The sequence below is a fragment of the Lepisma saccharinum genome, unplaced genomic scaffold (genome assembly GCF_977018435.1).
Source record: "Lepisma saccharinum unplaced genomic scaffold, izLepSacc3.1 HAP1_SCAFFOLD_126, whole genome shotgun sequence".
In the NCBI taxonomy this organism is placed as follows: domain Eukaryota; kingdom Metazoa; phylum Arthropoda; class Insecta; order Zygentoma; family Lepismatidae; genus Lepisma; species Lepisma saccharinum.
In genome coordinates, this window is record NW_028142942.1 from 883143 (window position 1) to 1027321 (window position 144179).

General features: G+C 39.1%; 1 protein-coding gene across 2 annotated transcripts; it reads right to left on the reverse strand.

Moving 5' to 3' along the window:
- Positions 1–30399: 30399 nt before the first annotated feature.
- LOC145982329 (uncharacterized) lies at positions 30400–116627 on the reverse strand. Of its 2 annotated transcripts, XM_083115889.1 has the most exons (5): positions 116605–116627; positions 94610–94745; positions 87427–87682; positions 81296–81817; positions 30400–32278 (listed from the first exon to the last, which is right to left on the reverse strand). In XM_083115889.1, the coding sequence occupies exons 3-5, from the start codon at positions 87555–87557 to the stop codon at positions 30811–30813; spliced, it is 2121 nt and encodes a 706-aa protein (XP_082972015.1). In that variant the 5' UTR covers positions 87558–87682; positions 94610–94745; positions 116605–116627; the 3' UTR covers positions 30400–30810. The 2 variants fall into 2 exon arrangements, with proteins under 2 accessions (XP_082972015.1, XP_082972016.1); XM_083115890.1 differs by lacking the exon at positions 94610–94745 and having other exon boundaries at positions 116498–116625.
- Positions 116628–144179: the final 27552 nt, after the last annotated feature.

The following is a 144179-nucleotide window of genomic DNA, read 5'->3' on the forward strand; positions in this document are numbered from 1 at the left end:
TGTGCTTAAATATTTTTGAGCAAGAAGACCCAATTCAATAGGATCCTGAGTAGCTTCAATTCTTCGAGGAGCAACAGGACTAGGTGTATGAATACTAGAAAGTGGGGTGATTGGATAATCTAATATGTTCCTAGCAGCTACAGGTACAAGCTCTGTGATCAAATTTTAATTTTGCTTCTGTAACAGTTTTGATATTTTTACCTAATTCACTAATAGCATCAATAATAGGCTGTTCTGTTTGCTTGTGTTTTTCATAGATTCCTCGGTTCTCTGATTTCCATCCCTTAAATCTTTTTACAAGATAATGTCTTAATTTAAGATCATCAATGATTGGCCTTTTCATGGTTATTTATATATGTTTCAATGTCTAGAAAATTGTTGATTTTATTTCTGTATTTGCCACTATTGGGTTTTCTTGTCATATCAATTGTGACAAACCCATAACTGTCTTGATTCCAGCACCTACTGCAAAACTTGGAAAAATCATTGTAGCTCAAGTCCCCACCTACACATTCATCATGTATGTGTTTGAGGTTGGTATGATCTTGATGAAACACACATATAAAATTGCTGTTGTCTCAGATCAGCTGCTTCGGTATTTTAGAAAAAGTCTGTGCCAGGTAGAAATAATCAATATTTTTGTGTCGGCCCTGTGTAAAGAAATTTCTAACCTTGTTTTGATTATCCAGTATAATGTCATCAACACAACAACAGAGTTATCAAGACATTCATGAAGTGGCTTAACATCTGGTTCAAAAGTGGCTATATCCAGTCCATCATATAGCTTCATCAGCTGCTGATATTTTAATTGTTCCAAGCTCTTAGAGAAGACATACAAGTGCCTGTTTTTCCAGTCTAACTAGTTGGGTGCCAATAAAAAATTATCAATCATTAGTGTAGTTTTACCACAAGCTGATGGCCCAACAATAAGACATCTAATATTATCAGGCAGCAGCATTCCATTTATCTTATTCTGCTGTTCAGGCTCTGGCAGCCTTTTTATAACATCCCAGGTGTTCATAGTGTCACTTTGTCTGCATCGATCCAGCTGTGTTCTGGGAGTCCTAGCCATTTGACAAATAACTTGTTGCCTTTTCTGCGGATGATTTTTTCTATGAGATATGTGTCAGGCTGTTTAGTTTTGTTGAGTTCTTCTTCATAGAACTGGCCTTTGAGAATTTCTCTGTAACTCGAGTAATGTTGTATTGACTGGCTTTTAATAAATTGTTGGAACACAGAATTATAGAATTCTTTGCCATTATCTGTTTGCAAATAGCGCGGTGATCTTCCACTCTGATTGATGATTGTCCTGAAGGCTTCTGTAACACATTTTTCAGTCTTGGATTTGAGTGGCACAGCCCAGGCAAATTTTGAAAATGTGTCTATAACAGTGAGTAGATACTTGTAGCCCTTGTTGATCTTGTCTAAGTTTTTCAACTGTCCACTTGCCATTTCAACCAAGTCACACTGCCATAAATCATCTATGCCCTTTGTAACCACTGGCAGTCTCTCATAATTATGTCTGGCTTGTCTGTATAATTCATCAATAATAATTTGTCTAGACATAGTATGTATACAAGAATATTGCAACTATAGGGTGTTCAGCAGTTGATACTACAGGATTTTCTAAATACAGTTTGTCTCCAATTTGTATATTAAATTCCAGAGAACCATCATCTTCAGCATAAGATGTTTCTAATGTATTGGGGTCTGTAAAATCTTCTAACTCTACACTGGTGAATTTTGCTTTGTTGTTAGCATTTGTTATTGATAAGGTAGGGTAGTGGTGTGTCTGTGGTTGTAGCCAATATTTGATCTTGATTGGTCTAAGTGTGTCCCCAACAAAAAACTGGTAATAAAATTGTGCAGGGGACAGCATATATATTTTGCCAACTGGTGTAAATGGTGAATCATATTCTTTGTTGGGGATACTGTACAATTCAAGAATTACTGTATGTTTAGGATTCTCAATTATGCCAGTTATTTCTTTTTCTGCTGTAAGCAATCTACTTGTTACAGATTCAAGGTGCTCATTGATAGTCCTAACAACATCATCATGGCCTGGCTTGATCTTTATGTCCACAACAAGTTTCTTGTATTGTTGCACAATCTCTTGAAGCTGGGTGGCAAAAACAGACAGAGCATTTGCTTGATTGGATTCCATGGTCCCTAGCTGTTGCTTGATATTAGCTACAATTTGCTGTAAATTTTCAACAACTGCCAATTTTGAATTTTGAGCAGTAAGATCATGGACTTGTCTTCTGATATCCTCAAACAGAGCATGCAGTTCATTAATATGTTGATTAGTTGGTAGAGTGGCCACTGTCTGAGTAAGTTGTTTGATCTCTGTTTGGATATTCTTGATATCTTCTGATTTCAATATGCGATTCACTGCCCTCTTAATATTTTTAAGTTCCTGTGATGTAGGCAGATTTGATACAGTATTCTGCAATGATTCAAGTGCCAATTTCACATTACTTAATTCAGAAGCATCAGCCACACTTTGCATAGCATCTTGGAGCAGGGCTATATCTGCCTGAGTGGGTGTTGATTGTTGTAAAATTTCAAGCTTTGTTTGGATATCATCGATCAAGTGATGAAAATGAGATAGCTCAGATTCAGTGTTGAGGTTTTCAAGCTTTGTGATGTGTTGCTGGACACTGACAAGGGTGTCTACAATACCACGCAAGCGGGATTCTTCTACATTTGTCAGATCACTTTGCACAGCTGCTATTGTACACTCAAGATGGCTTATGGTACTCTGAATTCTTCCAAAATCTTCATATGTTTCAAGTTGCAGCTTGATGTTGGCAACACTACGAGTTATAGCACTCAGAGCATCAGAAGATGGCAGGTTGTTCATAAAATTTTCAAGTGTCTCAATTTTTTCTTTAACCTCGGCTATGGCATTGTTCAGAGGGTCCAGATTAGGTATCTGTAGTGATTGAATGTTCCTTTAGAGTGGAAATCACTAGATCAAAATCTTCTTGTGATTTTATGCTTTTGACAATTGTTTGGAGCTGTGTCTGGACATTATTTATCTGCTCTTCTAATTGTTGTTTCAATTGCTCAGAGTTGGTAGCCTGGGTCTTAAATTTGGCTTGAAGAGCTGCTACAGCCTCCTCTAAACTTTGAAAATTATCCAATGTGGCCAGGTCAGTATATTTCTGAAGCAGCAATTTGAGTTCAGAATCAATTTTAAGAAGAGGGTCCATGCATTGTGATTGCAAATTTGTAATTTCTAGTTGAAGCCTGGCATTGAGTGTGGTTTGAAAAGCTTGTAAATCACTTCTTAATTTCTTGACTGACATCAAGCATCAGAATCTCATCACTGTGATCTTCATGCCTTGTATGGCCAAATATATCATTAGGCATTTTGTTTTAGTGGTTATTTATTATTGAATATCTAATTCTTAATTCTATAAAAAAAGGTATAAGCTTATCATAGGATCCCGGGACCTCAATATATAAGAAGTCACCAGCAGAAACAGTATATACAGTGCCAGAAACCATGTTTGAGTGCTTTATCCTGTAAATATTTCTCCCTATTGAAATCTTGACATTACCCTCGGGGGTTGTAATAAATTGTAATTGACCACCTACAGGTAATTGGTAATGATTTAAATTATTGTTAAATATGTACAATGTTTTACCTGTTTTATCATCAACATCTGTAAGTATGCTGTTCAGATGAATAATTAACAAACCACTTAGTTTAGATATCACAGATTGTATATCAGGAGAGGGTGCTGGTGTTGGCAGGTCCATAATAGCCTGTTTTTTGAACCCAAATAAGTTCATAGGCATGTTTATTTATTTCAAATCATGCTTTGTAATTGGGCATTGTTTCCCACTTATCAAGTCACAATGACCCCATGGTAGAGTATGTATCCCACATGACAAAATGCATCTCTTATCATCATGTGGGTCCAGAGCCACTTTTCTTACAATATTTGTAGTCAACAAGTGATCCACACTCTGAATTCTGCATTCTGATGTTCTGATTGTGCTACATGATTTGAGACAATCTTCATAATCTTCAAATTGGAGCTCTTTGTCAACAGTTACTCTGCAATGCCCTTGGCCTTTTTGACAACAGCACCACTACATGTTTCAAAACTGTACATCTTGGTCCTTAACCCAGCAAATGCCACAATAACATCACCAAGTGTCTCATCTTTTAACTTGCCAGGCACCTTTTTGTTGTGGGGTTGAATATTTCTATGTTCACTGGTATCAAAATATTCAAGCAATGCAGGCTGTGACATATCTTTATAAACATCTTCTGTTTGAATATCAAGAATAAAGCTATCTGTGTCCATGTCCATCAGTTTTACACAATCACCATAAAAAGGTTTCAGCACATCATAATACAATTTTAACATGTGTAATTTGGCCAATTCCAATATCACAGCCCCTACATAAATAGGCTTATCAAACTTAATCTTTGTTTTTTCATGTTGAAAAGTGCCATATTTTCATTATAAATTCTTCTGTAGTTGAAATTAGGCTTTGCAATCAATTTTTTGCTCCGGCTGGGGTAAGTAATTAATTTAACATCAATATGTTTTCTGACATTTTCTATGGTTTTGCCATACACTGAATTTACCATCAATTTAAACAAGGTCTTATCAAATTGGCTCATTGCAGATGTTCGAAGCTCTGTGTTTGTATCAATATATGGCTTCAACCATCTTGAGTGCCTGAACCTTAAGACTTTGCCAACTTTGGTCACTTGAACACCATGATGCATCAGGAACTAGAGGTTTTTGTAACATATGACATAATCCTGTTTTGGCTCCAGAGTCATCATCAATTTCATCTGCTTAGAGCCAGGTGAACACTCAACCTCAGGAATTGGGGGCAGATCAGAAAATGTGTTGTGTAAATTATCTGGAATTGTCAGATCAACTTCTAAGAACAGGCCATAGTTACTGTCATCAAAATCCTGAAGATCTTCAATATTGAAATCTTCAACCCATTCAAGCCCTGCATATGGCAGTTTATCCATCATAGCATAACCATAGAGGCTATTGGCATCCACATAAAGTATATAATTTGATGGCAGCGCTGGATCATAATCAAGAATATATTTGTTGTTAGCTCTGGCGTATCTCTGAGAACATTGCACCATGCCCCCTCTTATACATTGTTCCATAAACAGGTACATATTTTGATCTTGGATCAGATGCAATTGCATTTTAGTGTTTAAAAACATTGCAGACCATGCTAGGCCCGGTGCACTGTAAAAATACATTGGATCCAGCTTATAATTTTTCATGGAAGATTTTCTAAATGCCTGAAGTATATCAGCCAAGAGAGTGACATCAAGTTTCAAGTATGCCTTGTGATAATCACCAAATGTCTGGCATTTTAAATTGTTCCAAATCAACTGGGCATGGTGATAATCTTCATCAGTGATTCCAGATGCTCTGAGTTTGCTGTAGAACTTTTGTTGTGGTGGCAGAGAACACTCATCAAATTTAGAAAAATCTGTAATATAATCATATGGATATACACCCTTCCGCCTAATTAATTTCAGCTCCTGATTTGGAAACAAAGCACATGTGATTTTGAATTGATCATCAGATAATTGAGTGGCCAGTGTAGCCAGGCTAGCAGACAGAATTCTGTATGAATCAAGAAATCTTAAGTGAATAGGAACACCATTAACTTTAATTATTTTGCTAATGGCAATATATTTTTCATTATTTTCAGCTAAAATATTTAAATTCTGCTTGTCAAACCCCTCATACCTGATCAAATGATGAAAATCATAATTGGATGCACCATGGCAAAATATGGGGACAAATTTTGGTCTCTGGATCTTAATATTACAGCTATTACACAGGGCCATTAAGAATTTACCATCTGTATGAGAATGGTGTTTCACCTTGATATTTGTATCTGAAAATTCACAATCACATACCTGTCATTTTTCTGCATTGTTGAAATCTTCAATCTGATCCTTTGTTAAAGGCAACATGGGTTTTGATTTTAATAAGACATTAGATGCTATGTCATGGCACTCATTTTCTATTCTATGTGCAAATTCTTTGATGGCATCTGCTCCCATGTATAAATATTCTTTACTAACAACACCATCCTGTACAATCACATAATAAAAACTAGAAGGTTCATGTAACTGGTATGATGTAATTGAAGATTCATCAGGATCTGGGCTGCAGAATGCAAGAGGTTTGAGATTTGATTCAAAATCACAGACTATATATGCTGGGTGTTCCAACAAGGCTTCAAATTTTTTGAATTTGGCATTTTCATTTGGATTAGGCATCACCATATGAACAGGTTTATGGTTGCCACAGTATTTAAAATGTTCAATTAACTTGTTTTTAGCAATTTCTGCATTTTTTTCACGAACCCAATTCACCATTTTTTCACCATCAAATACAGTTAAACATCTTCGGCACAACTTGAATATTGTATTAAATTTGTCTATTTGTTTTCTTACTAAAGCTTCAAGACTGTGTATCAGAGTGTAATGGTGTGTGTCATCCCCTTCAATTAAGAGCAGATCAATCGGAACAGTAGAATCATCATCAAGTGTACTGATTCTGAGAGGTGCTATCAAGCAATTCCCACGGCCAGTAGAACAAATAAAAACATTAATAGATAATTGTTTACCATTGATATCCCTGGCCTTTTATTCAAATTTATCAATATTCTGAACAGACATTGGATATTCTAAGCCCTCCATTGCATCATCAAAATCATGTTCATGTTGTTTATAATAAGTTATTCTCTGAGGATTCCTTAAAACTGGATACAAAGCAGCTAAAATACACCACAGAAAGCATTTCTCATCATTATTTTCTATGTTAACCACGGCTCTTTTGTTTTTAATATTGGCAGGTAATGGCAGATATGTAGATCCTTGTAATGGGTTGAATTCAGAAATATTAACATAGAGCTTGTGTGGAGATCCGCATAGGCTCCATCCTGACTCTTTTGCTGCAAATTCAGAGTGTTTAATATTCAATTGATCTATCAAACTGCTTATTATTTTGTCTGAATTTGTATTTGAATATATAGCTACAGTTTCTGTTATGTGGGGCTGTGTAAATTTTGTGTCATTTGGTTTCTTATATTGTGTAAACAATTTGAGGGACAGCTTATAAGACCCATTTTGTGCATTTAGAATTGCCTGCACATCAGGATTTATACTGTTCAAAAAATTCTTAATACCACATTTTTGCTCTGATACAAACCGGTAATCCCTAAGTTGGCCAGCAAAACTGCTATGGATGGGTTCATAGCATGGCTGCTTTGCCGGTCTAGCATTAACAGGTGTTTCAAACTTCCTTTTCAGACCAGATGTAGATGGTTGTGGGGGCAATGTTGATGACTGTGCAGAACAAGTATCTATATGTTTATATGTGAAATATTCCATGCTATATTTTCTATGGCATTTAGGGCATATTTTTGTGGGTGTTCTGCATTTGTCTGGATTACAATTCTTTTGATGCTTAGCCCAATTGGGGCTGGATATATTCTTATTGCATTGATTACAATATTTTTGATTTGGCATTTTTGTTGTTGGTTTATTATATAAAATTTCTTGGGGTTCAAATCAAAATTCTATGCTTAATAAAAAATATCAGTTGGGTTCAGCAGTGTGCTTTGTATACTTAGTGTGTATACTTAGTGTGTAAATATGTTTGGCTTTGGTATTTTTGTTGCTGGTTTAAGTAGATAGTATTTGTATGTTTGAGCACAACTCTGATTTCTTGACCAAACGACCACAAAAACCTGAAAATCTCACTTTCTCTCCACGTTCCGCGCCTCATTTATTGCGCTGACGATGTTTCACAGCGTAGAAAAGCAGTGATGAGTGAATTTCACTCTCTCATCCTCTCATCCTTTGAAGGATGAGTGCACCTTATCGTAATTTTTTCCAAGTCCTGGCCAAATGTTTATATATATCGTGACCTTTGTAAACCTCTCTCTCTCGGGAGAAACGATGTGCCACACACGCGCGCGCGTATGCCTCTCATTATTTTTTCCGTATTGTGACGCAAAACAAGCAAATAATAATTGTTGTTGTTTTTTTTTAGGATCCCTGGCCCCTATATAACCTCGCCAGGGGTGCGTGGTGCCCAACCAAAAAAAAGTAAAAGGTTCTCTAACGGCTGCGGTTATAGATTACCACACCTCTATAGAGTTTCACGTGTTTCTTTTTTTTTCTCAAACTTCCATGAAACTCTAGAGAGGACCTCCGTAATGCATGCAACGTGTACTAACGACTCTAGTGTTATTTTGATGTTGTAATTTTTTGGATATAGAGTTTTATTGTGAGATAGATAAAAAAAATTATGTTTATTATAATATTTTTCTTGATGAAGATGGAGAATATGTGTGTGTTACAAATAAAGTTGCATCCTTTTTTTTCTAGTGTGTGTGTATGTGTATATGTTTTTGATGTTCGACAGCATCTGAAACGATAAAAAAAAGAATTTTATTGTTAATTTTCTCGTGTAAAAAATAACAAAAATTTTGTGCAAATTTCTGATTGTCTCGTGCTATAGTGATGAAAAAAAAGATATTGTAACTGATAACTGATGAAATTGACATTGTAACCGATCTGAACTAGTGAAATTCGTATTGTGCCATTGTAACTGATTGTGCTAGTACAAAAAATTTCTTATTGTGCAAGAAAAGATGTTAAAAACCTGTTAAAACTGCTCTGTGACCCTCTCATTCTTCACGTCGTGGACGAAGGACTTCTCTGCGACCAGGATGACACTGCATAGGGTATCGGCAGGCAACGGACTGTTGAACTCGCAGACGATCTTGATGTTGGTTCGATCGTTGACCACCACCTGCTTTCTTTTCGTGGTATTGATGACGAACATGGGTCTCCGTGCTTTGAATTCGCTGGGCGTGTAATACATGTCCACGCTTCCCTCGGTCACGCGTTTGTAAGCCGAGAACGCTTCGTAAAGTTTGAGGTAATCGTTTTTGGTCATGTCGAGGTTGTAATTCTCGCGCGGGAACACTTCGTTCCTACCGTTCTTCAGATAAACGTTCTTGATCTTGCAGTCGTCGAATTTGCTGGAATCTTTTTCCTGATTGTTGTCCCTCCCGGTCTGAAAAAGTACAATGACGAAATCTGGCATGTCGAACTGTATGTTGTTGAACTGAGTCGTCACGTCGAATTCCATGTGACTTCCCGACGCTAACTTCTGCACGCACTGGTAACCGTGAAAGTGAATCGGTACCTGCGGACTTTTCAATATCTCCGCTTTGTACTTGAGGGCGTAATTCGTTTCGTATTCCACCACCGGCATTCTCAATTCCATGCTCCGGATGACGCACTTGGCTGCTTCGGGTAATGTGTTGGCTATCGGCATGGTGCCGTCCGGACCCAAAGTAGCGTATCGCATCAGTGCGTCGTTGTCGTTGGCCGCTCTTCGAAATGTGAAGCGCAGTCCTCCCTTCCACATGATCTCCTTGTAGTCCGAGAAGAAACCGGGCAGCAGACGCATGGGAAATAGCACCGTGTGACTTCTCGTCGATATTTTGGTCCCCGCTTCGAATCCCCCGGCCTGGTAGTATGCTGCGTCCGTTTTGGATAATTTCAACGTTCCCACTGCCGTCGACGTGATGCCTGGATAATCTATTCTGTCGATGACGGTGTTGTGTTTCCTCACCTCCACCTGCGAGAACAGGTGAGGCACGAAGTTGTCCACGAGTATCAAGTTTGCTGCTGCGGGAAACGCGTCTCCGCTTTCCTTCTTCACCACGTCGAATTGAAGGTAGAGGTCCGCTCTGTGAGGATGAACGAACCCGTCCCCTACGTCCACGTCGTATTCGATCTCCCTGTTCGCTTCGTTGAGATTGGCGAACGTGTGACGGTTGGGAGGGAAAGATTGCAATTCGTAACTTTCGATTTGCTCCATGATGTGTATGGTTATTTATTATACGTTGATCTCCACGATGGCCGTCGTAGTGGCACCTGCGAAATCCACCACCTCTCCTTTCTCGTTCGTCACCGCCAACTCTATGTCATCTATGCGGTTGCGACATACTGGAAAATAGATCGGCGAAGAGGGTGTGTAGATGATCGGTTCCATGAACTCGGAACTTGGTTTGAAAGTGGCTATGATTCCCGTCTGCTTGTGACTTCCTAATCCGTCCGAAGATTTCGTGATCATGCCTTCCGCCACGTTGCAGTGTACGTTCAGAGTCTCTATGGCCAAGAATTTAGGAATGTTGGTTGCTACGTGCTTGATGCCAGCTTCGAGTTTTGTGTCGTTCTCGAAACCTAAAAGTTCTCCCATGGTGCCCAGGTCCACGGTCTCCGTCGCGGACACGATTTCCACTCTGTGCGTGACCGAATTTTGAGAAAGGTACGTGCCTTTGGGTAACTGAGCTTGCAAAGTAGAACAGGGTGGCTACAAACAAGCAGAAATGAAATTCCCTGACTTTTCCAGGTTTTCCAGGACAAAATTTACATTTTTCCCTGACAATTACAAACTAAACTAAATCGATGTTTTTGCAAATGGAAACAATAAACTCCTACAGATCCAGGTATGGATTTGTTAAGTACCAACATTTTCTTTTATGAAATTGACTTAATTTCTCTATTCTCTATGATTTGAATTCAAACTGCAAAATAGTGAATTTGGAAAATTATTACAATTCACAAGCTAGGGAAGGATTACGAAATTTTGTCATATGCAGTAAGTTTAAAATGAAATACTTGATTATTTTTAAAGTTACGACTAAATGAGATAAGGGTGAAGAGTGATTGATTAAGAAATACAATTTGTAATTTATCAGTCTCCTTATACATTCTCGGTATTATATGTTGATATTTCCACTGAGGTTTGGAACCCTCTGCTTGCAAGAACCATGAGTGCGGACTCATTTTTCAGTGCATAAAGCAAACAACTTAACTCTTGCATATAAGTGAAACAATTGAATAAAAGAAAATAAAGTGTCATATTTCCTTACATTATCAATGGGATTTCTGCTTCAGTACAGTATATTGAAGTGCAGTACTGTGAAACTGACAACATGCAGTTATACCATTATTGCTGACGAAAAGGGTATGTAGGTATTAGAAATTTAACGCAAGGAATTTATAGAATTGCATTGTATAGGTACCTGATTTAACTAACCACACATTAAAACAGGAACACTCTAATAATAAAAGCTTCTGAAAGTTCATATACGAGGGGCATCCTGAAAAAAGCTCCAATGGCGCCTCTACGCAGCACTAGTGGTCGAAGAGCGACACACACACATGCAGGCAGGAAGAAGTGGCATGTAGCTGTAATCTGGTACAGTTGCAATGCAGCCGTTTTAGGACAGTTCTAGGTTAAAGATTGCAGCTCTCATACAGTCTCTCACCGATTGTGATGTAGCCTACATTACACGCTCAGAATTTGCCACAGAGCCACCAGCAATCGTGTGAGGTGTGCAGACCAGACGTCGTGAGTGATAGTATGGTCAGACGATGGTGCAGACAATTCACGGAAGGCCAGTCGAATGTGCACAACTCCATACAGCTGAGTACACACGGGCCATTTGCATCACTTCAGGTGAGAGATCTTGGACCAATCCATGTTAGCCATGGCCTTGAAAGTAGGCCTACAGACTTTCATCTCTTTGTTTAACTGAAGAGGTTTCTGGCAGGGCAAGGATTGATTTGACAGCTACACTGCGGTAGAGATAGTTCCAGTCTTTGCTGTCAGACACATATACCATGGGCATACAAAATTTAGTGCCATGCTGTGACAAATGCCAGAACAACGGTGGTGATTATGCCGAAAATTAGGATAGGACTCACTGTTACTAATGCAATAAATTACAACTGGCTATTCTTGTTTAATTTATGCCTAATCGGTAGGGACCTTGATATTTTGTTATTTTTTTTTAAATTGGTGTATTTTCTTATTTTTTATTTTTTACTATACGGTGTTATTTTTCCCAGAATTCACATTTTCATTTTAGTGCATTTTCTGGCAAATATCTGCAATTATACCTTCATGGTGTTTTCAAACTACTGTTTCAAATTGTAAGTCACATGGCTTACGCCTCTTCGTGAGAGTTTGATATCTTGAAGGTAATTTTGGGAAAGTTATTTTCCATACCCCTTTTTAAATTTTAAGGTATGGATTTTAGATAATAGAATTTCCTCCGTATATACTGAAGGGTGCATAATGACCATAAGTGGCGACGCACCCAAAAAATTTAAGACAATCAATCTCACGTGACAGATACCTATATATTATGGAACCAAAAATTGGTTTTATCTTTTTTGACTTGTTAGTGTTACGTTTCCCAAAATTCGCGATTTTGTTTTAGAAAATTTATCTGCCAAATATACCAAAACGTAATACTCCATTCTGCTTTTAAACTATTATTTTAAATTGTAGGTCACATGGTCTACGTATTTTCGTGACAGTTTGATATGTTGCAACAGATTTTTGAGGAAGTAAAGTGTTCCCCTGCACTTTTTCATGAAAGTGTATAGTAGGGGTGTGGAGTTACGACCCCACTCTTTCTTGATCACGGCTAAAGGTAGGGGGTGATGTGATCAGCACCACGCTCCTGGCTCCTTTATACCTCAAAGTTTCCTCAAGGTACCAGGTTCATATGATGCAGGGTGAGCAGTTTGAGTAGGTGAAAAATATCCCGGTTCTCCCCACATGGGATCGACCCCGGGTCTCTCGCATAGTAGTCAGACGCCCTAACGACTGAGCTCCATTGTTACTCGCTTGACAAATGCCGAATGTGCGCACTTAGCTTGGTAATTCAAAACATATCTCGTGCGACAAATACGAACTCCCGTGTGACGGTAGATACGCACTCGATCTCCTGTTAGAACCCTGCCACTTTGCTCTGTGATGCAAATGGTTTTGATAGAAGTTGAAAAAATCGTGGGAAATACATGATTTAATGTGGCTGTCGGAATTATATCATGTACGTATAACTCTATAGTTTATTCTTGACTAAAATGTTGGAAGACTTGCATGTTCTATGTACACAAACATGGCCTAGAAAAGTCAAGATGTTGGATTTCATGGAAAATATCGTTGTTTTAGGACATTTTTTTAAAAAAATCGCTAGAAACGCCAACAATTCGCATTATTTCGATATTTAGAACGGGCGAAAAATGTGCCCAGACATCACTGCATATTACTAAACATAACTTCAGCAGCAATTAGCATTCTTCACGGTTTTCGCGTTTGCGAAAAATCAATGTCCCTACTAATAGAAATTACTTTCTGGCCACCCCTCGTATAAATCAGTAGATGGAAAGTGAAAATTTAGCAGAGCTGGCAGAGAAAAGTCAATTCTTGAGAAAGTGATTTGCTTTTATGATTGAATGATTCGAGTAAATATGATATTAAAATATTGGCGTATTTATTATTAGTATTTTATTTCATAATATTGGACATTAGCATTACTCAGTGAGAGATTAATGACCATCTCTCATGAGTTTAGCAGACAGGACAGAGAGTCGCGTTATTTCATTGCAATACTATTGTTGCAGTAAATTTGAGGTTGGGAGCACGCACTTACCAATTTTTATAACGTTCACCAATGCAGTTTATGTTTCACTTTTTCGTGATAGTATTCAATATACTGTGTATCCCATTTGGTTGGATTCTTCTTGATATCTAAGAATAGTGCAATGTCATTGTAAAGGTATGTTAACTTGTGCGAAACAAGTAATGCGTTAGAATGATGAAATAAAACCTTCGTAAGCACTGCTACATTAAATAAGGTGAAGTGAGCCAGAAGAGTAATGAAATTCCAGCAGCATATTTGCAGTCTAAAGCTCTTCTTGTTTATCCATGTGATTTTTGTTGGATGTAGCAGTCCATGCAATTTCTGTCCCATGTTGTAGTGAGATACTTTGTCGGATTACGATATTCGACAAAAAATCGTATGTATCAATGGAACCTATTTGTCTCCATGTTCCTTCAGTTTGCCCAACAAAATGCCTTACTACGACGTCCGACAACTATCGGACGTCGCCACCCGCTCTTATCCCCTCCATCTGTTGACAAGTCCCCTTACTACTCCCATACGGACAACAAAAAATGATAATTCAATGCATTTTCCACGTAATATTTAGAGGCTTAACCTTTACTCCCCCGATGATACCATATGGTATCATCAGAGCAAGGTCGTACTGGCCCGATGATACCATATGGTATCATAATGCTGATTACCAAATGAATGTGCTTTTTGGACCTTCATACTCTTATGTTTGGGTGGAAACTCTGACACAGGTCTGGAGCAAACCTGGGAAATTCATATTGATGACCAACATCCCCCCTCTCTGCAACATATCCATGCCACATTTCCGAACTAAGTTTCACATTTTGGCGCATTTTTCAACTTGTATGGCACCCAGGAATATGAAACATGTTTCGATCTCTTTTGAAACGTCCATTGAAATTCGGTGGTCGCGCCCCCAACCCCCCTTCCTCGGTTCGGTGTTCTAAATTGTACACGGTTGCATGCTATGATGTTTTAGCTAAAAAAGAAAACTTATCCGAAGTAGAGTGCTCCCATAGTACCCGAGTTATAACAATTTTCCTCGAAAAACGCAAATTACCTACTTCTCGTTAAAAAAATCACATTTTGGCTAATTATTCAACTTGTATGGCACCCGAGAACATGAAACATGTTTCATTCTCTTCAGTAATATCCATTCGTTGAAAAGAATACTAAAGTTCGCGGCTTCTCCCCAAAATAGTGGGAGAAGAAGGGGCAAACTCCACAGTTTTGTTTTTTCCCATTGAAATTTGGGGGTCGCGTACCCAAAACCCCTTTCCTCGGTTCAGCGGTTTGAATTGTACACGGTTGCAGGCTCTGATGTTTTAGCTGAATAACAAAACTTATCCGAAGTAGATTGCTTCCATAGTTCCCGAGTTATAACAATTTTCCTAAAAAAATGCAAATGACCTATTTTTCGTAAAACAATTAAAAAATCACATTTTGGCTTATTATTCAACTTGTATGGCACCCAAGAACATGAAACATGTTTCATTCTCTTGAGAAATGTACATTCTTTGAAAGGAATACTAAAGTTTGTGCCTTCTCCCAAAAAAAGCAGGAGAAGACGGGGCAAACTCAAGATTTTTATGTTTTTTCCATTGAAATTCGGGGGTCGTGCCCAAGGCCCCTTCATTGGTCCGGCGTTCTGAATTGTACATAGTTGCATGCGCTGATGTTTTAGCTGCAAAACAAAATTTATCCGAAGTAGATTGCTCTTATAGTGCCAGAATTATAACAATTTTCCTCCAAAGAGTGTTCGAATTTGAGGTGTCAAAATAAATAAAAATAAAAAAGTCAATGAAGAGGAAATTCCCTGACATTTCCCTGACTTTTTTTGACACCTCAAATTCCCTGACTTTTCCCGGTTTTCCAGGTTTTCCAGGTCTGTCGCCACCCTGTAGAAAGATTGTATTGACCTGGCGTGACGACGATATGTTCGCTTCCGACGCTAATTTTGTTGTTGTGCTGCGTGACGTTAGGTATGAGGTACATGCTGTAGAATGCACGCAGAGCTACGGATTTAGGATAGACGATGTCGTCGTGCAGCGTGAGTTTCAAGATCGAAGATTCGCTCGTGAGATGGAACACGCCCATCCTAGTAATGCTGTTTAAGGTTCCACAATGCTTTCTGGAAATCTTTGATCGTAGGCTTATTTATTTTAGAGAGAAACGCGAGCATGGAGAGACAGAGATGACCGCAGTTCTCGTCTCCGAAATTTTGAATGCGTTCGTCGTTGTAGTATATAGAGGTTTTGTTTGTTTTCAGATAATGAACTAAATTTGTAGGTGGAACACCTCCGAAAGAATCGAAAACGAATGCTTTATCATTTTTGTTGTAACATATCCAATGCGTGCCTGGATTTTCTTGATTGTCCAAGTTGACTACGCCACATTCTCTCTTTTTAATGGTTGAAGGTAACGAGTCGGACATGAAAACTCCTCTGAAGTGTTTGATTTGTAATGGTTCGATCAGAGATTCAATGTCTCGGTTGGTGAGTGCTGCTGTTTCTTTTTTTTAAACTTTTTCATCACGCCCTTCCCCCCTTTCCTCTCCATGGCCAGGTTGTGACGTTTCTGTTCTTCCAATTCCGCCTTGTTCTTCTTCGAGTCGATGACGGTTTTCGCGATGGCGGCGCTACCCCATCCAAACTTCCAACGGCCCCCAATGCTGCCAGGATGGCCGGGATTCTGAATATGAAACCTCCGATTTTTTGCTGTTTCCGCGAACGCTGCAATCTTCTCAATTGAGGTGTGCTGAGAAGTAATTTCATTCCGTGTCCTTTCGACAAGCAAGAACGTTTCTTCTCGCGTTGTTTCTTGGTGAGTAACCCATCGAGGGCACCTAGATTTTTTAGATTGGAGTATGGTATCTGGTACACGACACCCTTGGGCTTCATGTTGATGCTCTATATATATTTTTTTTCACGGTATGTTATTTATATATATAAATGTTCTGAGATTTTTTTTTGTTTCGTGTAATTTTTTTTCACGGTATGTTATTTATATATAAATGTTCCGAGATTTTTTTTTTGTTTCGCGTAATTTTTTTTTCAAGGATATATACTCCTCGCAGCCGTTACACAAATTCTATTACGTGCTTCGTTTTCTTGCCGAGAAGTTCCTTTGTCCCCTTGTACACGATTCGAGTTTTGTTCTCGATTAAAATAGATAGCTTCTCGTCGGATAACATGTTAGCGTATCGATCTGGTAAAAATAGACTGTATTGTCCGTCGAGCAACAGACGCACCTTGGGACCATACTGGGTAGAAACGATTGAACCGAAAGTTATCGTGTAGGGTTTGTCGACTTCCAATTCCTGAATTTTTACATACTCGACTGACAAATTTAGCATTTGTTTTAATGCTTGGAGATCAGTCATTTTTTTTTCAGTCATATCGAAGGAGAGAAATTTTCAGAGTGTTAGAGAAATTTAATTTTTTTTCACAATGTGTGTTATTTATATATACCGAAGATTATTTTTTTTTTCACGATGTGTGTTATTTATATATCAAGTTTTTTTTTACACGTATATATTATTATTTTTTTTAACAGAGGAAGAAAGTCCGTGCTTCGGAAAACGCGATGATGTGCGTAATGATATCTTCCGTCTCCTGCTTAGACTTGCACCAATCTACTGTGTACCGTCTTCTTCCCTGCCTTGCCTCGTGCAATTCGTCCATTCTCTTGTTTATTTTTTCCCCTGCAGCCGAAAGAAGTGTGTCGAGATCACCGCACCTCAGGCCGCTGATCTCCCGAAGACGGTCCTTGACGGCCATTTCACACGGAATTCGAAATGCTGGCGTCGTTCTTGCTATGATCAAAAGTTTTCCTATATCTCCGTTTACTACCTTTTTGAATATTTTAGATAGTAGCTCGGGTGGCAAATTGGTTATATGACCCATGTTGTTGTTTTTTACTGTATGTTATTTATACACCCCACCCAAATTTTTGTTTTGTGTTCATGGCGATGGTGGTGCCCAGTGCTGCAACTCTTTCACCCAGCGACGCGTCTCTGCTGACGAATCTTTCGAAAGCTGCGTGCTCTAACTTTCTGTCTGCTTCGTGACGTGCATCCAGATCCGTCTGCGTGTTGTTGTAAGCGATGTCGTGATCTTTGCATGCAGCGTCCAACGGATTCACACCCTTGTCTCCTCTCTCCAATCTTTTCTCGAGTTTGGTACCCGGTCCGCAGTACTGGTAGCCAGGTAAATGCATCTCGAAAGGTAACTTGTTGATGATGTCGTTTACGAGTCCCTTTCCTTCGGCCACGTTCCAGAATCTCGGAGGCAGCGTGTTGATGATTTTGATCAGGTAACCTATGCCCTTTTCGTCGTTCACGATGAAGTTGGAAAGTTTCGTGCTGATCATGTCCACGATGCCAACCTTCTCGTTGTAGAAATTACGATTGCCTGCATTTTCTTCGCCGGCTATCACCAACAAACGGTCCACGAGCTTCCTCACGTCGTCCACCCAAACGAATTCTTTGGGTAACGTGTTGTAGCGTTTGACGCCGCTGCCTGTTTTGACCTGGTTCCAAATCGGTTTGATGAGATTCCTGTACTTCTCGCCGCTGCTCGATTTCACCCTATTCTGCGAGGCGTCGTTGTTCTGGTACAAGGCATCCGTCATGATCAGAATTTCCCTGTAACTCTGGTAATCTTCGTCGGTGTAATCTTTCGGCTGCTTTTTGGCAACGAGTTCCCACAGTCCCACCGTACCCGGATACCTGTTCCAACTATCCTTCTCGCCTAAATTAACTTTAATGTCGTTGCCTTCGAAGGTGACTTTCGATTTTCCAATCTTCCACACGACACCCTCGTTGGTTTCCATACTCGGATACAATCCGAACACTTCATCTTTGCCGAACTTCCCCGTGCTCAGGTAGTCTCGTGCCAAAGGTCCCAACTCGATCTTATCCGAAGACGACGTGCTACCTATGGCTCGATGTCGTGGTACGTCCTTCAGTTCGAACGGTGTCGAAGGAATGCTCGAAATGGGCGTGGGTACAGCATAATTTTTAGCTGCGAGTGGTACGAGTTCGTTGATCAAATTTTTATTTTGTTCCGTGACACCTTTAATTTCTTTACCTAGACCGCTGATGGCATCGATCACAGGTTGATCCTGACGTTTCTTCTCTTCGTAGGATCCGCGATTCTCGGATTTCCAACCTTTGAAGCGTTTCACGAGGTATTTTCGCAACTTGAGATTTTCGTCTTCTTGAAATTGACGTTTTGACATTTTGCTATATACGTTGAAACGTTTTTGAAACGTCGAATTCTCAGCCTATACGTTCGGTTCTCGTAGTTTTCTGCTGTCACCCTCTTGAGACTATCCACTTTTTCTAACACTCACTTTTTGTTGTAATGGTTATTTTATATATGCTTGTCAGACGTTTGAAAAAAAAAGAACGTTTTTCAAATTTTATTTTTTTTTAGATTCACACGACCTTTGATTTTTTTTGGATTGTTTTCGTCTTGTTGCAAATCTGAAATTGTCCTCTTGTTAGCCTTTGAGACGTCTAGATAAACGTTTATTTTATTTCTATATTTTCCATGGTTTGCTTTTCGAGTCATGTCGATGGTCACGAATCCGAAATCGTCACTGTTCCAACAGTGGGAGCAGAATTGAGAAAATAGATCGTAATTTATGTCAGCCCCTACGTAATCATTGTGTGCGTGTTTTAAATTGCTGTGGTCTTGTCGAAACAAACATATGATATTAGCGTTGTCGCGTAGCAGTTGTTTCGGAACCTTGGAAAAAGTTTGTGCCAGGTAGAAACAATCCAATCCTTTGTGACGACCTCGAGTGAAAAAATTACGAATCTTGTTTTGATTTTCCAAGATCATGTCGTCGAACACCACAACGGAATTCTCGAGACAATCGTCTAGTGGAATGATTTCAGTTGTGAAAGTTGCAATGCCCAGTCCCTCGTACAGTTTCATAAGTTGCTGGTATTTCGGTTGTTCGAGACTTTTCGAAAATACGTAGAGGTGTCTGTTTTCCCAGTCTAACCAATTGGGTGCGAGGATAAAATTATCAATGAGCAGTGTCGTCTTTCCGCACCCCGAAGGTCCTACGATCAGACACCGTATGCTATCGGGGAGCAATTCGCCGTTCCTTTTCTTCGTTCGATTTTCAGAATCAGGTAGACGTTTCACGACATTCCACGTACTCATAGAATCACTTCGTTTGAATCGATCCAACTTGTGTCCGGAAGTCCCAGCCATTTTACCAAAAGTTTGTCGCCTCTCTTACGCAAAACTTTTTCGATAAGGTACGTGTCGGGGTATTTAGTTTTAGAGAGTTCCTCCTCGTAGAAGCGCCCCAATAAAATTTCACCGCCACTGTCCTTTATTATATACGTGTGACGGTTCCCGGGTAAAACTCGAACCACCGTAAAAAGTTCCGTGCTCCAGTTTCGTGTGAAACCCCTGTCGAACGTTCTCTTCAATTTACTGACCCTCACCTGGTCTCCAATTTTGTATTTAGGTTTCTTTGTCGTGGGTGTGTACTTTGGACAGTAAACGCTAGAAATTAAACGTTGCTCGTCGAACTTGGTAACGTCAGCTGGCTTCATGCCTATCGTTCCGTGCACCGTGTGATTATAGTCGTTAACGAGTTCCGGAAGAATGGTGACCCACTTGTAGTTTCCCTGAAGCGTGAAGCGTGACCACATGCGCGATTTCAGAGTGCGATTGAATCTTTCCACGATGCTGGCCTTGACGTCACTGAAGGTCGAGTAATGTTGAACGTTGTGTTTCCGAATAAACTTTTGGAATACGGCATTGTAAAATTCCTTCCCTTTGTCCGTGTGCAGAAACCGAGGTCGTCTGCCGCCGCTTTCGCGAAAAATTAATTTGAATGCTTCCGTGATGCACGTTCCTGTTTTCGCCTTCAAAGGTAGAGCCCACGCGAATTTCGAAAATGTGTCTATGACGGTGAGGAGGTACTTGTTGCCCTTGTTCAATTTATGTACGTTTTTCAACTTGCCGCTACTCATCTCCACGAGGTCGCTTTCCCAGAGGTCGTCGATTCCCTTGGTTACCACAGCCAAACGTTCGTAGTTGCGGCGTGCAGGTTTATGCAATTCTTGGACGATGGCCTGCCTAGACATTTTTTTTTTTAGAGATTACGTTTGAAGAGAAGCACCAGCGTGATGGGATTCAAAGAGGGTGGCACTTCGCTCGTGTTTTGAATGATCAGCTTATCGCCGGCACTTACGTCGAAAACGGTAAGGTCTTCGTCTTCGTGTATTTCATATATGTTGCGCGTTTCGTTCCAACGTGCCAGAGGAATGTTTCCTGCTTTCTGGACACCACGATTCGATATCAACGTCATGGTGGGAACGCTAGCTTTTCTGCCGTGAGACCAGTACGAAAATTCGTTTATCTGAATCGTGCCATCGAGGAGAAACTTGTAGTACGGATGATAAGGATGCAACATGTACAGTTTGTTACCTTCGACGAACGTGGAGATTCTCTGGTGATTGGGTACGCTGTTGATTTCGATGGCTTGCAAGGTGAACAATTTGGCGAATTTAGTGTCGACGCCGAGCAGATTACTGTGAACGTGTCCGAGTTTATTTTCGATGGGCAGCAAATGCTCGACTATGGTATCCGTTACGGTAGAAAATGACGGTTTGATTTTCACTTCCACGTTCAACTGCTTGTAGTTTTCGTTCAGTTCTTGCAACTTGGCACCGAAAGAGGCCAGCGTCGATTCCTGCGTGGATTCCAGCACTCCAACTTGATCTCGGATGTTGACGACAATGTTCTGAAGGTTCTCGACTTGATTCAATTTCGAACTCTTCTCGGTAAGATCGTTCACGATGCTTCGCATCTCTGTAAACTGCGTGTGAAGGTCGGCGACGCTCTGCGAAGTGGACAGCGTCGACAGCAGCGAACTGATTTCATCTCGAATCTGTTCCACGTTCGCCGATTCCGTTTCCAGTCGTTTCAGCATACGTGATATGTTCCTTTTCAAAGCGTGCAATTCTTTGGAGGTGGGGAGATTGGCCACCCTACTCTCGAGATCGCTCAACGAACTTTTGATGTCGCTCGAATCGGATAGTGCCGTCACCGCCGTTTTCAATTTTTCCAAATCTTCGCTCGAAGGCACGCTCGTCCGTAACGATTCCAAGTCACCCTGTATGTTGTCCAGTACGTGATGAAAATGAGCAAGGTTCGTTTCGACGTTTAAATTTTCTAAATATTCAATCTTCTGCTGAACCGTGCTTAACGTGTCTTGTATGCTCGTCAACGCTCTTGCTTCAGCGTGAATATTTTTAATTTCTTCGTTGATCAACTCCAGAGACGCCTGAAGCGTAGCGATGGTGGTTTGAATGTGTTCGAAATCTTGATACGCCTCCAATTGAATTTTTATGTTCGCGACGCTTTTACCGATGACCTGCAGTTCGTCTGACGATGGTAGGTTCGTCATGGTATCTTCCAAAGTCTGCAACTTGGATTTGATTTCTTCCAACGTGCCGGTGAATTCTTCTTGTAATTTGGAAACGACGACATGCAAGCGTTCTACATCAATATCTTTCACGACGGTTTGAAGTTCAGAGAAATTCTTTTCTATTGCGGAAGTTCGTTCTTCGATTTCGAGTTTCAATTTTTCCAAATCTTCATTTTTCGATTGAAATTGCTGTAATTTGGCCAAATCATTTTGAAGCGAATCAACGCTCAACTGTATATTTTGAACGTTGTCGTAAGAAGGTACGTCGACATAATTTTTTATCAGCGTCTTCAGTTCGGAATCGATTTTCAGAATGGGATCGAGACATTGCGTTTGGAGCGTAGCGATCTCAGACTCTAAACTTTTGTTTAAGGTCTCCTGCAAAGCAATCAAATCGCTCCTCAACATTTTGACTCGAACGTCCAGCATGAGAATCTCTTCTGCGTGGTCTACACGCTTGGTGTTGCCGAAAATGTCGTTAGGCATTTTGGTTAACGGTTATTTATAATAGGATAGACGATTCGTAATTCTACGAAGAGAGGAACGAGTTTGTCGTAATCTCCTAGGAGTTCCACGTAAAGTAAATCTCCTGCAGACACATCGTACGCCATGTTAGAAAGTACCTTGTCGTGCTTCATTCGAAAAATGTTCTTGCCGGTAGAAATTTTGATTTCGCCTGCGTTCTCCGGATTCACGGTGATTTGAAGTTTCCCGTCGATCGGAATTTCGTAAAAATGTAAATTGTTATTAAAGACGTAAAACATCTTGCCCACATCGTCATTCAATTTCGTCCAAATACTGTTGAGGTGTACAATTAGTAGACCATTGAGTTTAGATAACACGGAAGGTAAGAGGTTATTGGAATTTGGTGGTGCAGTTTCCATGATGCTTTGTTTCCGGAAACCAAAGAGATTCATTGTCCTTGTTAGTTATTTAAATTTTCTATATGCTGTGTCTTTTGCCATTCTTCAAAAACATATGGAGGAAAAGAGAAGAGAAGATTTTATCTGCGGCGATGCAATTCAAAAGGCTCGAACCTGTAATTATGTCATTAAATCACGATGAAGAAGAAAAAAAAGTAAGAGTTGAATTTAATGAGCCTCGGTTTGGAGCGGGCTTAACGACATAATAACAACTTGCAACTTTTCATCGCCCGAGGGCCCCTCTTTTCCTCCGTATATTTTTGAAGAATGGCAAAAGACAAGGCGGACTTCATGGCTATGCGGTTACAGTTAGTTACCACACATCACATTTATTGCTTCCATTGCAGTGGCCCCACTCTCTCGTGTGAATTTCACACTCGAGAACGCGTAACTTATTGTCACGACCATCCAATGCGACCTTGGTTACGCGCGTCGTGTACAGTTCGTGTAATTTATTCGCAATGCGATGATCAGTGCTAAGTTGCCTTTTACCATGAAAAAGGCATTCCTTGTAGTCTTTCATGCTAAATTTGCTGGTACTTATTTTTCCCACCCCTTTCGCTTTCTTGATCTCTTTTTCTTCTGCAATCTTTACACAGTACATTTTGGCACGAAGCCCTGCAAATTCGCTGATGTAATTACCAGCCGCTTCGTCTTTGAACTTTCCTATGGTCATTTTGTTTCCTGCTGAATGCAGGTGATGGCCTGATGGTAAGTTGCTAAAATCAAAAAGATGCTTCATCTTAGTCAGATCATGTTCGAGGCTTGGTGTGTTTTGGATTAGAAAAATAAAGCTATCCGTGTCAATGTAACATATTTGGATGTTATCTCCATAAAAGGGTTGAAACTGATCGTAGTACGATTGGTACATGTGCAATTTTGATAGTTCAAGGACGGTAGCACCTATGGCAATCGGCTTGTTGAGCATCACTTGCTTCTTGTTCTTCTCGACGAATACTAGATTCTCGTCGAAAATGGTGAAGTTTTTGAAGTAGGGGGACGCGACGATCTTCTCAAATTTCTTTTCGTCCGTGACCAACGTTGCGTCAATGTAATTACGCACGTTTTCCATCGTCTTGCCGTAGATGGCATTATTGAACAGTTTGTACAGATCCTTGTCTGCAGGCGATGTCGATTGCGCTCTGCGTTGCGTGTTCTCGGCTATGTAGGGTTCGAGCCACCTACTCTGTCGGAACTTCAATCCTCTATGAACTTTCTTCAGCTGCAAACCGTGACTTATGTAAAATTGGAGGAGTCGGTAGTGCAGAACGTAATTCCGCTTGTTCTCCATGCTTAGTATGAGTTTTGGCTCCGATGATCCTCCAGGTGGCTTCTCTTTGGTGGGGGCCAGGGCCAATCCGTGATGTTTCTCGTGAAGCGTTTCGGGATAATCGAGATCCACTTCCAAGAAACAGCCCCATTCGTTATCTTCGCTCCAGTTGAGAAAATCCTCGCAGGAGAGTTCCTCTTCGGTCATCCACGCGTAGTCGCTGATGGGAAGACACTGGGACATGGAGTGGCCGTACAGGTTGTTGACATCCCAGTAGACGATGTAGGTGTTGGGCTTCGATGCATCGTAACCAGGCGTATGAGGATTGTTTGCCTGAGCATGGCGTCGAGGACATTGGACGATGCCACCGCGTATCGCACTCTCCATGAAGGCATACTGTTCTTTCTCTGCGATGAGGCCCAGTTCCACGTTGGTGTATTTCATCATCGATTCCCAAGTCAATCCCGGCGTCGTGAAGAAATACGCAGGATCCAACTTGTAGATCGAGATGCATCTCTTGCGAAACGATTCGAAAATGTCCATGAGGAGAGTCACGTCCAATTTGAGATAGAGATCGTGATAATCACGAAAAGTTTGGCAATTGAAGGCCGTCCACACACTACGAGCGTGTTCGTAGTCCTCTTCGGAACAGACGTCCTCCGTGAGATGAGAATAAAATGCCTCCCGGGGTGGAAGTTCCGTCTCGTCAAATTTGTCGAAATCGTTGACGTACTCGTAGGGGTAGACGCCCTTGCGACGCAACAGATTCAAATTCTCATCTCTCCCCGAAAAACACATTTGCTTGGTGGCCACAAGATCTTCGTCGCCAAGTTGAGATGCAAGGGTGGCCAGGCTGGAGGACAGGAAATTGTACGAGTCCAGGATTCGCACTTCCACACTTCCTCCAGCCTGGAGAGGGATCCACACCCTCACCGCAATATACTTCTCGCTCGTTCTAGGGATGATGCTGATTCGAGAAGTTATGTTGTACAACTCCTTGACGAACAGATGCGTGTCGAACTTCTCCGTGTAGTGCAGAAACACGGCAACGAAATGCGACTCCTTAATCTTGAGATTGCACGAATTACAGATCGTGCTCAGGAATAATCCATTCTGATGGTCATGGTGTACGACCTTGTGATTTTCGGGGGTGAAAGCCTGGTTACACTTGGCGCATCTTGTCGCCGCGTCATGTCTCCGCTGTTGTTCCGTCGTGAGAGCAGGTGGAGAAACGTAAGAGCCTTTCAGGCTGGGTGCAAGTTCTCTCGCGCATTCCGCTATCTTCTTAACAAAATGTTTTGCCGCATCGGGTCCGCAATACAAGATGACATCATTCAATTTTTCTCCGTAGATGGAGAAACTGCAATGCTCGTGGTGAAAAATTTGGATCGTGCTTGAGGTAGAGGGATCAGGGTTGCAAGACGTCATGGGAACTTGGAAGCTTTCAAAATCGGCATAAAGGACAGCGGGATGGTGAAGAGCCTGGTGTTTCTGAAATTTCATCTTGGTTCCGGGTTCCGGCATGACATCTTCGGGTTCTGCATTCACGGAGCCAAAACACTTGTGCTGTTCTTTCATCTTCTTTCCCTCGCGAAAAATTCTCAAGCATCGATCGCAAATTTCGATCTTATCGCAATGCTTGCTGATCTGTCTTCCTACTAATCGTGAGAAATTCCGTATCAAACTATAACGGCCATCTACAAGCAAGAGTCGAATTACATTATTCTGGCTTCTAGCAGGTCTTAACACACGAATGTTGTCGCAATCGTCAACCCCAAACACAGAAATATCGATATCTTCTCCTTTTTCCTCTCTATAGTTTTTTTCAAATTGATTGATCTTATTCAGGGGCACAGGATAGGAAATTCCTCTCATCATATTCTCGTATCTAACCCTCATATCCTCTGTAATTGGACAGACGTTGGGGGTTATTATTAGCTGGATGTAATGCAGCGATGACAGACCATAGGAAACTCTTCGCATCATTACTTTGTATGTTCAACACTGCCTTTTTCTTTTTTTTTTGTTTTTGTTTTTTTTGAGCGCTGCGTAACGCTTTAAAATTGCAGACTCGAAGTTCTAACATGTGGCTGCGACCGCAAAGACTCCATCCACTTCCTCTACCTTCAAACTCTTCTTGTTTTTGTGTCAGGTGCTCAAATAGCCGTGTCACTATCTCGTCAAGATCCTCGTTATTGTCATCGTGTAAGCCTTCACACCCTACGTAAAAGCTGAAAGTGCTTGACTCGGACGAGACAACTTTCTCATACAGCAGGGTCAAGACGAGATGAATTTTAATTGCAACATTGACGAGGCAATCATGTAATTGATCTACTACCCGCGATTTCACATTGTCGAGGAAGGTGCTCGAGTCACATTTTTCGTTATTTTCAGATTTATACGTCATGATGCGTGCACTTTTATTCAAAGCACCGCATTCATGCCCATCAGTGCGAGATTTCTTTGCCGGGGGGGCTACGACATCATGTTCCGGTAGACGACATTTTTTCAAATGCCTAGCAATGTTAGGTTTCGAAATTAATTTTCCACAGTTACGACATGCCACTTTCCCGCAAAGACCCGAGGGACCTGGTTGCGATTCCATTTTTCCTCTGTTATTTATATATACAGAGAAATTTTTTGGGGGGTTGTGGTGGTGGTAGGGGAAAGCGCACTGAAACAGAAGGAAAAAAAAAAGTTGAAAAATGCTAGACATTTTTTTCCTTCCACAAGTACATATATATATTAGACGCGAACAGTGCACACAGTGTTGTAGGAGGTGTGTGTCAATTTTTATAATTCCTCTGAATATGTGTGTGTCAGACGCAAAACAAAATAAATATATATATATCATGAAAAAGAACTTACCTTTTAAGAGAGAGACAGACTTCAAAAAAACTTGTAGCTCACTAAAACTTCCACGATGATATATATGTATACTGTCAGACACACAATTAAGAATACTGAACTGCCACGATTGACGTTCACTATGATAATGATGTACAAAAGGAGAAACTGGTGTGTTATATAGGAACCCCACCCACTCGACCCCCTTTGGTTAAAACACAATATCCTAGCAATGAACCCCCGTTGACCGATTCACTCATGCATGTGGTACAAACGAACAATGCTATACTTTTTCTTTCAACCAAAGACTTTTGTGATGCGCACAATATCCTGTGGGGGGACAAATAACAATGAACGGGCGTTGACAGTTCCACCCATGCATGTATTGTCAATCATTTTTCCTCGGTCTCTATTCCACGCCCCGTCAGGGTGTGGTGTGTGAAACGGGCGATCCCCAGCACAAAACTCAACCATGCCTGAAACAAAGCATCCACTTGTTTCGTGCTTGTGATTCCATAAAAATTCCACGTGCAGCAATGCAGCTTTTTTTTTTTTGGTCGAGTATAATGTGGATAGATAAACTTCCAAAGCGGATGTTGTTGCGGGGCTCGCTTCCACCGCATCCTCCTCGGATTGGATCGTTATCGGGGGATGTGGTGGATTCGTCGTTCAGGACCGTGGGAAAGCTGAAAAAAATAGAATCTCTTCGGGCGGAAGAGGATGCAAGCTGAATGGGTTCGGGGTGAGGCTGCTGTGGATGTGGCGGCGGCGACGGCAGCGGCGAGGGGTTTTTCGTCGAAGCTGGTAGCATGGTGATTACATCTTGTAATTGCAATTCTTTCGAAAACATAAACATTACCCAATCGAGCACATACTTTCAAGAAAAACTAAACTTGCGCGCAAAATTGTGAAATCGTTCCAATATGCGGATGCGGAGCAGAAAAAATGGGTAAGGTTTCGAAGCCACGATGAACGTTCAATATTTGTCGTTGTTTTCAAAATTGCATTATTGTATGATGTCAGTTTTGGAAATGCTTGCAATATACTTTGCACGTTGCGTGAAAACAATAATTTCACCTCGGACGAAACAATTATTTCTCGCTGTGCAAGCTCCGGGATGGCAGCTAACGTTTGAGTTGATGCTCTCAACGAATCGAAAATTGATTTCAATTTTTCCAAACCACTATCGAATGACATTCGGTAATTTCGAATTTGCGCAAATGCTTCTGGGTTGGTTCGAAAAAATAGTTTGGTCCGTGATGAAAATATTACATTGAGCGATGAAACACAATTTCTCCACAGGGACGGGAAAAGTTCTACCGAGCGTCGCTATCCACGCGAACATTAGAAATTGCCTGAATGCCTTGGGGGCTTTGCATAGGATTATCGATTTTCGTTTTAGAGAATAATCTATGTAAGATTCTAGCATTGAGAATGAACAACGTTGATTGAATTTTTGACAACATTCGCAGTACAAATCCAAACTCGTGACGATTTCGCCGCCACCGCACACCCTGGCGAGGTTATATAGGGGCCAGGTATCCTAAAAAAAAAACAATTATTATTTGCTTGTTTTGCGTCACAATACGGAAAAAATAATGAGAGGCATACGCGCGCGCGTGTGTGGCACATCGTTTCTCCCGAGAGAGAGAGGTTTACAAAGGTCACGATATATATAAACATTTGGCCAGGACTTGGAAAAAATTACGATAAGGTGCACTCATCCTTCAAAGGATGAGAGGATGAGAGAGTGAAATTCACTCATCACTGCTTTTCTACGCTGTGAAACATCGTCAGCGCAATAAATGAGGCGCGGAACGTGGAGAGAAAGTGAGATTTTCAGGTTTTTGTGGTCGTTTGGTCAAGAAATCAGAGTTGTGCTCAAACATACAAATACTATCTACTGGTTTATTATATAAAATTTCTTGGGGTTCAAATCGAAATCCTATGCTTAATAAAAAATATCAGTTGGGTTCAGCAGTGTGCTTTGTATACTTAGTGTGTAAATATGTTTGGCTTTGGTATTTTTGTTGTTGGTTTATTATATAAAATTTCTTGGGGTTCAAATCAAAATTCTATGCTTAATAACAAATATCAGTTGGGTTCAGCAGTATGCTTTGTATACCTAGTGTATAAACTTAGTGTGTAAATATGTTTGGATTTGGTATTTTTGTTGTTGGTTTATTATATAAAATTTCTTGGGGTTCAAATCAAAATTCTATGCTTAATAAAAAATATCAGTTGGGTTCAGCAGTGTGCTTTGTATACTTAGTGTGTATACTTAGTGTGTAAATATGTTTGGCTTTGGTATTTTTGGAAGTGGACCGGAAGTAAATATGTGTGGGTGTAGGTGGGTGTGGGTGGCTCTTATGAGCATCTTGGCTTAGTTTTAAGTGTATCCAAAACAATATCAAGAGGGCCATATTTTTAACAAGCTTATGGACAACAATCTCACAGAAGTGCCTTTTATAAGTGTAGCCAAATCTGCCTGAGGGGGGCTCATACTTTCACGGAAAATTCCCGAGGGCATTTTTACAAAAATCTTGGATTAGACAGAGTACTACACTTGAGCAATAAGCTCATATGCACATCTTGAGCTAGGTTTAAGTGTAGCCAAATCTGCCTGATGGGGGCTCATACTTTATCGAGTTTATATTAGTATCAATTACACTACTCACCCTATACCTTCACACTGTGTACACCCATTTTTTGTATGAGGGCTATTTTTTTTCAAGGTCTGATCGGTCACGAAATAAAAACCACAGTGAAATCAAAAACGTTTAGCTACACCTTCCAGCTACTTCTCTACATAGTCGCCACCCAGATTTAGACATTTGTCGTAGCGTGGTACCAACTTTCCAATACCCTAGTCATAGCCTGTGCTTTCAGCCAATTCTCTACGCTGGTCTGCAGCTCATTGTCTGTGCCAAAATGCTGTCCTCCTAGCCAGCGTTTCATGTGCGTAAAGAGATGAAAATCTGAGGGAGCCAATTCTGGGCTGTAAGGTGGGTGATCAGACACCTCCCATCGAAAATTCTGCAGGAGCATCTGTGTTGCAGCTGCAGTGTGCGGCCGAGCATCGTCATGAAGAAGGACAATGCCGGATGACAACATTCCTCTTAGCTTGTTCTGAATGAAGAAATCGAATTACTGGACGCACTTCACACTTGGCGTGCGACTCTAATGTTCTAGGCATGTTTCCGTGCTTACTGCACGCTCCGAGCCAACAAGTGCGACGTGACGAGATCAACGGGCATACTAGAGATACTGCGCAACACATCTGCGCACAGCTTCATTGGATTTTCAATGTGGTTTTTATTTCGCGACCGATCGGACCTTGATAAAAAAAATAGCCCTCGTACTAACAGAAATGTGACTACTGATAACTGGTATACTTCCATGGAACTTGCAGATGAACTGTTACAAAAATGGCTAACTATTGTAGGAACAATGAAGAAGAACAGATAAGAGATTTCGCCACATTTTCAGCCTCAAGAAGAACAGAAAATTGAAGTAAAAAAAAGGGGGAGACAAGTTATTTCAATTCCTTCATGTATTCTCAAATCTCCACTTCCATAAAATATCTTATTGCACTGGGCGCATCCGTATGGATGAATTGCCTCATGGATTCTCAAATGCATGTTCAAGTTTCCACTTCGAGTAAATCTCTTATTGCACTGGGGGCATCCGTATGGACGAATTCCCTCATGGATTTTCAAATGAGTTTTCAATCTTACACTTTCAGTAAATCTTATTATACTTGGGGTATCAATAAGGACGAATACCCTCGTGGATTCTCAAATGCTTTTTTAAGTTTCCACTTTGAGTAAATCTCTTATTGCACTGGGGGCATTCATATGGACGAATTCCCTCGTGGATTCTCAAATGCATTTTCAAGTTTCCACTTTGAGTAAATCTCTTATTGCACTTGGGGCATCCGTATGGACAAATTTCCTCGTGGATTTTCAAATGAGTTTTCAAATTTCTATTATCAGTAAATCTCTTATTGCACTTGGGGCATCCATATGGACGAATTCCCTCGTGAATTCTCAAATGAGTTTTCAAATTTCTATTATCAGTAAATCTCTTATTGCACTGGGGGCATCCGTATGGACGAATTCCCTCGTGGATTCTCAAATGAGTTTTCAAATCTCCACTTCGAGTAAATCTCTTATTGCACTGGGGGCATCCGAATAGACGAATTCCCTCATGGATTCTCAAATGCATTTTCAAATTTCCCCTATGAGTAAATCTCTTATTGCACTTGGTGCATCCGTATGGACGAATTTCCTCGTGGATTCTCAAATGAATTTTCAAGCTTCCACTTTGAGTAAATCTCTTATTGCACTGGGGGCATCCGTATGGACGAATTCCCTCGTGAATTCTCAAATGCATTTTCAAGTCTTTATTATTAGTAAATCTCTTATTGCACTGAGGGCATTCATAAAGACAAATTTCCTCATGGATTCTCAAATGAATTTTCATATCTCCACTTCGATAAAATCTCTTATTGCACTGGGGGCATCCGTATGGACGAATTCCCTCGTGCATTCTCAAATGCATTTTCAAATCTCCACTTCGAGTAAATCTCTTATTGCACTGCGGGCATTCATATGGACGAATTCCCTCGTGGATTCTGAAATGAGTTTTCAAGGTTGCACTTTGAGTAAATCTCTTATTGCACTTGGGGCATCCGTATGGACGAATTCCCTCGTGAATTCTCAAATGCATTTTCAAGTTTCCATTATTAGTAAAACTCTTATTGCACTGGGGGCATCCGTATGGACGAATTCCCTCGTGGATTCTCAAATGCGTTTTCATGTTTCCACTTTGAGTAAATCTTTTATTGCACTGGGGGCATCCATATGGACGAATTCCCTCGTGAATTCTCAAATGCATTTTCAAGTTTCCATTATTAGTAAAACTCTTATTGCACTGAGGGCATTCATAAGGACGAATTCCTTCGTGAATTCTCAAATGGCTTTTCAAGTTTTCAGTGCGAGAAAATTTCTTATTTTTTGTATTATTTTCTTTTCGTTTTGGAATATTCCCGTACGTGTGTTGATTTAAAGCTACTGATTTTTCGGATATTTTTTTATTGTAACATACTGAAGTGGTTTCAATGGAGTCATGAATTTTAAGATCTCCACCAACAATTTCTCCAGCACATACGATTCCTGACTCGTTCTCACAAATTCTACTTAAACCAGGTAATATCAAATTAATTTGTTCCACCCTGAAATGAAAGGTTTCAATATGTTGAATATATTGCAAGAAAATATCACTATTACAACAGAGGCAAGACAGTGTGAAATTTATGATTGTTCAAAATTGTTTCATTGTATCTACTTATGAACATACAGAAACATCTAAACCAACAGCCGTAACATTATTGTGTATATTTCTACTCCATGACAATTTTCTTACTGTACAAAGAGGTTACAAAGTGGGCAAAGCACTGATTTGCACTTGTCACATACCCGAATAAGGCCTTTCTCTTTTGATGGATTGGAAGAGGTTCGGTGGATTACTTCCTTAACCTGGTCTTGAAGAAGTCCTGTCCTCAACTATGGGGATTCATCAGCGCCTAAAAATCCTGAAGATCAGGTAAAGGTTTGTGTATCAGACAATCCAGAGATTCACTGATACTGGTAGCATCAAATATCGCCCAAGAATTGGTCGACTTCACACCGTATGAACAGCTGCAGCTGTTAAAGCAGTGCTGGATTGCATCCGCCAAAATCCCATCCGGAAGTAAGTGATAATGGCACAGGAGCTGAACCTTTCACAACAATCAATATTCAGGGTACTTAATGAAGACCATGGAATTGGAGCTTACCGTTAAGAGTACTGGAAATTTCCTAACAGCACAAGTGAAGAAACAGAGGGAACTGAAATCGAGATGGCTCCTGCAGCGGTACATTGCCAATGGGCATTGCAGGATTCTCTTCACTGATAAGAAATTGTTCACCACTGAATGAAGTTATAACCGCCAAAATGTAAGGGTGTATGCTTCAAACTCTCGAGAAGTTTGTGAGAGAGTTCCCAAAAATTAGAGATGCCACCAGCCCTCCTCAGTCATGGTTTGATGGGGGCTGAGCTATGAGAGTTCCACCAGGCTTCATTTTTGAGAAAAGGGCTTAAAAGCCATGCGAAAGTGTATGTGGAAATTGTCCTGGGCCCTCTTGTGAAACTGTTGAACCAAACAATGTTTCACAATGAATCCTGGATGTTCAAGAAATATTCTGCCCCAGCTCATAAGGCAAGGATGACGTGACTGGTGAGCAGTGTACTCGATTTCATCTCCACTTTTGATTGGCCATCTGATAGCCATGATCTCAGTACCTTGGACTACAAACTGTGCCCAGAGCTAGAGGTGACGGTCTGCAAGAAGAGGAACCTTATAACTGAAAGTTAAAAGCATTCCTTGATAGCAGCAAGGGTGGACTTTCGCATCAAAACCATCCCTGCTGCAATAGATGCCTGTCCAGGGAGACTTCGAGCCTGTGCGAGGGCGAAAAGTGTACATTTTGAAAACTGATTGATGCTATTTGCGTATAATATATGTAAGTGTAACATATTAAAAGAACATTTAAAAATCTAACACCATATTCAATTTATTCACAAAATAGTGTGCAACAGTATTTATGGCCGGACTAAGTACTTATTGTTTTGCCTGCTGTTTCTTCTCCCCGGATAAATCTCGTCATTCATCTTGTGTTTCTACAGAGGGGTGGTCCAATTGGAGTAAGGCTCTTTCAGGAGAGACTGGATTAAGAAAGCACGATAATGTAGAAGCTCACAAGAAAAGTTGTTCTAGGTGAGAGGAGTACGAGACTTTAGGAAAAGGAACTTCAGACGTCTGTAGCAACATTGCTTTGCAAAGCACATGCAGCTGACATAAGGGACAATAGGGCCTACATCAGACAAAAAATTGAAATTCTCAAGTATACTGCAATGCAAGGCATTGCACAAAGAGGACGTGATGAGAGTGAAAGGAGTGAAACTTCATCATACTTCTAGCATTAATAGCAAAAAGTAATGTAATAATACAGAAGAAGATCAGTGGTCCCCAAAATGAGAAATACGTTCATCACTCAGTTCAGAATGAAGTGCTGAAGCAGTGAGTAAAGATGTAAATGATGCAATTTCTTACACTTTAATTGTCGACGAATCGAAGGACATAACAAAAACAAAGTATCTGTAGTGGTGTGGTTCTACTTAGATGGCAAAATTTACAAAATGTTTCTTGGTTTCTGCCCTACAGCTTCTTAGATGCTCAGTCTTTGCTTGATTACGTGAAGGACACTTTACATAAACGTGGTATGAAGTTCGAAAACTGCATCGCACAAACCTATGATTGTGCCAATGTTATGAAGGATTTGGTCAGTGGAGTGCAAACTTGGTTTTGGAAAGAAGTGCTGCAAGCCATTTACACTCACTGTGACAATCATAGACTGTATCTGGTCATTGTGGATGTGTGCAAGAACACCAAAATTGCAAATGAGTTCTCCGTATTACTACAAAGTCTGTACGTGCACGTGTTTATGCCAGGTTCAGTGATTCATTCAGTTTTTGTTACTGTGCAGCGTGATATGGGGAGTAGTGTTCTGGAGCTGAAATCTCTAAGCGAGACAAGATGGACTTGCCAATCTGCTGCTTGTAATGCAGTGAAAAGAACTTTGCCTGCCATTTTGGTTATGTTTCACAGGATTGTTGACGAGAAAAGCTCATGGACCCATGAGGAGAGGGGGTTCATCGCCGCTCTTGAAAATTAATTTTTCATTCTTCTGTGTATCTTCAGCTCCCTTCTAAGAGATATCAAACAGTGTCCAATATGCTTAGGTTCAAGGTGAACAGTCCTGTTATCAATGGAATGTTGTGCCTTCATCCTGATTCACAGAAGTTTCTCGACATGAACAAACTATGCCCTATGGTAGCACATTATGGGTGCGTTATGAACAGTGTAAAAGCAGAGGTGAAGTTAATTCAAAAAGCAATAAATCGCTTTGAGAATAAGAATGAAACTACAATAGACAATATATTTAAATTTGTGAATTTCCTTGATGAGTACAAACTAGCATTTCATGAGGTGCATAAATTAGCAACAATAGCCATTGTTACACCATCCTCGAGTGCCAGATGTGAGAGTACATTCTCATGTATGTGCCGGTTGAAAACCTACCTACGTAATAGAATGTGTCAGCAACATATGAGTAACTTGGCAGTGCTGACTGTGGAGAAATATATTGTGAGGAAACTGGATGTACAGGAACTATTTGATAAATTTGACAGCATGCACAAAAGCCACCAAATAACTTTACACTAGGGTTTGTTTGGTAAAGGTAAGCTATGCTTTATGTAAATGAATGCATGTGAAAGAAGGGGAACAAAGTTAGAGAACGTTTTCTGACAAGTGAAGCACTCCAAAAAAGTGACTTTTTTTAAAGCGATGATTTAATTAGTTTTTTCAAGTAGCATAACTTCGGTTTGCATAGGTATTTTTTAACTAATTCACAAAAACTGAACACTCAGCAGCTACTTTATTGGTGTCATCTGTATTTGATTTCTTTATAATTCATGATTGTTGTATTGAAAAGGTTAAAAAAAATGCGTTTATATAAGCCAGGATGGTCTTTTTTGCACATCGTAATTTGTATTTGTGTATATGCTGCATCATCCCTTACTTGGAATATAAGATAATACATGTCATTGACAGTCCTTGAACAAGCTTTTTACTTTCAAATTACAAAACATGTAGTTTTTGCTTATAACAAGCAAAATTGAAACAAGGCACTAGTATTCCTGAGTTTCATTGGCATATTTGCATAGAAGTCAACCAAATGTTGATTGGTATTTGTTGTAGTGTCTAGAACATGCATGAATGATTAATGTTTTCTGTATTTTCAACATGGAACCCCCTAAATTTTATTCCGCACCCCCAGGTGGTTACCGCCACTGGGAAAACCTTACTACAACATGAGTGTGTTACAAAGTACTTAAGATTCAGACAGATTGTGATAGGATAATTTTCACTTCTTCTTTGTAGCTGATCAGTGGCAATTCATTCATTCTTAGTTTTGGACTTTTAACCATTGTGTGAATTTTAAAAATATCAACGTTTTGGAGGCTTCAGGGTAGTGTGTAATATACTACATCATACTTCAATCCCTGGACACATGATGTGTTTGGTGACGGTGTCTATATGGAGAGTGAGAATAAATGGTTGTCTTGGAGGATTATTCTTGGTGGCCAAGGCTCCACCTGGTCTGCTGATCCCGAGGACCTCTTGTACATGAAGGTGCCAGGGAGGATTATCAGTGGCCAAGGCTCCACTTCGTTTCGTGGTCACATGAAGATCTGTTTTTCTATAGCAGGAGTGGACTTGTAGAAGGGCTGGATAAAACCAAAATATCTGCACTCATAGCACTGCATAGGGTGTGGGACATTCAGTCAAACATTAAAGCCATAATATCCTGCTCGTACTTTACTCAGGTGTGGTCCTATTGAAGGTAAAAATGAGCAAAGATGTTGGGACAAATTCTCCTGACTTTCTGGTATTTATGCTCTTACCTGTGTGGGACTAATTCTCCAGAATTTGATATTTATGCTCTTACCTGCGGGTCTGAGATTCAGTTAAGGATCTCTTCCTCTGCAAAATTTAACAGATCCAGTAGCCTACTATACCTTCAGAACTGTCTGGTGGATGGTTGGGTTCCACTTGAACAGGTAAGTCACCTAAAGTCCTCAGTTTCAAAAGATTGTTCGCCTGGCGATCTGTGCTAGTCTGTATAACAGGACACCCACTGTGCAGTCAAGCTGATTCTTGATAAGGAACGACGACAGGTTCTTCAATGTAGCAGCCCCATACTTCTTTGTGGTATCTGATGCATCTTTGCTTTCTGTCATGTCAACTAAACTTATCACAAGATAACGTAACACTGACATGACTATACTTATGTGTTCCATGACACTAGGTGGGCTTAACGGCTTTGGGAGTTTTCCCCTGTTTAAAAGTGATTTTGTTCCCACAAATATATACATGTGAAATGCAGTCCAAAATGAGTGCAAAATAAAGATGTGAAACAACCACGTTGGAAAAGTTTTTTTTATATATACGTATATACAGGGTGTTTCTAAAGGTCGTTTACAACGCTTGGAAGGTGATTCCTCACACGAAAACAAGCAAAAAGTCTAAGTTCCATTTTTACGACTGAGGCTTCGTTTCCGAGATAGGAGCCTCGCAAAAGGTGACAAAGTGAACGTCACACCAGGCTGGGACGAATACTATAACAGATAGAGAGGCGGTTCCAAGGGAATCATAAAGGAATCGTATGTGCTCAGTCCGGAAGTCACTATGAAAAGTTCACTGCACGCATGCGCAATGGAGTCCTCAAAGGAATTGGGGATTTCCAGCAAGAACAATGCATGGAAAAGGTATGTAACGCAGCAAGAAGGACCGTGACAATGAGAAATGCGTTCAAGGCAACACATCCCGACCTCAAACATCAAAACATGAGCACCGAACACAAAATCCGAAAAGTTGAGCACGGTTGCATACCCCAGTTACACGCGAGGAATGAACGAATCATGTCATGTGGCATACGAGAGACACATTACTCCACCAGGAGGAGGGAAAGAAAAACACATTATCAGATGATTGCGACAACGTGTATTTTTACACACAACAACTACGTATTATCCCCCCCACACACACACAACAAACAACAAATGCTACAATGTCTTATGCACAGACAGTGCGTGTCACTGAACACCAACTGAAGATGTCACTTTCACCACACAAAGGGGGTGGGGAACAATACCAAGAGTGTTCTCACTGGTATTTGCCGAGGGCAATAATCACAGACGGTTTTCAAAAAGTCTGCCGTTTACTTCTACGCAGAGATGACAGCGACGAATCAACCTATTGCGAAACATGTCATGCAGGAAATGTCGTACATTACAATCGAAATGAGCTGGTGCACCATCGTGTTGGTACCACATTTCTTGCCGCAGTGCCAAAGGTACGGTCTCCCACAGTTCAGGCAGAATCTCACTAAGAAATGCATGATACGTGCGACCATTCAGGCGAACAGGGAGAATGTATGGTCCAATTAAATGATCATGTACTATCCCGCACCACACATTCACTGAAAACCTGTGCTGGTGATGGGCCACAAAAAGTGCATGTGGGTTGTCAAAGTCCCATACATGACTGTTTCTACTATTGAAGACATCCATCCTGGTGAAAATGGCTTCGTCTGTCCACAATACGTTTGCCCCGAAGTGAGGGTTTGTGTCCAGCTGATGCAACAACCATTGGCAAAACTCCATACGAGGGCGAAAGTCACGAGGTAACAGTTCTTGTACTTTCTGCAGTTTAAAAGGGTGCATTCCTTCCTCTCACAACACTCGCCAAACATTCACATGAGACGTGTTTCGTGCCCGAGCGAGCACTCGCGTACTGGTGCCAGGATGTTCTGCGACCGCTGTTAACACATCTTCTGCAAACTGATGTGTGCGTACACTTCGGGGTCTTCCAACTTCTTGCCGCGGTGGTAACACTGACCCTGTTTCACGCAGTCGACTGTCCACTACCTGAAAGAAGGTGTGAGACGGTAAACGTCTATGTGGAAAGCGTTCTCCATAAAGACGCCTTGCCTCACGGCCATTACCATGTTCCTCCCCACACATGAGATGCATGTCTGCTAGCTGCTGGGTCGTATACGCAGCCATCTGTGTAATAGGGAGCTGAAACTGCAAAGTATTGTTTTTGTTTAACACTGGCACACTGCACAAATTGGCCGTATCACCGTACGAACACCACAGACCAATTGTTGCGATACTTGACTTGCCCACTCCACCACGTCAACTTCTTTCAATACAACATACTAGTACTCTTCAATGCGTATGACAACCTAGAGCGAACTGCTGATCATATCCCAGCACCTGCAACACGACTGGAACGACTGCCGGAGAGAACCAACCCTTCGAGCTCCTCTCGCGGGAAGAGCAGTCATGAAGGTCAAACGTAGACTACGAGAGCCAGACTTGCCTGTGCAGCGCTTCCAAAACTGGTCTCTTTTACGTCACAATGATCGCGTGCGAACACTTTTGGTATTGCTCCCCAACCCCTTTGTGTGGTGAAAGTGACATCTTCAGTTGGTGTACAGTGACACGCACTGTCTGTGCATAAGACATTGTAGCATTTGTTGTTTGTTGTGTGTGTGGGGGGGGATATTACGTAGTTGTCGCGTGTAAAAATACACGTTGTCGCAATCATCTGATATTGTGTTTTTCTTTCCCTCCTCCTGGTGGAGTAATGTGTCTCTCGTATGCCACATGACATGATTTCGTTCATTCCTCGCGTGTAACTGGGGTATGCAACCGTGCTCAACTTCTCGGATTTTGTGTTCGGTGCTCATGTTTTGATGTTTGAGGTCGGGATGTGTTGTCTTGAACGCATTTCTCATTGTCACGGTCCTTCTTGCTGAGTTACATACCTTTTCCATGCATTGTTCTTGCTGGAAATCCCCAATTCCTTTGAGGACTCCATTGCGCATGCGTGCAGTGAACTTTTCATAGTGACTTCCGGACTGAGCACATACGATTCCTTTATGATTCCCTTGGAACCGCCTCTCTATCTGTTATAGTATTCGTCCCAGCCTGGTGTGACGTTCACTTTGTCACCTTTTGCGAGGCTCCTATCTCGGAAACGAAGCCTCAGTCGTAAAAATGGAACTTAGACTTTTTGCTTGTTTTTGTGTGAGGAATCACCTCCCAAGCGTTGTAAACGACCTTTAGAAACACCCTGTATATATATATATATATATACATATATATATATATATATATATATATATATATATATATATATATATACAAATAATGAAGGAGACAGTAAACACTTACCAGACGAAGAGAAATAATTCTATATTTCGCGATCTGAGTCGCATTTTCAAGATAGAAGATAAAAGATCGACGACACTTAGAGAAGAGGCACAGAATACTGACCGTAGCATCTCTACGATCAGTGTGCCAGAAACAGTTGATAGAAAACAAGAAGTACTTTAGCAAGTGTTTACTGTGAGGTGGGTGGGTAGTTTCAGGGAGGAGAGGAAAGAGTTACTGGTTGGCTAGGTTGAGTCCGGGGGGGGTATAGTGGCGTGCATGCCTGCTATATAGGCCCTTTCCCATCGCCTGCGGAAAGATGTGTCAGAGCGGGGGGGGGGGGTAAAAGATGGATGATGGCAACACGAGAGCAGTTATTGAAGGTGGTGTTATGGCTGTTGGTGTGGATGGCAACTGTGAAGTTGGAGTTTTGGGTGGAGGAACGGTGATTATTTATACTTAGATTCAAGAGGGTGGAAGTTTCGCCTAAGTAGAAGTTGCTGCAGATTTGGCAGATGAGGGTGTAAATTAGGTTGGATGAGTGGCAGGTGCCCTTAGGGTGAAGGGTGAACTCACCTGCTGCTGTGGGGATCAGGAGGGTGAAGGAGGTGATGAGTATGGGGCAGGTCTTGCATCTGGGTTTGTTGCACCTGTGAGCTGGGGAAGTGGTGTGTAAGGGGTGGGAGTGTTTCGGGCGAAGATGTTTTGGAGGTTAGGGGGCGACGGAAGACGACCCTAGGTTTATCCCGAAAGATGTCTCTGGTATCAGGATCACTGTGCAGGATGGGGAGGAGGGAGTGGAGGGTATGTCTTATTTTTGTAATGTGAGGGTGGTATTGGGTGATCAGAGTTGGAGGGTTGGTTTTGGGTTGTTTGGTGCGGTTGTGGGAGTTGGCTCTAGTGATTTGTTTGTTGATGAGGGTGGAGGGGTAGCCACGGTTGGTTAGGGCTTGGTGCAGGCGTAGGTTGTAGTTTTGGCGGGATGAGGGGGATGAGTTGAGGTGCTGGCCTCTGAGGGCAAGGGAAAATGGGATGGCTTTTTTGGTGTGGTAGGGGTGTGAGCTGGAGTAGTGGAGATACTGGAGGTGGTTGGTCGGTTTGATGTGTATGGATGTTTCCAAGTGGTCTCCGCAATGTGGATGTCTCCGCTCCCTCCGCAACAACCCAGACATCAAAATCCTCCCCGCAGATAAAGGGTCCACCACAGTAGTCATGAACTCCTCTGAGTACGTGGTGGAAGCCTCCCGTCAACTCTCTGATTCATCGACCTACAAGCCACCATGGTTGATTCATCTACCACACACCTAGACAAAATTCGGGATTTTGTCCTCTCCCGAGGACCCCCCTGAAAGCCTATCCAATTCCACCATCTCCTCACTCATACCTGACAACCCCCGCACCCCCACTTTCTACCTCCTCCCGAAAATTCACAAACCGATCAACCCTGGGAGACCCATTGTGTCCAGCTACAATTCACCCACTGAACGCATTTCAGCCTTTCTAGACTCTCACCTCCAACCCCTCGTCCAAGCCCTGCCCTCCTACCTCCGTGACACCAACCACTTCCTTAACATCATCCAAAACTTACCATCCCTACCACCCAACACCATCCTCACAACAGTTGATGTCGAAAAACTAAAAATGCTGACCAAGGCAGTAATTTATTTTATTAAAAACATAAACTAAACGTAACGTTTCAACCTTCTAGCAAGGTCTTCATCAGACTCTGTATCAAGTACAAAAGTAACAGGATACAAAAACAGGGCATTATATATACACAAAGATTACTCCCTCCAGACTATTTAGAAAGTTGTTAGGAACTTTCTAGCAGGTGACTTTCACTTGCCAACTTTACTTTCACCTAAAAGGCTAAACACAATTACTTCCATATAGAATGTGGTTGGACTTTTAATCTCAGATAGGAAGGGAGAAGAGAATGCTAGTGAGAAAATGGAAGGAAGCCAAGGAAATAGAGAAGAAAGGTGAAGAAGACACAATGAACTGGAATGGGGGACTGAAGTTAAACAAAGAATGGAAGAAGATGTTAGAAAGAGTGGAAAGGACAAGAGAGAAAGAGGAGAGGAGAAGGAAGAAAAATGAAGGGAAAAGAGCTTGAGATTAAAAGTCCAACCACATTCTATATGGAAGTAATTGTGTTTAGCCTTTTAGGTGAAAGTAAAGTTGGCAAGTGAAAGTCACCTGCTAGAAAGTTCCAAACAACTTTCTAAATAGTCTGGAGGGAGTAATGTTTGTGTATATATAATGCCCTGTTTTTGTATCCTGTTACTTTTGTACTTGATACAGAGTCTGATGAAGACCTTGCTAGAAGGTTGAAACGTTATGTTTAGTTTATGTTTTTAATAAAATAAATTACTGCCTTGGTCAGCATTTTTAGTTTTTCATAATCATGGAAACAAGGCTTAATGGTGTTACAGTTGATGTCATATCCCTCTACGCAAATATTCCCCATGCCCATGGCCTCCGTGCCACGGAATCATTCCTTAACAGCCGACCCAAACCCCACAATCCCAGCACTCACTTCCTGATACAACTAGCCAACCTTGTACTTACCTGCAACAACTTCTGCTTCCGTGACCAACATTACCTGTAGACCCCACCCACATTGCCCCCTCTTATGCCAACCTGTAAATGGGCAGGCTGGAACAGGAATTCCTTGACTCCCAGCAACTGAAACCACTCCTCTGGCTAAGATTTATTAATGACATTTTTCTCTTCTGGACACATGGCGAACCCTCCCTCACTACATTCCTAAACCGACTAAACGAGTTCATTACCCTCAAATTCACCTGGTTCCACTCCAAAGACCAAGTGACCTTCCTAGATGTTGACATCCACATTGCGGGAGACCACTTGGAAACATCCATACACAAACCGACCAACCACCTCCAGTATCTCCACTACTCCAGCTCACACCCCTACCACACCAAAAAAGCCATCCCATTTTCCCTTGCCCTCAGAGGCCAGCGCCTCAACTCATCCCCCTCATCCCACCAAAACTACAACCTTAGCCTGCACCGAGCCCTAAACAACCATGGCTACACCTCCACCCTCATCAACAAACAAATCACTAGAGCCAACTCCCACAACCGCACCAAACAACCCAATACCACCCTCACATTACGAGAATAAGACATACCCTCCACTCCCTCCTCCCCATCCTGCACAGTGATCCTGATACCAGAGACAACTTTCGGGATAAACCTAGGGTCGTCTTCCGTCGCAACCCTAACCTCTAAAACATCTTGGCCCGAAACACTCCCACCCCTTCCACACCACTTCCCCCAGCTCAAAAGTGCAACAAACCCAGATGCAAGACCTGCCCCATACTCATCACCTCCCCCACCCTCCTGATCCCCACAGCAGCAGGTGAGTTCACCCTTCACCCTAAGGGCACCTGCCACTCATCCAACCTAATTTACACCCTCATCTGTCAAATCTGCGGCAACTTCTACTTAGGCGAAAAATCCACCCCCTTGAATCTAAGGATAAATAATCACCGTTCCTCCACCCAAAACTCCAACTTCACAGTTGCCATCCACACCAACAGCCATAACACCACCTTCAATAACTGCTTCCGTGTTGCCATCATCCATCTTTTACTCCCCCCCCCCCCTCTCTGACACATCTTTCCGCAGGCGATGGGAAAGGGCCTATATAGCAGGCATGCATGCCACTATACCCCCCGGACTCAACCTAGCCAACCAGTAACTCTTTCCTCTCCTCCCCAAAACTACCCACCCACCTCACAGTAAACACTGGCTAAAGTACTTCTTGTTTTCTATCAACTGTTTCTGGCAACACTGATCGTAGAGATGCTACGGTCAGTATTCTGTGCCTATTCTCTAAGTGTCGTCGATCTTTTATCTTCCATCTTGAAAATGCGACTCAGATCACGAAATATAGAATTATTTCTCTTCGTGTGGTAAGTGTTTACTGTCTTCTTCATCATTTGTATTTATCCGCCCTTCTGGCACCTTTTCTGACCCTATTCCTGTGTGTGTATATATATATATATATATATATATATCGAGTTGTTTCCTCTAGCAGGACCCTTAGTTATAGAGAGGTCAACTTGTTTGATCTGGTGTTTTAAGTCCACTTTATATACAGTAAGGCTAATCGGAACTGGACCTATAGTTTAAAGTGGAATCCAAACCACTATGTGTCTCCACCAGGTATTGAACCCAGGACACCTTGATTACAAGGCTGGGAGGTCAATTGGGATTGATGTAGATGACATGGTGCGATGGTGATAACATGAGTTATGGAAATGAATGATGAACAAAATAAAAAGATGAAAAAGAACTCCCATCTAAGCCCATTCGTTAAGTGTAGGAAGTTCCACAAGAGAAAGCACCAGAGTTGTTTCAGTTCTTTTTCTAACAGTGCTGCATACACTTTTCTCTTATTGTTGCGCAAAAAGTTCTTCAACTCTTTTTGCCTGGCAATTTGATTTCTTGTATTAAATATCTGAAAATTTCTATTCCTGTAAACATCACAAGCAGTAAATGTATCTTTCTCAAGAGAACTGTATAATTTTTCAAACATAGAGACATCAGTAATATTTGTAGTTACGTCATGTTTTATTGCTTTTCTGCATCTTTAAATTTTGTCAAGGTGGATTAATAGTAAAGGAACAATCACGGTGACTTACCTGTGAATAACGGTTGTTGATCCAACAATTGTAATGCAGGGAACTTTTCTTGTGTTTTACTTTCTTTGTACGCTACATATGATAGGGTTTTAGTAAATCTGGATGACTGAGTTCATCCTCTGATACCAAAATGTAAAAAGAAAAGACAAAGCTTGCACTAGATGATTTATGGGTGAAGCCATTTGGGGTGAGATCATTTCACAGGAAATTCAAAATCGTAGAGAAGAAGTACAACTATATACGAACTAAAAGAAATGGAAAGGAAACACAAAATGAAAATCCAGAAAAGAGTTACAAAACATTGATACTACATTCATGAAGCTGCTATTGAGAAGTTCACTCCACAAACACAAATTTACAAATTCAGAAAATTAACACTTAAATTTATGTTGTTCTATTTCCTGCATGGGCAAATAGTGGGTTGGGAATTGCCCATTCATTAGAACTAGCATACACTACTTTCTTATAGCATTATAACCTTACGTAGTGTAAAAATATTCAACAACAATGTATGCCTCAGATATTTAAAATTCAGAACATACATTTTATAAATATATAATTTCCATAAATTATTTAGCTTGCTTGCTTGACACCTTCCCCAATACGGCCTGCTACACTTCCAACAATGGAAATAATATGTGCATTACTGAAGATATTAGTCATAACCATTCCTTGTATCTATGTATCTAATTGGATCGAGTTGAAATCATAATGTATCTTCAAAGTACTCTATGAGTACCACAGACTCAGATATCTCTCTCTCTCTCTCTCTCTCTCTCTCTCTCTCTCACACACACACACACACACACACACACACACACACACACACACACACACACACACACACACACACACACACACACACACACACACACACGTTTTCCCACCCTCCATTAAGAGGAAGCTGTACTTTTCACGCCAAAGTGAGGAAGTTTAACAAGTGCTCTGATTGAACCGAGATTTTTACACGTAATAGAGCTACTCCCGAGGATAGCAGGAATCTGGGTGTGGCTGCTATACACTCCACGAAGTTGAGCTATTGACACAGAATGGGCGGACAAGCACAGCTCCCCCAAGAGAGGAAGGTGCAAACTTAAGAGTATTGCGAGGAATCGTTATTAATTTGTTTTTCTTAGGTCACACACTCCGTTGATGAAATGTTATGTAACAGGAAGCCACGAAACACAATAGTGTTCATAAGTCGTGACTAGAGAGGAACCACTTGTGACGTCATGATGAGTGTGGACTTATTGGACTGTACCACAGACGCGGCACTTGAAAGTGTTTTTTTTTTTTTTTTACACCGCAGCCAAAGAGCACATGTTATGATATTCGAAACAAACAAAACTTGTTCAAGGCTGGCCATGGTATACTAGTAGCTATATTGTTTACAATGCTCAAAGTTACACTCATAAAGAACTAAGTGCTGCTTTTATGAACAACGTTCAAAAAAAATATATATATACTGACACTAAGCTACAGGTACTTATCGAAATTGACAAACAAAAGAAGAAATAATTCTTAACAATGCTGACGGAAAGATACAACAGCCGCTGATCTTCGTAGAGACTGACACTAATGCATTAAAGTAAATGTAGCTTTCTGGCTTTTTCGTTGTCGGTAAGATTGTTCAAAATCTTGTTTATGTTTGCAACGATTATTTTATTTTGCTTTCTAGTGTCCTTTCGGGAGGCATGCGCTTCACTTCCACCGGCTAATATGCCACACGTAGGATGCTGCTCCTCAATACTAATACTAAATAGATAACCCAATAACCCTTTCACAAAACAACAGCTAAAACGATTGGATTGATTTGTTGTTTTAAGTCCACTTTATGCACAGTAAGGCTAATCGAGACAGGACCTAGTTTAAAGTGGGATCCAAACCACTATGTGCCTCCACTGGGAATCAAATCCGGGACCCCTTGATTACAAGGCAACAACGCTACCACTGTGCCATCGGGGAGGCCAACCGCGAAAACTAAATCAACCGCAAACGTACGGACACTTCTCGGTTGTAATGATTTAATTCAAAGTCAATAGTATCGTTATAACCCAGAAGTGTTCATGACTGTGCAACGTGCGAAGTGTCGATTGAGCAGCTTAGAACAAGTGAGGCAACCCAAGAAGGCCAGGTGTGAGGAGGAGGCAAGGAGAAAATCAGAAAGTGCATGACCTTGACTGGACTACACATTTTTGTCCTCAGCTTTACTAAAGTGTAATATCACTCATTTAGAATTCATGAATACTTAAAAAAATGAATTGTTCCAAGAATGATGAAATAACTTTCCTTGTAAACCTGAATTACACTTACAGGCTGTATTATTGACGCATTTTTTAGCATACTATAAATGTCTGAATTACTGACAATCCATTTATAAGTATTCTGCATGAAAAGTGTTCACAATTCATAATAATATTGATTGGTTGATTGAGTTTCTTTAAGTCTACTTTATGCACAGTAAGGCTAATCGGGACTGGACCTACAGTTTAAAGTGGGATCTGAACCAATATGTGCCTCCACTGGGTATCGAACCCGGGACAACAATTCATAGCAAAACAGCATTAGTAACAATGGAAAATGTTTCGATTCCCTGCTGTCAAGAACTCTTTGCCACAAATAGGCACGAAAAAAGTTAATTAAATGAATTTCACTGTTTTAATGCAACAGAATATTCCTTCTTGTTTCTCTGCACTTGATTTTTATTTCACTAGCGTTGTTGCTGCATACACTACCAAATTTCTGGGTTAACCGATTCGCTATAAAAAAGATCTGTTACTCGTGCGCGACCGTGTTTTATGTGGGAGCATAGACGAAGCACTTTTGTCTTTGTTTTGGTCTAACAGTTAGTTATCAAAGAGTAAGTTCATTGTTACGATATGTTGTCTATACTCACCCACTCCCTCATCCCTGTCTATTTATAGCATGCCTACTGTGCTGTAAGCTCAAGGACAAGACACACCTGCCAGTTGAGATTTGTAATTCAGTTCGGTGTGCCTGAAATCGGTGTACTGTGTATATATATAAAAAAAACTTTATTCTGGTTTAACCCAATTTTCGTTCAACGGAAGCACAATCGGTCCCATCAAATTCGGTTAAACGGGACTGTAGTGTATATCAGAGAAGAAACCTCTTGATTTTTTTTTCAGAATAATACACGAGCTTAATAAACCCGTGGTGTAACAATTCTTGAGCGCCAACCGCTGTAAAGCAGATAAAAGTATACGAACCATTTCAGGTTAAACTTTGTTTTCGTGTAAGCTTGTTCAAGGAGGTGTTCACGTATTCTGTGGCAATTGGTCCTAGGATTGGTCCTAGTAGGCCCTCCAAAATTTGGGTGTTGATCAAGAATTGTTAGGATATAAAATGGTAGTGGTTTCCACTTGAGACCTACAAAACAGCAAGAATGGGACTCGATATATTGGCCACGTCTTATACAATGAAAAGGCGCTTGGCAGATTGATTTTCCCAGAGAAAAAGCACTTCTCAAATGTAAGCTCCGATTTTGTTACTGATATGAAAATTATTTTAAAACATAAAAACAGTTTTCAGTTAATGTGTTTTTGTTATAATTATTGTTACACACAGACATAGCTGTAGAAAGCATGCTAGTTTTAGTTTCAGTAGTTACACTGAAATGAAATATTGAATCAAACTTGTGCATTCACGGACCGTAGGTAGAGATATATATATATACGCCAGATGATAGCGGACAAGTGTGCAGCACGTCACTCAAGCGCGTGTAACTCCGTGACTGTTGGTTGCACATGGTCTACAAAGATGTCAACGCAAAGTTTAAAGCTTGATGAAAGCCCTTTATAGGGGTGTCTTCTCGACATATGCGATATCAAAGCGTCAAGAATGATAAAGAGAAAAAAATCGACTTTGGCAGTTTTTGTTCGTTTTGTACTGCCCTGGAAGATATTATGTGTAGTCAAAGTTAAAGCCCGCTTATTTCTCTTTCCTTGGAGTTGAGCTGCTTGCATGTAACAGCCATTCCAGCGATAACTTGTGCTTCCCCAGCATTTCAAGTTGTCCACCACCAGGATTTCCAGGATGCGGAAAGGCTTCAGGACTGTTGATATGTTTTGACATCAAATAGACCAGATGTACAAATTTTCAGTTTCACTCTATTTTCGCAAGATTAAAACCTAAATTGACGGTCTGTAAGTTTAAATGGAAGTTAGTCTCATTGGCTGCCCCAGTCATTACAAAGCTACCAAGGAACATGTATTGGCACGAAACAAGAATCCCTTTTAATTTTATTTTTTACGAGACATGAGAGGTATAGTTAAGTTTGTCCTACCATACACTCGTAAATGCATTCTCATCGTCACTCCAAGAGATAGAAAACAACAAAAATAACTGAAGAGAAAGAGAGTGAGTGTCGAGAAGTTTCGACCTATACTATCGTTGAGGACACTGCGCAACTTAAAAAGACCAATTGTTAATTGTGTGCATTACCTTGTTTTTGCTGATCGCTGATTAAATTGCATTTTACATACCATATGTAAAATATTCATTGCATATTGAAAAAATTGTTTTATAAAAATAAAAACAATAGAAAGTAACTGCTGTTGGCGTACGTGAAGAGATTCCTTCTTAGTTTTCTCACTTGCCACTGGATTAACGGTGATCCTATACATTTTATACCCTGAGTCCGTTCGGAAGAAGTATGCACACAAAATTACAAAGCAATTTGAACTTTCAGGATTCATCATTTGAGTGATTTTGTTTATTTTACTTCGCTTTTGTGCCATTTCGTCTAATCCCGAAGATCAGGATGAGTAGCGATACAATGAAATTGATGAAGGGACACTCACAAACACCAATGACGAGGCCAGGATTCGAACCCAGAGACCCCTGGCGACGTAGCGTGCTGTGCTAATCACTCTGCCACGGAAGCCAGCCTTTCAGGATTTGTGCGATGAGGGGGTTTAAACTTTCAAAAGATGTAACATGTACGTTCCTGTCACCAGGAAAGAGATGAGCATGCAGGCAATGTTTGTTTCACCCATCCTACTGGTATAAATCATGGTTGCAGTTCAGTGTTGCTATGCGAAGGGAAACTTCCCTCAGGGCAGGATAATTCAGACAAAATTTTAGGTGAAAAAGGATTGAAACTGCAGAGATATTTGAAGATACAGTCGTCCCATATTAAAATCAAGCTGAATGGAGGCATAAATTGGCAATTTTTCATAATTCCATATTTCAAACTTGTTATTTGGGAAAACTGTATTTTCTTGATAAGGTTTTGTGATCGTGTTTTAGTTCTTTCTTGGATAAAGGGAAATTCTTCATAATGAAAAGGGAAATTACACTTTCAACTTTTTGCAACAGTTGTTTGTTTTTTAAGTAACTATTTATGGAGTTCCGTGATTAATAATAGAACAATGAAATTCGAGTGCTTGTGTTCCTATCATCGCAGTTATCTTAGCTTAAAATGAGTTTTACGTTTTTGTTTTTGTCCACTTTATGCACAGGAAGTCTAATCGTGACTAGTCTTACAGTTTAAAGCGGTATCCGAACCACCATGTATCGAACTCAGAACCCTTTGATTACAAGGCGACGACGTTACCACTGCGGCATCGGGGAGATGTCTTGGCTTAAAAATCAAAAGGTTCCTTGGTAAGGAAAACATTCTCTCTTTCAAGTTTTTATGGCCATGCCTATGTGCCCAAAATAAAACGTAAGTGCATAGAAGTTCCCAATGTTTGCTTTTCTCTCTCCAAGCTACTCCTGAAGAAAAATATAAAAACCATTAACAATTTACAATTTTGAGCATGCCTTTCCATGACAAATTGCATGATATGCTTACAAAATTTCAAGGTTCTTTAAATCAGTTTGATTTATATTGTGTGATTAACACAAATCAGTGTTTCATGTCACTTTTAAAATAAATTAAATATACAATAATGCACATAAGTGATTTGTGAATATCAGAATCACTTTTGGTGAAAATAGATTAATTTCTAAATCATTTAGTAGTATTTACTGGGCTCTTAACATTTTCTAAGAAGGCCCTGATGGTGTAGTAATCAAGGCATCCCGGGTTCGATACTTGGTGGAGGCAGATAGTAGTTCGGATTTCACTTTAAACTGTAGGTCCAGTTGCGATTAGCCTTTCGGTGTATAAAGTGAGCTTAAAAACAAACTGAAACAAAGAAACCATTTTCAAAGAAAAATTAAAGGAACAAATTATATGTACTCATGGAGTGAAACTCGTAAGATTTATGAATGCAGCACTAGGCCCACCCCTCCCCCTCCTAACAGATGCACGAAATCAGCTTAAATGTTAACTGCTTGTCTTCGCAAAGCGTTTTTACGTGAAATGTCCTCTTGTTAATTCTCACTGATCATAACTGCCATATTAATGCTAAACTTTGTCACATCTTTTGCACTACTCAAATACTCTGGATTTTGAGATTTGCATGACATGGAAAAATGCAAACATTAGCACCACACTGTAGTGACAACTGATTTATGGATTCCTGACACAGGCAGGCTTCCTTTGTAACTAAATTTCTGGGCGACATTAGTTGCCACACAACAATCGTAACATAACCCCCCAACCTTAGTGTTATTGGAGAGTTTGGTGGGTTGTTTCCATCGCGGCTTCTCACCTTTGATCAAAACCTTGCTGTGTCATTTGAAGCGGTGTTTGTTTTCGTTATGGGTACTTCAGTGGCCTGCGCAGATCTTCCGATTAGGGGGGGGGGAGGCAAAGCATTGATGAAAATCCAGTCTGGGAAGTTAAATCCTCATTCCATATCAAAGGAACTTACCCAGTTTTTTTGGAGGTGGGGGAGATCCGAAAATGTGGAACAAAGAGAAGGGCCGAAAATGCTGTTGCATTAGTTGAGTTAGGTTATTTTACGTCACTTTTCTGCCACTTTTAGCTATCGTATAATCGTGACGATGAGGATGAGTGATATGATGAAATTGATGAAAAACACTCACAAAGGACACACATGTCCAGGCCAGGATTCGAACCTGGCACCAGAGCGTGATATGTTTGCCACTCTGTCACGGTGGTGGGCGAAATGCTGTTGAAGTATTAGATGTGACCAGCAATGCTATGGTGGTATTACAAGGAGCTAAATAATTGTAGAGTTGAAATTATGGTCCGAAGTAACGGAAACAATTCAATTCATCGATAGACACCCCCTCCCCCAACCTGACAATCAGCAACACAGTCGCTCACATACAAAGTCTGTCACACAGCGTACAGCTGGGTGCTTATTTTTGCACTCAATTCTCAGAAGTATTCTAATAGTACTTTCCTCAGAAAATTGTGTTTTAAATTTTCCTTTAATTTTTTTTATACCAGCACCATTGAACAACCATGATAATTCTAGGTTTAGATAATAATATATTTATAAATTAAATTATGCGTATTAGCAATGACTCTTCTAGTGAAAAAAAATGTCTAATTCTGAGTTAACCAAAATAACAAGTTTGCATCTTTGCAACACCACTGCAGTTAAATGAAAAGTCGAGACACTGATGATGACTGGCCGAATCTAAACAAACTTCCCGACCCTTCTTTAACTAAACCACATGTTTGAAAATTAAAGGCACATATTTTTAAATACATATTTACAAATATTGGATAAAGTAAATACTGTTCGTCCAAGATTAGAATGAACTTCTGCTGTCTTAGGAGAATATCCTATACTACAACATTAGTCTTCTTACAATTGGTAGAAGATTTAAACACCTCCACTATGTCACTGACACAAACCTGTACGACAAAATGTTGCTCAACTTAAGGCAACAACAGATAATTTAAGCTGTTTAAATGGGTATCTGATCTTGCACCCTCCTAGAGAACACCCTTTCACACGAACAACTTTGTCACAGGAAAAACAAAGTATCTTCAGCAGTGGCGGTCATGGATGTCAGCAGGGAGGGGCAAGCAAGGTACTTTTTTCCAGGGGGGCAAAGGAGGCATATTTTTCCCAATAATAGTTTCAGTCTGAAATTATCATGTTCCTTCAATGGCCTTATAATAATTAACAAAATAGTGTGTCTGAAATGAAATTATTGTGTGAAATATATATAATTTTAGTGGTCATGACCATCCTTGCTCCCCCTTCCGGACATCCATGGTGGCGGTGATTGGATGTCAAAACTTGGGGAGCAAGGAAAGTTTACTTTCTCTTAGCAGACCTTGCCAAGAGGCAATGTTGTGGGTGCAAAAAGTAGAGGGGCAACTGTCCCCTTGCCCACTAATCATTGCCACTGATATGCAGAATTTTAGAAAAATGTACATGTCGCATTTGAGGTAGTATCAGAATCATTCAACCATCTAAGTATGAGGGAGTGCTAATAACAATAAATTTTCCTGGAATTTTAATGACAGTAAATTTGTTAGAGAATAAAATGGGAATGTCCAATTACATAGTAAATAATGTATCCTCTACGTAATTGCTTGGAAGTCTCATTGACATGAACATACTTCATTTTTCTTTAATAATATAATATTGTTTAATATTGTCGATATGATTCCTCTACACTAAATTTCTAATCAGCAGTATTAAGGGGAGCAACTGTCCCTCCCCCTTGCTCCCCATACGCATGCCTGTGGTGGGCTGTAATCTTGAGATTTGTTGTACAAATTTATACAACACATAACTAGGGCCCGGGACTTTACGTTATAACAAATTTTTCATTTGGCATCGAATCGAATACCTATCTGCACTTATCTCATGAAAATCAGCCAAAGTAGACAAACTTTACAAGACATATTTTAACATATTTTATCAATTTCTCGTTTTTACAACATATTTCTTAAATTTTCTCATAATAAGACATACGTATCTCTGTATAATTTCGTAATTGTGTTGCACAAAATCGGTTATTTTATAATTTATTCTTCGTACCTTTAAAGCAACGGATAGTTTATATTATTGATGGCAGTATAATGAAATTAAGGACAAAGAAATTAGAAGATGCGGTCGGTAAATGTCTGTTATATCGGAGACACTTTTCTTCAAATTTACAGGAGAAACTACTTACGGAAATGAGTTTCTGTTGCATTTATCAAACTTCGTGGAGGTATTTTGTCACTATGGAATGCTGCACAACAGAAAATAAGCACTTTTGATGTAATAAAATAGCCTTTTGTGCGAAGCGACAACATTATGCCGTTGTTTCCATTATGAACCTGCAGATGGCACGAGTGTCGAAAGTCACGTGGTCTCGCGAGAGGAAGAAGTGTTTCCAAACGTACCTTTTTTTTTACCAGATTTTTTTTTAACTATGCTTACCTAACCTAACCTAACCTAACCTTGCCGGAAATTGTTCGTGGGGTTTACGTGAATGGTTTTTGGGGCTATCGTGAATGGTTTTTGGGGCTATCCGTCAATGGTTTTTGGGGCTATCGTCAATGGTTTGTGGGGCTATCGTCAATGGTTTTTTGGTGCTATCCGTCAATGGTTTGTGATGACATAATGAACATGAAAGTGGGTATTTTTTCAGTTAAGAAGGTTGCAACACTGCATGCCCACTCCAAATCGACAAAACACAAGCACGGCATGTGATGATCCACAGCTGTACGCGAAATATTCTATGTTCCGTAACGGAAGAAAGGACCCAAAAGAATTACTCGTAATGTGAAAAATCGAAGTTATTTTCATTTAAAAAGCATAATGGCACCTTGATGTGGGTTCCGCAATACACAATTGGTAAGTACGAACCATTTGCAACTGAAAATATGCGTTAGAAATGTGTCTCCAATATAACAGACATTTACCGATGCGGTCTTTTCTTGCCGACTAATACACCCTCCCGATTCTTTATCCCGCGACAATTGATAGCCAGGTAGCGTGCACAAGACTCACAGTACACAAGTGTCAATTGTTCTTGTTTCTTTAAATAAAAATAGCATTCTGTACATTACAGCCCCTACTCTATCGGCAATTGAGTACAGGAGTTTCAAGATCACTTGTCATTTGAGCCAGTGTGTATATTCTGTTCCTGCTTAGAATAATTGGAGTGAACCTCACTATATTTCCTATATTTTACCACTACATTCTTCGGTTAAAGGAATTCTGACTTCATTTAATACACTACACTAATCCATCTTTCCTGGAAGATACCGACTTTCCGTATAATAATAAATTTGAAAGCATTGTTGTGCATATATTTAGCTTTACAGAGAATATTTCTGCACTTTCTGACATTTTAAATTTTTATGAGATATTTCTCATCTTGTGTGACATATGTTTTTCAATTTTTATAACATAATTACATACATATTTTACAGTGGCACAACCATAGGGGGGTAGGGGAGCATTGCCCCTCCCCCAAACCTTCGACGGAAGTCAATTCTAGGGGGGGCGAACATTAATGGACAAGGGACCCTGCAGGGGGGCATAGAGGAGAAATGCCCCCTTGGATTTCAAAATTTATGCAAATAAAAGTACATTTCGTAAAGTAAAATTTTCTTGCTCGCTTCGCTCGCAAACCCTGCTTATCTCAGTATCAGCAGGTTCAGAGCCATAGCTAGGTGGCAGCGAGAGTCACCCATGGATGCCAAATGATCTAAATGGAAAGAAGTTGTGAAAGAGAGAATGTCTTGTGCACCCCGTGATATTATTTGTGCCCTATAAGGGGCAAATAGAGGGAGCAAAGGGGGCAAACATCGATGGCCAAAGGCACCTGCAGGGGGTGCACAGAGGAGCAATTGCCCTCTTTGATTTCAAATCATATGCATATCAAAATACATTTCTAAAATTGTCTAGCTCGCTTCTCTCGCAAAGCCTGCTTATCTCGGTATCGTGAGGTTCAGAGCCGTAACTAGGGGCAACGAGAGTCGACCATGGTAAAAAGGTAAAAGGTAAAGTGTTCCCCTGTGCATAGCACCACGCCATGAAGGCGTATAGGGGGCGTGGGGGTAACGCCCCACACTTTCTTGATCCGGTCGTAAGTGGGGGTGATGTGATCAGCATCACGCCCCTGACCGCCTTTACCCCCCAGGGTTTCCCCCAGGTACCCATGTTATTCGACGCTGGGTGGGCGCCGGGGCCGCTTTCACCGTTAGAAAAGTTCCCGGATTTGAACCGGCCGGGGATCGAACCCGGGACCTTGAGCATGGTAGTCAGACGCGTTACCGACTGAGCCACCGCGGCCACTAATGCCGAGCAATCTTAATGAAAATAGTTGAATAAGAGAGAATGCCATGGCATCCAGTGAAATGATTTGTGCTCAATTAAATCAATATTGTTTTCAGTTGCAAAAATTGGATGTAAAAATTTTCTTCCTCGCTTCACTCGCAATGTAATTCTTTTCTGTAATGTGATGTATTTAAATAATACGAGTATGTGTTGTATATGTACTTTGAATTCATACACAATTAATTTTAGCATGTTGCATATGTATTTTTCTATTTTATGTCGCTCAATGTTGCATATGTGTGAAACATGTTGTAAATGAAAGTTATACATGTTATATGTACACAAAGAACTATCTTCGGAATGCATTTACTATTCATTTTCTGTTATTCAAAAATACAGTTTGTGTCCTTGTTTTCCATTATTAGCTAATGTGAAATTGACCATGTTGAAAAAAATATTTCAAATAGTTTGTTCCAAACAAATGCTTTAGTACCGACTTCTACCCCTCTCTTTGCATAATTTTTGAGGATAACAACATATTTGGTACTACTACTACCACCACTAGTAATAATGGTAATAGTAATAATAATAATACCATTATTGTTGTTATTATTATTATTGTCATTTTTTTGGTATGTTTATCCTGGTACTTGCCCCCCCCCCCCAGACAAAAATTCGTGGTTGCACCTCTGATTTTACAGTTTCATAGGACATAAAGCCCCGGGTCCTACACACAACACATGCCCTAAACCCTTCTTCTCCCTTATTTTTATGATGACGATATGACCACGAACAGTGTTAGTAATATAGAACACTGACAAGTATCAAACTGAAAATCTAATATATGATTATGAGCAGTAATTAAGTTGTCAGAATTCTTTAAGGGTATGCTGTAATTATGAAAATCTTTGTTTTCTTAAACGCTGGGTCTTTATTACTAAAATATAATAACAATACGAGACAAATTGTTGGGTGGTCTTGAGCTCCACAGTTGGCTCCACTGAGATACATCGTATGAGTGCAATTCCGTTGAAGATTTTTCACCTATTTCATGTTCTTATGTACGTGCAACACTCCAGTACAAACACATTTTCATACAAGTACGTTCATAAGGAAATAAAATGAGCTACTCAAAATTCATGGTAATGTAGTAAAAAGTCCTGGAAAATATAAAAACTTTTTTTTTCATCTGTCCTTTCATATTTTCTGCTATCCGGCCGTTACTTCAAAGACACTGGGGTCATCTATCCAGAGGTAGCTTCTTTCACAGATCCCTTACTGCATTGCACGGGACAATGCTCTTCTTCTACTCATTTACACATTATTTCCCAATTCCATCTACAAGAAAGCATGCTTTTAATCTTCTAGCATCAGTAGTATGCCAAAGCAGCTGTTGGCGGAGCCATACCCCTCATCCCTTTAAAATGAAAATCCTTGACATACCACTGTATGGGGTACAGAAAAGGTTTGACAAGCAAACATGTGAATTGCTTTATCGAGATACATGTACATTTGATTCCAAAGTGAAGTTATTTACAAAATTCAGAAACACGTATATTGCTGGGTGGTTTATGCTTGATTGTTGTAATTGGTATTCTTCTTAGTTGCTGTTTCCCATTTTAGCTTAACAGCGATGATTGGATGGGATTTATGATCAGGCATGCCGGAATTCGTACTCGACTCCTGTGTAATGGGTCGTGAGTTGATTACTGAAAATACTTGTCCACCAGAAGTGGTAAATCTACTATTGGAAAAGTTGACGTGTCTTCATAAAAATAAATTCGCAGAACCATTTATACACGATTTGCATGTTATGTACCAAGTGAGTTATGGACAAATAATAATTGCTTAATTAAATCATAGCTTAATCTTATGTACCCATGGTGGACCAATCGGGAGGGTGTTACGCTGTCACGTGGTGAACACGAATTTGATTTCCAAGGTGGGTGATCTCCAAGTCAATGTTTGAGTCCGCTATATGCTCAAATAGGTTAAAGTGCTATCCCAACCACTGTGTGCCTCCATGGAGTATCAAGACGTATTTGTTCTGCTTGCGAGTTGTTTTCTTGAAATTATTAACCCAGCAGGATGCACGCTGTGCAATTTTAATTGTTCTAAAGCTTGTAATTAGTACAGGAAAACCTCATTAATACGAAGTTCAAGGGGCCAAAAAATGTAAACTTCGAATTAAACGACTTCGAGTTATCCAAAATTTTCAAGATGGCGCCTGTTTTTCAGATGTAAATAAAGTAGAGTATAAATTACCCCCATAACGGATGTTTTATAGAGGAAGATTATTTCCGTAACATCTTTGGCAGTTATGCATTTGAAGCTTTGGAACGAGTCACAACTCTCGAAGCAGCCAATTAACCAAGCGAGCCGCTGACGTCATCTCAACCCAGAACCTATTGCTAAGCCCCTTGCTCAGGTTCTACATGCCCACTAGGCTCGCTAGACAGACTCGCGCAGTCCGCTGGAGATGTTCCGAAAGTAATTCGACTCTACTTGGTGGTAGCTCAGAAAATAACATTTATATGTACTATATAAAAATATTGTACGTTTTAAGGAAAGTGTAAAAAAGTTACACAAAATGAGAACACAGAGCTTACGCGGACACAAAGATTCCAAGAAGATGGTTAATACCATTTATCCTGCCTAGTTATACAACAGGTTATGTACGGGACGCATGTTGTGGCAAAAAGTCTTTTAAAAAACTGTATTTTCTTTCAATTGTGCAAAGTCATTGCTCTTCCACGAAATTTCTACAATTTTAGTTCATAGGAAACAAGTTTGCACGGAGACCTACGGAAAGGAAAACAATCTCGTTTATTGCAAGAAGTGAAACTCGGAAGAATCTTGACAGTAGTCACACTGGCGGGAGCAAGAGACGGGAGATAATCGGACAGAATGAATATTGGATTTTATGTGCGTTCACTAGAACATTGTCCGTTACAGGATTAATTGGTAAGAAAAGATTCTCTTGGGAGAGAACACAACTTTTCCCTGGCGCACAAAAAAAATCAAAAAAATCGGGGCTGTAGATTTCGTTCTGGTTCCACTGTCTAAAACACACCGTAAAAAAAAAGTCACGTTTTCTTTGCTTCAGTTCTTCATATTCACCCCCCCCCCCCTCCCCCTTTGCAGGGATCAGTCCAAACTCTTCCTCAACTTGCATTGTAATCCACTCTGAAAAAGTAAACGCACAACTTGCGATCTGTCTGCACCGAATGTGTATCCTAGGACACATTAAACAGTGCCGCACTCGATAATCACTCTGGTTTGGATCCCACTTTAAACTGTATATTTAGTCCCGCTTAGCTCATCAGCATAAAATGAACTCAAAACAAGCTTTACGAAACTTGCGTACTTTCAGATTAATCGGCAATTTATTGTAGGATTCAGGAGTATTCTGGAGGTCAAACATTCGCTCCGCCAAAACTTTTCCTCTAGTATTCCTCCTACATTGAGCAATGCATTTTTTTTTTTTTTAACAGCAGCACGCTAATGGTTCTGAAGAAAAGTGGGGATACGAACTTTATGTGCATCATGAAGTTGTTTAAACTCTTATTTTTCTTTCTGGAGATCGAATTTCGTTATCGTCAAATCAAAACAGCTTTGTGAGATTCAAAACAATGATGCTTATACCTTCGCACTGGATGAGTCATTGCAGTTATCGGCAAGCGACATCTTTCCAGACGCTAGACTAAACACTGGCGCCAGCTGCAGCGTAAACACAATGAGACCGGCTGGAAGTTAGAGCAGCAGGTGGCAGAAGGGAAATCATCCCCATTTTAAAGATAATGCAATTGTCGAAGACGGAACTTTTATCAGCAGTGTGAAAAAGAAAAATGATCCTTGCATTACGTTTTACCATACAACACAATAATACGGGCAATATTTCCTATCCAGACAGCTGCATTCAAACAAGAAAGAGGGACCTGAATTCTGAAATTATCGCATTACCATGCACACCGGTGGCGGATAATGAGCTGTTGTAGGAGAAGGGAGGGGCCACTTTTCTTTTACTTATCCTGCAATGTTTGTTCATTTTGAAGAAGGTATTCAGAACTGGTTGCTTTATTTTAGACGCCGAAGGAAAGGAGCCCCTGTGTGCGCACACAAGCAAGAAAATCTTGGCCGAAACAATTAGCAACGGACCCCCAGCCAACACTGTTTTGGCAAATTTTATGACGGGCACAGTTGGGAAATGTATGAAGCAGGGAAACGGGAGTTGCAACATACGTAAGATCGACGTCAACTTTTGCGGGAAACCTAGATGACAACGCATTAAGCAGGTTGACAATCTTTAGTTGGCCTATGTGGCTTTGATTATCTGTTATGGTTTCCCTTTTTTTATGAAGTTCTACACGGCACAAAGAACACGCTTTTAATGAAAGTGGTTACCGGAAGTTATCGGCTACCAGGCCAAAAGTTGCTCGCTCACGGGAAATTGCTGAATCTCGAGCTCAAGAGCTAGACAGATGGGTGAGACTTCCAGGCGCCATGCGTCTTGTATTTTGGAAGATTCCTGCGATCTTATCTCTCATTTCTCATCTAGCACTGGTGAATATTTCCAAGCTGGCGCATTCAGCGGGGAAAGAGCTTGTCCTGCCATGCACATTGAGAAAGAATGTCAATGTTCAGCGGGCATTTCGGGCTGCTTCTCTCGAGTTGTCAGCAGCTCTTAGGACAAGGAAACATGTCAAGGTCAAGTTAAAATAACGTCCAAGCTCTCTCCACATTCGATCTTTTCCTGTCGACTTACGCAGGTGTCTACTTTGAATTAAGCGAAACCAGTTTTGCCGAAGGGTCTTGTAAACAACTTCGTATTAAAAATTATCCGTATTTCGATTTATCCATACTGAAATACATTATAAATCCTATCTTATCCGCTGGGGAATGGGAAGAACTTTGGATTAAAGGGTACTTCGTATTAACCAATATCGTATTAACGAGTTTTTCCTCTAATGTCTTTATTGATTCATTTAATTTTATTAATTTTGAACATTTGCATGGAATCACACAATTGATAAAAACGAGAAAAAAATAACATGTTGAAATACCAAACTAAACCGTGCGAGCACACGTTGGGTTAAATTTATCCAGGCAGTTTCTAAGACAATGCAAGTGGAACTAAGGAACTAACTCAATGGGCCTTATTATCGGTTACGTCACTGGCAGACTGCTGATTTTCGCACACTTTTTCTCCTTATGATATACCATTCGACCTGGATCGCAAGGCAGGCCCAGCTTTAGGGTGGAGCGAATGGTGACACTGAACCGGGGAGACAGAGACATATTCAAGGGGCTGATGGCATTGCAGCATCCCCAAAAAATAAAAAATTGGGAAATGTTTGAGAGATCATAAATATGTTTTTGTTTAACTACACTCGCAATACAAATGTTTCCAAAAGGGTAATAAAATCAAAAGGAAAACAGATTAAAGAGAATTATGTAATATTTCAGGAAACATGTAAGCAGCATGACTTTTCTTTGCCAAAGAGGGGTGCGGGGTTTACTGGACCCTGTGTTCTTTTAGTTATAGCTGCAACCCCCCCCCCCCCCACCTGTATGCATCCATGGATGCCCTGCTTTTCTGTTCAGAAAATTTGGTCACCCTAGTACGTACAAAATAAAATTGGTATCTTGTTCTTCACTACTGCGTCACATCTTCCCCTCTGATTTCATGTCGCGTGCTGCCTCTGTTGTCCTCTCTGTGCCACTCCCTCACTGCACTCCCCTTTCTCGCAACTCAAGACCGACTGCAGCCATGTCTGCCTATCCTGTTTCGTATTTGTGTTTTTGTGTGACATTGCTGTAGCTTTATTATGTACAGGGAGGTTATTACAGTCGTTTACAGCCAGCGTGTCGGCCGTTCGGCAGACTCTTCATGCAACAGGTCCCGGCAAATTGCGTTCAGAAAGTCCGTAACAGAAACCGCTTGTTTTGTAATGTTTCCACTTTTCACAATTACAGTTACAATTACAATTGAAATAAGCACGTACCTTGTCGCAAGGATGCTGGAAAAGGTGTCCTCCCAAATACAAATATTTCTGGCACCTTATTTCTGACATATAATCTTGGATTAGACATCGCTACTTTATCCTCAGTTGGCAGAAATGGAAGACAGCATCCCAGCGCATAAAGCAAACCGAAAGCGTAAAATGATATTTAAAAGTAATAATAATGATGATCACTAACCTCCTGTGTTATAAGAGATGTTGAAAATGACCTCCTTCAACAGCAATACAACACGTTTCTTAGGTTCAAGAGATCCTGTCTCTCGTAATTCCCTGACCACTTTTCTGCAAGAATTCGTTTTCACATAATTATCGTACATAAAAACTCTTTGTTCAAGACTATATTTGTTTAGCGGCATAAGTAATGAATGAATAACAATTAACACACAATAAAGCACTTGCCATGAGTAGCACAGTACAATAACACAGTATAAACAACACACGTACTGATAAACGCAAACACAAGTGAACATGAACCTACACTGACTACATCTGGTAGCCGACAGTGTTGCTAACCATTTTTCGGCAATGTCCCTACAGACATAGTCCAAATGTCCCTACGCCAAGTAAAGCGACTAAAAAAAACCACCTCATGAGCATGCAAAACAGAAGATAAAATATACACATTTACTTACCAAATCTTTCTGCTCGGTGATTCCACAATTAATGAAGGAGCGAATTTACAATACAGGACCCTTCCCGATTTTTGTAATATTTCGCATACTCACTAATTGAGGCCTCCTAATCACGAATTTGAAGTTAAAATTTGGGGGTCACGCGTAGAAATTGCAAAATAAGTTAAATTGAGTGGTCCGCGATCGGCACGATTGCTCATTATTTACCGGAAGATTTTGTGTTTCCAATACTTAAAAAACGAAATATACATTCCTGATATTACTACGACCTAAAATTTTAACTATGTTTGCCTATCCTAACCTAACCTTACCTGAATGGTTCGTGGGGCTATCCATCAATGGTTTGTGAGGCTACCCGTGCATGTTTTTTTCGAGCCCAAATTTTAACTATGTTTGCCTTGCCTAACCTAACCTTATCGAGAATGGTCAGTGGGGCTATTCCTGAATGGTTTTGCGGTAATTGTGATTACGAACCTAAAAAAAATCTTCTTTTCGTAGCACTTTAACGGCAAAAGTTCATCATTGATGACGCCATTTTCGTATCCTGCAATTTTATGATCGATGATCTGTTGCCAAATTTGCCTGTAATCAAATCAGTTCTTCTACATAGTGATTGTCGTTGTCACATGTAAGCACGTTCTTTGGGCAATATACTGAAATCCATAAGTTTATTAATTAGCCCACGGCCATCGTCCTGCACACTCCACCTAACAATCTGTACAACATTAACAACTTTTTACTGTTCTCTTCCGCCATTCTTACACAATCCATGCTCTCCAAATATGAAATCAACAGTGTGGCAACGCTGTAGACAGAGTAACTAATTGTAATTTGTTCATATCAACAAATACGGCTACCATACTTGTATACGGAGAATCATTGCGAGTATTGAAAAGCTTATTTTACAACTTCTACATGTTAATGAACAATTTTTTCACCTCATGTTAACTTGAGATAAATCATCATGACTAATTATTTCGTGAGTATAAGACGCAGCATAGAAATTACAGACGGGTCCGGTATTGTAAATTCTTGCCTTAATGAATAATAGGGGTGTGCAGGACAGAATTTTTTGGGTCGGGACGGTAATTTTTTTTTAAATCCCGACATTCGGGACTGAAAAATTTGCAATTTCCCGACCAAGTCTGAAAATTTTCAGAACGGGAAATGTTCGAAATTTCCCAAAGTACTGGAAATCTCGAATTCTACAAGTCATTTTCACTTTAAGTGATTGTTTTTGCATTTCTAGAATAAAAACTTACAATTTCCGATAAGTTCCAGATACGTACAATGCAGAAAACGTCGAGAATTAACAACTTTTTAAAGTGACCATTTGGTATTTCCCAACTGCTCGGGATCCCGAAAAGTCAGGAAGTCATTTCCCGAAGTCGGGATGGGAATTTTTTTTCCCAATTCACGTCCTGACTTTTCGGGATCCCGCACACCCCTAATGAATAACGTTGAGTCGTTTACTGTTGATTATGTTATTTGAAGTCATACATGCTGCTGCTGTGAAGAGATAGATGTTGGTTGGTGATGCTGTATTTCCTGCAGTCTTTAACAATTCTGGTCCCATTTTATTTCCCATTTTTGTTTTTGTATCACTTAACATTGAAAATATTCTATCAGTTTTCACGTTAGAATGTGGCAATGTTAGCACTATTTTCGCGAGAGTGGATAAAAAAAGGTAAAATGCTCCCCTGTGCATAGCACCACACCATGAAGGCATATAGGGCATGTGGGGGTAACGCCCCACACTTTCTTGATCTGGTCGTGAGTGGGGGTGAAGTGATCAGCATCACGCCCCTGACCGCCTTTACCCCCCAGGGTTTCCCCCAGGTACCCATGTTATTCGACGCTGGGTGGGCGCCGGGGCCACTTCGCGAGAGTGGAAATGTTTTAAAAAAAGAACTTCCCTTGAAAGTTCTTGGTAACCGATAACATGTTCCAAAATTCTGATGGAGATTTGTTAGTTAGTTCTTTTTTCTCCTCCTCGCTAAAGTATTCAGATAAACTAATCCGTAAAATGTCATTTTCCAAGATTGAAAAAAGTACCTAAGTTTTCCCTCATTTGGCAAAATCTGTCCCTACGCGGGCGAAATATAGTGAAAAGTCCCTATGGTTGGCATCACTGCCGACACGTGCAGTATGAAGCGCCCTCTCACGGCTGACAACTCCTCGATAAGCTGCCCTTGCTGTCGCGACAAGTGAGGATAAAGTAGCGATGTCTAATCTAAGATTAGATGTCAGAAATAAGGTGCCAGAAATATTTGTATTTGGGAGGGCACCTTTTCCAGCATCCTTGCGACAAGTTACGTGCTTATTTCAATTGTAATTGTAACTGTAATTGTGAAAAGTGGAAACATTACAAAACAAGTGGTTTCTGTTACAGACTTCCTGTAATGCAATTAGCATTGCATTACAGGACTGTTGCTTGAAGAGTCCACCGAACAGCTGACACACTGGCGGTAAACGACTGAAATAACCTCCCTGTACAAATCTACTGTATTTTATGAAGATTAGTATGTATAACACAGAACTACCTATGGCTATAAATGCATTACATACAAATAAAGATTAATTAACATGTTTCTAAATTATATTTTGGTGGGGCCTACAGTAACTTACGCAGAACTGAGTTACCTATAAAGCAGTCTCAACTATATTTGGGCCTCCCTGATTGCACAGTGGTAGCGTCGTCGCCTTGAAATCAAGGGGTCCCAGGTTCGATACCCAGTGGAGGCACCAGTGGTTAGGATCCTACTTTAAACTGTAGGTCCAGTCCCGATTAGCCTTACTGTGCATAAAGTGGACTTAAAACACCAAATCAATCAATCAACTGTATTTGCTGTCAACGAATGTAGATCGTGACAGCTACGATCAGATTGGGTTAGATTGTTCGGCTGGCTAAAACAGGCAAACAGACAGGCTGATCTAGAATAAGCATATTATAAATACTTGATAATTCACAGTTAAATCAAATCACCAAATTTCGTACTTCTAACTATAGTTTTAAAAATATCGCAGCATCAAATATATCATGTGATATCGGTTATTGCCTCTCACGTCAAACAGATGGTAGAGTTAATTTTGTTTTCATACCCACTTGAAAGTGATAGTTGGCACTGAAAATTGATCCGATGTACAGATAAACAAACAAATGACAAATTGAAAATTTTACATTTTCTTTTTCGTGGCCAAAAAAAACGAAAAGATTCCGGGTGTCAAGCAAATGATAATGGGTTGTAAGATTTTTTTATTTAGTTAGTTTTTAGAAATTTGTTTCTTTCTACTTTGTGTATTTTTAACGCTCCCTGCCTGCGTTTTACCTAAGATTCGACATGCAGAATTTCACCTTTCCTTTCTTCAATTCACATTTACTTCCGACCGTTGTAGCATTAGAACTAATATGCACATGTCCTACCGACTGAGGGAGGGGGGGTGGGAACTAGGGGCTCTATGAAACAATACGGTAATACGAGGGTCACTATTTATATTTTGAGCCTTGGCAACACTGATTGAAGTTAGGCGCGATTTGACGTTTGCACGGAATCGTCTGGCATTATTGACCATAACATACTTCAAATGTTTTGTCAATAGATTCATTTGTGTTGTTTATGTTGCCTTGGAGATTGCGCGACAACAATAAAATGGAATTAACTCGTGAACATTTTCGTGCGATGATTTTTTACGATTTTCGACGTGGATTATCAAGACAAGAGTGCATCGATCAACTTACTTCCACATTTGGCGATGATGCCCCATCCTTTGCCACTATGAAATGCTGGTATAACGAATTTAATCGTGGCCGCCATTCGCTCACCGACGAGATTCGCGAAGGTCGTCCAAAATCAGTTGTTGTTCAAGAAAACATTGATGCTGTGCAAAACCTAATACTGCAAGATCGTCATGTGACATACTGTGAGATTGAGACAACCATAGACATTAGTTCCACCAGCATATATAAAATATTACATGATCATTTAGCTGTGAGAAAGGTATGTTCTCGTTGGATCCCACACAATTTGACAAAAACTCAAAAAGACGCTCGCGTCAATTGGTGCAAACAAATGATCAATAAATACAATTGTGGTGCTTCAAAAGACGTATATAAGATTGTAACAGGTGACGAATCATGGATATATGCATATGAGTCGGAACGTAAACAGCAGTCGACTGTATGGGTGTTTCAAGATGAACTCAATCCAACAAAAGTTGTTTGCGCTCGAAGCACATCGAAACAAATGGTCACCTGTTTTTTTGGGAAAACTGGTCATGTGGCAACTGTGCCTTTAGAGGAACGTAGAACGGTCAACTCTGAATGGTACACAACAATTTGTTTGCCAGAGGTCTTCGGTCAAATACGGAAAACAAACAAACGCCGTCGGATCATTTTTCATCAAGACAATGCCAGCTGTCACACATCTCGTCTAACAACCGACTTTATGAACAGTCAAAAAATCGAATTGATGGGTCATCCGCCGTACAGTCCTGATTTGTCATACAATGACTTCTTCTTGTTCCCGAATGTCAAGAATAAATTGCGTGGACAACGATTTTCGTCGGCGGAAGATGCCGTTGATGCGTTCAAAAACCATATTATGGAGGTGTCTCAAGAAGATTGGAAAAACTGCTTTGACAAATGGTTCGAACGAATGCAAAAGTGTATTGACCATAAAGGAGAATACTTCGAAAAAAAATTAAGCAGTTTTCAATGCCAAATTCCTGTTTTTTCATTGTTAGGCTCAAAATATAAATAGTGACCCTCGTATGACACCTAAGAATGGGCTTGCGTAAGACCGACGAAATGGAATAAAATAAAAGCTCTTGCAGTCCTGTGAAGAAAACAAACATTTAACAATCGCGTTTTCTAGCGAGTCATGACTTGGTGTTTTCGATTCTCTTTTCAACAAATTTTGAATTTCAATCAACGTTATTCCAAGCAACATGCATTCATTACTGCCAGTAAACACTAAAGATTAATTCTAGTATAGGTGTACCCAAATTTACGATCTCGGTTTTTGCATCAGAAAATTTGTGGCCATCCCTACTAACGATATCGTATATACAAGGTACATTCAATATATAACCGGAAAGGTTGTATAAAAAATCGAAAATACGACCATGTTTGGTGTTTCTTTGATATTTTGTGGTGGCATCCTAGAGCTATTAACAGATGGGCCTGGCACGCCTGCCTTGTGAACAGGGTGCTGGGAATCAGTTAAACAAGATGGCGGCACCCTTGCAGGTTTGCGCCAACTTGGAGCAGCGAAGTGTCATTAGATTTCTGTTAGTTGAAGGGTTGAAACCAATCTAAATTCACCGTCGGATGGCAGTGCAATATGGTGAAAGCTGTTTGAGTGGGCAGAGAAGTTCAAACAGGGTGTAAAAAGTGTTCAAGATTTGTCACGTCCAGGACGCTCTGTCTCTGCAGTCACAAAGAACAACATTGCGAGAGTTGACGACTTGATGCGGGAAAACGGGCATATTACGGTGAGTGAGATTGCATCAAAGATGAACGTTAGTGTCGGATCAGCCCACCATATCGTTCATGACGTACTGATGTTCAAGAAAGTGTGTGCAAGGTGGGTTTAAAACATTTGACACCAGAAATAAGACAGGCGAATGGATGTGTGGGGGGAGCTTTTGCGAAAGTAAGAGGCTCAAGGGGAGGCATTTCTTCACCGTATTGTCACGGGAGATGAAAGTTGGGTACATTTTTATGAACCTGAACGAAGGGGGGGCTACAATGGAGTGGCGACATTCTTCATCTCCAAGGCCCAAGAAGGTGCAAGCTGAAAGAAGTGCTGGTAAGGTAATGTTGACTTTGTTTTGGGATCATAAGAGAACAATTCTTGAACATTACATGGCTAGAGGTCAAAATGTAAACAGTGTGACATACGCAAACCTTATGCGTGAAAATTTGAAACCAGCAATTTTGAAGCGACATGGTCTGGTGTCCAGTGGCGTCCTGTTACTGCATGAAAACGCAAGACCACACACTGCTAGAGTCCCATTAGCTACCATCAAAGACCTAAAGTTCATCTGTTTAACCCCCCCCTCTTCCCCGGATCTGACACCTTCAGATTATCACATTTTTGGCCCACTTAAAGACGCTCTTAGTGGCTCAAGGTTCGAGGATGATGAGGAAGTCCAGCCAGCAGTGGATGACTGGTTACGCACATGCGCAAAAGAATTCTTTGCACGTGGAATTGGAAGGCTTGTGGAGCACTGGCGTATGTGCATTGAACTTGAGGGGTACTACGTTGAATAATCATCATGTGTTGTATTCCATTTGAATAATAGATTCTGTAAAAAAAAAAATATATTTCCAGTTATTTATTGAATGTACCTTGTAGTATGGGTTGTACATTGGGGTGGACAAGTACTGCTCGGCAAATTGTCCATAGCAATTTTCATGAATTTTCTCTTGCATCCTTCGTGTTTTTAAGGACCGGCTCTTAATATATGCTGCTGTGGAAGTTGTCAGCAGTTTCACTGACGTTTTGTTTCAATGCGATGGCGAAGGACAATTTGCTTGGCAATACTGAATTTGGTACACACGAAGGCTAATCGGGAATAGATATACAATTTAAAGTGGAAACCGAACCACGTTTGCCTGCACCGGGTATCAAACCAGGTACACTTGATTAAATGGCGATGACGTTACCACTACGGCTTCGGGGCAATACCCATGCATCCCACTGTATGGAAAAAGATTGCACTTCCAGATAGAAAGTAGCCACTTTGCACACATGTAGGTTTACACAAAATAAATGATTTCAGAAGGGGTTCCCTTCGGAATTTTACTGCATGTAGCTCATATGACAATTTTCCAAAATGGCGGACAAATGAAATTAAATGCTTTATATATATCGACCATTGCCTTTTGAAGAAATAAGGAGCAGTTAAATTATAGTTATGACCAATATTTTTCATTTCCAGTTTTCCAGAGTAGTAGTGTTATCTTATTTCCTACTTCTTTTAATTCTTTATTGGTCTAAAGAAAATCACATCACTATTCGTAAGGTAAGTCCTCCAGCTGATGTCAAGAATAGATCCGAAAAGTATTCCTTCTCGTACGAACCGTGTAATATTTAGTGAAATTAATGATCACATAACTAACTATGACCTCACAATGGTGTATTCAGAAATTTCATAAGTATGGATGAGGCAGTAAGAGGAGTTATGGCCAGTAGTGTAACTAATATGCTCTGTGCCTCCCTGCAATTTACAGCTGTGCGCCACTACTCACTTTGTCCTCTTTCTCTTTAAAGCTCTCCTTAATAAAATATTTTATTCAAGCCTACATTTATGTCAGGCTTGGTTTGATTTGCTTTGAGTTGGTGTTTTATGTCCATGTCTGTAGATACCTTCCACGTATCAACATGAAAGAAAACTAGCATCTCTGGGTATGACGCCATATTGTCTATCTTACCATAGGGCTGGAACAACGGATATAGCAACAAATTTGCATATGATACAAGTCCTTTAATTCACTTGGTATTATATAATAGTTAAATATGTTTGCACACTGAAGAAATACAAAAAGGCCCACATCCGATAGGCTAGCTGAAATGTTCTCCCGCTGCCACGAGCCGACATGCACCATGCCGCTGTGTTCGAATACCACGCTCCCAGAATTCCGAGTTCTTGCAAGAAGCTCCCAGCGGGAGTAAAATAAAAACAAATGAGGAGCGGAAAGCAATACTATTTACAATCTTCAACATTCTCCCCCCCCCCCCCCCCCGTTGGAATACACAGCATCCAAACTAAATCATGAAAGTTCAATTGATCTTCCCATCTGGAAGAGGTACAATCTTACTGAGAGCCCTTCGGTACACTCCATCCTTGGTGCGAACCACGGCTACACGAACTAAATTGTCTTTCCCTGGAAACACTTCTTCTATAATGCCCATTTTCCAAGATAATGGGGGTAGGTTGTCTTCTTTCAGAAGCACAAGTAGTCCTGGTTGCAGGTTGGGCTGCGTGGTTGTCCACTTCTGACGCTGTTGCATACCATGAAAATAATCTCGGGACCAGTTTCTCCAAATCCTTTGTTGAAACTGTTGAACTCGTTGCCACCTGGAAAGTCTATTTTCCTTGAGATCACTTAAGTCTGGTTGAGGAAAGGAAGTTAGTGGACCACCAATAAGAAAGTGGCCTGGAGTGAGGTAATTAAATTCTTCATGAGAATCAGGTAAGGATGTAAGAGGTCGAGAGTTTAAGCAAGCTTCGATTTGGCACAAAAGAGTTGACAGCTCTTCGTATGTCAGTACAGCATTCTTGGCGACTCTACGAAGATGGTACTTCATGGATTTTATGGCGCTTTCCCAGACACCACCGAATGTTGGGCTACGTGGAGGTGAATTTTTCCACTGAAAGTTTTCTTGTGCTGCATACCTTTGAATGTCTTCACTGAATCCTTGCGATTGAAATAGCAATTGAAGTTTCTGAAGTTCGTTCTTCGCTCCTTGAAATGTTGTGGCATTATCGCTGATAATGGTGGAACACTTGCCTCGCCTTGCTGTGAAGCGTCGCAATGCTGCTATGAAAGCTTCAGAAGTAAGGTCTGTTACTAGCTCAAGATGTATTGCTCTCGTGGCTAGGCACGTAAAAAGAGCTATGTAGCATTTCTTTGTGATTTTACTCCTGATTGACCCTACTTTGATGACGTATGGTCCGGCATAGTCTATGCCCACATGATTAAATGCCTTGCTAGGTGTAATTCTGATGGATGGGAGCTGTCCCATTAGCTGTTGTGCTGCGGATGCCTTCAAACGATAACAAGTTAAACACTGATGAATGATTTGCTTAATAACTTGTCGTATTCTAGGTATCCAGTACCTTTCTCGAATGGATGAGATTAACAATTGAGGTGCTGCGTGCATCAATCGTTCATGCTCTGATGCAATTAGTAAACGGGCGAAGTGACTTTTTGGATGCAAAATGATTTGATGCTTGCTGCTGAATTCCAAGTTGCTATTTTCTAGCCTACCTCCAACACGAAGAATTCCCTGATTATCCAGAAAGGGGTGTAAGTCTTTAAGGATACTTTTGTTGGATACTTGCCCTTTGGCAGTGAGATCATTTATCTCTCGATGAAAGAACGAAATTTGTGTCATAATGACACACGTTTGAGTAGCGTCTTCAATGTCAATTGAAGTAAGTGGATCGCATTGTTTGTTACTTGCATTTTTACAATTGCGAATGAATCTTTTACAGAGCGCTACAATCCTTAACAATTTGAAAAATGTAGAAAAATCGTTTATTATTGCCTCTGATTGCAGATGAGACACCAGTGTAGTTACAGGAAGCTTTCGTTGTTCAGGAACATCTTTGTTCTTAAGACTTGTGTCAGATGATGATGATGGCCAGCACGTTTCATCTTCTTGCAACCAAGCTGGACCATGAAACCATACCGAATGATGATGAATATCTTGAGGTTTAACTCCACGGGAGATTAAATCCGCTGGATTATCCTTGGACGAAACATGTCTCCATTGATAAGTTTGAGTAAATTCTTGAATTTGCGCTACTCTGTTGGATACAAAAGGCTTCCATCTGCTTGCTGGCGATCTGAGCCATGCCAGAACTATTTGTGAATCTGTCCACAAATAAACATTGTCAATATTAAGTCTCAAAATTGGGAGAGTCTTGTTGAGTAATTTGGCCAATAAGACTGAAGCGCACAGTTCCAATCTAGGAAGAGTGGTTTTCTTGATCGGGGCGACCCGTGATTTTGAGCACAGTAAGTGAACTTCGGTGTAACCTTCTTCGTTTGCTGAACGAACGTACAAGCAACTGCCATAATTTTTCTCCGATGCATCGGAAAAGCCATGGATTTGTATATTCTTGACACAACCAGGTGTTAGGATGAAACGTGGTATTTGCATTTCACTGATGACTGGTAGCTGAGAATGAAGATGAACCCATTCAACTTGCAGGCTTTCTGGAAGTGGATCATCCCAGTTTATGTTGTGAAGCCACAACTGTTGTAAAAAATATTTATACATTACAGTTACTGGTGAAAGTAGTCCAATTGGATCAAAAATCTGGGCAATAACACTGGCTACTTGACGTTTGGTTGATTTGTGTGACATCATGTTGACAGACTTGGCTCCAATGTTAATCATGAAAGTGTCTGCCGAGGGATTCCATGAAATTCCTAGAGTTTTAACACCTTCGGTATGAAAATGAATTAGATTTTGAGTCTCTCTCAGTGATTCTGGAATAGCGTTGAGTACTTCAGTGCTGTTGGAGCACCACTTTCGTAAGATGAATCCTCCTCTTTTCAGAAGTTCTGAAAGATCTTGATAAAGTTGTAACGCACCTTGCACGCTACTGCTTCCTCCAACGTAATCATCAACATAGAAATCACGCTGCAACACTTGACATGCGTGTGGGAAGTTAACTGCTTCATCTTCGGCTAACTGCTTCAGACATCTGGTTGCTAAAAAGGCACTTGATGTAAGCCCATACGAGACCGTATTCAATTGAAATACTGTTAAGAGTTCCTGAGGAGAGTTTCTCCACAGAATGCATTGCAGTGGCCTGTCATCTGGATGTATGTGTATCATTCTATACATCTTTGTTACATCAGAAACCAATGCCACCTTGTGAGTTCAAAATCTTAGAACAATTGAAAATAAATCTTCCTGTATGGTAGGTCCAACCATTTGTATGCTATTTATTGATTCACCGCTTGTTGATGGCGAACTCCCATCAAAAACAACACGTATTTTCGTTGTACTGGAATCCTTGAAAACACAATGATGCGGAATGAAAAATTTTGTGCAGTCATTTGTTTGTACATCATTTAAATTCCCTATGGGTTCCATGTGTCCCAACTGGTAATATTCTTGCATAAATTCTGTATAATCAGCCTTTAATTGTGGTTGACGTTGAAGCCTCGTTTCTAATTGGTGAAATCGAGTTAATGCAGAGTGTGAGGAGTCACCTAACACTGAACGATCCTTACATAATGGCAGCCTGACCGTATAACGGCCACTTTCATCTCGTGTCACATTTCGCTGAAAATGTTGCTCGCAAGCAATTTCTTCTGGTGATTGCAGTTTCGTGTGGATCTCCTCTATGATCCACAACTGTTGGAGTTGCGAGCTGAGAGAATCTTCCTTTCTCGTGAAAAATGACCTAGTAATACTGTTGCTAGAAGATGTTGCTGGAATCTTCCCTGCAATAATCCATCCAAACTCTGTGTCTTGAAGAATGGGGAAATTTCCTGGTTTTGTTCTCTTTTCAGGCTTCATAATGGTAAAGAAAACCTCTGCACCAAGCAGAATCTGTATTTTGCCAGGCGAACAAAAGCTTGGGTCTGCTAAACGAATATCTGTTGGAATGTTCCATTCAGATGCATCAAACTTTTCTGAAGGCATTAATCCTGTAATGGTTGGCAACACTGAGCACGAAATACTTGTCGTAAAATTGCTATTATTAGATCTCAGACGGATCTCTACTGAATGACTCGATTCAGCTGACGAATTGTTGATTCCCTGAATGGGAACTCGATGCTTTACCTTTCTAAGACGATGACTTTGAACAAAATCTTCAACAATGAAATTATTCTGACTCGCCGCATCCAAGAGAGCACGACAATTGACCCAATTGCCCGCTATATCTTGTACTTGAACAATTGCCATAGCAAGTAACACCTGTGACGCGTTTTTCTGCTTAATTGAACAATAAGAAACCTGAGGTGCTTGATCTGAATGCTGCGAAGAATCGCTTGTATTGTTTACCATCGATGTGTTCACGTGACCCCCATATGACATTTCACGCTGCTGGTTTACATTGGATGTACCTTCATCTACATGAAGTAAAGTACTATGCTTCTGTTTACATCGCTTGCACACTCCATATTTACACTGTGCCGAAACGTGATTGTTGCTGCTAAGACAGTTAAAGCATACGCGATTCTCACGTAAAAATTTATACTTTTGTGAAATAGAAGCTTTCTTAAAGGCTTCACACGAAAATAAGCGATGTTTGTTTGCTTTACAAAACATGCACAATGAAGAATCTGTTGTAACATATGACTTCGAAGATTGTTGACATTTAGCACTGTACTGTTTGTGCATATTTGTAGATGATTTTGTTGCTACCTTGTTACCTTCACTCGTAACTGGATTAATCTTTTCAAGAGCCTGGCATCTGTGCTCTAGAAAACTAAAGAGCTGATCTAATGTGCTAAATTCAGCATCATTACTTTCTAGTTCAAATGCTCTTCTCGTTGCAGGGTCGAGATTTGAAACAAGATGCTGAACTAAAATTATATCAGTTAACGACGTGTCGTCAGCTATCATTTTGAGCGCTGAAATAGAGCTAACTGCAGTGTTTGTAAATGCACGAAGTTCCTGACAATTCTCCTTTACAACTGGATTGATATGTAAAATATCATTTACATGTGAGACTGCAATCAACCTTTTATTGTCGTATCGCTCATTGAGTTGCTCCCAAGCAATAGCGTAATTTGCTTCTGTCATTGGCAAATTTTGAATTAGATGTAAGGCCTCGCCTTTCAACGATACGCGCAAATACTGAAACTTCTGAACATTTGAAATATCTACATTGTTGTGTATCAGCGATACGAACGTGTCCTTGAAAGACACCCACTGCGTGTAATTACCGCTAAAATGTGGTAATGCAATTGCCGGCAGTTTCACTTGCGTATTTGAAGTTTTAGATACACATTTGTTTTCTACACATGTTGCTTTATCATGGTTGTCAATTAATGTTTGAATCTGTGACTTTAAATCGAAATACATTTCTTCGATTTGATTCCTTTCCGCGTTGTGCTCACCCTCGGTTGTTTCTGATTCTATTGTGTCTAGAACGCCTTCCAATTTACTCCAGATAGCATTTACATGTTCCATACGGGTTTTTATTTGTTGTATTTTAGCTGAGGATTCATCGTAAGTACTGACATACGATTGAATGCGTATAAGTTTCCCTTTGTGGGAGCTTCTTTCTTTGATCAATGCTCTTACGTTTGCCATGCTTGCTGAGAAACGAAACTGAATGCAGAAATAAACACAAGAATACAAAGGGCTATGAAACAATGAAGGAAAAGGAATGTTATAGGAAACCAGACTTTTGTACTCACCGCTGCCGAAGCTAACACACTTCACGGGGAGTTGATTGTTGATTGTGTTTTTCTCCGCAGAGCCTCATTGTTGATTCCGACGAAAATCGTAGAACAGAAGAAAAGTTCAAGGTCAGCTATTTCTTCATGCGTTCGCGAACGAGAGTTCCTGAAACAGCTGATTCCACCGTACCGTGACGATTAATGCTACTTAATCGCAACCGAGTTCAAGGTCACTGCAAAATTCGTTGTAACGATGTTCGTTACGAAAGCGCGGAAAACATGTATCTGTGCAAACCAAAAACACTGTTTGTTCTGTAACACTGTCACAATTAGCACTGTCACACCTGATGATCACTGACCTGCACGAAACAAACTGTCACTATATCCGGAATGCGGAGGACCATAAATGTCTGTAGATACCTTCCACGTATCAACATGAAAGAAAACTAGCATCTCTGGGTATGACGCCATATTGTCTATCTTACCATAGGGCTGGAACAACGGATATAGCAACAAATTTGCATATGATACAAGTCCTTTAATTCACTTGGTATTATATAATAGTTAAATATGTTTGCACACTGAAGAAATACAAAAACGCCCACATCCGATAGGCTAGCTGAAATGTTCTCCCGCTGCCGCGAGCCGACATGCACCATGCTGCTGTGTTCGAATACCACGCTCCCAGAATTCCGAGTTCTTGCAAGAAGCTCCCAGCGGGAGTAAAATAAAAACAAATGAGGAGCGGAAAGCAATACTATTTACAATCTTCAACAGTCCACTTTATGCACATATAGGCTAATCGAGACTGGGCCTACAGTTTAAAGTGGGATCCGAACAACTATGTGGTTCCACATAGTGGTTCGGATCCCACTTTAAACTATAGGTGCAGCTTTACTGTGCATAAAATGGACAAACTCCAAGTCAATCAGTCAATACCAGTGACAAGCTTCATTTTGGCTCGGTTTTAGTACAAGACATGTTTAAAGATTTGAAAAGAACAGCTTATTCAAGGGAGGCCAATGACATACATGGAAAATTGGAGGATTTTTCCAAGGAGAGGCAAGCAAGATATTTTCCCACGGGATTGGAGGGAATATGTTTCAGAAAATTGATAAGACAAAATTGACTTTTAAGCCGATAGAAAAAAATATAAATTAAGAATTCTATTTACAAACTTTTTACCTGCATATTTAAATTTCATCACGATCGCACTGCAATTTTCTAATTTTTTGATTTTCTTGTTTGGAAAACACAAAAAACAGCACTTTCTTTTTATTCTCAAGACGACTAAAAATCGAAAGCATACTTAGAAAAAATAGGTTACTGTAGCTTACCACAGAATTGAAACAGTTAAAATCTTGATGTAACTCCTTTTTATGTAGGTCTACTGATTAATTTTTAATTGGAGTCCAAACTCGAGTATCTATAATTTTTAATCCGATAGTAGGCAGACAACAAAAACCGTGTATCAACAATGCAAAAGATAACATAAAACACCTGACACTGAGCTATAGGCATTTATTGACAAACACAGAATAGTTGAACATAAGAAGAAACATTTCTCAACAACAATGCTGACGAAAGAAAGACAATGGCGGCTTGCCTTTATAAACTGCGGACAGTACATGGAAGAAATCGGCGATCAATGTTTGCCTGTTGTAAACAATAATAGCGGTCTCACTTCAGAACGTTGACAGGCCCCGTGGCCAAGTGGTTAGCACATCATGCTGAGAAGCTAGGGGTCCCGGGTTCGAATCCCGCTCGGGCTTCGTTGTTTGTAAATGTCCATTCAACAATTTCATCATTTCATCCCCCATCCCCATCTTCACAAATTAGCCAAGAGGCACAAAACGCAAAGTAAAATGAACTAAATCAATTAATCAACCGATCACTTCAGAACGTAACATTCGGCTCTGAATATGACATGAGATTACATGGCACTCTAAAGAGTTAGTGTTAATAGTTGAAAAAGAGGTGCGGAAGAAAATTAAAGGATGTGCAAACACTTCTTCGCACACCCCCCCCCCCCCCCTGATAAAGAAAGGGTAGTTCAGAGTTACCAAGCTTTTAGTCTGAGCGTCCGACCACTCTCCCCCGCACTCAAACAGGACAGGGAGGGGGGGAGTCCGTTCTCTGGTTCGTTCTTAGGTTTTGTTTTTCAAGGGTAGCAAAATATTCATTGCAGTTCATTCCATCAATACTTGCATCAGTAACATCTCTATAAGCAAAGCAAAATTTGATCAAATTCTCAATGTTTTTGTACTTCATTACGTACTCTATTAATTAAAGTTATTATTGTTAACATTATTATTATTAATATACATATTCAAACTTGCAAGCAAAAATGTATTTTCAATCAAGTTCAATGTAAGATTTTTTTAAAAACAGTAATTTTGCCTGTAGTATTATATGGGTGTGAAACTTGGTCCCTTACATTGAAAGAGGAACATAAATTGAGAGTATTTGAAAATAAGATCCTTTGGAAAATCTTTGGACCTAAAAGGGATGAGGAGACAGGTGAGTGGAGAAGGTTACATAATTTAGAACTACATAATTTGTATTCATGTCCAGATATTATTAGAATAATTCAATCAAGAAGACTTAGGTGGGCAGGACATGTGTAAAGAATGGGAGAGGAAAGAGGAGTTTACAGGATTCTTGTTGGGAAACCTGATGGTAAGAGACCTGTAGGAAGGCCAAGACGAAGATGGAGGGACAACGTTGAAATGGACCCAAAGGAAATCGGTAGGGATGGAAAAGATTATATAGATCTTGCTCAGGATAGGGACAGATGGAAGACCTGTGTTGCTGCAGGCATGAACCTTCGGGTTTAAGAAGGCTAGAGAGTTAGTTAGTCACTTTATGCCCAGAAAGGGTAATCGGGATTGAACCTACAGTTTAAATGGGATCCGAACCACAATATGCCTCAACCGGGTAATGAACTCTGGACGCCGCAGTTTTCTGGTTTTCGATATCAGAGTTTGCTCCAATTGTTCTCACGGTGCCACTGGCTTTTTGTTCTGGAGGGGCTGAAATTGTAAAGGTGTATAGTACATAGTTTTGTTCTAGAATTGCTGGATACCGAATAAAATATATTGTACATTTTGTACTTTTCACTCTATTAAAATTGTACTCGAACACAGAATTGTTTATCGGGTGTCATTTTAACTTTAAGGGAGGTTTGCGTTTACATCTTTCCTTTCTTTGAGTTCTTAACAAATTTTCATTTTAAAATTTGGATTTTCTTAAAATTTCTGGAGAGCCGTTGTGCCATCAGCTCCCCCCTGCGTAGGCAAGTGCATGGTGCTAGGCCCCACCGCAAATCGAAACCTTCATTGCTCGCCCAAAATCATGCATGTCGTTTCGTTTCAGTGTGAAATCCCCCTCTCACTTGCTTCTTGAAAACAAACATTCAGGGATAAATGGAACTTTTTGAACTGAAGCGACAAAAGCTGCATTTGTAGCTTCGACTCAACTATGTTCTCAATATGGTGCATCGTGTCACCTGTTTCTGTTGTTCCCGCATGCGCAATGAATGTTTTGCATTAGATTGAAGGGTCTCGTGTAGCTTGTCGCTTGGGTGTGAAACCACCATGTCCCTCGGGACATGCATCAAATTGACTCTGTCTGTTCACTTGTGCACGGTGCATGTGTTGATTTAGCAAGCTTTTACATGTCGCTCGAACTGGGCTCTTCTCTCATTGAGAGATTTCACATCCAAGAGACACGTGGTGCTTGAGAATTTCACCAGTTGAACTCAGTCTTCTGGGGCTACCGCTAAGGTGTGAAATATTGATGTTGATTGACTAGTTCCGAAGAGATATATGTTGTGTGTTGCTTTGGTCTAAAAGCTGCTTGATATATCCATGTTGCTTGTCGCCTATAGCTTCAGATCGAAACGTGAAGGAACATGTGGATTTCACTCCGAAGCAGCAAGTGCATATGACATATGTCGATTGGAAATGTGCCAATCCGCAGTAACATTTCACAATGTATCGGCAGGCATGATACGACACAGAAACTTGCGTTGGATTGGTGAAATCCTTAAGCAACACGTGTCGCCTGTTGGTTCTGTGTGCATTCGACCTTACTTTAGAGACATGTATTACGAGAAATATTGAAATTTTAGTGTAGACCCTATTCTTTTTAATGTTTAACTGCGTATTTTGCCATTTTTGAACATATGAATTTGCATTCTAGTAACGAAAGAAATATTTTAAGGGTGGAAGGTATTTCGGGAAGGAGGTTGAAGTTGTATGCCACTGTCACCACAGAGGAGGAGATGCAAATTTTTAACGAGTGGAGTATAATTAGACCAGAATTAAGAACTTAAATATGTATGTTGTTCTTGTAGTATACTGTCCTGTATCTGGTTTTCGTGCTTTAGTTAGATTAAGTGCAATCATTTCCAATATTCCAGTATACGAACTCTGGTTGAATGTTTTGTTAATTAATACATGAAGAAATCCTGCTAGTTTGCTTTCTTGATGAGAAAATACACAAACATTTCCAACAATATTCTTTGGTCGCTCACGCGTGGCCTTGGGCAGATTGCTACAATTCTTCCTTGATATATATCTTTTCCGAGAAATACGAGACATAATTGTCCAAGCTCAAACCGATATATTAAAAATGGCTACTACCACACAACGAACCCGCTCAGAACGCAATCGTGAATCACCGTTAACATTTCCCATGTATGCAATGATGTAGCTACGCTGCATTCTCCAGCGTTGCAACTTATGCAGCACTGAGGACAACGCAACGTTCAGAGCCATCAGTGAAAAATGCTGAGTCGTGTAAGTGGAAGGAAGGGAGATCTGACAATGTTGTTATCTGCAACCGCAGTTCCCACCCCTACGACCTAACTCGCTCTGCCATGACGTCACCGCTGATGTAGTTCCTCTATTATTCACACACCGCAGATGTCTCTGGAGTTGCTTGAACGACACACACGCAGAGCCCCGCTGAGAGGAACTGATAAACACCTGATACACACGTACAGGTACAATGCCCGAAAAGAGGAAGCAGAAAAACTGCACTGTTTTGTAGCATAACTCTGAGTGCAATTGTCGGACATTGTTCTATCTTATATCAAAATGTAGATCTTGGTCACCTTCGTCGATTAATACCATGACATTAAACATTCCTTTGCCCGTTCGGCCATAATATTAAATAATGTGCTCTCTCGTTCCGAGGAACCGCCAAAAATACCTCGCAATGAAAAAGTTCCTCGTAATGCTGGTAATTTTTCTGATCTTCTTCCTCCTAATGATGGGTATACCAACGCACACACACACACACACACACAAATATATGTATGTACAAAAAATGTATGCATGTGTGACTAGATATTTAGTTATATATTTTAGGTAATACAGCATCTGTGTGTTAGTGGAAACATCAGAAACTATCACTAAGTAAGAAACAGTTCTCTCTGCAATCTTTCATGACATCTCATTTGTGAAAGCAAAAGACATCAGGAGAAATGCCAACAGAGGGGTTGTGAAATCCCAGGGTGAAGCACTCTAAACAGTGAAAAACTGAAGAAAAGTAAGACAGGCAAAAAAAAAAACCAACAAAAACGAGAACTTCAATATCAACCAGATACATGTGGAAAACCAAAAAAGCTGATGTTGAAGTGAAGATATGAGAGAGTACAGCATTTCATTTTTTCTCTTCAATATTTTTGTGCCATTGTGACTTAAATGTGTCAGGCAATTCTGGAACATCCTATTTTATTACTATAAAGGAAAGCCTATTGACAGGAAAAAGTATGTTATAGTGTAGATATTGTTAATTACCTTGAATTAGTATCTTTATCTTTCACTATATGGTTCAAATCCATGTCTGTAAGATTAATTTCATTTCCGTCTTCTGTTTTAATAGTTGGGGTTTCTTTATCATTATATTTCACATCTTCCTCCTTCTTCACATATTCCTCCCTCATGCATGACAATTTATTTTCTTCCATGTCAAATTCATTCTCCTTCCAACTGAATGGATTTTCCCCTTCCTTGGCTTCTGATTTGCATACAACTGACTGTTCAGCCATATTAACATTTGCAATTGGATCAGGTTTTTTATCTGGTAATATCACAGGAACAACTGTATCAAATTCATTCTTTAAAATGTCATCCACTTCACATGTGCCATTTTTTTGCATTGATGTTTTCTCAGAGTTTTCATCATCTGCTTTGAAGGAAGAGCTAGAATTCGGGAATTCTGCTACAAAGTTGTATTGTGAAATATGATTCTCTTGTGATGTGGTAAAATTGACTTCCCTCTCACATTCCAATTCTGTGGTGTCACATGATATATTCTCACTGAAATTATCAGACACAAAAATATAATCATTAAAAATAACTGTTATCAATAAAAAAAGAAAAGAAACTTTCACTCTCAAAGTTACTGAAAATGTATTGCAACAAAAGAGTTATCAAGAAAATGAGATTGAGCAGTATAAAATGAAGACTGTATATAAGTCGGCATTTAAATAACAATATTAATAATAATAAGAAATTGATACTGTGAACTGTACCACCATAATAAGGTAGAGCAAAAGAAAATTCCAAATAGATGCATGCAAGTTACAAATACATAATATTCCTTAGCTATATTTTATGCAGGGAATGGAATTTGAAATATATTTAAATAATGGATTTATTATATCAATCATACTGCAATATATTACACAGAGTAATTTAAAGAAAAACATATTTGATTACTTACTACTTAAATAGTTCACATGATTGTACGTGTTCAACATAGATAGTTATGAATTAAATTCTGATACAATAAAATTATTTAATTACAATAACAGGAGGGGATTATGGTACAGATTACATCAATATTTTCGGGGAGTATTTTTTTACTCAAAATAGTATAAAATTCAACATTTACATACTTTTCTAAAATAAATGTAAAAAGTTTACATCTTAGGTACACCATTTTGAATCCATAAAATGAAGAAAAGGAAGTATTTAGGGCAGAGCTGCCCACATGTAAGTTTGTGTATGCACGTTCTGTCCACCCAACTTTTTACTGGAGGTGGAAGAATTTTTTTGCAATGGAAATTTGACAGCAAACACTATGGTATTGGACACAAGTTCAATTATGTTATCAATTAGGCATTGATGCAACAAAATAGAATAGACTGACAAGTGAATTGTAATGGGTAATACGTATGTATTATTGGGGGAAGGGGCAGTATCGAATTCTTTCATTAGGTCTTAAATTGACACATGAATTCTGGTGGAGGAATGAGGATTAAACATTGAGGTGACAATATCCAACTTCTGAATATCAGTGTTAAGTCTTAGATTATGAACTTCAGGTAGGCATGAGTTGGTATGAGGATTGAGTATTTAATTTGAGGAAAGTGAGATATGAAGCTTTTGATAAAGTGTTAAATCTTAGATTATCAAGTGATTTCTGTAGTGCGAGGAAGGTTGAAAGAACATATATAGTGAATTCTATTTAGCAATATGATATGCACAAATCTTATTCCAAACATGTGGAAAGAGAAGCTGGAAAAGAGTAAATATCGTGGATTCTTACATGCTTTGCTCGCAATAATAGATTGGCAAATGCATATTAAGCATTTTCATGAGGTGGCTGTAAGGAACTATACCACAACTGCATTACATAGACGAACATTCTAAATATTGATGAATAATATAATTTCTTACAGTATCAGTACCATATAGTGGTTATTGTTGGTGTATTACTTAATTTGAAGTAGGTACATCATTTTGGTCTTCATCATTTGGAACTTCTAATAGCAAATATTTTGCTTTGATGGTGTACTAAGTGTACTTCATAGTAACATCTTGCACATTACTTGACAAAACAGAAAAATAAATAATGTCAAATTCATATTTGTAACTTATTGTCGCAGGACAATCTTATGTTAGCAAGGGAAATTTGCACTTGAGATAAAATCCATGAAATTATTGCTATGGATTACTAAAATAACTATATTTACCTCAAACAGAGGGGGCAAGTTCTTTGAAGGAGGGAACTTTTATATTTTGGCCCCAGCCTTAGGAATGCCTGGCTATGGTTCTGTACATGCCCCGTGAAACAATAATTGCATTGGTTACACGAAGAACCCAGTTTTGGTTATCACCTGTGCCCAGGTTGAATTTTCTAAAGTTGCATAACAATTTGTGTAAAGTATTGAAATTGTGGGTTTCTTAAATCTTATGCTCCACTCATAAAATTTAAATGCATACTTACATAATTCACTTTATGACATTTGAATGAATGAATAAGTTGGGGTTTTAAATCCACTTTTATGCACAGTAAGGCAAATCGGGACTGGACTTACAGTTTAAAGTGGAATCCAAACCACTATGTGCCTCTGCCGGGATTCGAACCTGGGATTCCTTGATTGTAAGGCGATGACGCTATCACTGCACCGTCGATGCGGCTTTATGACATATGAAATTAACTAAAGCTTTTAACCAATAAATATGTTAGCATTCCATCATTTAAAAAATTTGAACAATTAAAAAAAATGGACAGTTTAACAGGCTATAGTATTAAAATAAAAATCAATTATTATGTACTCATTATGATGAATAATTTTTGGGTGTAATGCATACACTGTCTTGGGTAGGATAGGCACATTGTTTAGGGGAAGAGGCAGACCAAGTATAGTGTTTAATGAAGCTAAAAAAATGTACTTTCCAGAGACAAATTTTCATAATTATATACTATATTGGGATTATGTCATGATTTGGGGAGGATTCATGAGCATTTTATAGGTTTGTCGCGTGTTACTCACAAATCCAGAATATAGAAAAGGAAAGTTAAAAATTGTACTTACGTATGTGAGTATAGTGCTCTTATTGTAGAACGACGTTTCAGAGATTGACTATCTCTTTCCTCAGGTTCGTATAAAAACTAAGTACTTGGCATAGTACTGCGTCAAAAATGTAATATGAGGATTGTGGTTAAGGGTTGGTTAGGGTACATTTAAAATATTAAGTTTTTGCTATTAGAAGTACGTAAAAGATGGAGCGAGCATGAAAAGGACATAAGGGAAAAAGTTCCCAAAACGGGTCTCTCAGAACATATTTTGGAAAGTGGGCATAGAATCGCAAAAAAAAGAGGTAATCAGAAAAGAGGGGAGGAAATTAGGAAGAAACGTGTATGAAACAGCGAGTATTTGTAGAGGGGGGAAGAGTAATCTTAATAGGGACGAAGGAAATTTGGAAGAAGGGTGGATCAATTTCCTCAAAAAATGGGATAAAGCCTGGAAGATTGAACCCAATATCGGTTTCCACGTCACTCCGGAAGTTATGCAAGCTGCAAGAGAGGAACGTGAATTCACGTTGGATTTGTGACGTAATAAGGGGAAACGAGAAAATTAAGGGGAGGGGAAATATTCGTTGAGAATTGACCTTCATGTGGATAGATAAGCACAGTTGGGTAGGAAAGGCCAAACCTGCAGGTTGCATTGTGATTTATGCAGGTTTTTTTTAGAATTTTAACTTTTTTAACTTTTTTACCTGTGAATAGGTCTACTGTACAAGTTTTATTAGGGAACGGCTTGGTTTTTACGTACTTCTAATAGCAAAAACTTAATATTTTAAATGTACCCTAACCAACCCTTAACCACAATCCTCATATTACATTTTTGACGCAGTACTATGCCAAGTACTTAGTTTTTATACGAACCTGAGGAAAGAGATAGTCAATCTCTGAAACGTCGTTCTACAATAAGAGCACTATACTCACATACGTAAGTACAATTTTTAACTTTCCTTTTCTATATTGAGGATTCATGAAATGATCTGTAGGGGCATGCACAAGCCACTGGTCTTGGAGAATGGGTACCTCTGTATAATATTGTCAGTAAATGGGAGATTTGAATGTTTCACATTCTAGATAACAGATTAATAAATGTTGGTGACTATGAAATAGGATACAGGCACAAAAAACTGAAATAGAGGATTTTCCATTGAATACATAGTATTTATACTCCAAATGGTATACAAACCTTATGCTGCAAGATAGTAGTTCAATAAATGCCATGTTTGATATTTATTAATGTGCCTTGCTCAATAGACGGGATGTTCATGCTAGGAGCACTAAAAACAAGTGATCACACTAATATGTACACAAATACATTGAAAAAAAAGTTCCATATCTTGTGGCTGATAGTATGCAAAACAGAGTCAGACTGGGAGCATCACTAGGTGGTGGAATTTCATTGGTAGGGCGACCTTGAGTAAAATATCATCTGCCCTTACAAAAACGTTAACTGATCAGCAAGGCTACTTTGCCATGAGAGATTACACTGCAGTGACATCATCTCAGGTAGAAATAACGGCTTGGGAGATGCAAATCAACTGCAGAGTGCAAGTGTGCATTAGCCATTAACTCTACATCTTATTGATGACTTGTTTACCTCAGCACTTTCATCATGAATCCATGGGGAAAATAGTTTAGAAGAATTGGATTCAAATTATAAATTATCATCCAATTGGTTACCAACAGTATGTTTCTCCTGTTTTTAGAACTCATAAACTTTGTCTTAAAATACAGGGTTTCTATAAATTAGTTACACAAAAGTAACCATTAATTGTGAAGGAAGTGTATGTGTAACAGAAATGGTTTATGCATCAATGAATGCAGAATATCTTCAAGTTTATTGTCGCACGTCATTTGCTTCCAGTTGTGTTTCAGATGCCGCCACTGGAGGCATGAGAGGTTGCTTATCTTCTCTAGTATTGCGCCAGTCATCATCAGAGGCATATCATACCCTCACATGCTTGAGAATTATCTAATGCCACAATTGCGTGAAGATATGGGTGCTGATTTCATTTTCCAACAAGATGGTGCACCTCCGCATTTTCATAAAGAAGTAACCACCTACCTCAATCGTGAAGTACCAACTTGGGTTGGTTGTGGTGGAACGATTCCGTGGCCACCTCGTTCACCTGATTTGTCCCATGGATTTCTCTATCTGGGGTTACCTTAAAGAACGTGTGTTTGTTCCCCCCTTCCCAGCAACGTCAACGAGCTGCTGTTCCAGATAACGCAGGCAGCTTCAACCATAGATGCAGACATGCTTCAAAGGGTTTGGCAGGAAATCGAATACCGTTAGGACATTTGCCGTGTGATGAAAGGATCACATATTGAACATTTGTAGAGAAAACTTAAAGATATGCTGTATTTATTGATGTATAAAACATTTCTGTTACAAATACATTTTCTTCACAATTAAAAGTTGCTTTTGTATAACTAATTCATAGAAACTCTTATATAGAATAATGATGAACATTACATTTCTTTGTGATGCTTCTAACCAACAAGAAAAAAGGGTGATCTTGTGCATTCATCTATGGGCAAAAAATACAAGCTTGATATACTTACAGCATAATTTCATTATCAGAGATTCATCCAAAATTTGCATGTGTTAGCTGAAGATAAGAACATAAACTAGGCTTGCAGTAAGTGTGTATACTGTGCACAGAGTCCATCTTTCTTGGAAACCTTTTGGAGACAGAGCTCCATGATTAGTGGACCAGTCCAGCTCTCACACAAAACACTATTTAAAAAAATGCATTATTGTTGTGTGATGACAACTTGTCCATATTTGTTCAAAATAGTATTCATCAACTCTCTCATTACAATTAGCAGAAAGCAGACAAAGGAATGCTATGAGGAATGGTTTTCTCAGGAGATCAACCAGGTGATATCTGGATAGACTTCCGAGAGCTGACGCCACTCTCATGTTCAGCGATTGAAGGGGGCTACATTGTTCAAAATAGTATTCATCAACTATGATCAAAATGTAAACAAGAAGTTAAATAACATATACATGTAAGATGGATTAAATATATATATATATATATATATATATATATATCACAAATTACATTGTAAAATTTTAATTTAATTTAGAATCGATGCAACTTACCTTGTATTACAAAGAACAGCTTCATTTTGGCTTGACTCACGCCATTTAGAAAGCTCTGCCATTAGTTCCTTTTTCAAACTTTCAAATGTCTTCAATATTTCCATGTCTGTAAGTTTGTGGTAATCATCCATTTTTGTTCACACAATTGCCAGTTATATTTTCAATGTATTCAAGTATCCATCTAGTACAAAGAAATCACTGTACAAAATTACTTCCTTCACTTGTTGAAATGTAGGCTACCCACATTCAGTTCATTCTAAAATTAAAAATACAGTTTAAAAATAATTATACAATACAGAAGCATATGCTACATTATATTTCTCATTTCAGATAATCAGAGAGCTTAACCCTTACAGAAAAGGAGGTTTTCAGCTATACAATTTTCAAATGTGGAATTCTGCACAAAAAATTGGTAGGAGAAAAGCTGTTATGGTTCTCTCTGTCTCTCTCTTGTGTCTAAGTATCAAACTCTTGAGGGGGAAGAGAAATTGCAGTAGGCATAGTCCATATCAATTCAGGCAGGGGGGTTACCTTCATAGTCTCAGATGTTATTGAATCAATCATATGTTAAAATTCAGGACAAAGTAAGAAACCCGTATTTTCTTGTTTTGTTCAAAAAAATACCTGGCCCGAGATACAGGCTGCCAAAGATGGCACCTCGGGTGTCATTTCTCACGTGCAATTTTCAAAGTCAAGATGTTTCCAGTGACGACTTTCTGTGTTCTAGATGCTTTGACAAAATATCAACAATGACACTAACTGAACAAGAAGAAGACTCCCATGGTGTAGATGATGATGAATTTGTAACTGCAGAAGAAGAATTACATTCCCAGAATCCAGTGCCGGATCTACAAACCGCAAAACCCCGCAGTGAAGGGGAAGCCCGGAGACAAGTAAGCCTTTGGGGGGCCATCAGCCATTTACATAGTAGAGGGTTCGTTTATGCGTATGTAAGAAATTAACTTAGTTACTCAGGGATACAGAAACGAATACAATATACATGCATTGTCTCCCTGGGGGAGACTGCAGTTTCCACAGTTCAACGGGCATCGCTGTGTGGCGTGTTGCCACGTTCCGCGTACATCTTTACTCCGTTAAATAAAAATCTGCATAAAATCGGTTTCGCAACGTGAATTGGCAATTATAATGGATTTTAAAAACAGATGCAAAGAGCTTAAAAAAAGACCAATATTGTATTTGTAGAACTACCCAATACCAAAAAAATGGTGGGTAAAACTTCGGTATTGTCCCAACACCTACCACTCGTTTCTTTCATCATTTTTAATATTCGTACTTACCTACTCTGCATTATGAAAAATTCTTCAAGGTGGTATTTTGCTTTTTTCACGAAAATAATTTCAATTTGTGACATGAGGAGTAATTATTGTTGTTGCTTATTTTGCTTCCCTAAGACACAATATGGCGAGACAGCTTGACTAGTGTGGTACATCATCATTGGGTATGCAGTGTTTCCAACCTTGTCAACCAAAAAATCCCCACGAACCATGCATGGATAGCCCCAATTCATGAATAGCTCCACGAACCATGCACGGATAGCCTCAGAAACCGAAAAATCCCCACGAACCATGCACACTTAGCTTCACAGACTATTCATGGATAGCCCCAATTCATGAATAGCCCCACGAACCATGCACGGATAGCCCACAAACCATGGATGGCAAGGTTAAGTTAGGTTAGGTTGCATTAGGCAAACATAGTTAAAATTGTCATCTTCTTGCTAAAAACGGCATGGTTGGAAACACTGAGAGGGAGTTACGTCATCAAACATTCGCAACATTTGGTTCACGTAGTGCAAGGAAATGAAAGGAACGACAATTGTGCATCGGAGAGATATTTCTGTTCAAAAATACATGATTTTCTGGTGAAATAGTTTGCACGATGAAAGAAAATACCTCCACGAAGTTCTAAATGTTACAGAAACTCATTTCCCTAAGTAGTTTCTTGTGTAAAAATGAATAAATCTGTTGGGGCCATACCAAAGTTTTGCCAAACATTGTTTCGCAAAATTAAAAATAACGGGTTTTTGACAAATTTTAAAAATCTGAAAATTAAGAATTGTGTTTAAAACCATATTAAAATTTCATCATGATCGGAACCACCAGTTTTATATTTAATTAGTTGCAAAGAGAGCGATCATTTGCAAAACTCGAAACAAGCGGCATACTGCCCCCCCCCAAAAAAAAACTGGTTAGCATAGATAAACACAGAATTGCAAGAGATAAATTTTGATGTAACTCGTTTTATATAGGTCTACTGGATAATTTTTAATTGGGGTTCAAACTCTAGTATCTATAATTTTTAATCCGACAATAAAGTAAGAATCACGAACCTTCCGACCCTCTGTAAACAACCGTCTCACTTTGAGTAACGTATCACTCCACGCCAGCTGTTCGTGAATGGTGCGGCCATCATATGCTGCTCACTCGCAACCTTTAATTTTACGTAACATGGAAAAACGTATTCTTATTTTAACTGATAATCTACAGATTGAAGTATAATAAATTTTCTACAAGTGATTAAATATGTGTTCTTGTTCAAGAATGAACATATTTTTCTATGCCAAAAGTCCCATTTATCTGACACTGGGTTAACAGATCCCCTTCCCCACTCCTCTCTCACTTACAAGAGAGTGAGAGATTCGTTTCAGTAAATTCAAGCCTTTTGGTTTTATTGCTTCCTCTTCCACCAAATTATTGCCCAACATTGTTGACATTTAGAGTACTGTTTTCTCCTTTGTGCAACAAATATACCGCCAGTTTTAGCAGAAGCTATACAAAGACAAGCCGGGGAATTAAAAGAGATTTTTTTTATCTTTCTCTCGGTTTCTCGTGCACTAGAAAACAAGAAGACGATAATAAGCACATTATTTACGCACATCTCATGCAAGTAATGTATTTTCTTACCTTGATTCAGCAGTTCCATTTTTTAACTTGAGGCATTATTCGGCGCTAGACATCATCCTGTCAGAGTACAGTCTGTCAAATTTGCTTCCCAAAAAGGAACTCATTGCACAAGAGGCGATTTAACGTCGACTGCTAAAATTGGGGAGATAGTATTCATTCATCACTATCAACATTTTCCCCACAGTGGACAGGATGGCTCTTTGATTGAACGGATATGAAAGCACCTCATGTTCTATTGCGCTTATCTCAAAATCGGTGTACTTGTTTATACGAGCAACAACGTGTTTTTTTTCGTGGGACTCACAACTTGACCGGTTGTTTTCCTTTCTTTCACCACACCGTAAACACAAAGACGCAGACACACAATTACACTTGGACACCAACTTCACTGCTTGCTCAGGATAGCACCGACACAACGTCACATAAACGTTAAGAACAACCTGCTTCTTGCCACTTTTCCAACGGGTGTATTTCCGAAAGACTACTCTGAAAACACGGGAGACCTTCCTGCACGCATGGAAGTCGCCATGTTCAAAACTGGCGCTATTTTCTTGCTGTTCACGTGATCGATTGTAATTTATACAATAATCACGTATTATTATTATAAACAGAAACCTTTAATGAAAATATAATTTAAAATGTATAATCCAATGTAATTTACACGTTTTTCTTCCATTAGCGTACTTTCATAGAACGGACTACATGATGCAGAAGAAATCCGTTACTAGGCTGTTGCCAACCTCAATACTTCTCACTAAGTCAACTACAGAAACGGAAGTGGTATGTCGAATGTCGGCATATGATAGTGTGATTTCACATTGTCAGTGACGAACCTCCGGGGATGGGGGAGGGGGTGGGATGCAGGAGTCGATCTATAATCCAGAGGTGTTCACCATCCGGATGGTGACATCCTCACACTCCAGAATACTTTTGCGGGTGAAGGAGGGCAGGCCGTAGGGTGAGGAAGGTTGATTTAAAATGAACACCTCACAACAAGAGAGAAGAAAAATGTGACAATATTTAAAAATTTACCCCCCAAATATGCATTTTATTTTATATGTAGCGTACAATACAATGTGACTGCCTCAAAATATTTCTGTATTCTACAGTCTTCTTTCCCCACTTTTATGTTTCTCTAAGTTGCCGTTTTAGTTTCCCTTGGTGTTTGCTGCAAAATCCAGCATTTTTGAACGGGATGAAAAGGACATACGAGTGTGTTTTTGGATGGAGTAACTTTAGAGATGTTGAGTACACTCTGGAGGATAATGGAATGTGCGACATTGAGGTGTAGATTGAACACGTTGTGACACGCACATTTGTCATTAGTTACAAGACGATGAGGGATAGGGGTGTAAGGGGTGACCTTCCACGTAGTACACCCAAATGTCAACCTCACTTCCATGTTAGTACACCTTGGACTGAAGACTAACGAGGCTCTGGCGACTGGCCCCATGGCCAGTATAATTTTGTTTGTATTGTCCTGTTGTCCTTATGTGTGCTGAGTGCCCGTTTACAGCCTCAGCTTTTAACAGAAGTCAGAACATTTTAAGATTTTTAATTCTGCAACGTTAGAGTTGTTCTTTGTAATGATAAGTGGCTGGCCCCGTATAATGTGATGGGAGCAAAATAGACTAAGTGCTGACGCTCTCCCACAATTTTAAAATCAAATTCAAAATTCAAATTCAAACGATAAGGGATAGGTGATATTTGAATTCCAAATTAGTTAGACGCCCCGTGACGGAGTGGTTAGCACATCGCACTACGATGCCAGGAGTCCCGGGTTTGAATCGTGGTCTGGGCATGGATGTTTGTGAATGTCCATTCATCGATTTCATCATATCATCATCATTTATCCCCATCTTCGCAAATTAGCCATAAGTGGCACAAGAGGGAAAGTAAAATAAAGCAAATCAATCAAACCAAATGAGTTATTTCGATTATTTTTATCTAATTAATAATTATTAATTTAGTCAATCAAATCATATGTATTAGCTTACTTTCATTATCTATAATAATAAATCATAACACTTTCAAACATCAAATAAATTTAATGAAGAAACCCAGGTTTCAAAACATAATTTATCTCAATGTGTCACATTCTTCTAGCAAGGTTTTTTTTTTAGTAAAATATGAGAGAAAGTTAATCCTTTGGTATGGAACCATCTTACTCCTGGGGGATAAGATGTACATTTTGTATTTGATTTTTTTAATTTAGCGTTGCTTTTCTTCCACTTTTGGTTAATCCCGAAGATGAGAATGAGTGATCCTCAGATGAAATTAATGAAGGGACACTCACAAATAACACCCATGCCTGGATTCGAGCCAGGGAACTTCGGTGATGAGTCTGAAAGTCGGCCACCAGGCAAGATGTATTTTTTTTACATACATTGAATAACTTTTAACAGGTCATCAGTGATACACTGTTTATTCTGCATTTGTTGACAAATGGAATGTTTTTACACCTTGTAGGCTATGTGGATTTTTTTTCATAAGTTTGCAACACTGTTAGGGTACACGTGCTTTTGTTTACAGAAGGTCTTAAGTTCTATGATTCCCACTTTAGAATCAAATGAGGCTAGAATTTCACGAGAAATGCAGAGGTGAAGGTTTCTTCAACCTATCTTTAATCAGGAAAAAGTTCCGACTGCATGACTGTAACAAATGTATCGTTTTCCAGGTGTAAAAAAGCAATGTTATATATAAATATATATATATATATATTCAATAAGGCGGACATCTTCTTGGACGTCCTCCTAATCCTAACCTGTTTTTATTATGACCAATAGTAACCAGCATAACCAATTTACCTTTTATAAGGGATGTTGAGGGACTTTTGGATCACCCTCTATGCCCTTATGGGTGACTTTGTCAACTTGAGATCAAGAATTACATACACACATACATTATATTTATTTATATATATACAGGGTGCTCGAAAATTCCCCTTACAAACTCCTAGGGCTAGTAGAGGGGACTGAGTAGACAATATTTGGAATAGGAACCCATGTCCGGAAACATACCGTTTCCGTGCTACAACCATGACAATGTGTCGGATGTGCCTGTGTTGGTATGCAACCGGGTAGGCAGTACATGACGTCAGAAGATCACCTGATGACCTAAAGTGTAATCATTTATTACAGCCATGTCAAATGAGGTGTTACGTAAGGTACAGAAGTGAATGACGTGTGACTCAGTCCATAATACAAAAAAAATTATTTGGTAACAATGCCAAGGGAACAAAAAAAAGTTACTATTCATTGATCAACACCAGTGTCGACAGTGGAACGCAACAATTTGTAGACATCACGTGCCATCAGGTGATCTTCTGACGTCATGTACTGCCTACCAGGTTGCATACCAACACAGGCACATCCGACACATTGTCATGGTTGTAGCACGGAAACAGTACATTTCCGGACATGGGTTCCTATTCCAAATATTATCTACTCAGTCCTTTCTACTATCCCTAGGAGTTTGTAAGGGGAATTTCCAAGCACCCTGTATACATACCGTGCGTCCATTTCGATCTTCAGCCGAGAGATCGGGAGAAGCGTGGCAGGCGGCGCTGATGGAGATGCCGACATTTGCGGCCTGTAATGCCTGCTTATTTTTATGGACATATGCAGACATTTATACAAATATTGCAAAACGAGCACTAACCTGTGTTATAACACACAAAAGTTCTGTAATTCATCTGAGACTATGAAGGTAAATTTTTTTCTTTGCCTGCCTGAATTGATATGGACTATGCCAGTAACACTTTCCAAAGAGCAGAAGAAAAGGAAATAACGTTTAGAAAAAATCCTGGACACATCTCTTATATTTATTAATTAAATAATGCTTATTAGCAATGATTGTTAAAATGAAAAAGAATGTGCCTTGATGCGAGTTAACTAATCAATCAGTGTGTTTTCACATCACAACTACTGTTCACAAAAAGTCGGGACAGGGACTAAAAGGAAAGAATAGTATAAATTAATGATGTCATCTTGTAATCAAAGAGTAGAGGCTGTTTTCCCACGTAGGCATATTGACAATGGTTTGGATTCCTCTTTAGTCTACTCTCAATTAGAATATCTGAGAACTAAATAGACTTTAAACACCCTTGTCCAACTAAATGGAGGAGAAGATGAGGGATTTTTTTGTTCTTCCTTCATCTGATTAATAAAAAATAACAATTAAAATTTCACATATTTTAAAAATTGTACAGGAACCTATAAATTTATTTTCTTTAAATGTAACAACATTCTTGCACCTACCAGTGTACGCAGAAAGTTAATTGTTAAGTGTTCTAACTCCTAAATCATCTTTCTTGAAGTTAATGTAATTTAATGCTTCCGATATCATTCGAGTGGCAGTCCTCACTGTTCAGATTCCCCCTCTTGCTTCCTTTGTCTGGAAATAGGTATACATATTTAATAGAATTTTTGGTTTGCCATTTTTATTATTGTTTCTTGTACAGTTACAGAATCACATTAAATTTAAATGAAATCGTTACAACCCAGAAGTGTCCATGACTGTACCATTAAAGAGAAACACAAGTCAATATCAGGGTGGCTACAAAAAAGCAGAAATGAAATTTCCAGGTTTTCCAGGACAAAATTTACATTTTTCCCTTACAATTACAAACTAAACTAAATTGATGTTTTTGCAAATAGAAATAATAAACTCACACAGATCCACGTATGGTTTTGTTAAGTACCAATATTATCTTCTATGAAATTGACTTAATTTCTCTATTCGCTATGATTTGAATTCAAACAGCAAAATAATGAATTTGGAAAATTATTACAATTCACAAGCTAGGGAAGGATTACAGAATTTTGTCATACGCAGTAAGTTTAAAATAAAATAATTACTTGATTATTTTTAAAGTTACGACTAAATGAGATAAGAGTGAAGAGTGAATGATTAAGAAATACAATTTGTAATTTATCAGTCTTCTTATACATTTTCGGTATTATATGTTGATATTTCCACTGAGGTTTGGAACCCTCTGCTTGCAAGAACCATGAGTGCGGACTCATTTTTCAATGCATAAAGCTACTTCTCTCTTCTGTGTAAAGCAAACAACTTAACCCTTGCATATAAGTGAAACAATTCAATTGTACAAAATAAAGTGTCATATTTCCTTACATAATCAAAGGGATTTCTGCTTCAGTACAGTATATCCAAGTGAAGTACTGTGAAACTGACAACATGCAGTTATACCATTATTGCTGATGAAAAGGGTATGTAGGTATTAGAAATTTAAAGCAAGGAATTTATAGAATTGCATTGTATAGGTACCTGATTTAGCTAACCACACATTAAAACAGGAACACTCTAATAATAAACTTCTGAAAGTTTATGTACGAGGGGCATCCTGAAAAAAGGTCCAATGGTGCCTATACGCAGCACTAGTGGTCGGAAAGCGACACACACATGCAGGCAGGAAGAAGTGGCATGTAGCTGTAATCTGGTACAGTTGTAATGCAGCCATTTTAGGACAGTTCTAGGTTAAAAATTGCAGCTCTCATACAGTCTCCCACCGACTGCAATGTAGCCTACATTGCATGCTCAGAATTTGGCACAGAGCCACCAGCAATCGTGTGAGGTGTGCAGACTGGACGTCGTGAGTGATAATATGGTCAGACGATGGTGCAGACAATTCACGGAAGGCCAATCGAATGTGCACAACCCCATACAGCTGAGTACACACGGGCCCTTTTGCATAACTTCAGGTGAGAGATCTTAGACCATTCCCTGTACAGCCCTGGTCTTGAATGTACCGACTTTCATCTCTTTGTTTAACTGAAGATGTTTCTGGCAGGACAAGGATTTGACAGCAACATTGCGGTAGAGATAGTTCCAGTCATTGCTGTCAGACACATATACCATGGGCATACAAAATTTAGTGCCATGCTACGACAAATGTCAGAACAATGATGGTGATTATGCCGAAAATTAGGATAGGACTCGCCGTTACTGATGCAATAAATTACAACTGATACTTTTGTTTTATTTATGCCTAATCGGTAGGGACCTTGATATTTTGTTATTTTTTTTTTCTTTCTTTTTTACTATATGGTATTATTTTTCTCAAAATTCACATTTTCATTTTAGCACATTTTCTGGCAAATATCTGAAATTAGACCTTCATGGTGTTTTTCAACTACTGTTTCAAATTGTAAGTCACATGGCCTATGCCTCTTCGTGAGAGTTTCATATCTTGAAAGTTATTTTGGGAAAGTTATTTTCCATACCCATTTTTTTAATTTTAAGGCAAGGATTTTAGATAATGGAATTTTCCCCGTATATACTGAAGGGTGCATAATGACCATAAGTGGCAACGCACCCAAAAAATTAAAATCAATCAATATCACGTGACAGATACAGATATATTATGGCACCAAAAATTGGCATTCTCTTTTTTTTACTTGTTAAGTGTTACGTTTCCCAAAATTCGCGTTTTTGTTTTAGAATATTTATCTGCCAAATATACCAGAACGTAATACTCCATTGTGCTTTTAAACTATTATTTTAAATTGTAGGTCACATGGTCTACGTATTTTCGTGACAGTTTGATATGTTGGAACAGATTTTTGAGGAAGTAAAGTGCTCCCCTGCACTTTTCCACGAAGGTGTAGAGTAGGGTTGTGGAGTTAGGGCACCACACCTTCTTGATCATGGCTGAAGGTAGGGGTGATGTGATCAGCACCATGCTCCTGGCTACCTTTTTCCCCTCAAAGTTTCCTCAAGGTACCAGCTTCATATGATGCTGGGTGGGCACCCAGCAGTTTGACTAGGTGGAAAACATCCCGGTTCTCCCCCGCAGGGGATCGACCCCGGGTATCTTGCATAGTAGTCAGATGCCCTAACGACTGAGCTCCATTATTTCTCGCTCGACAAATGCCGATGGTGGGCACTTAGCTTGCTAATTCAAAACATATCTCGTGCGACAATTACAAAGATGTGGCTCCCGTGTGACGGTAGATACGCACTCGATCTCCTGCTAGAACTCTACCACTTTGTTCTGTGATGCAAATGGTTTTGATAGAAGTTGAAAAAATCGTGGGAAATACATGATTTAATGTGGCTGTCAGAATTATTCCATGTACGTATAACTCTATAGTTTACTCGTGAGTAAAATGTTGGAAAACTTGCATGTTCTATGGCCTAAAAAAGACAAGAATGTTGGATTTAATGGAATTTTTTGCTGCTTTAGGACATTTTTTAAAAAAATCGCTGAAAACGCCAACAATTCGCATTATTTCGAACGGGCAAAAAATGTGTTCAGACATCACTGCACATTCATAAACACAACTTCGCAGCAATTGCCATTTTTTACGGGTTTCACATTTGTGAAAAATCAATGTCCCTACTAATTGGAAATTACTTTCTGGCCACCCCTCGTATAAATCAGTAGATGGACTGTGAAAATTTAGCAGGGTTGGAAGAGAAAAGTCAATTCTTGAAGAAAGTGATTTGCTTTATGATTGAATGATTCGAGTAAATATGATATTAAAATATTTACGTATTTATTATTAGTATTTTATTTCATAATATTGGACATTAACTTCGCTTAGTGAGCGATTAATGACCATCCCTCACGAGTTTAAACAGACAGGACAGTGTGTGGCATTAATTTCATTGCAATACTAATGTTGCAGTAAATTTGAGGTTGGGATCATGCACTTGCCAATTTTTATAATCTTCACCAATGCAGATTTATGTTTCACTTTTTCTTGATAGTATTCAATATATATCCCATTTTGTTGGATTCTTTTTGACATCTAAGAATAGTGCAATGACATTGTAAACGCATCTTAACTTGTGCAAAACCAGTAATACGTCAGGATGATAAAGAAAACCTTCGTAAGCACTGCTACATTAAATAAGGTGAAGTGAGCCAGAAGAGTAATAAAATTCCAGCAGCATATTTGCAGTCTAAAGCTCTTCTTGTTTATGCATGCGATTTTTGTTGGATGTTGCAGTCCGAAGGCATCCAACAAAAATCAATTCCATACGAGTGCCATATATGCAATTTCTGTCGCATGTTGTAGTGGGATACTTTGTCGGGTGGCGATATTCAACAAAATTCGTATGTATCTTTGTTTCTCAAAATTTGTATGTATCTTTGTTTCTATGTTCCTTCAGTTTGTCCAACAAAATGCCTTACTATGATGTCCGACAACTATCGGACTGCACCACCCGCTCTCATCCCCTCCATATGTTGACAGTTCTGTTCCCTTACTACTCCCATACGGACAAGAAAAAATGATAATTCAATGTATTTTCAACGTAATAGGGGCTTAACACATTTTTTTGCCCCTCCGGAAATTTCTCTCTCTCTCTATCTCTCCCTCTCTCCTCCTACCATCACTGGTTTCTGCTGCTGTGGTTGTGTTGTGCATAAAAGGAGCCTAAAAGTTGAGGTCGAAACTTAACAACAACATTTCCTGTTCCCATGCAGAGTTCCATAAAAAAAAAGTCAATCACGACAAAATTCCCTGACTTTTTTTGACACCTCAAATTCCGTGACTTTTCCCAGTTTTCCAGGTCTGTCGCCACCCTGTGTCTTTATCTATAAAAATATCGCAATTGTCGTTGCTTCCATGTATTTCCTGTACGTGAAGCGGATGTTCCGTGCATTCCATGACATAACCACCTGTCAGTGTTTCCAACCACCCCATTGTTTTGTGGGGCATTTCTTGTTTGCTTAACCTAATGTAACCGAACTTAACCTTACCGTGAATGGTTCGTGGGGCTATCCGTGAATGGTTATACGACCCCAAATTATAGGTATTAGTAGGTATTATTTTGTTTCAAAGGTTGGAAACACTGCATAACCACTCCAAATCGACAAAACACAAGCACGACGCGCGATGATTCAGAACGCTCGCACCATATTGTGTGTCATGCAAGCGAAGAAAACGAACAAAAATAATTACTTGTAAAATGAAAAATTGAAATTATTTTTGTGAGAAATTCATAATTACACCTTATAGAATGTTCCGCAATGCAGAATAAGTAAGTAGCAATGTCAAAAAGGACGAAATAAATGAGTTATAGCCATTTTGACTAGATCAAACTAGTAATACAAAATCATAATTGCACTCTGTAGCAGTTGTTATGCTCAAAGAAATTAGTGATACCTTAAATATCAAATTTTATTGATAGAAAAATGTATTTTAATGGTAAAATTAATATATTGTTGTAACATTATTTCAGAGTGACTATCTTCAACAGGTGGTGAACCTAGCTTTCGAGCTACTTTCACCAGATTTTAAACTGCACATGTGCATGATCAGGGTGGCTACAAACAAGCAGAAATGAAATTCCCTGACTATTCCAGGTTTTCCAGGACAAAATTTACATTCTTCCCTTACAATTACAAACTAAACTAAATCGATGTTTGTAAATGGAAATAATATACTCATACAGATCCAGGTATGGATTTGTTAAGTACCAATATTATCTTCTATGAAATTGACTTAATTTCTCTATTCGCTATGATTTGAATACAAACAGCAAAATAGTGAATTTGGAAAATTATTACAATTCAAAGCTAGGGAAGGATTACAGAATTTTATCCTACGGAGTAAGTTTAAAATAAAATACTTGATTATTTTTAAAGTTACGACTAAATGAGATAAGAGTGAAGAGTGAATGATTAAGAAATACAAATTGTAATTTATCAGTTTCCTTATACATTCTCAGTATTATATGTTGATATTTCCACTGAGGTTTGGAACCCTCTGCTGGCAAGAACCATGAGTGAGGACTCATTTTTCGATGAATAAAGCTGCTTCTCTCTTCTCTGAAAAACAAACAACTTAACTCTTGGATATAAGTGAAACAACTGAATTGTACAAAAGAAAGTGTCATATTTCCTTACATTATCAATGGCATTTCTGCTTCAGTACAGTATATCCAAGTGAAGTACTGTGAAACTGACAACATGCAGTTATACCATTATTGCTGACGAAAGGGTATGTATGTATTAGAAATTTAATGCAAGGAATTTATAGAATTGTATTGTATAGGTACCTGATTTAGCTAACCCAGGGTGGCTACAAACAAGCAGAAATGAAATTCCCTGACTTTTCCAGGTTTTCCAGGACAAAATTTACATTTTTCCCTGACAATTACAAATTAAACTAAATCGATGTTTTTGCGAACGGAAATAATAAACTCATACAGATCGACGTATGGTTTTGTTAAGTACCAATATTATCTTCTTTGAAATTGACTTAATTTCTCTATTTTCTATGATTTGAATTCAAACTGCAAAATAGTGAATTTGAAAAATTATTACAATTCACAAGCTAGGGAAGGATTACGGAATTTTGTAATAAGCAGTAAGTTTAAAATAAAATACTTGATTATTTTTAAAGTTACGACTAAATGAGATAAGAGTAAAGAGTGATTGATTAAGAAATACAATTTGTAATTTATCAGTCTCCTTATACTTTCTCGGTATTACATATGTTGATATTTCCAATGAGGTTTGGAACCCTTTGCATGCAAGAACCATGAGTGCGGACTCATTTTTCAATGCATAAAGCTACTTCTATCTTCTCTCTAAAGCAAACAACTTAACTCTTTCATCAAAGGGATTTCTGCTTCAGTACAGTATATCCAAGTGAAGTACTGTGAAACTGACAACATGCAGTTATACCATTAATGTTGACGAAAAGGGTATGTAGATATTAGAAATTTAACGCAACGAATTTATAGAATTGCATTGTATAGGTACCTGATTTTGCTAACCACACATAAAAACAGGAACACACTAATAATAAAAGCTTCTGAAAGTTCATATACGAGGGGCATCCGGAAAAAACTCCAATGGTGCCTATACGCAGCACTAGTGGTCGGAGAGCGACACACACACACATGCAGGCAGGAAGAAGTGGCATGTAGCTTCATGCTCATGTGCAGACCGGAAGTCGTGAGTGATAGTATGGTCAGACGATGGTGCAGACAATTCACGGAAGGAAAATCGAATGTGCACAACCCCATACAGGTGAGTACACAGGGGCCCTTTGCATCACTTCAGGTGAGATATCTTGAACCACTCCCTGTACAGCCCTGGACTTGAATGTACAGACTTTCATATCTTTGTTTAACTGATGAGGTTTCTGGCAGGGCAATGATTTGACAGCTACGCCGCAGTAGAGATAGTTCCAGTCTTTGTTGTCAGACACATATACCATGGGCATACAAAATTTAGTGCCATGCTACGACAAATGCCAGAACAACGGTGGTGATTATGCCGAAAATTAGGTTAGGACTCACTGTTACTAATGTAATAACTTGCAACTGATATTCTTGTTTTATTTATGCCTAATTGGTAGGATATTGATATTTTTTTTTCAAATTGGTGTATTTTCTTATTTTTTTTTATTTTTACTATACGGTGTTATTTTTCCCAAAATTCACATTTTCATTTTAGCGCATTTTCTGGCAAATATCTGAAATTATACCTTCATGGTGTTTTTAAACTACTGTTTCAAATTGTAAGTCACATGGCTTACGCCTCTTCGTGAGAGTTTGATATCTTGAAAGTTATTTTGGGAAAGTTATTTTCCATACCCCTTTTTTAATTCTATGGTAAGGATTTTAGATAATAGAATTTTCCCAGTATATACTGAAGGGTGCATAATAACCATAAGTGGCGACGCACCCAAAAAATTAAATCAATCGATCTCATGTGACAGATACCGATATATTATGGCACCAAAAATTGGCATTATCTTCTATTGGACTTGTTAGTGTTACGTTTCCCAAAATTCGCGTTTTTGTTTTAGAACATTTATCTGCCAAATATAGCGAAACTTAATACTCCATTGTCCTTTTAAACTATTATTTTAAATAGTAGGTCACATGGTCTACGTATTTTCGTGACAGTTTGATATGTTGGAACAGATTTTTGAGGAAGTAAAAGTAAAGTGCTCCCCTGCACTTTCATGAAGGTGTATAGGGGTGTGGAGTTAGGGCCCCACACTTTCTTGATCACGGCTGAAGGTGGGGGTGATGTGATCAGCACCACACTCCTGGCTACCTTTATCCCTCAAAGTTTCCTCAAGGTACCAGCTTCATATGATGCTGGGTGAGCGCCGAAGCAGTTTGAATAGGTGGAAAACATCCCGGTTCTCCCCTGCAGGGGATCGACCCCGGGTCTCTAGCATAGTAGTCGGATGACCTAACGACTGAGCTCCATTATTACTCGCTCGACAAATGTCGATGGTGCGCACTTAGCTTGGTAATTCAAAACAAATCTCGTGCGACAAATACGAAGATGTGGCTCCCGTGTGACGGTAGATACGCACTCGATCTCCTGTTAGAACCCTGCCACTTTGCTCTGTGATGCAAATGGTTTTGATAGAGGTTGAAAAAATCGTGGGAAATACATGATTAAATGTCACTGTCGGAATTATTCCATGTACGTATAACTCTATAGTTTACTCTTGAGTAAAATGTTGGAAAACTTGCATGTTCTATGTACACAAACATGGCCTAGAAAAGACAAGAATGTTCGATTTCATGGAAGTTTTCGTTGCTTTAGGACATTTCTTAAAAAAAAAAATCGCTAATCGAATTTTATGTCAAATTCGCATTATTTCGAACGGGCGAAAAATGTGTCCAGACATCACTGCACATTCCTAAACATAACTTCGCAGCAATTACCATTTTTCACAGTTTTGGCGTTTGCGAAAAATCAATGTCCCTACTAATTGGAAATTACTTTCTGGCCACCCCTCGTATAAATCAGTAGATGGAAAGTGAAAATTTAGCAGGGCTGGAAGAGAAAAGTCAATTCTTGAAGAAAGTAATTTGCTTTTATGATTGAATGATTCGAGTAAATATGATATTAAAGTATTTACATATTTATTATTAGTATTTTATTTCATTATATTGGACATTAGCCTTACTCTGTGAGAGATTAATGACTATCTCTCATGAGTTTAAACAGACAGGACAGAGAGTGGCGTTAATTTCATTGCAATACTAGTGTTGCAGTAAATTTGAGGTAGGGATAACGTTCACCAACGAAGATTTATGGTTCACTTTTTCGTTATAGTATTCAATATATATCCCATTTGGTTGGATTCTTCTTGATATCTAAAAATAGTGCAATGTCATTGTAAACATATGTTAACTTGTGCGAAACCAGTAATAAGTCAGGATGATGAAAGAAGACCTTCGTAAGGACTGCTACATTAAATAAGGTGAAGTGAACCAGAAGAGTAATATTTGCAGTCTAAAGCTCTTCTTGTTTATGCATGCGATTTTTGTTGGATGTTGCAGTGCACGCAATTTCTGTAGCATGTTGTAGTGAGATACTTTGTCGGGTGGTGATATTCGACAAAAATCGTATGTATCAATGGAACCTATTTGTTTCCATGTTCCTTCAGTTTACCCAACAAAATGCCTTACTACGGCGTCCGACAACTATCGTACGGCGCCACCCGCTCTTATCCCCTCCATCTGTTGACAAGTCCCCTTACTACTCCCATACGGACAAGAAAAAATGATAATTCAATGCATTTTCCACGTAATATTTAGAGGCTTAACCTTTACTCCCCGATGATACCATATGGTATCATGGTGCTGATTACGAAATGAATGTGCTTTTTGGACCTTCATACTCTTATGTTTGGGTGGAAACTCTGACACAGGTCTGGAGCAAGCCTGGGAAATTCATATTGATGACCAACTCCCCCCCCCCTCCGCAAGATATCCATGCAACATATACGAACAGAGTTTTTTGAAAACGTCCATTCTGTGAAGAGAATACTATGGATTGCACCTTCTCCCTAAAATAGCTGGAGAAGAGGGGGGCAAACTCCAGATTTTTATGTTTTATTTTCATTGCAATTCGGTGGTCGCGCCCCCAAACCCCCCTTCCTCGGTTCGACATTCTGAATTGTACACGGTTGCATGCTCTGATATTTTAGCTGCAAAACAAAACTTATCCGAAGTAGATTGCTCCCATAGTGCCCGAGTTATAACAATTTTCTGAGCAATATGCAAATTACTTACTTTTAGTAAAAAACAGTTTCACATTTTGGCTTATTATTCAACTTGCATGGCACCCAAAAACATGAAACATGTTTCATTCTCTTTGGAAACGTCCATTCTTCGAAGAGAATACTAAGGTTTGCGCCTTCTCCCCAAAATAGCGGGAGAACAAGGGGAAATCTCCAGATGTTTTTTTTTAAAATTGAAATTCGGGTTCGCTCCCCCCAAGCCCCCTTCCTCGTCCGACGTTCTGAATTGTATACGGTTGCATGCTCTGATGTTCTATCTGAAAAACAAAACTTATCGGAAGTAGATTGCTCCCTTACTGCCCGAGTTATAACAATCTACCTAAAAAAATGCAAGTTACATATTTTTCGTAAAAAAAATCACATTTTTGCTTATTATGCAACTTGTATGGCACCAAAGAACATGAAACATGTTATGTTCTCTTGAGAAATTCCCATTCTTTGAAAAGAATACTAAAGTTGCGGCCTCTCCCCAAAATAGCAGGCAAAGAAGGGGCAAACACCAAATTTTTGTTTTTTTATTGAAATTCGGGTTCGCGCCCCCCAAGCCCCCTTCCTCGTCCGGCGTTCTGAATTGTATACGGTTGCATGCTCTGATGTTATATGTGAAAAACAAAACTTATCGGAAGTAGATTGCTCCCATAGTGCCTGAGTTATAACAATTTACCTAAAAAAATGCAAGTTACCTATTTTTCGTAAAAAAAAAAAGAAATCACATTTTGGCTTAGTATTCAACTTGTATAGCACCAAAAAACATGAAACATGTTTCATTCTCTTGAGAAATGTCCATTCTTTGAAAATATTACTAAAGTTTGCGTCATATCCCCAAAATAGCGGGAGAAGAGGGTGCAAACTCCAGATTATTATGTTTTTTCCATTGAAAATCGGGAGACGTGCGCCCCCCCCCCCCCCTCAAGCCCCCCTTCCTCGGTTCGGTGTTCTGAATTGTACACGGTTGCATGCGATGATATTTTAGCTGCAAAACAAAAGTTATCCGAAGTAGATTGCTCACATAGTGCTCGAGTTATAACAATTTTCCTCCAAAGAGTGTTCGAATTTAAAATTCCCGCCGAGAAGCCCGGGCGAGAAATTTCTCTCTCTCTCCCTCCTCCTGCCATCACTGGTTTCTGGCGCCGTGGTTGTGTTGCGCATAAAAGGGGCCTAAAAGTTGAGGCCAAAACTTACGAACGAGATATCCTGTTCCCGTGCAGAGTTCCATAACGATATTTAAAATAAAAAAATAAAAAAAAGGCAATGAAGACGAAATTCCCTGACATTTCCCTGACTTTTTTTGACGCCTCAAATTCCCTGACTTTTCCCGGTTTTCCAGGTTTTCCAGGTCTGTCGCCACCCTGTCAGGGTGGCTACAAACAAGCAGAAATGAAATTCCCTGACTTTTCCAGGTTTTCTAGGACAAAATTTACATTTTTCCCTGACAATTACAAACTAAACTAAATCGATGTTATTGCAAATGGAAATAATAAACTCATACAGATCCACATATGGATTTGTTAAGTACCAATATTATCTTCTATGAAATTGACTTAATTTCTCTATTCTCTATGATTTGAATTCAAACCAGGAAATAGTGAATTTGGAAAATTATTACAATTCAAAGCTAGGGAATGATTACAGAATTTTATCCTACGCAGTAAGTTTAAAATAAAATACTTGATTATTTTTAAAGTTACGAGGGGCGATCAGGTTGCTCTGACCCTAACATAGAAAGAGCGGCAATAGGGTTTCAATTTTTTTTTTATTTTTCAACATACTCCTCTGCAACTCCAATGCACTTCTTCCATCGGTGCTTCAACGCCTCGATATCTTGCAAAAAAAATCTTCCGACTGGTCCTCCAACCATGAGTCCACAGCCCTTATCACCTCAGAATCATCAGAAAAGTTTTGCCCACGAATGTCATTCTTCAAATGTTTGAACAAATGGAAATCACTGTGGACCAAATCTGGGGAATAGGGTGGGTGGGGCAGCAATTCGAAGGATGCATCTGCGATAGCGGCCCTCGCAATGCGTGAGGTGTGGACAGGTGCATTGTTCTGGTGAAGGAGCACTCCACGGGTCAACATCCCACGCCTCTTTTTCTTGATAGAATCACGTGATTTCTTGATTAGGTCACTGTAGTATGTGCCAGTGATGGTTTGGCCTCTTTGTAGATAGTCCACAAGAAGGACAGCCTTGCAGTCCCAGAAAATTGAGGCCATCACCTTCTTGGCTGACGTTTGCACCTTGAACTTCTTCGTTGGTGGAAAATGTGGGTGTTTCCACTCCATGCTTTCTGATTTTGTTTCTGGTCGAAGTGATGGACCCATGTTTCATCCATAGTTACAAATCGGGCAAGAAAATCGTCCATATCAGCACGAAACTTGTCAAGAAGTTCTTGACTGATGGGCACTCGGGTGCGCTTCTGATCTGGGGTGAGGTTTCGAGGGACCCATCTTGCAGCATTTTTTTTTCATTTGCAATTCCTGGGTAATTATGTATTGCACAGTGCCATATGACAGGCCACACATCTCAGCAACATGACGCATAGTGACTCGACAATCCTTCAGCACGGTATCGTGGACTTTGTTAATGTTTTCGGTCGTCATGACAGTTTTTGGTGCTCCACCTGCATGTTCATCCTCACACAACTCTCTCCCACAATTAAACTCACGACACCATCTCTTCATCATACTGTATGAAGGAGTAGTGTCCCCTTTTGTATCCACCAAGTCCTCATGAATTTTGGATACCGTCCACTTCTTCTTCACAAAATATTTGATCACCGCTCTCACCTCAGTTTTCTCCATTCTGGCACATTGACACATCTTCACTCAATTAAACCCCTGTAAAAAGAAAACTGTACGTTATCTAGACTTGAAATTCAGAATGAAAGCATATAAAGGATCACCAAACAATATCAAAATAAAAAATCAATCATAACGTCATTCCTTCTATGTTAGGGTTGGAGCAACCTGATCGCCCCTCGTACGACTAAATGAGATACGAGTGAAGAGTGATTGATTTAGAAATACAATTTGTAATTTATCAGTCTCCTTATACATTCTCGGTATTATATGTTGATATTTCCACTGAGGTTTGGAACCCTCTGCTTGCACGAACCATAAGTGCAGACTCATTTTTCGATGCATAAAGCTACTTCTCTCTTCACTGTAAAGCAAACAACTTAACTCTTGCATATAAGTGAAACAATTAAATTGTACAAAAGAAAGTGTCATATTTCCATATATTATCAATGGGATTTATGCTTCAGTACAGTATATCCAAGTGAAGTACTGTGAAACTGACAACATGAAGTTATACCATCATTGCTGACGAAAAGGATATGGAGGTATTAGAAATTTAACGCAAGGAATTTATAGAATTGCATTGTATAGGTACCTCTGATTTAGCTAACCACACATTAAAACAGGAACACTCTGTTAATAACAGCTTCTGAAAGTTCATATACGAGGGGCATCCTGAAAAAAGCTCCAATGGTGCCTACACCGCAGCACTAGTGGTGGGAGAGCGACACACACACACACACATGAAGGCAGGAAGAAGTGGCATGTAGCTGTAATCTGGTACAGTTGCAATGCCGCCGTTTTAGGACAGTTCTAGGTTAAACATTGCAGCTCTCATACAGTCTCCCACCGACTGCGATGTAGCCTAAGTGTAGTAATCAGATTTTTGGCACCCCCAGAATTTGGCACAGAGCCACCAACAATCGTGTGAGGTGTGCAAACCAGACGTCGTGAGTGATAGTATGGTCAGACGATGGTGCAGACAATTCACAGAAGGCCAATCGAATGGTGCAGACAATTCACAGAAGGCCAATCGAATGTGCACAACCCCATACAGCTGTGCACACGTGGGCCCTTTGCATCACTTCAGGTGAAAGATCTTGGACCACTCCCTATACAGTCCTGGCCTTGCATGTATCGACTTTCATCTCCTTGTTTAACTAAAGAGGTTTCTGGCAGGGCAAGGATTTGACAGCTACACTGTGGTAGAGGCGGTCTTTGCTGTCAGACACATATGCCATGGGCATACAAAATTTAGTGCCATGCTACGACAAATGCCAGAACAATGCTGGAAATGCCGGAAATTAGGTTAGGATTCACTGTTACTAATGCAATAAATTACAACTGATATTCTTGTTTTATTTATGCCTAATCGGTAGAGATCTTGATTTTTTGTTATATTTTTCAAATGTGTATTTTTTTTTTTTTTTTTACTATTCGGTGTTTTTTTCCCCAAAATTCATATTTTCATTTTAGCGCATTTTCTGGCAAAAACCTGAAATTATACCTTCAAGGTGTTTTTAAACTACGGTTTCAAATTGTAAGTCGCATGGCCTACGCCTCTTCGTGAGAGTTTCATATCTTGAAAGTTATTTTCCATTTTGCCTTTTTCATTTTATCGTAAGGGTTTCAGATAATGGTATTTTCCCCATATATACTGAAGAGTGCAAAATGACCATAAGTGGCGACGCACCCAAAAAAAATTAAATCAATCACTCTCACGTGACAGATACCGATATATTATCGCACCAAAAATTGGCATTAACTTTATTTGACTTGTTAGTGTTACGTTTCCCAAAATTCGTGTTTTTGTTTTAGAACATTTTTCTCCCAAATATACAAAAACTTAATACTCCATTGTGCTTCTAAACTATTATTTTCAATTGTAGGTCACATGGTCTACGTATTTTCGTGACAGTTTGATGTGTTGGAACAGATTTTTGAGGAACAAAAAGTAAATTGCTCCCCTGCACTTTGCCATGAAGGTGTACAGTTTTCACGTTTGCGAAATATCAATGTCCCTACTAATTGGAAATTACATTCTGGCCACCCCTCGTATAAATCAGTAGATGGAAAGTGAAAATTTATCAGGGTTGGCAGAGAAAAGTCAATTCTTGAAGAAAGTGATTTGCTTTTATGATTGAATGATTCGAGTAGATATGATATTGAAATATTTACGTATTTTTTATTAGTATTTTATTTGGGCATTAACTTCACTCAGTGAGTGATTAACAACCATCCCTCACGAGTTTAAACAGACAGGACAGTGTGTGGCAATAATTTCATTGCAATACTAGTGTTGCAGTAAATTTGAGGTTGGGAGCATGCACTTGCCAATTTTTATAACGTTCACCAATGCAGATTTATGTTTCACTTTTTCGTGATAGTTTTCAATATATATCCAGTTTTTTTTTTTTATTCTTCTTGATATCTAAGAATAGTGCAATGTTATTGTAAAGAATAGTGCAATGTTATTATAAACGCATTTTAACTTGTGCAAAACCAGTAATACGTCAGGATGATAAAGAAAACCTTCGTAAGCACTGCTACATTAAATAAGGTAAAGTGAGCCAGAAGAGTAATAAAATTCCAGCAGCATATTTGGAGTCTAAAGCTCTTCTTGTTTATGCATGCGATTTTTGTTGGATGTTGCAGTCCGAAGGCATCCAACAAAAATCAATTCCATACGAGTGCCATGCATGCAATTTTTTTCGCATGTTGTAGTGAGATACTTTACTTTGTCGGGTGGCGATATTCGACAAAATTCTTATGTATCTTTGTTTCTATGTTCCTTCAGATTGTTCAACAAAATGCCTTACTATGATGTCCGACAACTATCGGACGGCGCCACCTGCTCCCATCCCCTCCATCTGTGGACAGTTCTGTTCCCTTACTACTCCCATACAGACAAGAAAAAATGATAATTCAATGTATTTTCCACGTAATAGAGGCTTAACACATTTTTTTGCCCCTCCGGAAATTTCTCTCTCTCCTCCTACCATCACTGGTTTCTCGCGCTGTGGTTGTGTTGCGCATAAAAGGGGCCTAAAAGTTGAGGCCGAAACTTAGCAACAAGATTTCCTGTTCCCGTGCAGAGTTCCATAAAAAAAATTCAATCAAGACAAAATTCCCTGACTTTTTTTGACACCTCAAATTCCCTGACTTTTCCCGGTTTTCCAGGTCTGTCGCCCCCCCCCCCTGTGTTTTTATCTATAAAAATATCACAATTGTCGTTGCTTCCATGTATTTCCTGTACGTGAAGTGGATGTTCCGTGCATTTCATGACGTAACCCCCTGTCAGTGTTTCCAACCATGCCATTGTTTTGCAAGAGGATGAAAAAACCAAGTACGACCCAAAATTTGGTAAGAATTTACAATATAGAGAAAGTCTTCAATTTCGTTAATTTTTGGTATACTAACTAATTTTGGCCTCCTAATCACGAATCTGTTGTAAAAAACCGGGGGTCACGTCTGGAAATTGTACATTTTGATGAAAAATTGTTTGTTAGCACCAAAAACCATCCACGGGTAGCCCCACAAACCATTGACGTTAGCCCCAAAAACCATCCACGGATAGCCCCACAAACCATTCACACGAGGTTAGGTTAGGCCTGTTAGGTTAGGTTCCATTAGCACTCATTTCACACCTAAATTCATCGAAAAAATAGGGATCGTACTAGAATTGAACATCATAAATCATTTTCTTGGTTTCTTGGTGTGGTTGGACACAATGACAGGAGATTACATTTTTGTTCGTAAAACTACGCATATACACCTATATATAAAAAAAATTCAATCGGCTTTTTTTCAAATTTTCAGACGTGACTCCCGGTTTTTTTCAACAGATTCATGATTAGGAGATCAAAATTAGATAGTATACCGAAAATTAACAAAATTGGAGACTTTCTCTATATTGTAAATTCGCTCCCAAAATTTTAACTGTTTGCCTAACCTAACCTTCCATGAATGGTTTCTGGGGCTATACGTGAATGGTTTGTGGGGCATTTTTTTGTTTGCCTAACCTAATGTAACCTAACTTAACCTTACCGTGAATGGTTCGTGGGGGCTATCCGTGAATGGTTATACGACCCCAAATTATAGGTATTAGTAGGTATTATTTTGTTTTAAAGGTTGGAAACACTGCATAACCCCTCCAGGAAAAATTTACTATCCTTCGAACACCTCTAATTTTTTCATTTCGTCAATTTTTGACATTCGTACTTACGTATCTGCTTCACGGAACACTCCTGAAGGTGTAGAACATCTAGAAATTGCAAAATAAGCTAAAATAAGGCGTCAGTTTTCGGAATGGAAACTGTCGATTGGTAAATGTTTACTATCCTTCGGACACCTGTGGGGCTATGCGAGAATGGTGTGTGGGGCTACGAATATTTTTTCGAAATCAATTTTTTAACTATTGTAACCTATGCGTGGCCCTACCTAACCTAACCTTACCGGAAATGGTTTAGTTTAGTTTAGTTTAGTTTATTTGCGTCCAGGGACTACCGGTGTGTACAAATTACAGTACATGGTAATATAGGACATGTCAATACTTACATTACAATACAGGTACATTAATAGATTTTACAAATACAAAATATATAGCCAAAAATTGTAAAAAATTGGGTCTTACTCTGCTATTATATCAAAATCACAAAAAAATATAACATGAGAAGATATACTAATTACCCACTTTCATTTGACATTTAATTTTACAAGAATAATATGTGATTATACTACATTATGTACATTTGTCTTATGTAAAAGCCGCTTCCATGTATTCAGCTATAGAATAAAAAACATGCTTCAGAAGCATTGATTTTATCTTGTGCTTGAATATCATCAAGTTTGGTTCTTTCCTCACATCTTGTGGTAGTTTATTGTAGAGATCTATGGAAGAGTTTAAGGGACCTTTCTTACATAAGTTGAGGCGGCAGTGTTTTATGTGAAGTTTGTCTTTATTTCTTGTGTTTAGGCCATGTATTTCCTCATTTGTGGCAAAGTTGGAAATATTTTGCTTAACATAAATTAAGCATTCATAAATGTATATGCAGGGGAGAGTTAACACATTAAGTTTACGGAAAAGAGTTCTACATGAATAAGTTTTTACTCCAGCTATGATTCTTATAGCTCTTTTTTGAAGCATAAAAAGGACATTGGAGTGGCCCTTGTTACCCCAAACCATAATACCGTATCTTAGTAAAGCATCAAAGTTTGCCATATAAAGGCACTTTACAGTTTGGGTGCTTGAGATGTCTACCATTTCTCGAAGGGCATAGCACACACTACTTAATTTTGATTGTAGCGTGTTTATGTGTTCTGTATAGCTAAGGTGTTCATCCAGAATGATACCCAGAAATTTTGAATTTTTGTTAGGCTCTAGTTGTGTATTCCCAGATATTAGATTGAGGCTTATTTGGTTTCTGGTTTGGATTGTAGAAAATGTAATGTAATTTGTTTTTTTGCTGTTGAGGAGTAGATTATTATTTAAAAACCAGTCATCTAATTTGTTTAATACGTTATTAGCCTTAGATTGTAGAGCATCTTTGGAAGTGTCTGTTACTATAATATTTGTATCATCAGCATATAATATTGCATTTGCCTCAGGTATAACATTTGGTAAATCATTTATGTACATAAGAAACAAAAGAGGACCAAGAATACTTCCCTGAGGCACCCCACATGTTACACTTTTCATGGTGGAGTGTTGATGTGTTACGTATCCTTTTGCTGTGGTGTGAGCGATTTCTACAATTTGCTTTCTATTGGTAAGATAAGATTGAAACCACTTTTGTGGTAGTCCACGAATACCAAGTTTTTGAAGTTTCCACAGCAATATCTCGTGATTTACAGAATCGAAAGCTTTTGATAGGTCACAAAAAACTCCTACCGTGTGATTAAAATTATTCAGAGATTGTGTGACACATTCTACTAAGTCTGCTAACGCTGTTTTCGTGCTTCGTTCGGACCTAAAACCATGCTGCGACAAACTTAAGATTGAGTGTTTACTACAGAAATTTTCTACTCTCATCATTATTGCATGTTCAATAATTTTTGAGAAGACTGAGAGTTGGGAAATGGGCCTGTAATTTGATAAATCCTTTGGGTCATTTTTCTTCAGTAATGGTTTAACAACAGCTATTTTTAGCCTGTCTGGGAAAATACCCTGTTCAATGGAATCGTTTATTATATGTAGTAATGGTTGACATAGGGAACTATAACATTTCTTAATTAGGAAGTCTGGTATTTCATCAATGCCGGAAGATCGTTTGTTATTTATACGCCTGAAGATTATCTTTAATTCCTGTTCAGTAATGGGGGAAATGAACAAGGATTTGTCATTCACTGTTATGTGTGTAGAACATTCTTCTGGAGCAGCCATAAACCCATTCCTTCTATTTGGAACTGCATTTACAAAATACTCATTGAAAGCATTCGCAATATTAGGGGGATGTTGGACTTCTTTTCCATTAATGCATATCACCATATTATTACCTAAAGATTGGTGTTTTGTTGATGCATTTCTTATAATTTCCCACATTGTTTTACATTTATTGTTTGAATTATTGATTTTACGGTCATTATGATTAATTTTTGATTGGTGGAGTACATTTTTATATATTTGCTTATACCTCTTGTAATATTTCAGAAAAGATGGATTGGGATTCACCTTACTTTCAGAATGGAGCAATTTTAGTTTTCTACTTGAGATTCTGATTCCGTTTGTGACCCATGGTTTACACTCGGTGGATATGTTTACTTGTTTAGGTGGAAAACATTCATTGTGTAACAAGATAATTTTGTTCAGAAAGAGATTAAATTTTTCGTTTGTGGAAGGTAAGTTATAAATATCTTCCCAATTTTCGCTGTTTAGTTTTCCAATAAACATGAGTATAGAACCTTCATCATATTTACGTTTCTGCATTTTTAGTGGCTTTCTATGATATTCAGGAGCTTCTCTTTTACATGTGAGACATAAAAATTGTGCTTCATGGTCGGAGAAGTGGACTGATATGTTTTCACATTGAAACTCTTTTGAATGTACACTTATTAACATGTGGTCTATGAGGGAGAGTGTCTCTTTCGTTATGCGCGTGGGTGTTGTTACAATTTGCTTTAGGCCAAAAGTGTTTATTGTGGCTTCAAAGTGCAGTTTCCGTTCTGTATTTTTTAGAAAATCAATGTTTAGGTCCCCGCATACCAAAATTTCACATGTATAACTTTTTAATTCATCTAACAATACTGACAGATTTTTTATGAATATTGTATAGTCTGCATCAGGCGTTCTGTAGCAACATACTATTATTAAATTGTATTGTGCAAGACGTACAACACTAACTTCAAAATGTTTTTCTATAGGTCTCACAGTTTTGGGGACAATTTGTTTGGCAATTATATCATTTTTTGTAAATATGCCTGTTCCCCCTCGTTTTATTAGAGACTTTGATGAGAAACTAGCTAGGTGGAAATTTGGAATTTGAAGGTAAGTAATTTCATCTTTGGACAGCCAGTGCTCAGTAACACACAGTACATGTGCATCTAAACATTCATCAGTTAGGAGCATTTCTAAATCTAACACTTTGCCTGTAATACCTTGAATGTTTAGATGCACAATATTGCATTGTATAACTCTCTTTTTCATTTGAGAGAAACTATTGGGTGTAAGACCTTGTTCCTTACGTTTAACATTTACAATATTTGTTGCATTTTTACATTTTACAATAAAAAATCATCTTTAAATTTGCCCGGAACACTCCTTATTCTATCGGATGTTCGTGCAGATGGTTCTTTTTGTTTTACATTAACTCTTTTATCATTTTCCACTTCCTTGTCTTTTTCATCTTTTCTCACTTCACTGTAATCTTCATTTTCTTCACTACCATTTTTATCACTTACCATTTGACTGCATTTTTCACCATTCATCACAAGACAGACTTTTCCGCTATTTACCACATCACTATATTTCTTTCCATTTACCACTTCACTTCCCTGATTATTTATGGGGTACCATTTCAGTTCAATAGGATTGCACTTTCTTCTTTGGTTTATAATGTATTCAGTTATCACCGTACCTATTGCTTTTGACACCTTTTCTTTTCCAGATCGGTTCAGATGCATGCCGTGATTTGTGAAATTGTTTCTCTCTAGCCTGCTTACATCAACAATATCGACATTACTAAAGTTTTTGCACAGGTGTCTGATATTCTTGTTTGTCTCTTTTATGGCCACATTAACACAAGATTCCGGTATGAGATCGTATCTCGTTGGTATATTAACTATGATCACTTTAGAGTTTCTTATTTCAGGTAGTTTCTTTTCCAATGTATATATCACATCGTGACCCTCATTGCATGCTACATTGTTTGAACCTGCCATTAGCACTACACAGCTGCTGATTTCTTTGTTTTGAGGTTTTAGGCTACTTACAATGTGCCCAATTTTTGCACCTGGCTTGACAAAACCTAACACTGAAACATCGCCTAGCTGACTCTTCACTTTTTCTGCCATTCCTCTGCCATGACTATCAGCATAGATGATCACTTCTGGTTGACTAACACTCGATTTTTTTATTTTCGAGATGTTTGTGGTTGTGTTTTTTGACTTCACATTTCTTCTGTACGTTCTTGAATTAGTTTCTGGGTGTATTTCTTCAGTCTGGAAATCTTGTAGTGTAGAAAATCTGTTTTTACTCTCGAAATTTATGCTATCGATGTGATGTTTTTTCTTTGTTGATTTCCTAACCACTTGAGTCCATGAGGATGTAGAATTTGTTATTTCCTTTGCCTTTTCAATAGCTTCTAGTCTGTTTTTCAGGGCTTCATTTTCATTTTTTAACTCCTTTATATCACTTTGCAGTAGATTCACTACCTGTAAAAGATTCGGGAGTTCCTCATTTTCAACACTTTTTTCTCCGTTTTCACATTGCGGACAGAACCATTCACTGTTTTGGTCGATTTCTTCATCGGCATTCAAGTTGCCGCACTTAAAGTGTAACCATTCGTCACACATGTCGCAAAGAATTCCATTTTTTACAGATCTTTTACACTTTGCACATTTATCATCATATTTTGTCTTCAATTTCAGAGGAGCTGATAAAAGTACGTCTTCACTCGTTGGCGCCATCTTGTGAAAGGTGGGGCTATGTACGAAATCTGTCCGAAGGATAGTAAACAAGTACCGTAGTTTCTTCTGTAAAAATAAATAAATGTGTCCGAAGGATAGTAAACTAGTACCAAACGAAAAAACAAGAATTACTCGATATGTCGAAAATTGAGATTATTTGCGTGAAAAAAAAAGACAAGTTGTTACCCTTCTCTCACCACCTGATGAAAATAGTCGCAGCCATAATATCCATCCGATATATTTAGTACACACACACGAAAGAGGCAACATAAGTATGCATTTCTCGTACGTACCACAACTCAATATACATACTACTACTAATCTGTGCTACTCTACTACTACCACAACACTTTTTCATGCCCAAGCATTAATTTTGACTTTGGATTCCTTCTAATTGTCCCGTGTTAGAAAAAAAACAAATGTTGTGTATCTATTCAGTAAATATAGACATATCGCTAAAAACTTAATAAAAACAAGATTCAAAATAGAAACATTAATTAAATTATGCAATGGTTTGAATCTGTTAGGTTTGTTTGAGTGTAATATGTTATAATTTTCTGATTATGGACTAGTTGGACAAAGCAGATAAAGTTGCCAAATGAAGTCCAATTGTGTGACGTCACAGCAGACGACGCGCTGGGACTGAGTCTTCACAACGAGAAAACGCGTTTTCTTCCTATCCAATTCAATTCTATTTTCCTTCGGAAGGGGTAGCTCTTCAATAAGGTTATAATTTTCCGTACCCATAAATACTTATGACATGGTATTTTTCTTTGGCCGAGTCTGCTGCCACGCGCGTGGCAGCAGCAAGAATGATCGTCAAATTTGCTACTGCCACGTAATTCGTCTGCTAACCAATGACAGAGGATGTTACAAATCTTAAGAACAAATGAAGACGAGTGACCGAACTGTCAAAAATTGACGATGTGCCCAAAATGAGTTTCAGTTAACACGTGTAACACTAATGCGCCTACCAATATTTTTGTTTTCTTACATTAATTGAAGTGAAAATTTTGCCCCAAAAAATGCAAGTTTATTATGTATTTAGAACACGGAGTATCGTACTCTAGTTGGAATGAATGTGCAGGTAATTTAGAAACTTTTTTTAGAAAGCATTTAGCGATATTACTTAGGCAATGCTAACAGATCGTAACCTACTAGGGACCAAAACTTGACTCGCGTAAGAGAACTAAAGCCCCTATCACACGGAACTGGATTTCTAGTTGGAATGCTCTAGTTGTCGCTGGACTGGCTACCCATTTGCTAGTTTTGGCCTCACACGGTACTTGTTGCACCGTACTTGTCGATAGTCTTTCGTTCCCATAATGGCGGCCGCGCGATATGTAAACAACGTATCACTTCACACTTTTAAAATACGATAACTATTCAACCGAGAGGAATCTCGCTTCGCATTAAATGGTTTTAGGTAGAGAAGAACGGCACTGATAAAATACATACTTTACAACGTTTACTATACACGTATGGAAGAATATTTTAGCTTTTTCATTTGTAAACATGCCTTTCGTGCTGTATGCACTCGGAAACCACAGACAAAAAGAGGCTACATTGCAAACTCACAGATTATCTTCACATGGCCAAACTTTGCTCTGATTGGCTGTTCCACAGAATCTAGTCGAAGAAGTTAGTAGCAATTAGAACATGTCCTATTTCTCAAAACCAGTCAAGCAGTCAGCCAGGCGGCCATGATTTCCAACTAGAAAATCAGTTCAGCGCCAACTAGGCCATTCCTACTAGAAATCTAGTTCCGTGTGATAGGGGCATAACTACTAGATTTTGAACAAAATCTTAAAACATTTTAAGAATTTACAATATAGAGAAAGTCTCCAATTTCGTTAATTTTCGGTATACTAACTAATTTTGGCCTCCTAATCACGAATCTGTTGTAAAGAACCGGGGGTCACGTCTGGAAATTGTACATTTTGATGAAAAAAATGTTCGTTAACGCCAAAACCCATCCACGGGTAGCCCCACAAACCATCCACACGACGTTAGGTTAGGCCTGTTAGGTTAGGTTCCATTAGCACTCATTTCACCCCTAAATTCATCGAAAAAATAGGGATCGTACTAGAATTGAACATCATAAATCATTTCCTTGTAAAACAACGGCGTGGTTGGACACAATGACAGGAGATTACATTTTTGTTCGTAAAACTACGCATATACACCTATATATATAAAAAATTCAATCAGCTTTTTTTCAAATTTTCAGACGTGACCCCTGGTTTTTTTTCAACAGATTCGTGATTAGGAGGTCAAAATTATTTAGTATACCGAAAATTATCAAAATTGGAGACTTTCTCTATGTTGTAAATTCGCTCCTGAAATCGCGAAAAAACAAAAATAAATAGGTTTGTAAAAACCGTCTGTATGCACACTAACGTAGTGAAAGAACACGGCGACAAATGCTAGCAACTCCAAACTTAATGATCTAAAATTATAGTTGCTGTTGTAGAATATCATGTTTGGTGCTATGTTCCCTTTCGGAAGCCTTCAGACTTCTGCTTCACAGTAAGGTAACAAATGTGGTAACGGTTCCGATTGTTTTATGGGTATGACTTGAGATGACCGAACCCCTCTCCGATTTTTTTCATATTTGACATAGTTCACTAATAGAGGCCCCCTAATCACGAATCTGAAGTTAAAATTTGTCGGAAACGTATAGAAATTGCGAACCATTGGCACGTGGTTAGGTTAGGCAAACATAGTTAGAATTCCCCAATGTATTTTTGGTGCAAAATTACTGTTGGATGTGACAATTAGGAAACATTTTTTTTAGTTTTATTTATCTATTCAAACTACATTATAACAACAAACACTTGGTCATAAGTGCAGAACATAAAAAAAGAATTAAATTGAAGTTTGGCATTAAAATTACCCCTGCACACTGTTACTACTGTATGAAGACATTTTTTTTATTATTTGGTTTATTTTACTTCACTTTCCTTCAATTTCTGGCTAATTGAAAGATGGGGATGAGCGATGATAGTGAGGCATTTCATGAAGTGCCCTTACTCCATGTAAATAACAACATGAATTAATCTGGAAATTATTATTGTTTTTAATTGCATTATTGTTTGTGAATACATATTTCACCAACAAAAAAATATTAGCTTCTGAAGTCAAATGTTGCTACATATCACATTTGCATTAATACTTTTCATGCATTCAGGCTAGATCATCAACTCCAGTATTTTTTTAAATTCGTTAGCAGACAGCAAAATGTACTTTATACTTCTATGTGAAATTAGTTCGTTATGAAATATTTTAATCCGATCACATTGCTAGAGCCTTATATTATACAAGTGTGAAATGTCACACAAGAACACTGTAATGCCAATGTAAAATAAAATTGATGACATAAACAACACACATGTCCAGGCCAAGATTCAAATCCAGAATCCAAGACTGAATATTGTTAGTTTTCTAGTCAAGAGGGTTGAAGTGTCAATTATGACAACATTATAATAACCTAACCACTTAAATTACATTTTATGGGCACTTAAATACAAGGATGTAGCTACTTTTACTTGTAAATTAAGCACAAAAAAAAAAAAAAAAATAGGAAACAAACTGAAGTTTGAGATCGAAAAACAATAAACAATCGCAAGCTTGCAATGTAATTGTTACTTAATAAAGTAAAAGGATTTCACCAGCAAACATTTTGGCCTAAGTTCCTTTTGCTTTGTTGCAACTTCATCATGCAATTTTTACATGGTTTGATTTCGATGTATGTCTGTTAACACATACTGCGGAGTTGGCATGAGTTTACAATACCGGACCACGCTCCAATTTCTACAAAATTTCGCCTACTTACTAATTTCGGTGTCCTGATGACGTATCTGTAGTTCATATTTGGCGGTCACTTGTTAAAATTGTACATTTACGTGTAGAACTTGTAAAATAACCTTACGATTTACCACGGTGATTGTCCATACACAGCAATTTGGAACCATCTTTCTTTCGCAATTCGTTAATGGTCTTCCTTTACGCACAACAGTCTTGCTGATGTCAGATGAGGTATGCCTACGAGGTTAGGTTAGGCCTGTTAGGTTAGGTTCCATTAGCATAAATACAAAGAAAAATTAATATTTTAGCCAAGAGACCTATACCTTGTCTTGCCTGTTCATTTCTTCATGTTGAGAAAATGGAGTCTTCCGTGGAGCTATTGTTCTTATGGTAGGGTTACTTTACGTTAAGAAAACAGTTTATTTCATTTTTTTTTCTCGATTTCCATACGTGACCCCCAATTATTACATGCAGATTCGTGATTAGGAGTTCACAATTAGTGAGTAGGCGAAATTTCATAGAAATTGGAGAGTGGTCCGGTATTGTAAACTCGTTCCGCGGAGTTTTAGCGATTATTTGGGATTTTGTTCAATATATGCTTTTGTGGTTAGGTTAGGCAGGTTAGGTTTGCTTCCCTTAGCATTAACATAAAGTCCCTAAATGCATTATACTAAGGTTCCAATTTACTTCTACATTCATTCCCATGCTTCTACGTTATTTACTGTCGCCTGTCGTCGGAGAATATCTTGTCCATGAGAAGTGCGTTAGGTAATTTTCAAGTTGTTTTTTTCAACATAAATAATTTTTTTTCGAGTCCAAACAGTGCTCATTACTTTAAGGAAGGTTCAAATTTTATGTGACAATGATTTCCAAAATTCTACAATAATTAGTATTTGTGCTAGGAGAAATCATAAAACATTCGGAACCATTACCGTCATTTAATATTGGAGTTGTTAATTTCTCTTGGCTATTGATTGGTATGGTCCCTAATACACGTATAAAATAATTCCTAATGAAGATTAGGTCTTGTTACATGTGTATATTCTTCACCTTCTGTAACTTTGGACAGGGTACCAGGGAAAATTTTTCTCTGATATTCTGTGAAATTCATATGGAGCCGTCAAAGGCATTATGCAACACCAAGTGTGATAATTTGAAAAAATAATTATTTTTGTCTAATTTTCACTAAAATTTGAGAATTGTGTGTGTGTGTGATGGAGGGAGCTCCTTCTCTTTCCTCTTTCTGTTCACTCCCCTGTCTGTCTTCCATTTACAAGAGCCATTCACGCAATTAATAAAATCGTTATGGAACACTTCCTTTGCACATACTTGGGCAAAGAAAACAAATCTGAACTTCTGAAACCAAAATAATAATGAAAGTTGAGCCTGAAGGGAGTGATTTTATTGTCAGCTGTACCTGTGAAAAGCTGAAGTGACATTACAGAAGGTAAACTGACTGTGGAATAATTTTCTTAACTGCTGTAAAATTTCTTCCCAATGAACTTCTATAGTATTCCTGTGTTCATGCAGTCACATGGTGGATCACATTTGGACATTTTTAATCACTCGCGAAACAATGGTTATTTGCCTTAACAATTAATATAAGTGGTGAAAGAAGGATGCCACTTTTTTTTTTTTACTTAAAATTCTGACGGGACCTCGAGGCAAAATGTTCAAAACCGTAATGTGCTCTAACATCAAATTACAGTTCAAAATTGAAAAAAATTAAATGTGTATGCCATAAACAGTAATAATTACATAAAGTTATGACATTGTAGTTTCGATTTCTACTTACTTCGTTGCTATTTGAAACAAAAAAGTAGGAATCGAAACTACGTACAATGTCATAACTTTATGTAATTATTTCTTGTTACTGTTAAGTGAACAGGGAGGGGCAACTTGAAGGACTGGCAAATTATGGAAGTTGCTTCTGACTTTGGGTTTATTTTCTTATGATGAGAGTTGCAATTCTTTTTTGCATTTTTTTACTAAGCTGGAAGATTTATTTTTGTTGAAAATGTTGGTGTGTATATCAAGACTGGCAATCTGTTGAGATGTTTCTTGGTATTTTTTGGTTATTTTTATGCATCCTTCTTGAAGAATGACAGAAGCTGTACTTAATACTATTCTTGCCAGATATGTCACCATTCGTGGCAGCTACGTGAGTCAAAGCAGCGGTATAACAAGATAACCCACTTTGAAATACCGCTACAGTGTCATCCTCACAATACAAACATCTGGTCTACAAACTAACAGATGATGCATGTGTGTTCTGTTTTCTATTATATGATTGATGGCTGTGTGTATACCTAGACCTATCTGTAGTGATGAGCAGGGGTGTTCAGCATACTTTGCTGAGGATCCACTGTTGTAGGTCTGACACACGAAACCTATCTGATGAATCTATCTTCTGAACAGAATGCATAACTGCATCTGTCAGAAGCTTATGTCTAGAAAAAGAAGGATTGAGTCCATCCTGGTAAATCTTTCTAAAACTCAGAAATGTTTTCCATTGACAAGAGAGCTCCTGGGCAAACGGTGAAACCTTTATTGAAATTGTGTGCTGTCTCATTGAGAACAGTTATGTGCCAGTCACCTTTTGCAGTAAACAAATTGCTGTGGTGGGGTTAAATCCCTGAGACGACAATGGAAACATCAGGACAGCTGCCACCAACTGCCTGTACATATCCAGAATTCTCCTCAAGGAATAGCAGGGTATGTTGTTGGTCCCATGTGGAGACAACAACATAAAATAATGGAGTTGTCTCCACAAATACTTCTTCCAGATCTCATAACTTGTATCCAGGAAACCAACACCTGGGACACATACTTCACCTGTGAGTCTCCAATAACTACACAAGATATAGGAAGAGGAGGCTGTTTCTGCAGAAGAGAAGATTATCAACTATTCATCATGAACTTTTTTTTCTCAGTAGGTAACAAAAGCCATGTAATCAGGAAACTATCAACAACTACTAATTATCAACTTACTTTATGTTTTCAATTTTATGTAAAGGTCCTAAACCTAAAAACTGTTAACAACTTCTAAGTATTAACTTATTTTATAGTTTTAAGTTTTCTATAAAGGACCTAGAACTGATAAAGAAGGGGAAAGGGCCCAGACATTAACTTACCATTCAAGAAAGTCAATAAAAAGTCAAGAAATTATGCTTGTGGTCAAGAATTTTTTCCTATGACAATGACTGATTGAATAATAACAGTATAGGGTTTCATAATAGGTAAAGGTATATAGCACCCTGTCCTGTGCATATAGCACTGTGCCATGAAGCCCTTATACTGCCCCTGCATACAACAAAGGCACCAGTGTGCTATGTTAGGGTTTGTTTAGATATTATGGTCACTAATAGGGGGATTATATATTACTGCCACTGTTTACGGAAATACCAAACAAAGTCATGTTACTTCCATCCTTTCTCTTTATTTCTGTCATTCAGCCACACCACAAGTGGAACCACATCTTCTCGAAACAGGTAACGAATTACGTGCTTCAATCTGTGTGACGTTTAGGCACTCACTTGCTTTGAGGCTAGCTGCTATCCTAGAATAAATCTGGGGTTTCGTGACTCGCATGGGCTTGAATGCCTTTTAGATTGGTACAGTGGAAAATGAACCTAACTGCCACTAACTTGTTTGTTTTTGTACACATGGCACACTTGTTTCCTTGCACACACAAAGGTTTCTTTCTTTAAAACTGAACGCACCGAAAGGGGGCATCTGTACAGGATGGAAGGTATAACAGGCACATAACCTGTAAAGTAACAAATGTATGATGTGTATTGGGTTGGTGCGAATGAAATGTCCGGCCCAAGTGCGTCATTGCCAAAGGCCAAAATAATCAAAACTACAATACCTGGTTAATCAAAATAGTCGCCGTCTGCAGCCACACACTTTTATCATCGCTCAGCCAATAATTGGATTCCATGGCGAAAAAAGTCTGGAGTCTGCGACGCAAAGATCTCCTCAACTGTATGTTGCACCGCCCGATCATCAGCGAAGGTCTTCCCTGTCAGGAAGTGATTGAGATGCCAGAAGTGATGGTAGTCAATGGAAGAGAGGTCGGGAGAATATGCTGGATGAGGAAGGGTTTCATATTGCAACTCATGGAGAGCCTGCACCGTCCTTTGTGCTACATGTGGGCGAGCATTGTCATGCAACACGAGGACACCATGTCTGTGGACCATTGCTGGATGCTTGTGGAGAGGTTTGTGGTGCATTTCATGGAGTTCAGCACTGTAACAATTTGCATTGATGGTTTCACCTCGCCTGAGAAAGACATGGTGGATCACACCCACCATAGACCACCATACCAGCAACAACACCTTCCGAGGGTGGAGAGGTGGTTTCGGAAACGGCCCTGGACGTTGATCACGATCCAACCATTGTCCTGATCGTTTATGATTGTCATAGCAGATCCAATTTTCATCTGAAGTGACAATCCGATGCAGGAAACCATCCCAGTTATTCCTTACACTCAGAGAACTGCACACCTCCAGTTGACCGGTGTCAAATCATGTGGTACCCATGAGTCCAACTTTTTCACTTTACTGATAACATGGAGCCGCCAAACGACAGTGGTATGGTGTATGCCTAACTCGTCTGCAATGGCACAAACACATTTCCGAGGGTCCGCTTCCACAGGGTTCCTGAGGAGCTCATCCGAACATGATGTTGGTCGATGGCCACTGGGTTCATTTTGCAATGCTGTGTCACCGAAACGAAATTTGACAAACCAGCGGCGAATGGTGCGTTCATTTACCATTCCTGGCCCAAATGCACTGTTAGTGTTTTTGGCAGCTTGCTGAGCAGAATGTCCCAGTTTGAATTCATAAAGACAAATCACTAGCAATTGTGTGTTCTCCATGGTGCACTTTCAGATGACCCTGTTCAGCAACACCCTGCCTCCTGACTGTCCGGGTGCTCCAGCCTGTTTGCTGGACGTGTACAGAGTTTATGACGTTAGACCTGTGACCCCAGTCAATTCCTGTGTTGTGTTGTTGAGGTGAGTTTCCCACCAGACGTCAAAGCGGACATTTCATTCGCACCAACCCAATACAAACACTCAATATTGTTTATTATTTTGAATAGATACTAGTATTTATTCAGTATTTTCAATTTATACAATATTTTATTTGTTTTTTAAAGGATCATTAGTTCCTACTTTATTCTTGATTTTTGAATGGAGATATCAACCAAAGTGAGTACAGGCAGGCGAATACAGGGTTCCCACACACCTGGAAAACCTGGAAATCTCGGGGAAAATCACTTAATTGATTAATGAGTCACATTGAAGTACATCTGAAGGGTTAGAATATGCTCCTACCTGTTGATTTTCTTCACACAAGCTGCTTGAAGACATAGGCTTGTAACATATATTTATTTTCCATTACAGATTAATTGATATTGTGTCCATTTGTAAATTTCTGTTTCTCAAAAGTGTGAAAATATTTGCCACCTCATTCTCGTTCTCTCTCTCGCCGAGAATAAGTCATCTTAACTGTGCTTCGAATCTGACACAGCCGTCTCACACATTGCCATTTACTGCAAGGGCTGGACCTTCCGCTGTGCCGTACCTGTAATGTTGTATTAAGTGTTCAACACATTCTTCTCGCATGTGCTGATTTTAATATCCTCAGACAAAGTTTTAATGTTCCCAACGATTTATCATCCATCCATGTTGAGAGATGATGACAGTGTTTTACTAAATGTTTTTATCTTTTTTGGGAAGAGCAGGCCTTTTACACTGTTTCGGAGGAAGTTTTGAGACTATCCTTGCCTTTTTTAAAGTTTGTGTTTCTCCTGTGGAAGTCCCTTTACAACTTGCATTTTTAACCTTTCTCCAAGGTTTCATTACACCCTTTTTTTTTTTTAATATTTTAAGTTTAGGGTTTTTAGATAAAGGGACTTTCCCCGTATATTTAGAAGGGTGCAAAATGGCCACAAAGGCCGATGCACCCAAAAATTTTAAATCAATGAATCAGCTAGTCCAACTCATTTCTAATAATAATAATAATAATAATAATAATAACAAGGTAGTGATGATATGGCTATAAGGGGAAATGGAGGCTATTGTAGAAAAGAAAATAATAGTACACTGTGTATTGATTACTCTGGAAATGAATTGAAGATTCTGGAAAACTCCGGAAAAATACATTTCAAGTTCACATGGGAACCCTGGTGTACTTATTTTTGTTGCGCAAAAAGATGAGAATGACAACATGAGCTCCACATATAGTTATACTGGCTGCGAGTTCAGATGTCAGAGCCTCTAGTCTGCCAAATGAAATCCAGGGTACATTAATACAGTAAGTCTTAATTCATTTTTTTGTGTGATAATTTGGCATGGAATAACCCATATGAATGTACATAAAATTTGTTTTAATAAAGATTTATTAATATAAGCAGTAAAAAAAGCCACTAATTTTATTTTATAGCCTTTTAGAACATACTTGAAGCTTCAATTTGAAGAAAAAAATGTTGGCATGATTACTGCAGTGCCTGTTAGTGACAATGCAATTTTAATAACGCCAGATGTTGATACAAAAAAATCAACTTTATTTACAATAAAAAACTTTTTCTGACACTCAGTGCAAGGGAATCTTGGTGACAAGTTTTATGGTAGATACATATATCTATGAAATTTAGAATAAAAACAAAGTGATATATCGATTTCTCTCTCAGATTAACTCTTTCTGTTAAGCACTGCAGGGCAATGATCGATCTGTGCAAAATTCTGAAACTTTAGCCTCCTGTTTCTCAGTAACTATGAGGTGTAGAGAAGATAAAGTTTGCCTTGGTAGTATTAAAAAATGCACAAAGTTTCATGAAAATCTGAATCGGTGGTAACATTTTGTTTTTTTTTCTGGGTGATTTAATGGGTAACCAGTCAAATTTAATTATATGTGTTTCTGGTAAAGAAGAGAATATTAAATATTAAGAAACTGCAAAGTGCAAAGTATTTATTTATAAAATTATGTTTTCAGTCTGCAATATTGAATTTGGAAACAAGTGGGAAAAGTGGTAGGGTACTAGGTACCGTTGTGCACAGGTGGATGTAGATATTTTTTTTTTCCGGGAGGGGCAGGCATAACACTGGGAGTATAATGTGCACATCTTAAGTCCCAGGACACCCATTTTTCTCTCAAATGGATGCAGTAATGGCAAATTCAACTTCACCTGGGTACATTGGGGTAGGGGGCCCATGTGTGAGGGTGCTATTGGACGACCGCCATATTGGATCGAAGTCAAATTTTTCAAATGGCATGGCCTTGTGGATTATCAAAACACATTAGAATTTTCCAAGGAATGCAATGCTGTAATTAGTTTTGTGATAGTAACGGTACAGAAGTTATTGACACTAAAATTGCAACCGAGTTCTGCAATACCCACCAGTATGTTCAAAAGGATGTGCTCAATGTGGTTTCCATTGTGACGAACACACACCCCTGGACATTTTTGTATAGGGTTACTTTGAAACGGCTTGAGTATGCCAAGAAAATCCGTGACGCACACCACCTTCACTACCTTATCATGCGGGCCTGTTATCAAATACCTCCACAGATGCTCATGTGGGTCCATGCAGAGTGGATCTCACGCCTCAAAGATTGTGTTCGGCACAATGAAAACCACATTGAGCACATCCTCTAGAACATACCGATGGGTACTGCAGCGCATCGTTGCTAGCTTTCAGTGTCAATAACTCTTGTACCTTTACAGTTATCACAAAACTAATTACAGCATTGCATTCCTTGGAACATTCTAATGTATTTTAATTCCCAACATGCTCCCCTTGACATTTGAAAAAAATTGACCTCGATCCAATATGGCCAACTTCAAGATAGCAGCCATGTCCCGGAAGCATCCTCACACATGGGTCCCTTACCCTGATGTACCCAGGTGAAGTTAGATTTGCCATTACCGCATCCGTTTCAGAAGAAAAAGGGTGTCCTGGGACTTTTGAATCACCCTGTATATTCCCATCAAGGCAATGTGACAAAAAAGTCCCTTCTAGCCACCTTGAGGCAGTTGCCCCTTCTCTTTTGCCACCGTGAGATAACTGTCCTTGTCCCCCTCCCATTCCCCAGTTTTGGCACCTTATCGCCGATACCTACTGATCAGAATTATTCAAATAATTCAGAGTTCCACAAATTAAAAATGTTTTCAAATTTCCTTTATTTTCTTAAACCAGAACCATTGAATAGCCAAGTTATTTAAATCATACGCTTTAGCAATTATTATTACAATTGCTTAACCTCGCTACAAAGAATCGTAGTGAGGTTAAAAATAAAAAATAAAAAAAACATATTCACCTGGTAGCCAGTAGCTGCGATTGGATGCCAAAACTAGGGAGCAAGGACAATTTATGTTCTCTTATTAGACAAGTTTGAGCTTTTGTTCTTGGTCCACTTTTATGCACAGATAGACTAATTGGAACTGGACCTACAGTTTAAAGCAGGGAGTCGTAACGTACCCAATTTGCGTTACACGGTACGTTCCATTTTGTAGGAGGAAGAGTATGGTTCAACTGCTGGTACCCATGTAACGTAACGAAATGCAATATCTTATAGAGTGACGTTACAAGGAACGTAACAAAATGTATTATGGTAGATATTAACGTTATAAAGGAACGGAACGAAATGAGCACATTGGAACATAACGTAATATGCAATATGGTATATACTACCGTTACAAGGACCGTAGTAACGAAATGCAATATGGTATATACTAGCGTTACAAGGACCGTAGTAACGAAATGCAACATGGTAGTAAATAACGGTACATAGGAACGTAATGAATGCAATCCTCCGTAACGGAATGAAGTGAAAGGCAATATGGTCAATTAACGTTACATAGGAATGTAACAAAATGTAAACCACTGTAGCGGAACGGAACAAAATGCAGTTGGGTACATACCATCTGCATAAGGAACGTAAATAAATTCAGTATGTTAGATGTTAACGTTACAAGCAAAGAACAATTCACAAATGTTAGGTAGTAACGTTATAGGCGCGTGACGAATATAATCTATTTAACATCAAGGAAGAAAAAGGAATAGCCCAAGTCTCTTACCTTTCAGTATATCGTATGGGATTAATGTGTAATAGCCGTTAAAAATATGGTTGTTTGTAAAAAAATGAATTTCAACCAGGGTTGATAAAGGGTCAGGAATTTTAAATCAATTCAATTCCGGTTCAGCAGGGAATATTAGCAAGCATAAATGGATCTGGACCGTAAAGAGCCTTTTTATGTTTAAAATATTTCAATTCGTTCCAGGAACCTTTTCTCCGGATCAATTGAAATACGGCACAGGGACCTTCTTTCCGGATCAATTTAAAGACTGTCTAAGTTCCATATTGAAATGAAAGAATACGCAACTTGGACCGAATTAAAACTGTGCGATAAAGAAGGTTCCGGTGTTGTTGCGGAACCCAATAGAACCCATTAGAATTTATGGGTTCGTGGACGTTTAACAATCCTGATTTGAAAATTACATTTTTGGCTCGAAATTGAATACAGCTTCCAACTAGTGTAGAAATGAGTAGTCATAGACGTGCGCACGGGGTGCAAAGGGGGGGGGCACATGCCCCACCCCCTAATCATTGACGTCTGCCGATATTTTCGACGCAGGGACAAGCAAGGTATTTTTCCATGGGGCATATTAACCAGATAATAGTGTTGCCCCCTCAAGAAACACCACTTGAATTCGAAATTATCGCATTCCTGCATTCCCATTATAATAATTAATGTACATTACTATGACTGGGATCAAATTATACGCGTGAAATATATACTTTTAGCTGACATTCGTTTTCTAAAGGGGAGATGTGGCCATCCTCGCCCCCTTTCAGATTTCCATGCTCCTATATTATTATACTTTAATCCAGAAATTTAGGGTTGAGGAATCTTATCACCGGTTATTAAACGATATTATGCTCTTGAAGAAAATTAAGTATTTTCAAGCAGATGAAAGTTCACAAAGCAACAACGGCGGAAGAAGGTGCAGTGGCGCAACCACAGGGTGCAGGGGAGATTAGCTCTCAAACTTGTACGGAAATCAATTCTAGGGGGTTAGGGGGCAAACATTGAACTATAGAAAGAAAGGTTACAGAATCTAAGAGTAGCAAGACAAAAGGGTACTGAAGATGGATTTAGTTTTCACGTCTGTCGTGCACTATTTCTTCCAGACGGTCAAGAGCACCTGCAAGGAGGCACAGAGGAGCAATTGCCCCCTCTTGATTTCTATCTTTATACAAATATAAATAAAGTTATATAAACTTGGACAGTTGCTGCTGCTTACGGTGTACGTTTTGCCCGTGTAAGGTAATATATAGATGTATTATTAATTTTTGAAACCCCACCGTTCATTTATAAACACACTGTATATGAGTCATTGTGAATTCGAGTCAATTAAAACATTTTGCGTTGTTGGGAGATTATCTATTAGGATAAAATTTGGACATAATGAATCTAAGTAGAGAAAAATCCAACTTGTATATCAAAATTGCCATGTCCAACTGATCTCCGAAAGTAGTGTTTAGCACGTCACATTTCAAGTATATTGTAATAATCTTCAATTAGGCCAAACGTTAACGAACAAAACAACATTTATTTAACTTATAACTTCATGTTATATAAACTACATGAAATACATTTAACAAAGACAAAAGACAAAATACAATCTCTCTCCAATTCGACTTGTTCACAGTATCTCTTCTAAAATTTTTATCTTTTTCTTAACTTCCATCATATATGATTGATTGATTTGAGTCCACTTTATGCACAGTTAGGCTAATCAGGACTGGACCTACAGTTTAAAGTGAAATCCCAATCACTTGTGCCTCCACCGGGTATCTAACCCGGGACCCCTTCATTACAAGGCGATGACGCTACCACTGCGCCATCGGGGAGGCCATTTCAAGTATAGTCCATGATTGTATCTAGTAGTATATGAACGAGATGTGTCCCTCCATTCAAACAATACGTGGCTTGTCCCTATAAGTGTGTCACTTATAAATTAAGTTTCCGAAAGCAGGTATTATGCATGAACAGAACAAAATATACTCGTGAGAAATTACAAAAATTATAAGTAAGTTCGTGGCGGGAGTTATTGACGGTTTTCCCCACAACCTATCCGCTTTAGGTTCCGGGTTCGAGTCCTGGTCTGTAAATATCTTTTTTAGGTGTCTCTTCATTAATTTAATCTAATTATCATCCATCTTCATAGTTTCGATTAATTATAAAAGTCACATAAAAGCGAAGCAAAATAAGAACAAATAAAAATAATTGCAAAATGATTACAATGTCAGAAGTACATTTGAAAAATAAAATGCGGACAGGAGATTCATTTTCAAACAGGTATTTGGGTAGAATTGTGTAGACAGACAGCATGCTCCCGAAAGTTGCCAATCCACGTGTAGCATGACCTTCGATACTGGGGTTGTGCTTTTTCAGGAAAGTTTGCTCGACGCTCCTCAAGCGTCTTATCAAGAATGCCTCGGTGTTTGCAGCATTACTAACTTATTTTCCGTCGGGAAAATCTTTTTTCTCCTATTTAATCTGCGGTTGACTCTACAATACAGCATATTAATCAAGATACAACAACTGAATTACGGCGAAGTAGGTTAGAAACCCTGCGTGCTCAAGAGCAGCTTCGATAAGGCACCTGAATTGTTTCGAGCTGAAGCAGGAAATGGGCGATGTTTATTCCCCAAGGCCATTCTGTAAAACTAATGCCACAAGAAGTTTTCTGTGTGGATTTGTGAGCATGAAATTGTAGGTTAATGATAGTACTACAAGACGTCAAGTGGATTTATTTTTCTGTTTCGTTATTTTATATAGCTTTCCTACCTATATAGTTTGAATAACTAATTAATCATTTCATAAGCAGACAAACACGAAGAAGCCGATCCCGTGGCAAATTGGTTAGCGTAATAAACTGCGAAGTCTAATGTCGGATTAGATTGATTGATTTAGTTTATTTTACTTCGCGTTTTGTGCCTCTAGGCTAATTTGCGAAGATGGGGATGAGTGATGAAATGATGAAATTGATGAATGGACATTCACAAACAACCAAGCCCGACCGGGATTCGAACCCGGGAGATGTCGGATTAGAGCCTGGACTAGAAAATATGGATGGGTTGGGTCATTGTCTTTATACCACTTCCATCACCTATCACATCCTTTATCATCGCGATTAACCGAAAGTGGTAGACGCGAAATAAAAATAGAACCTTTGCATGGAAGTCCGAAAGAGAGGCAAGGGGGGGGGGGTGCACGACCCACCTGGAAAATGAAAGTCAACCAAAAATTATATATATATCTCACACAATTCCATTTCAGCTGCAATACTATATGTTAATTATTGCATGAACATAACTAGCTAACTAACTAACTCTCTAGCCTTCTTAAACCCGAAGGTTCATGGCTGCAGAACACAGGCCTTCCATCTGTCCCTATCCTGTGCAAGATCTATATACTCTTTTCCATCCCTACCGATTTCCTTTAGGTCTATCTCAACGTTGTCCCTCCATCTTCGTCTTAACCTTCCTAAAGGTCTCTTACCATCAGGTTTCCCAACAAGAATCCTATAAACTCCTCTTTCCTCTCCCATCCGTGCCACATGGCCTGCCCACCTAAGTCTTCTTGATTTATTTATTCTAATTATCTCCTCATCCCTTTTAGGTCCAAATATTTTCCTAAGGATCTTATTTTCAAATAAGATGAATATGATAACTTCAAATTAAAGCAATGTTTTTTGAGGAGACAACACTGTTATGCACCTTGTTTGCCTCCCTCCCCCCGGAAAAACTACCTTGCTTGCCCCTCTTTGGAAAAAATCCTGCAGACGTCCATGAACCTTTAGTATCGACTTCGGACTATAAAGCATTGATTCTTCAATGTATAGAGCGGCAATATACCGCGACAGCCTCTTACAGAGTATTTGCCAGGAAATATCAACACGAGAACAGGGATAGGAATTCCTCTTATTTTAGATTTTCTCAAACTAATTTCAAGTATCTGGTGAAAATTCTTTCTATTTAGTATGCAAATAAAGGTTTTAAATTTGAATGGGCGTATTAATTTTCTGGGTTTTTCCAGAGACGATATGAAGCACTGCGGATACGAAGGGCGAACTCAACAAAGTGCATTGTGAGGGAAATGCGTTTCAAGTTGTCAGGCACAATTCGAGCTCCACAAAAACTTGGTAACTGTAGATCGGAATGTTTCATGCGTGATTTTCAAAGATTTTATGGAGTTTGCACTGTGCCTGGCAACTTGAAACGCATTTCCATCACAATGCACTTTGTTGAGTTCGCCCTTCGTATCCGCAATGCCTCATATTTTCAATTACTTTGAAGCATTTTGGACCATTTTTTATTTTTATAAGCAACTGCATTAATTGATAGAATGATCTTAAACATGAAACTAATTGTTTTTTCCAATGATTGACTGTTTTCTTTGCCTTTCATTACGCTAGGTCACTCAGCCGCTATCTTTGTTGTGAGCCTAGATTAAGTGTGATTGGAGCTTATCCTATATGCTTTCTTCATACAACATGGCTGTCGGCTACATGTTTGACATCTTAACACAACTTCTTTGAAACATCGCTCATGAAATGTATTTCACCTATCGTCCTACGGGAATCAGAGGAACGTAACTACAAAAATTCTGTTTTCAGTTTCGTTAAAAAAAAATCCTCTGAAGAGTATTTGGAGAAAATCGACATTTTCCACTTCTAATTCTTATCTGTAAGGCGGAGTCACGTTTAAGAGTCATATTCCTAAGAATACATTATTTCCTCTCCTATTAATTTGATAAATTAGAGTTAAGTCGCTCTGGTTCTCACACACGCTATCAGCCCCTATTTTCCAAAATTTGGCACGTTAGGTATTACGCCAGATGTGTCATTTGGGTATGATGCATTTTTGTTATATGCCTGTGGAGATTCGAACAGTGTTCTCGGCTTGCGAGCCAGGTTATATCGGCGTCAGCGTCCAACGTTTGGAGCGCATACATTGCTCTAAGCAGGATGCTCTCTACCTTATGATGGGACACTTTTTTACCCATGAAAGTTATTGTCCGTGGCCTGCAAGCAAAGTTCTTGCAACAAACTGCCTCGAGAGAATTATGCGTAGGCTATGTGTGACTTTTCTGTTTCTCAGACCACGTGTGACTACCTACAAATTATGTGAAACAATAACATAAACAACTTCCCATGTGAGTATGAGAAAACACTTGCATTCTAGCCGGGTTCGATTCCTGTGATTCGAATTCCACTTTGAACTGTAGGCCCACTCCCAATTAGCCTATCTGTGCATACAAGTGAACTTAAAACAAGACAAACTTTCATTCTAACCTCAGTCACTTATGGGAGCTGCTTAGAAGTAGTAGTGTTGACTGCCATGACTAAAATTTCTGGATCCAAGTTCACTTCCTCTCAACGATTTTATTTGTTGTTTTAAGTCCCCTTTATGCACAGTAAGGCTAATCGGGACTGGACCTACAATTTAAAGTGGGATCCGAACCACTTGTGCCTCCACCGGGTATCGAACCCGGGACCCCTCTCTCGACGATTTGACTGAGTCTGCACTCCTGCGCTACACTCCGCTGTCTATGCAATGTAGTTTTAAAAGTTGTTAACTGAGGTATCCTAGTCACTAATTCCACCGCTGCCACCAGTTAGTCAAGGTATGACTCATCATCAGCCAGGCTCGGGCGAAATGCAACTCATTAAACCGTCGCGGACGAACTGTGGCATTTTTCTAGGAATTTCGCTTTCGGACCAAACGCTACTGAACGTACAGCAGTCCCAGTGCCTGCTCCAAGTTGCACTGCTGCTTTCGGAGCCCTTGGTTTGGGAAGGGGATGGGGGTGAGGAAAGGGTCTTTATTTTTCATACTGAAGCTCGTTCATTTCGTTCTCCTATTTCTCTTGGTTGAATTTTCTGAGATACGGAATCTACCTCATTTTCCTTTTCATTTTGTTTTATTGCGTCACCCACGGTACTCTTACATGTACTTAACATTTTTAATTTCCCTGTACCTGCACCCTTTGGTTAGGTAAAAATAAATAGCTGCAGTTCGTCAAATGTTGTATTTTTGTTTTTGTTACCCATTTTTCTCGTACTTCAGTCAAGGGCAATGGAGCTACTGGTAACAGACGTAGTTAGGAAATAGCATGAATTGTTTCTTCCCCGCACTGTAGTTGACCGATAAAAGAACTATGTAAAGTCTCGTTTCTATTACCACAAATTTTACCGCGCAACATGACACGCGGCATGCGACGCTGCATGTGCCAAGCATTTGTTGAAATGGAAACTGTCTGCAACATGCCGCGGCGCAAGTGCCGGGGACAAAATTGCCCCAAACGATTAAGACGCACAACGTGCGCGGCGGACAATGGAAACAGCCTGCAGCAAGTTCCTGGGGCATACGAACTAGAGTAGAAACAGACGACGCGACTACAATCTGTGGTCCAACAAGATTTAATAACAATGCAAAATCACTTGCAGTCATTCTTACAAAGTTTTCGTATCCACTTTGAAGACGTAAGTCTCTCATCAACGAGTTAATTTTTTGCTAGAAAACTTCTAATCCACCATCTAGGTTGTTTTCGCCTCTTTTTTTAGAAATTCATGATACGCGCCTGCCATAACCAACAAACCCGCCATAGCTTTATTGTTCATCTTTACCCAAGTTAAATCACCACCAAATTATTACAATACAAGAGAAGGAACACTGACTACTCTAAAGCACTGCACAACGCTACACTGCGATCCTGCACTCCAGTGTTGTTGCGGACGTATTTTGAAGAAGTAGTTTTGAATTGGAAGCAGTACGAGTACACTAAATGACGCGCAACATGCGCCGGCACATGTTGCACGTCATGAGTCTGGAACTTGTCTGAATGGAAACGTAGCTTAACAGAAACAGAAGGCTTTCACGATTTGTCTGAATATTAAAGTGATCTCTTCTTTCACACCAAAACATAAATAACTATTCTCAGATTTGAAACCGTAACAGGGGTGTAAGGGGTGACCTTCCACGTAGTACACCCAATCGTCAACTTCATTCCACGTAGTACACCCTGGACTGCTCTTTGCAGACTAACGAGGCTCTGGCGACTGACCCTATGGCCAGTATAATTCTGTGTGTTCTGTTTTTTGTCATGTGTGCTGAGTGCCCCTTTAGAGCCTCAGCTTTTAACCTAAGTCAGAATATTTTAATATTTCAGTTATTCGATATTACAGTTACGTTATTTGTTATGGTAAGGGGCTGGACCCCGTATAACGTGGCGGTTGCAAAATAGCCTAAGTGCTGACGCACTCAAAATTAAAAAAGAAAAAAATGTAACAGGGAATATAGCTTTAATAAATGCCTATAAATATTTCACTATCGTTTATATTTATGTACATGTTGTTAATTTCGAAATATTGGGAAGAAATGCAGCAAAATGCTACATATTCGATTACTAATTTGAGCCACTATACATGTTATGTTTTTATTTCATGAACAATGCGACACCACAGGTCCCGAGTTCAGATCCCAGCCTGTGTATTGTTTTCATTATTTTCTTCGTGATGTCCTTTCATCAATTTTGTCATTGCATCACCCATCCTCGTCTTCGCGATTAGCCAAAAGTGGCAGAAAACCAAACTTAAATATAACAAATCAAATCAAACATTACTTGCAAGACAAGAATGGATAGGTTATTTTGAAGCTTCTGTTATTAAAAGCAAATTGTGTGTAGCTTTCCTAGACAGAAGTTTCAAACACAGAAAGTGATTGATTGGATAAGGGCTGTGGATTCCTACTCGAGCAGAAAATATATATGTTTCAATTTATTACTTACAACAATAGCAAACTGATTTCCCGCTAAATCAAAGAAAACTTGCATTCACAGTTACAAATTGACGTGTTGAATGACCTTAACTACAGATTTCTCTCACTCCAATTCTGATTAATCGAACAGCACACCACAACGTGGGTCATTAAATATTTCCAACTTACTCTCGAGTTCCTCAACTAAAAATAAATTGACTGCGAGACAAAAACTCCTCTCCGATAACACATTATATGCAGAGTATACGTAAGTTGAAATTCCATCATAATAATTTGAATTCTTCAAGTAGTAGCTACAAATATAATTTTTCATGCATATTTTCTTAGCAGAATATGAAGTTTCTCACTTCAGAAGGATAACATATACACAGTATTTCACAAGCGTTTTTAGTTCGAGCTAGTCGTAGGCCTAATATGAATATAAACGTGACTTCATTACTTACTTTAAAAAAGTGCCAGGCAATCAAAATTCGAGGGTATGCCTGAAATTATTTGTAGTATCTCATGTGTCAAGGGGGCTTTATAAGTAGTAGTAGTAGAAACGTAATTATACTGCATGTTGCAACTGAAACCGTAGCCTCGAAGACCGAAGTCGTTGAGTGGTCCACTCATACACTCGGTACCAAACATTTCAAGCTCGAGTAGACACCTGGGCATGGCTGGGTTTTTTTTTGTAAGCATCCCTTCATAGATTTAATATGATCATCATTCATCTTCATCGTTGCGATTATCTACAAGTGGCAGAAAAGAGATATAAAACAAGAATAATGTATAACAAACAAAAGAGGATAAAAGGATGAACTGAGTTAATGATAGGAAGTTTTATAACATTACTGTTTCTTGAAGAATCCTGTCCTTTGTTACGATTTTATTTCTCAGTCACACGTTGCTCAATGTTCACGTCGACTGTCGTCCTTACGTACTTGAAAATTACTTTCATGTCTGCCTATGCTCTTCTTTCAAACGTGGTAGGTGGGCGCTCTGTCTGTTTCTACACCAAAAAGTTTAATGAACCTCCTGTCCAAGAAGACAAGAATTACTGAAAGTAATTTTCAAAATTGTAAGCGGATGAGGGCCCTTGTAAATGATAAAATATACTGTCCTTTTATTCGCTTAGTTTTGAGAATCACTTCCCATACAATTCTTGCCTTCTTGAGAGTCCAATGGCCCTGTCTAGCCACAAACCAGTTGCACAAACGCGGTTTCGTTTGTTTCGTACAACAATTCCATCTAACGTTTCGTTTCTACGTAGTTTCTACTTGCTAAAAGTGCCTTTCATATCGCCCCAGGGCGTTGTCTACTCGGCTGCTTCGTGACCGAAGGTCACGTGTACAAAGTTTGAGGATTCACATTTTCCGATTTTGCGTGGTGCTGCTGCTGCTACGAGCGAACACAAGGGAAAAAACCTTGGACGAAAAGTCCCCGCACAGCTCTTCTACTCTTCAGCTCGGCCCATAAGGAAGAACGGTCAACTCTCCCCCTCCCCTCCACGTGGTAGTAGTACAGTGCACAGGAGTTGCGGGTCTGCACAGGTTTCTTTCCTTGTGGTTCAGTTCGCCTTATCAAGGTCGTGCAGCAAATAATTATTTTTCGTCTTCCGATAGGAAAAAGCTTGCCTCTCGCTTACGTGGATGAACGCGTAGCACAGATGATTCCTTGGTTGGTCCTTTATGTTTCGTCCTTCAGCAATTTAATCTAAGCATGAATCATTCTCATCGCCAAACATACTGTATTTTTTAATTGATGTAACACATGTAAACTGAAAAAGAGAGAGAGAGAGAGAGAGAGAGAGAGAGAGAGAAAGATATACATAAACGTTTTCTTACAACAAACGTTTGTTTTCTATCGTATAAAGTGAACGCACATGTTAAAATTCATCTTGCATACATAATCAAATTAGAACAAATCCACGTAAAGTGATTTAGTATGCAGAAAATAAATATATTTGTGATAAATACATAGTTAATCAGTAAATTCCAATAACCAGAACTTCTGTCACGCTGAATCTTGTTTACGGATGTTTTCAAACGTTTTGTTTTACAATTTCATTTTTTCACTGACATCCAAAACGAAAATACGTATTATAATTTAATGACTTTCAAAATGTCAAATGCTGTAATGTTAGTATGCTGCCGATCATAATTGTGAGGCTTCTTCGAAAACGCCTTCGATAACGGTATTTACTATTCGTAACGGATATGTGTATCACTTTTTTGAAACAGACTTTTGTGAAGGGAAAGAACTGTAACGTTACAAAAGTAACGAGCACAATTATACGAGAGGCCTATGTTATTCTCTCCGGAACACGGCATCGGACACGTTATTGCACATCGGAACGTCTGTATGATACCAGCTATAAATAACGTTGTTGCTTTGAAGCAAAGAGTGTAACGTTTTTACAATCGTGACCTCAATTAAGTTACTGGTTAATTGTAACGTTACTATCACTTTCCACACACACTAAAGTTACTAGTCAATCGTGACGAACTTGTTTCTTACCCTGTAACGTTACTGGTTGCCGGCAATGGATGTAACGTTAAAGCGTCACCTAACGACCTACTGATTTACAGATCAGTTATGGTTCGGTACCGTTATGCACACCTGTAACGTAATGTTCATATACCTGAGGTAACGTTTCTGTTCACGAAAAAAGTTATTCAGTTTCTGGTTGTAACGTAACGGAAACCGTAATTGAAAATACCGTTCCATTTCGTTACGTTACGACTCCCTGGTTTAAAGTGGGATCCGAACCATTATATGCCTACACCGGGTCTGGGTAGACAAGGCATAGCATTAAGAGGCCACAGTGCAGAAGCAAAGTGGAAATAGGTGTGTGTGTGGGGGGTGGGGGTGGGCAGAGGCCACGATTTTTTGTCTGGGGGGCAAGTATCAGGATAAACGTACCAATAATAATAATTTTAATAATGTAATTATTGATTTGCTATATTTTACTTTGCTTTTGTACCACTTTGGCTAATTTGCGAAGATGGGAAGGAGTGATGATATGATGAAACTGATGGACACTCACAAACATCCATGCCCAAGCCGGCATTCGAACCCAGGACCAACATTATTATTATTATTATTAGTAGTAGTAGTATCAAAGACGTTATTACCCTCGTAAATTATGCAAAAAGGTGGTAGAAGTTGGTGCCATAGCATTTGTGTTCAAACAACCGATTTCAATTATTTTTTCAACACGTTCAATTTCACATAAATAATGGAAAACAAGCACACAAACTATTTTTGAAATACACGAAATGCTTGATAAATGCATTCCAAATATTATTCTTTTTTACATCAACATCTTTCATGGACGATATATGTTTCACACATATGCAACGTGGAGCGAAGTGGACATAAAATCGTGTATGTATTCAAAGTTTATTTAACACATATTATATACAACATATATTATTTAAATACATTACACAACCAATTCATCCATTTCACAATAAACCAACAGCAAAAATTACATAAATTGTCTCTGAAATGTGCACGCTCCCTTTCCTGAAAATAACTATTCATGCATTTAAAAGAAAATCAATTAAGACAAGTCGTATTTCTCCGTCTGGTAATTTACAATGCATTACAAAGAACAATTATAACAAATTGCGAGCAAGAAAATTTTTGGATCCAATTTTTTTCCAGGCTAAAATCAATATTGAATTAATAGGGCGCAAATAATTTCACGGGACGCCAATACGTTCTCTCTTTTACAACATTTGTGCCTGCCCGATGGTGTAGTGGTTCCATCATCGCCTTGTGATCAAGGGGTCTCGAGTTCGATACCCGGTAAAGGCAAATTGCACAGTGGTTCGGATCCCACTTTAAACTGTAGGTCCAGTCTCGATTGGCCTTTCTGTGCGTAAATCAATCAATCAATTTTACAACTTTTTTCATTTAGAAGTTGTGGGCGGTAATTGCCCCCTGCAGGTACACTTGAACGTCGATGTTTGCCCCCTAGAACTCATTTCTGTCCAAGGTTGGGGGCAATGCCCCCTGCCCACCTATGGTTGCGCCACTGTGTGTGTGTGGAGGGGGCACTGCCCATTCGATCGCCGCCACTGCTGGTAGCCTTGCATCAATGATTGCAGACTTCTGGAGACTGCCTATCTACACAACAAACGCATTCATTTATGGAAGGACAAAATTGAAATTTTTACAAGTTTGAAAAAATTGTCGATGTTATTTTCGTAGCATTTTATTGGTTCACATTTTAAAATTTCATTACTCGAGGGGGCCCCTTTCCTGGGTACGGGCCTAGTAACATGCATAACTTTCATGTACAACATATGTTTTACATATATGGAACATAAAGCGACGTAAAATTAGAAAAATATGCGCTAACACTACGTGTACGTATTCAACGTTTCTTTAATACATATATTATCTAAAATACATTACATAATCTTTTCCTCAAAATAATTATTCATGCATTTAAGAGAAAATCAATGAAGATAAATCTTGCTTCTCTCTCTGGCAACTTAAAATGCATTACAGAAAACAATGACACTGCGAGCGAAGCGAGCAAGAAAATTTTTATATCCAATTTTTAGTAAACAGGAAACAATACTGATTTAATAGAGCACAAATAATTTCACGGGACACCATGGCATTCTCTTTTTTACAATTTTTTCATTTAGATCGTTCACCGTCAAAAGCCGACTCCCGTCGCCATCCTAACTAACAAGAAAAGTTTACGAGATGTATTATTACTTGCATAAGATTTTAGATCAAAAAGGCGATTGCTCCTCTGCAGGTGCCATTGGAAGTCAGTGTTTGACCTCCCCATTAATTGACTTCCCTCTAAGGTTGGGCAATGCCCCCCTGTGGAGCACATTCAGCATCATCGCGCTTAGCTCGAAGTGGCAGAAAATCGAAGTAAAATAACACCAATTTATCAAAATCGTTTTGTAATTGCATTTAACACAAAACTGTTTAGTAGCAAGAGTCTGAGGTAAACTTCCCTCTTTGGTAATTTACAATGCATTATAGAAAACAATAAAATCGCTAGCAAAGCGAGCAAAAAGAAATTTAGATCCAAATTTTTGCAAACTGAAAACAATATTGATTTAACATGGCACAACAAATATCATGGGTCGCCATGGCATTCTTTTTTCAATTTTTTTCATTTCGATCGTTCGTCGCCCAAGGCCAACTCCCGCCACCCCCTAGCTACGACTCTGAACTTGACAAGACTGCAAGGAAAAAAGATATTGGGAGCGAAGCGAGCAAGAAAATTTTACGAAATCTATTTTTATTTGTATAACATTTGATATCGAGGGGGACAATTGCCCCCTGCAGGTGCTCTTGGCCGTCTGGAAGAAATAATGCAAGAAAAACGTGAAAACTAATTCCATCTTGAGTATTCTTTTGTTCTGCTACTCTTAGATTCTACTAGTCTTGTTTACTTTTACCTCAATGTTTGCACCCCCTCGCCGCCCCTCTAGAATTGATTTCCATCCAAGGTTGGGGAGGGGCAATGCCCATTGCCCCCTTGAAGTTGCGCCATTGCACCCCTTCCCCCCGTTGTTGCTTTAAACTTTAATCGGCTTGAAAATACTTCATTTTCTTTAAGAGTATAATATCGTTTAATAGAGGCGATAAGATTCCTCTACACTATTTATTTATTTATTATTATCCTGCGCACAACAGGCATCTGCCCTTTTACAGTGCACAGTACATTTGAGGATTTATACACTTAAAATAATATTTATACACATTTTCAGATATAAAAAAAATACATATAGAGGTTACATATATCATTCTTATACATTACCGTGGATAAAAATGAATCAAATCTTACACAATTACATTCATATATGTATGTGTGTATATATCAGTGGCGTAGCGTTATAGTACGCCCGTACGCCCGGCGTTCCCAGATTTAAAATTTAAAAAATGCATAAATGATGTGAATATAAGATAAACTTGACTAATTTCATATATGTTTGACCTTCATGGGATTATAATAGCTATTTTTCGCGATCCGCTTGCAACGCTCCACTCTCAACACTCGTTCTAGCATTTTTTTCAATGCCTTTCCTGGCGGGAAGCCCAGCAGGTTCGGCGTAAAAGACTATATTCCTTGCTGCCTTTCTGGAGGGAAAGCTTCGATGTCTACAGCACGCGCGTAAATGCTTTCTCATACGCCAGCGTACGGAGATTGGTTCATGTGACCCTTCCTGCCTTCTGAAGCAGACGACAGCGGTCTGGGTCTTCGCGCTCATGCAACTCGTGCTATGTGATGCTACAATGCACAATATTGACTGACGTAACTTTACCAATCTCAAATATACCGCTTCTTAATGGCCACTGCATTGTATAATTTATCGCACGAACAGCGATGTGCATTAGAAACTAAAAGATCAACACAGTTTTTGTCAAATAAGTTGGTGAAGTCCTCGTGGTAGAAATTCAGCCTGTAGCTGCTCTACCGCTTAACCCGCAAAACTATAATTTTTTTATTGTTATTATTTTTTCGTTATTATCTAACTGCTTAATATTGTGTCAATGAAAATGTTTAGCATTCATTTGTAAACTCTTAACATCGAATGGTCTCTGGACATGGGCGTCCGGAAGGGGGAGCAAGGGGGGGCCGTGCCCCGCCCCGGAAAATGAAATTCAACCAAAAATTATATATTTTTGACATATAATTTCATTTCAGCCACAACAATATGTATTAATTATTGTATGAATATGATAAATTCTAATTTAAGCAATATTTTTTGAGGGAACAGTGCGCCAAGACGACAGAGGTCCCTGGTTCGAATCCCGGCGTGAGCACGGGTGTTCTTTGTCAGTGTCCCTTCATCAATATCATCACTCATATTCATATTCGCAATTAACCAAAAGTGGTAGAAAAGCGAAGTAAAATAAACCAAATCAATCTGTAGTTGGATCATCCACAACAATGACGTCTGCTGTTGTGCAGAGGCGCTTGCGATTCAGGTAGGTTTCTTAATGACTTGCGTCATGCAGAAAGATATATAAAAAGGTACAGGGTCCGGCGGAATGAATAGCCTGATTTGAGTCACGTAGTACGGCGTCGCTGTTGCGCCTTCGCAACGACGTGTGTGCGCGCTGCATTGAGGAAGGACTGCCATTTGTAAGTATGGCCTTGTGGAGTTCGGAACATCGAGCATTCGCCGTTGAGGCGTATTTAAAAAATAACGAGTCTCCAATCACCGTGCAGCGGC

Excerpts from the sequence above, each read along its gene's own strand:
- LOC145982329 (XM_083115889.1), bottom strand. The coding sequence starts at position 87,557 with ATGGATGATTACCACAAACTTACAGACATGGAAATATTGAAGACATTT. Across the intron at positions 81,818-87,426 it reads GCTGTTCTTTGTAATACAAG|TGAGAATATATCATGTGACA; the intron begins GTAAGTTGCATC and ends TGATAATTTCAG. Across the intron at positions 32,279-81,295 it reads GATAAAGATACTAATTCAAG|GGTGGAACAAATTAATTTGA; the intron begins GTAATTAACAAT and ends CTTTCATTTCAG.